The 141,762-nt window shown below is 37.5% G+C and overlaps 11 protein-coding genes and 4 long non-coding RNA genes across 24 annotated transcripts; 7 read left to right on the forward strand and 8 right to left on the reverse strand.

Annotated features, from left to right (window-relative positions):
• Positions 1 to 4,274: 4,274 nt before the first annotated feature.
• On the reverse strand, positions 4,275 to 5,411 carry LOC141602471 (uncharacterized). Its single transcript, XR_012524462.1, has 5 exons — positions 5,368 to 5,411; positions 5,101 to 5,255; positions 4,931 to 5,000; positions 4,673 to 4,819; positions 4,275 to 4,390 (listed from the first exon to the last, which is right to left on the reverse strand). It is a non-coding gene; the product is annotated as an uncharacterized LOC141602471 (long non-coding RNA).
• Positions 5,412 to 28,796: 23,385 nt separating this feature from the next.
• LOC141599238 (uncharacterized) lies at positions 28,797 to 30,741 on the forward strand. Of its 2 annotated transcripts, XM_074419201.1 has the most exons (9): positions 28,797 to 28,855; positions 29,020 to 29,179; positions 29,372 to 29,561; positions 29,664 to 29,856; positions 29,951 to 29,992; positions 30,088 to 30,130; positions 30,219 to 30,263; positions 30,403 to 30,489; positions 30,596 to 30,741. In XM_074419201.1, the coding sequence occupies exons 2-8, from the start codon at positions 29,054 to 29,056 to the stop codon at positions 30,451 to 30,453; spliced, it is 690 nt and encodes a 229-aa protein (XP_074275302.1). In that variant the 5' UTR covers positions 28,797 to 28,855; positions 29,020 to 29,053; the 3' UTR covers positions 30,454 to 30,489; positions 30,596 to 30,741. The 2 variants fall into 2 exon arrangements, with proteins under 2 accessions (XP_074275302.1, XP_074275301.1); XM_074419200.1 differs by having other exon boundaries at positions 28,855 to 29,179.
• A 26-nt stretch (positions 30,742 to 30,767) lies between these two features.
• Positions 30,768 to 34,108, reverse strand: LOC141599237 (F-box/kelch-repeat protein At3g27150). Of its 2 annotated transcripts, XM_074419197.1 has the most exons (3): positions 33,933 to 34,108; positions 33,528 to 33,624; positions 30,768 to 32,582 (listed from the first exon to the last, which is right to left on the reverse strand). In XM_074419197.1, the coding sequence occupies exon 3, from the start codon at positions 32,552 to 32,554 to the stop codon at positions 31,229 to 31,231; it is 1,326 nt and encodes a 441-aa protein (XP_074275298.1). In that variant the 5' UTR covers positions 32,555 to 32,582; positions 33,528 to 33,624; positions 33,933 to 34,108; the 3' UTR covers positions 30,768 to 31,228. The 2 variants fall into 2 exon arrangements, with proteins under 2 accessions (XP_074275298.1, XP_074275299.1); XM_074419198.1 differs by lacking the exon at positions 33,528 to 33,624 and having other exon boundaries at positions 33,933 to 34,018.
• A 4,926-nt stretch (positions 34,109 to 39,034) lies between these two features.
• On the reverse strand, positions 39,035 to 45,799 carry LOC141599239 (uncharacterized). Its single transcript, XM_074419202.1, has 5 exons — positions 45,450 to 45,799; positions 43,088 to 44,024; positions 41,350 to 41,445; positions 40,785 to 40,921; positions 39,035 to 39,548 (listed from the first exon to the last, which is right to left on the reverse strand). The coding sequence occupies exons 1-5, from the start codon at positions 45,692 to 45,694 to the stop codon at positions 39,386 to 39,388; spliced, it is 1,578 nt and encodes a 525-aa protein (XP_074275303.1). The 5' UTR covers positions 45,695 to 45,799; the 3' UTR covers positions 39,035 to 39,385.
• Positions 45,800 to 46,847: 1,048 nt separating this feature from the next.
• LOC141599241 (uncharacterized) lies at positions 46,848 to 53,624 on the forward strand. Its single transcript, XM_074419205.1, has 7 exons — positions 46,848 to 47,515; positions 48,932 to 49,075; positions 49,512 to 49,584; positions 50,660 to 50,765; positions 50,845 to 50,941; positions 52,720 to 52,815; positions 53,294 to 53,624. The coding sequence occupies exons 1-7, from the start codon at positions 46,907 to 46,909 to the stop codon at positions 53,447 to 53,449; spliced, it is 1,281 nt and encodes a 426-aa protein (XP_074275306.1). The 5' UTR covers positions 46,848 to 46,906; the 3' UTR covers positions 53,450 to 53,624.
• A 631-nt stretch (positions 53,625 to 54,255) lies between these two features.
• Positions 54,256 to 57,757, forward strand: LOC141599240 (protein GAMETE EXPRESSED 1-like). 2 transcript variants are annotated; one of them, XM_074419203.1, is made up of 7 exons: positions 54,256 to 54,482; positions 54,978 to 55,493; positions 55,711 to 56,298; positions 56,619 to 56,745; positions 56,830 to 57,016; positions 57,101 to 57,248; positions 57,369 to 57,757. In XM_074419203.1, exons 2-7 carry the CDS (start codon positions 55,030 to 55,032, stop codon positions 57,634 to 57,636), a joined length of 1,782 nt encoding a protein of 593 aa, XP_074275304.1. In that variant the 5' UTR covers positions 54,256 to 54,482; positions 54,978 to 55,029; the 3' UTR covers positions 57,637 to 57,757. The 2 variants fall into 2 exon arrangements, with proteins under 2 accessions (XP_074275304.1, XP_074275305.1); XM_074419204.1 differs by lacking the exon at positions 54,256 to 54,482 and having other exon boundaries at positions 54,965 to 55,493.
• Positions 57,758 to 62,831: 5,074 nt separating this feature from the next.
• Positions 62,832 to 66,846, reverse strand: LOC141599249 (glutathione reductase, chloroplastic-like). Of its 5 annotated transcripts, none has more exons than XM_074419215.1 (8): positions 66,734 to 66,846; positions 66,506 to 66,632; positions 65,677 to 65,741; positions 65,095 to 65,520; positions 64,788 to 64,954; positions 64,288 to 64,683; positions 63,725 to 63,961; positions 62,832 to 63,153 (listed from the first exon to the last, which is right to left on the reverse strand). In XM_074419215.1, the coding sequence occupies exons 6-7, from the start codon at positions 64,546 to 64,548 to the stop codon at positions 63,800 to 63,802; spliced, it is 423 nt and encodes a 140-aa protein (XP_074275316.1). In that variant the 5' UTR covers positions 64,549 to 64,683; positions 64,788 to 64,954; positions 65,095 to 65,520; positions 65,677 to 65,741; positions 66,506 to 66,632; positions 66,734 to 66,846; the 3' UTR covers positions 62,832 to 63,153; positions 63,725 to 63,799. The 5 variants fall into 5 exon arrangements, with proteins under 5 accessions (XP_074275316.1, XP_074275320.1, XP_074275317.1 ...); XM_074419219.1 differs by lacking the exon at positions 66,734 to 66,846 and having other exon boundaries at positions 65,095 to 65,149; positions 65,451 to 65,520; positions 66,506 to 66,623; XM_074419216.1 differs by having other exon boundaries at positions 64,288 to 64,954.
• A 391-nt stretch (positions 66,847 to 67,237) lies between these two features.
• LOC141599244 (cytochrome P450 89A2-like) lies at positions 67,238 to 69,046 on the forward strand. The gene has a single exon (XM_074419208.1). It carries the CDS (start codon positions 67,317 to 67,319, stop codon positions 68,853 to 68,855), a length of 1,539 nt encoding a protein of 512 aa, XP_074275309.1. The 5' UTR covers positions 67,238 to 67,316; the 3' UTR covers positions 68,856 to 69,046.
• Positions 69,047 to 70,157: 1,111 nt separating this feature from the next.
• On the forward strand, positions 70,158 to 71,880 carry LOC141599245 (cytochrome P450 89A2-like). Its single transcript, XM_074419209.1, has one exon. The coding sequence runs from the start codon at positions 70,244 to 70,246 to the stop codon at positions 71,762 to 71,764; it is 1,521 nt and encodes a 506-aa protein (XP_074275310.1). The 5' UTR covers positions 70,158 to 70,243; the 3' UTR covers positions 71,765 to 71,880.
• A 496-nt stretch (positions 71,881 to 72,376) lies between these two features.
• LOC141599242 (cytochrome P450 89A2-like) lies at positions 72,377 to 75,798 on the forward strand. 2 transcript variants are annotated; one of them, XM_074419206.1, is made up of 2 exons: positions 72,377 to 72,736; positions 74,127 to 75,798. In XM_074419206.1, exon 2 carries the CDS (start codon positions 74,158 to 74,160, stop codon positions 75,697 to 75,699), a length of 1,542 nt encoding a protein of 513 aa, XP_074275307.1. In that variant the 5' UTR covers positions 72,377 to 72,736; positions 74,127 to 74,157; the 3' UTR covers positions 75,700 to 75,798. The 2 variants fall into 2 exon arrangements, with proteins under 2 accessions (XP_074275307.1, XP_074275308.1); XM_074419207.1 differs by having other exon boundaries at positions 72,622 to 72,736; positions 74,124 to 75,798.
• A 139-nt stretch (positions 75,799 to 75,937) lies between these two features.
• LOC141599247 (uncharacterized) lies at positions 75,938 to 84,429 on the reverse strand. 2 transcript variants are annotated; one of them, XM_074419213.1, is made up of 7 exons: positions 84,287 to 84,429; positions 81,946 to 82,030; positions 80,170 to 80,288; positions 79,951 to 80,087; positions 79,043 to 79,190; positions 78,759 to 78,918; positions 75,938 to 76,344 (listed from the first exon to the last, which is right to left on the reverse strand). In XM_074419213.1, exons 2-7 carry the CDS (start codon positions 81,956 to 81,958, stop codon positions 76,253 to 76,255), a joined length of 669 nt encoding a protein of 222 aa, XP_074275314.1. In that variant the 5' UTR covers positions 81,959 to 82,030; positions 84,287 to 84,429; the 3' UTR covers positions 75,938 to 76,252. The 2 variants fall into 2 exon arrangements, with proteins under 2 accessions (XP_074275314.1, XP_074275313.1); XM_074419212.1 differs by having other exon boundaries at positions 84,136 to 84,383.
• A 10,949-nt stretch (positions 84,430 to 95,378) lies between these two features.
• Positions 95,379 to 97,330, forward strand: LOC141602472 (uncharacterized). The gene is made up of 4 exons (XR_012524463.1): positions 95,379 to 95,942; positions 96,485 to 96,547; positions 96,902 to 96,937; positions 97,048 to 97,330. It is a non-coding gene; the product is annotated as an uncharacterized LOC141602472 (long non-coding RNA).
• Positions 97,331 to 98,265: 935 nt separating this feature from the next.
• Positions 98,266 to 100,381, reverse strand: LOC141602473 (uncharacterized). The gene is made up of 3 exons (XR_012524464.1): positions 100,148 to 100,381; positions 98,843 to 98,944; positions 98,266 to 98,752 (listed from the first exon to the last, which is right to left on the reverse strand). It is a non-coding gene; the product is annotated as an uncharacterized LOC141602473 (long non-coding RNA).
• A 1,189-nt stretch (positions 100,382 to 101,570) lies between these two features.
• On the reverse strand, positions 101,571 to 102,824 carry LOC141599248 (uncharacterized). Its single transcript, XM_074419214.1, has 2 exons — positions 102,663 to 102,824; positions 101,571 to 102,115 (listed from the first exon to the last, which is right to left on the reverse strand). The coding sequence occupies exons 1-2, from the start codon at positions 102,774 to 102,776 to the stop codon at positions 101,780 to 101,782; spliced, it is 450 nt and encodes a 149-aa protein (XP_074275315.1). The 5' UTR covers positions 102,777 to 102,824; the 3' UTR covers positions 101,571 to 101,779.
• A 27,850-nt stretch (positions 102,825 to 130,674) lies between these two features.
• Positions 130,675 to 131,266, reverse strand: LOC141602474 (uncharacterized). The gene is made up of 3 exons (XR_012524465.1): positions 131,234 to 131,266; positions 130,854 to 130,938; positions 130,675 to 130,761 (listed from the first exon to the last, which is right to left on the reverse strand). It is a non-coding gene; the product is annotated as an uncharacterized LOC141602474 (long non-coding RNA).
• Positions 131,267 to 141,762: the final 10,496 nt, after the last annotated feature.

A 141,762-nucleotide genomic window follows, 5' to 3' on the forward strand; every position in this document is an offset into this window, starting at 1 on the left:
ATACGGAAACAGAAAAAAAGATGGTCTACCATGTACTTAGAATTGGTGAACCGTGCATAGTAGCCATCACATAGTTGGCAAAGATGTAAGTTTGGTGCAAAAATAATAAGAGTACAGTTGCAAAATGGATGGCAAAATTGCAACAACACTTGGACGTAGTAATTTTTTTTTTTTCAAGCAGAACCATAGAACTGAGATAAACAACATGAGAGTAATATTAAATACACTTCATCAAATGTCTACGCGGTCGCCAGAGCCCAAACAATATACTCCGTACTAAATAGCATGTAGTCGAAATTTCTTACAAAATAGGACCTCTTGAAATATCTTACAAAATAGAGCTTCTTGTGTAAATAATTACATCATCATAGTATTCATTAACCTTCCAGCTCCAAACGATTTCATCACATATTCTAGTCGTATTTCAACTACTATCGTCAGCTAAAACATGTTGTCACAAGTCTAGCCATAGGTTAGATATTAAGCATTTGACACAACAAACTAAGTCGTCTTTTTGGATAAGGTTTTCCGACACATCACCAACTGGTACAATATCTTGAATATTGGACGGTTCAATGTCAACTGCCACTTTTCCTCCAAGCGTAGTGTAATATGATATTCCTTGATAGGAGTTCTCTTCAGACCTACTTCAATCAAGACAAGCAGCAGCAAACCTCATTAGTAGGCATCAAAGTAGAAACGTAAACGGCCTTTCAACTGGTCATAAACGTCGGTATAACAAAGTAGCGCAAGAAATATATCTATGTAAAATACACTTACAGCACAGCTTGAGTATAATAAAACTTTTGTTACAAAAGTTATTTAAAATGACGAGCAAGACGAATACGAATGCCGAGAACAATAGTGAGCTTTTCTAGAATGACTGTTAGAATTACTAAAAAACCTGGCTATAACAACAAACCCATGCCTGCCTGTCTGGATACATCGGTAATAGGGGCTAACAAAGTAATAAATGGGAACCTCGTGAGTATGCTGCCAGAGGTACAATTCTATCGAAAACAACCTAACCGGCACCAACACTATCACCATTCACCACCATGAAAATAGCTTACTACCATTCCAAAATGCCAACTTCTGCCACTAACTTAAACATGAAAACAATGCACAACACTCCCATCATCACCCAAATCAAGACGAATCAATTCAACCACCCATCTTGCAAGCACTTATAGCAGATCAAAAATCATAGAATACAACCGTTTTACAACATGAGACGATCCTTTTAGTAACAATTGAGTATTTTCATACATAAAAGAACCATCTTACAGGTATTACACGATCATTACGGTCATTAGTGGATCATACAACAAAGTTGTTTTTTTTTTTTTTTAGAAATCCGCAATCCTTCACCAAAAGTTATAATCTTTCGTCAATAATCAATTAGCCTATCAACCACTTAACTAAATTTGACTCAACTAAAATCATACTCCCCGTGTCTCAATCATTTGTTTACCTTTTATATATTTTTTTAGGCTTGTTTAAATCAATTGTACGCAAATGATTGGGAAGAAGGAAGTACTAAACTAATCACAGATCTAATTAATCACACTAAAGATCTAAACCACACTAAACCCCAAAAACTAAACAAAGAACAACTAAACGTAAACTATACATAAATATCAGTACAAAAAAAGAAAAAAAGATGAAAACCTTTAAAGAACTAATGATGAAGGGGATTTATAAAGATACTTACAGAAAAGGGATTAACTTCTTCTTCTTCGCCAAAAGGGTTTGGATCATAACATCCTGCCATTTTAAAGATCTAATTATTTTACAATGATAATTATGATTATCCTCTACTAAATAAAGCCTTAAAATTTAAAAAGTATTAAAAAAAATGGAAGTAGAGAAGAAGAAAAGAAAGAAGGAAAAGGGATAATAAGTAAATTAATTTGAAAAAGGTAGTTGATGATAAATCAAAGAAACTCACATTAAAACCTTCTAAATCAACCAGCATTGGAAACAAGTCTAATCAAAAGTTACATAAACATCTAAACTCATTGACGATAAATCAAAGATATTCACACTAAATCTTAGATCAGTAAAAAGGAATGCGTTTTAATAAAAACAATGAACATGAGAAAAAAAGACGAACAATAACAAATTAGTGGAACTCACAATTATATAACAAATCCTACAATGAAAATACTCGGTTGTGATGCTTGAAATCTAAAGACTAATCAGCGTAGGCAAAAGTAGAAAACAAAATCAAGACGTACAAAGGCTTTAAGCCGTTAAATGTGAAGATCTGATAATACTTTGCGTCTAGGGATGTGCATTTCCATTATCAAATATTTTAAATCCACTACTATCTCGCCCTTTCTTTTCCCTCCAAATCCATCAATCCAAACACGCCCTAAATAAATCTGTTGTAGCATCATCCCACATAAGTAACCAATCTTCTCTAATAATAATAATAAAAGTGAATTTTGCGAAAAAGAATGGGGAAAGAAACATGGACATGTATACAGAATTCCCTAGATTTCAATACCTGAGTACTGAAGACAATAGTTGCAAGATCAATTGTATTCCCTATCGTCATTATCACTGAAAAATTCCATGAGACTTGGATACCAAGAAAACCAGTTTGAGTGTGGTTTCATTGCCGGGGCTTTAGGTAAACTCAGACGACCAGGGATTCTCGACACACCAATATGAACAAAATAATAATCTTAAATTTCAAAGTAATGTCAAGAACTTCCCCGACTATTCTCAATCCAACAATTAGTGCCCAAATATAAACAAAAGACTAATAAAAACTCAGCTAAGATAGACAGACTTTTAATACGGATAAAGAGAATACCCATATAACTACTCAAATTAAACACAACACCAGTCCTATACAAGATAAGAACACACTTCGGATGACAAAAGGCTAGGGACGAAGAAGACGGGTTCGATGCCAGTGTTAGGGTAGTACGAAATAATGAAGCCGTCACCACATGAACTTAAAGATCTATCAAAGAATAGATGAGCATGAAGAGTAGTACCTCTGTGTTTTGGTAGCTCTCTAACCATCCACCAGATCCTTGAAGTGTGTCTTTAATCCTCCATACACCGCGACTATTTTGAACCCAACATCGAAATTGAAGGTACCATTCACTTACCACGCCACTTCAAAGTCACCAATGCAACCAAGTCACCTTATATATATGCACTATTAAATTATTCATAAGTAACAATGAGTGTGGAGTATACTTAGTCGTAGCTCATACGTACTCACTTGAGAAAATGGAAAATTTCGCTTATCTTTCAAGTATGAATCTATACATGCACTTGATTATAAATCGAACCACTTCTGGCTTATATGTCCCAAGTAGCACAAACAGTGTATAAGAAACTAATAGATATATGTACTAATCAATGAAAAATACTGTAGGTCAAAAGCCAATTCACTTTAAAATACATCACTTAGGTACGGTTTTTTTAGCTTCTAGGCTAATTTCAATTACTTTGATAGTGGCAGAATGACTACCATTCACCAACTAACCAAACTCAGATGGGTTTTCACTAATTTGAGTAATTTCACGATGAAACGCCTTAAACACGGCTATTATCTGCTAAGCGTGTTGTGCTCAAACTGAGACTACTCAAGAAATGAAATGTACTATTCAAGTAACTTTCAATACAGATTCGTATACCTATTTCAGACTACTCAACTAATCAAATTCACTACTCAAATAAAGGTAGTGGTACCAGAAGAATAGTGTCGTGAGAACGCTAAGTGGTGGTGGTGCAAGGATGGAACCTTGAGGCCTTGAGGGTGTCGTGGTGGCGTTAGGGCATGCCTGACTTACATATCAGCGTACCAGCTTTGCTATTTTATTTGCAGTGTATCTGAAGATATTAACTACGGAGTAAAAGATAAAAACCAATAGTAATGATTTTCAGATCTATATCAAGCTTTGCAACAGTGTAGACCTATATTATGACAACTGTGATCCATGAAATTTTCCTTTAGGCTGCCATAGATTGTGTGATAAAACTACTCAAGCATTCTCAAGTATCTGACAGTTAGACGTAATACCTACAAGAATGCCCACTATATCATTAGACGCTACACTACAATTCACTACAATATTTCCCTTCATATTAGGTACAAGCCGAGAGCAGGTCTTAACCCCATACTAAAAATTAATATAAACCCCTATCATATTTAGGTCAACACGTCATTCAACACGAGCAATGAATTGGAATGAACAAACGAAGACGTAATTCAGAAGGCCAAGCAATTCACAACATATTAGAAGAGACATCTTCAAAGACAAAGCAGCTCGTAAGCCTTCAGCGAAAACAAGTAAACAAAAGGTACCTCCAAGGAGAAGGAGCATGAGAACCGCCAAACCCAGGGCGTGAGCAGGAAAACATCCTGCAACTACAACAGAGACACAACTCAGATTTCACAGTAAGCATGGTTTAAATATCAACGAAGCCATTGTTGTCACTGCTAAGAACCTTTCGGACAAAGAAAAAAAAAACTGGAGTCCTAGGCCATGATCCTAATTTCAATCCCAAATAGCAGTACCAGCAGTACTCTAAGCACATTTTATTTTAAAATAAAGTTACAAAATGAGACCCGGACACGTAATCAAGTAACCAAATGAACAATCCAACACGAGCAGTGGGTTGAAATGGACAAGTAAACACGCACCTCATAGTTCAAAGGAAACCATCAACAAAGTCATCGTTGTCACCGATAAGAACCCTTCGGAGAAAGGAAAAACAACTGGAGGCGTAGGCCATGTTCCAAAATTCAATCCCAAGTAGCAGCCCCCGGCAGTACTCCCCCAGCAGTACTCTACGGACATTTAAAAAAAAAGTAACAAAATGAGACCCGACCACGTAATCAAGTAACCCAATGAACAATTCAACACGAGCAGTGGGTTGAAATGGACGAATAAGCACGCACCTGATAGTTCAAAGTAAACCAGAAGGTAATCAGTAGAGAATCCTTCAAAGTCGAGGCTTTTTTTTAAATCCTAAACGAAAACAGTTAAAACGCCGAGTTAGATCACCCCAAAAACTAAAAGACCAAACCGCTCACTGTGTCAAAATGGACCATTTTTCCACTAATAGCACCTTTAACCTGTCAGGAGCATAAAAAGCAATTCCAGCTCAGGTCTATGGACACAACTCGAACCCCATGAAGTACGAAATCACAATGCTAATAACCTTCGTCAGTCTGGTAAGGGAAATCGTATCTTTCTCTAGCTGCGGGACCACGGCCATAAGCCCTGCTTCAGAAACAACAACCACAGGAATGAGAGACCCGTATAATAATAAACATTAATAGGTCAGAAAGCAGTTACGCTAAAACAAAAACCCGAGAGGGCAAGCGCAATGCACCTTCAAGGACAGGCAGGTTGGAAGTTGGCCTACTAAAGCCGGGAATATAACCACCCGGAATGTACAAACACATGTAATTAATTGGAATGAACGAAGACGTAACTCAGAAATATAACCATTTCGAAGCCCAGCATTTAATTCAATATGGAAGAAAGAGTTGTTGACAAGCGTTTAGCGGAAATAAGTACCATAGAAAAAAGGTACCTTCCAAGGGAGAGAGGCATGAGAATCACCAAACACAAGGTGCGAATCCTGCAACATCCTTCAATTACAACAGGGGACACAAATTAGTAGTCATAATAAGTATGGCTTAAATATAAAATGAAGCCATAGTTGGCGTTGCTAAGAAATTACGGTACATAGGAGAGTGGCCAAAAAAAAATGAAGAAGCACTAAACAACAAAGAAGCGGGAAATACGTGTTTGTTTTTTATTAATTAAAAGTACAAAATTAATAATTAAGGAAAATACCATTAATTAACAATAAAAGAAAGAGTAAATGGAGGGCGTAACCCGTGGCCCTAATAACAAGCCTAAATTTCAGCTAGACGGGTTTTTTTTTTTTTTTTTAAAAAAGAGATGCTAAAGTACTGTAGGTGTTAGACCGCAACAACAGAACGACATCAGGCCCGTACGAGGTGAAACATTATAAGTTACGAGAGCATTTGCGTTATAAACAATAAAACAGGGATGTCAAGCATAAAGCACCTTCAAGGAGAGGCATTTTTGAAGCCGGGCTACTGAAGTGCGGCTTGTGGAACCTGGCAACAAATTCTACAACCACATTAGTCATGGAACGGAGCAAGCATACGTAAATACATTAAATAACTTGCTGCTGTAACTGCTTATAACCTTCAAGAGTAGAGTGAAATGAACCACCCTATTTTATACTGGTAAGAGCTAATAACCTCCTAGTAGCTAAGCGCATCAATAGAATAAATACCTTTTGTAATGTATGCAATCAAGCAGTTATTAAGAGAGAGCCCTGAAAGAGATGGAGGATGAGAACCACCCTACCAGCAATCCGTGATCTATGAGCCACATCCAAATCCCAGGCAGCCGCACTCTCAAAAGGCCAAGCACAATAAAATTAAGCAATAAAAAAAATCAGCAAACATGAAAAAGAAGCCACAATTAAACACGGTAAATTAAACGGTACGTACAAATAAACAACTAACTTTATCTTCAAACCAAATCAGAACATAATTATCAACAAACCCCACAACACACTATAATTCTAAAGGTCAGAAGCAACATTTTAACCATACACAACAACTGTTTAATAACTGTAACCTCCGTCCACAATGATGACACGCCATTGAAACTCAAAGATCCTAAATTGAATTATAAAACTAACTAAGCAGGGAAAGCTCAACATAACATTTAAACCCCGAATTGACTAACGACACTATCAATTAAACAAACAAATCAGACATTACCCAGCAGAAACAAACACTGGACATACCCCGTAAACATAACATTTTCTGAAATCTAATTCAACACCAAAGCTATATATTAACAACAACAACCTGAATGATAACAACGACAATAATATCATACACAATCGCAATAGCGATTCCGTGACAACAGGCAAATCAAAAGAAATTAAAACAATAACAACAATAATTAAACAAGAGGGATGCAGATCGGGAAGTAAAACAACCACATTTCACAGAAAATGTTAAAATCATAATTCTTATCTGCACATTAAACGCCGATTTCACAATTCCTAATTTCTAAACTAAAAACTGAAGGCGGGAATGACAATGGATCGAACAGAATAGCACGTTAACAACACAACAACAACTTACAATGGTAAAAGAAAGCAATAATAAGTGTACAACAATCAACAAAGATTAGTAATTTTGTAACAGAAATAAATACCTAGGTTTTGCTGGGGTAAAATCATCAGTTTGTGCGAGAAACCAAAGACGGAGGAGAGCGGTCAAGAGAAATGGCAGAGTAAAAGGGTTAGATTGTGGCTGAGAGTTAAAGGATAAATGGAGGGAGGAGATCTTCCAGGGGGATCCAACGGTAGGGGTGTGACTTGATTTGCAACTATTCATTGCTACAGTTCCTAAGTTGGGGCTTTTTAAATGGTAAGGATAGGGATTTAATTTGGTATGGGAGTTGATGATTGAGAATAGTTAGTGTGTCTTGCACACGTACAACAAGTCCTAGGGGTAGTCACGAACGAGCTAACAATAGCAACATGATTGATTAATACGGAGTACTATATTACGAATGAATAATAATGTGACTCCAATTTTTATTGAACACCTTAAAATAAAAAAATAAAAGAGAAATTAAAAAAATATTATTGATAAAATTTGTATATTGATAAGAGTTTTGAGAATCAAGAGGGCTTGGGTGTATAGTGTATACGTAACTACGTACGTTATTCGCAATCAATTAGTGTTTAATATTTGCTAAAATACTCATAGCATCAATTGTATACATATAGGGTTGTACCATGATGCTTTTGCAGCACTATCGTATTGTTTGATAACTTGATTTTTTTAATTTGTATATTATGTTTACTGATAATGTTTTGGTTGTTTTACTTTCTGATGGTGCTAACACTACCGCTTGCTTTCGTGTATACATATACTGATATACATGCAGATATAAATGCCTTAGGCTCAATTCAATGTTGCATTTTTAGATTGATTAATACATGGTACACGTATGTATTACGCTAGAGCAATATTGTATTTTCCAAATTATACGGAGCACTTGATAGTTCCATTTTACTTATGCCCCTTATATTGTTTACACAGGAAGCAAGCACGTAACGTGGACCACAAATCGCAAAATCTATGTATCTTTTTTTTTTTTTTTTTGACAGCAAGCAAAATCTATATATCAACTAGTTTTAATCCCGTGCAAAAAAATGCATGGGTTGACTTTTAGTTAGTATGCTAATAATACGTAATATGCTGAAATAATAATTGAATTAAAAGATGTTAAATAAATGTAAGGCAAGTTTGTGGTAGATCAATTCCAAAAAATTATTGATTTCAATTTACCCTTATTGGTACAATTTTCATGTCCTGATTATAAGATAAAATTTAAGTACACCATTCAATTTTGAGGTTTGATGAAACTATATTCATACCATTTTTATTTATACCATTTTTATGCAATTTGTGGACTCTTTTTTTAATATTACTTGCACTATTTTTTTTTCTCCCATGTTTATGGGCTACATTATTTACTTTTCTTAAAAATATGTTCCTTTTTTTTTTTTTTAAGTGATGTAAATCATAAAGCGTTTGTTTAATAATGAAAGTAAAATAGAGCATCGTTCTATTAGAGATGCTACTGATTTGATTGTATAATTTGTTTAAATCAGTCATAAGACCTGGAGCATCCGTATACGCTATTATTTTATCTTAGCAATACAAATTTTAGTTTTATTTTTTCATTTCTATTTTTTTTTTTAAAATTATAATGTTCATATTTTTTTTCGGTGAAATATAATGTTCATATTTATTATATACATTCTATGTATATTTTTCGTATATATATTTTTCTAAAATTATTATTATTATTATTAATATTATTATATTATGTTCAATAGAAAGAATTGTATTGAGGTTAAATAAATCAACCCTTAGTAAGTGGTGGGGCCATCTTCAAAAAGTTGCTTTTAATTCCGATAAATTAAGGGACCAATAAAAACTCTCAAAAGAACTCATCTTTTATACTATAGAGATGGCACTATATATCATAATTCTCAAGAAAGAATGTCGAACTAACAATAATCATAGGGTTTGTTAGACAATATATATATAACTATATGCGGATCCTGAGTACTCCCTCCGTCCCAGTGAATAGTTTACATTTGCTTAAACTATTTGTCCGAATAAATAGTTTACCATTGCTTTATTTTGTGAGAGTGAAATAAAGTAAAATGTAAACTATTTAGTAGGATGGAGGGAGTAGCTATATATCTCCCTACCAAGATTAGAATGGCAAACGGGTTAGGCTACTTTTGGGTTGTGTGTAGTTAAGAATTTGGTAAACTCTAAGATGTTTTTGCTTTTATTGTATGATTATTTCTTCAATTCTTTATATTGTTTGCTGCCCGTCTTAAGTAGCTAGTGTTCTGGATCAAGTTGAAATTTAATGTAACAATTAACCTTCAGTCTAAGTGGTTAGATTTCTAGTCATTTAACAGAAAGATGACACTTTCGCAGATTAAAGGGATCATGACCTACTTAACTTTTTATGGAACCTAATTCTTGTTCTTTTATATGTGTTAAATTTGTACAATCTGGGTTTATTTGGTCAGTTACTACTGCATTTGTAAATGTTCCTTGGTTACCAATGTACATGTTTATTCATTGTCATTTTGTTCCGCCTTGGCCTCCAGTGTCCCATCACCCATACCTAGCAACAAATCATTGAATATTTGGTTTCTTGCTTGTTTACCTGGGTCAGTGTTACACTCTGAAACTCTCGTGATCTTCTCAAGTCTCTATATTGTGCATTCGTCCCATATGTAGGATCTATTAAGAGACGCTTAAAATATCTGTCGGAAGTGTCCGCCAAATAAACTCACATTCCCTCCAAAGTGCTTAGAATTTGCTAGTCTCGATCACATTGTACAATCAAGTGCTTCAAAAGCAAATATGTGGTTCATCGGTGCCTTGTCACATATAAGAAGTTCAGCAACCTTGGTTTTTTTCCCTATGTTACACGTAGATTGTTGAATAATTCAATCGGCCAAATCTGTTGGGAGCTGTCTTTCCTTCAGGTCGTAGTATCGTGCCATACCTAACTTAAGAAAATTAAATTTTATTTTTTTTTCTAAAACTGTCACTACTTACTCTTTAAGAGATTGGATTTGTGATTGCATGCTATGAGTTCCTTTGACCTTATTCGTGTTGAGATGGTCTTGTATAAAAACATTTGGCCATCAAATCGTTAAATTTTGGAAGTGGCATATTGTCACACTGTCTTTCGGCGTCTTCCAGTACCTAAGAAGTGTTTTCTCGGCTTGAATCAGGGTATATAACTTTTTGGCTTCCTCCATTAGCTCAATGTTCTGGATGACATAAGAGTTTTCTTTTCTTCCTCTCGATGTCCTCTTGATGGATAGCTCTCTAAGTTGTGAAGGCTGCCATTGGCTTGCCTCCTTTAAGGCGTCTTGCCATTCTTTGTCACTTAGTCAGTAGTCCGAACGATGTCGGATATTCACAGCTTTCCACTTTACTGATATCCTTAAAGCTTTTGACAATTCTGGTGATATTTAGGAGTAAATGAAATAGTAACCTTCCTTTTTCTGATGGTGCTAACACTACCGCTTGCTTTCGTGTATACATATACTGATATACATGCAGATATAAATGCCTTAGGCTCAATTCAATGTTGCATTTTTAGATTGATTAATACATGGTACACGTATGTATTACGCTAGAGCAATATTGTATTTTCCAAATTATACGGAGCACTTGATAGTTCCGTTTTACTTATGCCCCTTATATTGTTTACACACTAACACACATTTCAGCCACAAACTTATCAATTGAAAAACAGTGGTGCTATTAGTTGTAATGTGTTTGATGTAGAACTATCCGTATGTTTACACTCTGTATTCTGTAATAGTAGGATGAGTTATTCAAGTAAAATAATACTCCTTCTCAGTCACTATAATGTTCCCACTTTCCCAAAACGGATTATTCAACTAATGTTCCCATTTTCTTTTTTGGTAACTTTTACTCTTATTTTATTCATTCCTCTCTCCTATCACCAAACCCCACACAATACTTTTACTCCTATTTTATTACTTTCCTTTATGTTTTGGCCCCACAATTCTTTATTTAACTACTAATAATTCATCTCTCTCTCCTATCACCAACCCCACACAACTCTTTTACTCCTATTTTAATACTTTTCCTTAAGTATTGTGCCCATATCAAATGGGAACAATATAGTGACTGGGAGGGAGTATACACAAAGTCTTGGGAGAGACGATCTTTTAAAAAGTTATTAAGAGACCATTACTCCACTATTTTGAACATTATGTACTGCAGAGTATTTACTTACACTCTGTTACTAAGATGGCAGAATGGAGAGTTTATAGGAGTCTAGAGAATGATGAATGTATTTACGTACATTTTTTTTATCAGTAAAGGCTTTAGATTTTTTGAGCAAAGTGGGTTTACATTAAGGTAATGTGTTTAAATTATGAAACAGGCTAAAATGATTTCATTTATCAAGCTTATAAGATTACTATTGTCATAACTAAATACCATTTACATGGCTAAACTGAATGTAAACTAGGACATGAAGTGTATGATCAGCTGAATAGGTTAGAATAAACTATGGTTGTATATTCGATTATGGTTCTATTTCCTTTTTTTTAACAATTTAACTCATCCCTCAAATGAAGCATCCGGTTAGAATAGTAAAATGTTTACGACTGACGGCAAAATGGTTAAAAGGGTTCCTGGATAAGGACAAAGGATTTGAATTCCTGGTACCGTCCCCGGAAATTAGACCCATGTAGCCAACACTGTGTTTACTGTGATGTATAGTCTTTATTCGAAAGTTGTAGTGTTTTCCTTTAGTCACTTTAGTATTCTACTAACAGAATAATCATGTTCCTTTGACATTGTTTATGGTGGTGGCCAATGAATACTTTTGTGAAGGTGTGAGACACATGTGTAAACCTTATGAGTTACAGGTGTAGACGGGTTTTCACAATTAAGACTTTACGAGTCGTTTAAATTTACCAATTAATGAATGTTTAACAGAACCTAAAAAATATAATACTGTAGGAGGGTACAAGTAGTCTAATCATTTATTTGTCACAATTTTATTATAGCCATTTTTGAGTGAGTACCACTGACGATTGTTAATATGTCGTACATTCAAATAATAAAATGTTATCCATATTCTAAATATTTTTTAAATATGTCCATGCAATTTGCAGGAGTGCTAAGCTAGTGACTTTCTAAACCAAGGCTATTAACTTTCAGAATGTTATTATATCATATTATATCAGGCCACTACTAGACAGTTGACGCCACAGTAGTACTCACTGAAAGGTAAAATTGAATAAGAATGAACAATGGGTTCACATATTTTTCAAATCTAGTCGTAAAAATGTCTAGTGTGTAACACCGAATTTGAACAAACACAAACACACAGTCTACAGAAAGGAGTGGCATTTCTTTTTTTTTTTTTTTTTTTTTTTTTTTTTTTTTGACAGAAGAAAGGAGTGGCATTTCATGCTAGTCAAATAATAGGAGTTAGCTCAGTAAAACTTACTTGTCGAATACTTTAATAATTGACTGGTATTTCATAACCTTTTTTCTTCTCCTCAGGTTTTTTTTTACCAACAACTCTAGATTCTGGTTTCCAGGATGCTTTACCCAAAGATTCTCCAAGTAATTCCGCAATATTTGATGCCATAGACTCGGCTCGCTGCTTATAAGGAAAGCTCTCCTCTTTAAAGTGATTTGACAGCCACATGTACATAGAACAAACCTGGTGCTTTGTCTCAAGATCCAAAAGCTCCGTATCATTTCTAGCAGAACCCTTAGGGATGCCCATAGCTATGTTCACGGGCAGCTTGTGGCTATATGATGAAGCAAATCGCAAGAGATGATACATTGCCTTTGGATCCCGAATATTGACCGGGGCAAAGCAGAAATTATAGCGATCTTCTAAGGATAAACCCGTAACTTTTTTCAGCATATTAGCCACCTTCCTTGTGTTACTTAGCTGACACAAAAAGTAAGACCCATCAAGACGACACCTCTCAGCAAACTTCTCAAGAAGATCAGCAAAAGTAGTATTAGGAATTTGTAAGACGTCAAAAACGAAAATGTAAATGTTTATCTGGACTGTTTTACACATTCTGAGTATATACTCACTCAACTCAACTCCACTTTGCAAATATTTCTTTTTCGTCCATTCAACTCCACTTTACATATTTCATTATTTAGCTAAGAAAATGATCATTCTATTCCTTATTTAAAATCTATATTTACAAAAATGTCATCAATACCTCACACTAATCCACCATAAAACTCCACCTTTATATTTTTTTAAATATTTTTAACGAAAATTATTTTCGCAGTACACATCATATATTATATTAAAGCAACAACCGGTTGCCTTATATGTTGCCACGTGTCGCTATTATATAAATTTGCCACATGTCAGTTACTATTTCAACAAAATAATTAAATAAGAAAAAAATCAAATAAAGATTATGAAATTAATTACGAAAATGGAATAACAAACTCAAAGATTCTACAACTAATTAAAGATACTTATTAAGCAACAACCAATTATGGAGTATTTCTATCAAAAAATTACGGAGTAAATAAGGAAACGTAATCACGTCAATGATTAACATCCTTCAAATATGTAAATCTGTCATTTCTTGAGAGTCATTATTCATTAATCATCATAGCATGTGAGCGAAATCTGAGGAAGCATAGGCAATAATTTCTAAATTAGTTATTTGCTTTGTATGCTACATGTTAGTTCAACTTTTGGCTATAGAATTATACGTCTACTGTGATTCCTTCTTCTCTAGAGTTAAATTTGTAATGGTAATATGACATATATTATAATGATTGATTATATTAATTATTAAAGAACTACCATAATTTTTTTATATACGGAACATATATTAAAACAATAACTAATTAATTATATGTCAATATTATAAAGGTTTCGTTAATGTCATGCCGCTATTATAATTTCTCAATGTCATGTCAAAAATCAAGGTCACGATAAATTATAATCAACTCATAAATGAAAATAACAATCACATTAGTGATATTGGTTAACATTTGCCAAAAATCTTTCAATAAGACGATATCGTTTTATTTAGGACATACATAACTAGAAGATTCTTATAATAATCAATTGGTACATTTCAACAATTATCTATAGAAAAAGAATAGATTAGTCCATTTTATCTAGCCAAAAATAAGGAGATCTTGTGATGCATAATTGCATACCCATTTTACTTTAACAAATAGTATGGAAAATATGGCAACTATCCAATCTAAAGAGCATTCGAATGAGATTTGATTATTTGTGACCGAAATGTGAACTCTTTAGTCTCGGTTCTTTATTTGAAATTTGGTTTTAGGGTGGCATGTGAATCTTTCTTGTCAGCTGTCAAAAAAAAAAGATAGATATTATCTATCAAGTTGTTTGGGTTCTTACAAGGCTTTTGATAATTGATCTATGAAATTGTACGTATCCGTAGGTAAGACTACGAGGATATCATCATTTCAGGTTAGTTGCAATTCAACATGGGAGCCGCAGTATATATCCCTCGGATAATAATGACTACTTCATCACGATCAATTACTAACTTATCAATGAAGTATAAGATGACGTAGTTCCTTTTAATTAGCTCATTGTTTCGCTACGATTAAAAAGTTTGAGGACGATCTCTTACTCATGTTGGGTTCAGAAACCCATTCTTAGCTACGAATAGCTATACTTAGCTATACCCAAGATAACCAGCTAGGAAGGGCACAATAGGTAAAAGCCTAATCAACTTAACTCTCCCTCTTAAATTTTAACACTATCATGTCTTGATGGAAATTTTACCTTAATATCTTAATATTTTCAGTATATCTTTTTATACTCCATCCTTTAAAAACACAAAATAGAAAGAAAAAAAAACAAGGATCAAACAGTTAAATTGGGATGACCGAATAAAACGGACTAATTTAAGTTAATGAACATCAATTAAGTTGAAACCCTTTACTTAATTAGAGTGTATTAGGATAAAATTACCTTAGAAGAGTAAGTGAAGATGAAATGCATAACCGACAAAAATGAAGGTCCTAAAAGTAGCGGTGAATCAAATTAACGACTATGACAAACTACAAATATCAAAATTAAATTAACAGCTACTCCCTCCGATCCAGACAGTTGGTAACACTTACCTAAAATAGATGAACCACACCAATGGTAACATACCATAAATTTGGCATGAAAAATAACTAAATTACCCTTACATCCACTACCTATTTACAACTTTACCATCCACCTACCCGCTCACCAACTATTTATTTAATCCACCTAAACTCATGTGGCCCCAATCAATATTTCCTACTTTAACCCTCACTTTTCCACCTTTTTCTTAAATAACCATTTTTTACTTATGTTTAATTTACATCTATCTGGATCGGAGGGAGTACAAGATAGTGATTTTTTAAACAAATTATACAAAGCAATGCCCTCAAAATAATCAACCATCATAGATTGATAAAATGGGAGTAGAAGGGATGATAGTGGAAATAGTGTGTGTGTGGGGGTGGGGAGGGGGGGGGGGGGGTGGGGGGAGGCAATTGGTAACAAAGAATCATAATTATTTACCTCTATGTAATAGGAAAAAAATTATTTACTTTTGATTTTAATACTTCTCACGAAATAATAAAAATGTGTATATTTTCTTAAATCAACATTTTTTTGAGGTTTTTTTAACAACTAATAATCTTTCCTTACAAGCAAGGCAATGAGACATTGTTAAAATCGCATCTTATAAATTACTAAAATGAGTAAGTTTGTTACATATAATATAAATTTTGATTCTTTCTCTAAATTAAAGTATAAATTTAACGAAAGAAGTTTGTTACATACATATAATATTATCATGAGTAAGTTTGTTACTAAAATGAGTAAGTTTGTTACATAAAATGAGTAAGTTTGTTACTAAAATGAGTAAGTTTGTTACATACATATAATATTATCATTTAACGAAAGAAGCGGAAGACAATATTTTATTACCTTGAAACAATCTTACTTTATTTTGATATTGAGTTTTAGAAAAAAAATATAAATTAGCTAAAATTTCTCAGGTAATTTTATAACATATATCAGATCATGAGCAATAGATAATATAGAGTTATCAAATATTCAATTTAGATAGCATTATTTTCAATTTATGTAAGTTGGAGCGACTTTACTAAATTATCTAACAACGAAGGCGTGATATTATGAGTTTTGAAAGTTAATGAGTAAATAAGGTGTTAGCAAAAAATACTTTATCCATTTCAATATCTCTCATTCTAAATTATCTCAAATTAGTGAGTTGCATGACAAAATGATTTACAATGTTAGGAGGGAAATGTTAACATATGACTCGATAAACAAAAGCAAAGAAATAAAAAATTAGTATTTCATGATTTGAAAGGCGAATGAATGGGCGGTGTTGATGGTGGCATGTCGTGGTAGGGGAGAGGTCGAGATGGGTAGGTAATGATGGGGTGGGAGTTGCATAAGGTTACGAGCGAGAAAGGTGAGAGGTCACACTTGAGGTGTGGTCGGGATGGTGGTTATGCTGGAGGTACGAGACGTACATGATGGTGGAGGCAAGAGTGGGTAGGGTAGTTCGAGGACATATAATACAGATTGCAGAATGGTGGTTAATGGAGGGGGAAGACATGGGTTGAGAGGGACGTCGTGGTCTCAGGTCTGAGGTGTCGGGTGCGGTCACCACTGCGATGGAGGATTAATGGTGGGTCTCGAGGTAGTCCGTCAGTGATGGTGAACGCTTCCAGGCGTCCAGGAGCTGGTAGGTGGGAGAGGGAATAAGAAGAGTACAACAATTAGTAAAATTAAATGTACATTTCGTACTAAAAAAGTTATGAATACTACTGTAATTTTTTAATCCAATTTTTAGATTTTATCTCTCATAAGTTAAAAAGTAGAGTACCTCGAATAAAATTAGTCGACATAAACTTATCAAAAGTGTATGGGTATAGACAAAGTAAAATTTTCTAAAATTTAGTTATTTACAAAATTCAAAAAATACGTAAACTTTTACCTTTAATAATATTTTCCGTTGCCACCCGTGCAGTGCACGGGTTCAAAAACTAGTTTTACTCATTTCAGTACATTTTGTACCAAATTTTCCATTTTTCTACCCTTGACTAAAAAACATAAAGCCTAATTTTCTCTAATTCTCTCTATTGTTACATCCTTAATTTTCTTTAACCTCTTCCAAATTATTCATTTGTGATTATTCAAATATAAACATGTATTTGATTCACTAATTCATTACTGATAACTAAATTGACTCTTTCTTATAGCACTAAAACTTTGGAGAGACGGTCTCTCACTAAGTTATTGAGAGACCAATCTTTCGTACCCTTTTATTTGTATTTTGTACCCTTTTTATTATTGATCGTGACATAGTAATTTCGTACCTATTTACATAATCAATGTACCCATTTTTTTATTAATCATGATTTGTACCTATTTTATTACCTTTAGTACCACTTTTTTTTAAAATTGTACAATGATCTCTCAATAAAGCTTACTAAGAGACCGTCTCTCAGGAGATCTACTCTTCTTATAATTCTGTATCTTTTTTTAATAATTAGGGTTTATGTATCTCTGTATTCTTCACCAAATCAAATTCTTTATCATCAACATTATCATCAACATTATCATCATCATCATCAATAGCTTCCTCAACACCTTCATTCATCGAAACGAGACAATTATCAGTCTTATTTGTTTGCTTAGGAATTAGGAAAGTTATGTATAAGTCTTGTTGCAGGAGGAATTTTCAGAAGATCTGCTTCGTTAATCAAGTACTTCGTATGAAGATAGGGTTTCTAGCATCTTTAATTGTTGATTTTAGCATCTCTAACAAAAAATCATTAGTTTAACTGCAAAACTATTAACGATGTAGTACATAGATAGTGTGCTTTGGTAGTTAAATTAGTGATTTTTTATACATCGTTAATGGTTGATGTTAGCGTATATTTTGTGCACTACATAGAAATCAACGTAATATATTTATACAGATATTAGGTAAATTTATCATCGTAGTACATACTAATTTACGTAAAATAATTGTAAAACTCGAATTGGGAGGGCGATCCTCCCGGTGAACTGACCGTACCCAAACCGTAGTATATTAATAAAGTTGTGCAATACAGTTATTTAAATAATTGTCAACGTAGTATGTGTTTATTAGAGGAGAATGAGTATCTGAAATTAGCGAGAATAGATCAGAGAGAAATAAGAGAGATAAAATGGGAGGAGAAATGAGAGAAGTATAATTGTCAATAGTGTACTGCGATGAGTAAAATGTGTATTGCGAAAATCATCACTCATTTTTAATATGAGCGTACACTCCGTTTTCTCCTACGTACATTTTATCGATTCCGAGCTCAAAACAATTTTGACATAAGAAACCCGAATGCATTTAAATGTCCTTGTGATCAATATGACCAACAAATCTAAACTTTATAAGTCAAATTAGGAAGATTACCATGGGACGCAAGGAGTATAACTTTGACTACAAGTAATTGTTGGTACTTGGAGGCAATAGGATGATCGAAACCTCCAATTGACAATTATTCGAAAACCGGAATAATATAGAACTTGGATATTTTGTAGAATCAAGTATTAGATACGTTTTCCTATAAGAAATAATTGACCCTGTTACATGCCCCGGGTTTCACCCAAAAAATAAATTTCATTCATTTATACTCCCTTTGTCCCTGCCATTTACAAAAAGACAAGCCCAATTATAACCCAGCCCAAACTCACTCACTAGTCACTCCGCTCTAATCTTTGCTCTCCCTTGTGTCATGGACACTAAGCCACCGTCCATGTCCTCCACCTTAAAGCCACCAAATCAATGCCAAAAATCATTCAGGAACGACAACCGCTCAACCATCTGGCTCCCCAATCAGTCGTGAGCGACGGCCGTATTCCACGCCTCCTCTCCCTACAAACCTTCTCTCAACCCATTGAGTTTTTAAATTAAAACACTAAATTATCACACACTCTCATAACACTTAAGTTGTAAAACTAAAGTTACAAGTAATTAAATTAAAAGTCCTATTAACTGATAAAATTAGAGGAGGAGTAACATCCCCTATTTACTAAATGAATAGGTGAAAATCCTATTTTTCCCGCCCAAAAAATATTTCCTAAATTGAGCTAAGTATTTGTAGCATATATTATAGGTATGATGAGTTATAAATGGACATAATTTTTACATGTAAATATTTACAAGATTCAATATATTACATTCCCTACAAATTTATTTCCAATCTTTTTATGATACGGAAATTCTTTTTTTTTTTCCTTAAATAATTTTACGATAAAAACTTATTGACATTTTATGATAAGAAGTTCGGCTAAAAAATATGTCCACCGGCTCAATTTAAAATCTGTAACGGGGTCTAAACAAATTACCTCATTATAATTTGGACCACTGAAACACACTCGGAGATGATACGGTTACACTCAGTGTATATATTCTTCTATACATCACTAATAAAATTTCGACATGGAACAATTTAATATTACTAATAGAAGTGACATGTGGAAGAATCCTATTTTTTTCCTACTAAAAGAATAAGAGCTCTCTAAATTTTTCCCGCCTAAGTGAAATTTTTAATGATTGGTCCTTGCTTCTCACATTATATCATAGTAATATCGCCTAAGTGAAATGCTTTATGATTGTTCATCACTTCTCACATTATATCATATTAATTCTAAACCATAAATAGGAGATACTACTACTAATTTTTAATTTGTAATAAAAACACATTAATGAGATAAAATATTATGCATAATTTTTTTCTTCATAATTCTATTTTCCTGTCTTTTGATACAAAGGTACTACAACTCTACAAGTTGACTATCTCATTTTGCCAATTTTCTATTTTTATTATATAATTAAGTCTTTACTTGAGGTTATTCTTTTGGGTAATGTAATAGTATAATTTTATTATACGTAATAGTGAAGTAATTTATATGATTAAGTACAGTTAAAACATCAATCTTATCTAATATGAAAACTATCTAATTTTCTCTATTATATCGCTTAAGCATGTTACCAAGCTATAATATTTAACGTCTTTGTAAATTATTATCTAAAATACCGCGCATTTGCGCGGGATCTACACTAGTTACATACTTAATGAACTTACATACAAATCTTCTAAACTATTCTTCTATTGGGCCGTCCTATGCTATAGTCTATTTTTTGTTTGGTTTAATTCCTTTTTGTTGGGCTAATCTTCTATTGGGCCGTCCTATGCTATAAGACGCTCCTATAGGAGAGTTGCTGATTATATTAAATTAGTAAAAATATTAAAAATATTCCAATAATCATGTTTGTTCCGGGTTTAATTCCAGAGCAGATATTTGTTACCACTCGTAGCTCGTAGAACGATGTCTTTGCTTGAATCCTCCTTGCGGTCTCCTGAAACGATGAACAAACTGAGGGCTCGGCTTTGGCCGAGCGTACTCACTCCGACGCTCAAGTCAGTAAACTTAGAGAGAAGTTGTTATAACTTGGCTAAGAGTGTATTGTAGAGAGATAAGGAAGATATTACCAGATGAATAGTGGTTATTAGGTCAATTTTGTGAATCCTTTCCTCAATGAAGGTTGAGGAGTATTTATAGACTTTCACCTTTTGTCACGTAGTGGCCAAGTGGCCAAGTGGCTAGCAGGCGGAAAGACCGTTCTACCCTCGGCCGATGGACCTATGGCAGGCCGGCCGAGGGGTCTTGGATATGAGTACGCGGATATGTGCCCCGGCTGGCTAGTTGCCTGGCCGAGACCCAGGTGACAGGCCGATGGGCTGCATCGGCTAGGCTGTCTAAGTCGTTGACTTTGCTGTGGATACCTTTGACCTTGCTCAATATGTTGACCAGGTCAGCGGTGCAGAATATGCCCCATCAATTTGCCCCCAGCGTAGTCTATGCCGTGGTATGGGCGGCTCCGATGTATGTTGAGCGTATATTCTGCGTAAGTATTTTTGCAAAAAATTTCTGCATCGGCTCCTTCTGATGCATCGGCGTGGTTCTTGTTAGGCCGTACCATATCCCCCCTCCACATGGATGCGTAAAGGGCATACGATGTGGAAAAGAATGTGACGCTTGGCCGAGACCAGGGCTGAGAGTGCCGGTTGTTTTTGATTGCCCCCGGCCGGTGCTTCCTAGCTTGGTTGATCATGTGGCCGGCGGAGAGCAGGTACCTAGGAATTTGTTGAGGAAGGTGAATAGGCGAAGAGATGTGAATGGGCGTGTTGAAGACGCTTGGTCACTATTGCATTGATTGACATTCAACTGTTGCAACGATTGACATTCCGTGGTTGCATGTCTGACACGTGTCTGTTCGTTGATTGGTTGACGCTTCATGGGCTGTGCCCTGATTGGTCCTTCTTCATGGGCTTTTTCCTATAAATAGGGCAGTTCTTCCGTGATTTTGGCCACCAATTTCATTTTCTTAAATTTTCTCCAAAATCTTCATCTTTCTAAACTTTCAAGGGCTTCATTTTCTTCCAATCTTCCGAGTATTTGATCCGGCGAGTGTTTTTCTTCGAGGTAAACAAATAAATTTTTACTTCTTATTTCGTTAGTAATTTGTTGTGAACATGTCTTCCGCTGATGCTGGACCTAGTAAACCCGCGTCGGGGGGCCCTAGGTCTCCTTCTCCTGAAGTTGATCCTCAAATTCTTGAGGAATGGGAGGACTCTGATTCCTTTGGTGATTTGGGTGATGACTTTGGTGACGGTGCGGAGAGGTCTCGTCCTAATGAGGGGAGACAGTACGTCCTGGATCACGGCGACGCCTGTAAGGTCCGTCTTGACCGTGCTTGGACTCATAAGCTCGCCGATTGTTCAAAGCGAGAAATTTTTCGAGGGCCATTTTTTCTTCGGTAGGGGATACAAAATTGTTATCCCTGAGGAGGGTCAGGCCGTCTGTTGCCCTCCACCGGGCCACACCGGCGTATATATGCGGCATTTGGAGTATGGGCTCCGGTTTCCGCTGAATGGGTACGTTATGGCCATTATTAGAGCCATGAACGTTGCCGTTGCCCAACTGCACCCGTTGGCTATGAGGACCATAATCGGCTTTGTCTGGCTCTGTCTCTTCAAGGGAGAGGCCCCAACGGTGAATTTATTCCGCCGGCTTCACCATCTCAAACCATTTTCTGGCCGCGTCGGATGGCACAATGTGCAAATGGAGCCGGGTTATGTCTCTGTTGACAAACTTTCTTCTTGCAAGGACTGGCAAGGTCGGTGGGTGTACGTTAAGGTGCCGGATGACTATCCGCTGCCCTGCTCTTTCCAGCACCGAGTTAACTTGCGGTGTGAGACTCAGGCGGAGCACGACAGATGGGTCTCCCGGAAGAAGCTCAAAATGGATGCCAGCAGTGTCTATCTCAAGGAGGATGAGAGGCTGGCAATGAGGCTCTTTGAGGTGGACAAGAGTGGGGTGCCGAAAAGATGGATTCCCCCGACGCAGATCATTCTTCAGGATGAGCCGCTCTGTCATGTCGGCCTCATACCGGCCCTAGCACAGGGTGAGTGGGGTCGGTGTGAGGCCCATCGCCGCTCTCAATGTTCTTGTTTCTCGAATTTCGATTTATTTCCTCTACTTAACTCTTGCTTTGTTTCTTTCGCAGACCACTTTGGAACGGACCTGTCTGAGGATATTCTCCGGAGAATGGGGCTGCACAAAGATGGAACCGTTGCTAACTTGCATCCCAAGGCTCTAGCCCACGACCGTAGGACGTCGCCGAATGATCTTATGGAGCAAGTTCTTTGAAGGGCTTGAGCGGGGGGAGGCACAGGCGAAGGTTGTTAGCGGCGTAGTGCGTCGGACGCGGAAAACGGCGTCGACCCCGGTTGCACCTCCTATTCCCCCCTAAGAAGGTGGAGATTGTTGATATTCCGATGAGGGGGCTCGATGCGGAGGGATCTCCCTCATCCGTAAGAGGAAAAAGACGACCTCTACATTTGGCGAGGAAGTGCCTCCTCCCGCCAAGAAGGCCAAGCATGGTACCTATCTATCCTGTGGCTCAAATTTAGCCAGGCTTTCTGATATGTCGATACACGTTGATACTGATGTTTTTATTAAATTTTTGTAGACCAGCCGCTGTCGGCTTTCGCTCTCGTTGGGCAGCAGGTGGAGGGGACCTCTGCGCAGGTTGGTGATCAAGGCGCCTCTGTCAACCCTTCATCCCAGAAGGCTTCCCTCTCCCAGCCGCAGGCTGGTGGTCAAAGTGTCACCACCGTCCCTTCATCCCAGAAGGCTTCCGTCTCCCAGCTTATAAAGGAAGGCACGAAGCTAATTAGGGAGTCTGGCGAGGTGGAACGTGGTTACGGTGCTCGTCTCATGGAGCGGGAGAAGGCCGTGGCTCGAGCCGTTTATGAGCGTAATGCCACTAAGCGGGTGGTGCGTCGGCGAAGCCGGATCTCCTCAATGAGCGAAGCTTAGGGGAGATCGAGGAGCGCTCTTGGCCGAGAGAAAACTCAGGGAGGACGCTGAAAAGGAGGTCCTTGCTGAGAGAGCCAAGGCCGAGGCTGCGGCAGCCGAAGCTGCGAAGCTGCTGGAGAAGTGTAACCTTGTTCAGGGGCGTGCCGATCTCTATCTCCAGCAGAGGAACGAATCCAAGGGCCTGTTTAAGGCCCAGGCGGAGGTGATTCGGGGCAAAGAGGCCATCATCAAGCAGAAGGAGGAGGACATTGAGATGCTACAAACCGTCATGCTCCCCAATCTGTGCGCTGAATTCCGGGACTTGGCCGAAGGAGCTGCTAGGGAAGTGATCGGGGAGCTTTTCCCTCTTGATGGTTCCTTTCCGTGGGGCAAATTTGACGAGCTGCTTGACGACAAGCTCGAGGCTAAGGAGAAAGCCGTGGCGGAGAAGGCCAAGGAGGCGGTGAGAGCGAAGATGGAGAAGGAGGCGGCCGCGGAGAAAGCTGCTCTTGCTGAGAAGGCTAAGGCGGCCAAGGAGGAAGCTGAGAGAATGAGGGGCGGCCGATGACGCCGAGGCCAAAGCTGAGGCTGCTAGGAAAGCTGCTGGGTTGCCTATTGAAGAAGATGCGGCTACCGCTGCCGATGGTGAGCAGTGACAGGCATAGGGAGGCGGGCGGTCGTCACCAGGCTCACCCGGCGTCTCAGATAGCTTCAGCTCCTCACACAATACCATGGGCTGCTTGATGAGAACAAGTTTACAGCAGATCTGCTTCAGCTCCTCACATACTATTATGTGCTGCTTGATGAGAACAAGTTTACAGCAGATCTGCTTCAGCTGTCCGGGAGCCAATTATTAAGCCCTTCCTCTCTGCCATCCTTTGGCGCTTCAAATGACACTTGTAATTTTTGCTTTTCTTTCCTTGTATTTTGTACAACTTTGGTAGGTTGTGTTTTGGCTTATCCCAATGGGGACGGCCGTCGTCTGTATTCTTTTCACCTGTAACCTGTCATTATTAATAAGAGTTCGTTTCTTTTGCCTTTGGCATGGCCGATGTCTTTACCCTTTTTCCTTTACTTGCGTTTTTGAGCGTCTCCACTGTATTCAGTGTTTCCACCTTGCCTCTGGCTTGGCCGAGGTCTTTTCTCATTTTTGTCCGAGTTGTTTTCTTACGTTATTAATTGAACGCCTCTTTTTGTTTCCGCTTCGGCTTGGCCGAGGCAGTTCTAGAGTGTGTATCTCAACTGTGTTTAACGCTTCTAAGGTATTTTGGTTGATTTATCAACTGCGCTGGCCGCGGTGTCTGCTTTCTGATGGAAACTGCCGCTCTTGTCGGTACGACAGTATGAGTCGGCGTCTGTTTCTGGATAGCGTGTTACGCGGCGTCTACCACTTTAAGTGACTGCCGAAGCGTCTACTATTTGGGGTGACTGCCACAGCGCTACATTTCTTCATGGAGACCACCGCTCTTGTCTATGACAGTGTGAGCAAGCATCATTCTGGATAGCGTGTTACGCGGCGTCTACCACTTTAAGTGACTGCCGAAGCGTCTACTATTTGGGGTGACTGCCACAGCGCTACATTTCTTCATGGAGACCACCGCTCTTGTCGGGAGGACAGTGTGAGCCGGCGTCTGTTTCTTGATAGCGTGTTACGTAGCGTCTACCACTTTAAGTGACTGCCGGAGCGTCTACTATTTGGGGTGACTGCGACGGCGCTTATTTTTTCATAACGACTGCCGCTCTTGTCGAATCGACAGTGTGAGACGGCGTCGACCTCTTTCTTCATAACGACTGCCGCTCTTGTCGAATCGACAGTGTGAGACGGCGTCGACCTCTTTCTTCATAACGACTGCCGCTCTTGTCGAATCGACAGTGTGAGACGGCGTCGACCTCTTTCTTCATAACGACTGCCGCTCTTGTCGAATCGACAGTGTGAGCCGGCGTCGGCTTCTTGCTAGTGATTATGGGAAAAAGAACGTTTTGTTGGGAGACTTGGCCGATTTTTACATTAGATATAAAAAATGCGTCGGGGTGTCCACAGCCATTTTGGACACCTTCGCCGCTACACAAGGTCAACTAGTTCCCTAATGCCTTTTCAGTGGCGCTCCTTCCCTGTCAGCCGTCGGTCGCGTCCATGAGGTCGCCCTCCTGTTGTAAGGATGAGCTTTTCCCCCTCTCTGATTGCTTTGCCACTTTGAGGGATTGCATGTTGCATCCTCTGGCAGATACCTGAACGTTGACCACCTCGTCCTTCTCGTCCTTGGAGACGAGTTTATGCGCTTCCCCCCGGTCCGAGATATACATCAGTGTCAGGGCCCGGATGGACATTACTGCGTCGGCCTCACTCAGAGTGACTCGGCCTATGAGGACGTTGTAGGCGGACGAGCCGTCAATGACGACGAACTCAGCTAGGACATTCTTAGCCGCACTCCCCTCGCCGAGCATCACTGGCAGTTTGATTGAACCCAGGGGTACCAGGCCAGCCTCGGAGAAGCTGTACAGTGGATTGGTGCAGGGGCTCAAGTCCTTCACTTTCAGGCCGAGGCTAAGGAAGCACTCCCTGAACATGATGTTCGTGTAGGCGCCTGTGTCAATCAGGCACCTCTTCACCAGGTGGTTGGATATGTCCAAGTTGACTACGAGTGGGTCATTTGTGAGGGGCGATGACTCCCTCGTAGTCCTTCCTCCCAATAGTCATATCGGGAATGTCGGGGGCGATCGCCGTGTTGGGCACAAAGTTGATGGCCTGATACAGCTCGTTTAGGTGCCGTTTGTGCCCATGAGCTGACCCGCCGTTCTCGTTTCCCCCGATGACCACATGGATCACTCCTATCCGTTGAAAAACGGATTTCTTATCAGAGCCGCTGGCGTCAGTCTTCTGGCCTTTGGCCACATACTTGTCGAGGCTTCCCTTCCGGATTAGCTCTTCAATGGCATTCTTCAGATGCCGGCAGTTGTCAGTGAGGTGGCCGGTGCAACCGTGGTACTCGCAGTACTGGCTCGTGTCACCGTCTCCTTTTGGCTTGGGAGGCCGTTCCCACTTCTGGCCCTCGTTTCTGCTCAGGGCGAAGACCTCGGCGGCCGATGCGACCAGAGGGGTTTTATCATGGTAATGCCTTTGGTAAAACGTTCCCGAACTCCCCCCGGCGCCCGTCGAGTCCTGCTTCCTGGCAGATCTATCGACCGTGACACATTCATCGTCACGGCGTTTCTCATCAGACCGTGACCCGTTATTGTCACGGCGTCTCTCATCCGGGTTGTCATCCCGGCGGCTTTTCTTTTCTGAGGGCTCGGCCTCGCTGGGGCCTACCCATGTCTTGTGATAGTCTTCCACCTTGATGGCCTGGTCGGCCATCTTCCTAGCGGCGTCTAGGCCCAAACCCCCGTACTTGATGAGCTCGTCTTTCAAGTTTCCCGTCGGGAGGCCTTTCATCAGTGCGAAAGCCGCCAGTTCGGGGTTGATCTCCCGAATCTGCTGAACCTTGCCGTCGAACCTCTTTACATAGCTTCGTAGAGACTCGCCCTCCTCTTGTTTGATCGTTAGGAGGTCCGACGTCTCCACGGCCTTTCTTTTGTTGCAAGAGTATTGGGCTACGAAGGCGTCCCTTAGGTCGGCGAAACAATCTATCGAGCCGTCGGGAAGCCCCTTGTACCAACTTTGAGCCAACCCATGCAGAGTTGTTGGGAAGACTCGGCACCAGACCTCATCGGTCTGCTCCCATACAGACATGTAAGACTCAAAAGCCTCGGCGTGGTCGGTTGGATCACTATCCCCTTTGTATGTGATTGCCGACAACTTCAGCTTAGTCGGCACGGCGGTGTCAAGGACGTAAGTACTGAGGGGCTGTCTGACCACGTGTCGAATGACACGCGGCGATCGGCTCCTCGCATTCCTAGTCCGGCTCCTCTCCTCGTAGCGGGAGGGACTCCTCCTTCGACTCGGGCTTCTTCTCCGACTCTCCTGAGTCGGACTTCTCTGGTTCCTCCGGGGTGTGCCTCGTCGGTGCTGCGGCGACGCTGTCCTCTCCCGAGTGCGAGAAGGACTTATGTTTACCACGACCACTTTGGGCTCCTCTGCTGGAGGGCCGGCTTCTCCCAGTGCTTCGTTCAAGTTTCTCGGAGTCACGTTTTGGGCCCTGGTTTCCTGGACGGTTTCCGCCGCTCTTGTCGGCGTGACAGTGTTAGCTGGCGTGCTCCCAATGAGGTCCAGGAGCACCTTCAGTTTTGCTACGTCAACCACCTGTCCCATGATGGTGACCTGGTTGGCGGGCGACGGCGTGTCTGGTATTATCGGCATACCGAATTCCGGTTGGATTACTCCACCGGTGGAGGGCTGCACAACTCCAGAATGGTGGAAAGTATCATCTTGGCAGAGTGCGGTTTCGTCGGTCACTACAACCTGTTGTTTCGACATCTTCTTAGCTTTTTGGGTGGGTTTTTTGTGTTTTTGTTTTTGTTGTTTTGGGAATGAATGTGACTAGCTTCTAGTGTCTTCCCCACAGACGGCGCCAATTGTTCCGTGTTTAATTCCAGAGCAGATATTTGTTACCACTCGTAGCTCGTAGAACGATGTCTTTGCTTGAATCCTCCTTGCGGTCTCCTGAAACGATGAACAAACTGAGGGCTCGGCTTTGGCCGAGCGTACTCACTCCGACGCTCAAGTCAGTAAACTTAGAGAGAAGTTGTTATAACTTGGCTAAGAGTGTATTGTAGAGAGATAAGGAAAATATTACCAGATGAATAGTGGTTATTAGGTCAATTTTGTGAATCCTTTCCTCAATGAAGGTTGAGGAGTATTTATAGACTTTCACCTTTTGTCACGTAGTGGCCAAGTGGCCAAGTGGCTAGCAGGCGGAAAGACCGTTCTACCCTCGGCCGATGGACCTATGGCAGGCCGGCCGAGGGGTCTTGGATATGAGTACGCGGATATGTGCCCCGGCTGGCTAGTTGCCTGGCCGAGACCCAGGTGACAGGCCGATGGGCTGCATCGGCTAGGCTGTCTAAGTCGTTGACTTTGCTGTGGATACCTTTGACCTTGCTCAATATGTTGACCAGGTCAGCGGTGCAGAATATGCCCCATCAATGTTAATAAATTATTTATTTTAAAATATTAATAATGATGTAAACAAGAATTTGTGATAATTATTTGATGTCAATGAATTTAAATATAAAATGATTTAATGATATACGGAGTATTTAGGATTTCATTTTTTTGTCAAAGTTAAAGGTCTAATCGCCACGCTTGCAGAAAATAAATGGTTCCGATCTTAATTTTATCTTTTAAAATATTTATTAGGGTTTTCTGTGTACCAAAAACATTGATATTTTTATTTTTTTTTAGGGTTCTCTTCAACTGGAAAATTAGATAGGTTTCCTGCTTATTTTGTAGGTTTTTTCAATGATTTTTTTTATCGTTAATTAGGTAAATTTGACCGTGGCTGATCGATCTGTTCGAAATGGGGAGGAGACGACGTACTATGTTTGATTATGCCGAAACATATTGGCCTGCCCCCACTGATGCTTACTGGCGCCACGCCGAGGAGATTGCTCAGGAAATTGCTGTTTCTTATAAACACCACCTGGTATAATTCTGGAGTATTTGATTATTACATAGTCTCTTCTAAAGCGGTTTTGCAATAATATCAAGAGATCTAATAAATATATCGATGCCAATTTACATTAACTGGCATCGATAATGTTGTGTAAAAGAGATATAAGAATTCTTTTTACATAAATTATTGTGTAACGAGGCTTTGTTAATTTGAGCATGGCAGGACAGCCCTCCTGTAGAGCGTGTACGCATAATGAAATTAAGGGTCGAACCTGGTAAGGGAGTAGAATACAATATGACTATTGAAGTCACAGGAGAGAATGGTATTAACACTTCCTACGCTGTTAAAGTCTATCGCCTCCCTTCTGGTTTGCCCTACCAAGTTGCATCCTTTGACAAAATTGTTGGCTCAGGTTTTTCTCAAATCCCGCTTTCGTATTTTAAATTGTCTGCCGTCTAGTGTAGATGATATGAGTTTTCTTAAAAAGCCTTTGATATTAATTTACTGCTTGAAGAGAGAAAAACAACGAGTTGCGTTTCTGATGGGGGCAACGTATCTGATGAGAAGGCAAGTAGTTCATCGATTATTACGAGAAGTGGCAAGACATCTGATGATGAGAAGGCAAGTAGTAGAAAAAGGGGAAAGAGGAGGGCTTCTGATAGCACTATGCCTGACGATAATGAAAGTAGTACTGCATCGGTTTCAGGGTAAGTTCGACGGACTTATATTTTTTGCAAAGACAGAGGTAACAGTTATTTACCTGCGGCCTACAGCGTACTGACCATTTTGTTAATCTGTCAGAGTGACGGGCAGGGTTCGTACTCGTGGCTTCTACTTTTTAGTGTATGTGATCATTTAATTTTCATTATCTCGGAAATAAAGCAATTATATTTTGTTATTTGGAAAGCATTTAATATTAAATATCGCAATGAAATCAGGGAGCAAATCAGGAGGGAAAGGCCAACCTTGAGTTACGCCAAGGTTAGTAATGCAAACCTGCAGATTGTACTAGACATATTTTTTTGGTAATTATTTTCGCGGTATTCCCTAATTTTGATCATTTACTCAGGCAAGAAAGTCGGCTTCATCTACATGGGCAAAACTTTCAGAAGATGTAAGTACTTTATGATGTACCTGCATACTAGTAACACTGATGTTTCTCATTTTTCTGAGCGGAAATAGTTGTGAGCCATAGTAATCCTTGTATGGGTGAAATATCTGCTATCTTCTGAGTTTTTATGCAATGCTTTTAGGAGAAGATGACGTTCATGGGTAAAGCAGCTAAAAGGCTGAAGAAAAAGTAGCCTCTGATGCATATATGCAGAATTCGACACTATGAGGTACAATCATAGATTCTCGAAAATGATATTATTGTCTATGCTGTCTTTGTTTCTTAATGACTTAGACGGCCTTTTATATCCACGGATGCGCTTTTTTTGGATACAGGTGAGAAGACTGTCATTGCTGCGGTGGGTGAAGTAGTTAGTACTGCTTGTTTATACTCTTCTAGGAGCATTAGCTTGTTAATTGTACGATAACAATGATAACAAAGATTGCTACTCGTATTTTGCAGCCATAACTATGACTGTAACACACTGAAGTACTTTGCAGCCATATCTCAAACTTGTAGAGCAAAAAATAAGATTGAAAATTGTGAAATCGGTACAAAACATTCAGTACGCTTAACTTTGGAGCTGGAAGTGCATTATCTCGGGTTGGGAACTTTAACAGCAAAAACTGTTAAGAAGAATAATCGGGTAGAAAATAGAAATACCGAGGATGAAACTTCAGCCAAAAATCTGAATCGACTAGTTCGAGCCAAGGCACTTGATCATGTCAAGTCAGCAATAAAACCCTTGCCCATCTTCCGGTATCTCATAATCTGTTAGGATCTTAACCTATGACAGCGCGACAGGAAACAGACTATATTCACATCTGATCATAACTCTGGATATATTCACTCCCAACTTTCTATTTATTTGAAAAATAAATTAAAGCAAGGAAAATCAAGAAATCCCTGACAGTTCAACATTAGGATTTCGATTTTCCAATTTATACACAACAATCAAGCATGCCCTTCTAAGCTACCATAACAGTACAGTTCATGACAAAAGGGCTTCTGCTGTGTCGTCCATCGTCAAGTAGTTTCCACTCCAATCCTTGTGCATTAGGATTTGGGCTGCAAGTATATACAGTCATCCCCCGTCCCCACGGAGTAATGTTGGATCCACCTATAGCCAGCAATTCATTGCCTAGAGACTTAAAGGCCACACCCCAACCTCTTCCTGAGTCAGCACGAACAGGAATCTGGCCGAGATCTTTCCATGAGTTGCTGTCTTTCAAATACACCAACAAACAGTTGGTGGATGTTTCAAACGTGTAAAGCTCGTTGTTTACAACAGCCAAGAGAGGTGGTGAATCTGAATTGGTTAGCCCAGTTAGGATTCCGGGGATTTTGACCCAAGTGTTTTTATTCTCGTCGTATACTTCTCCACATGTCAAAACACCTCCTGATTGACTTTGACCTCCGAGGACATAAAATTTATTGTCCATGTAGACACCGGAGCACATCCTTCTCTTTTCCTTCATTTTCGGGAGCGGGTCCCACGTTTTGGTGTCGGGATCATACTTTTCAGCAGAGTTAAGAATCTCAAAAGTGGCAAGACAGGTACCTCCTGCCGCATAGGCAAAGTCACCAGAAGATGCGGATGCAAACAAGCACCTAGGCTCGATCATAGAAGTACTCTTGAACCATTTGTTCAAGAGTACTTCATAAGCCCATATTACAGGCCCCTCAGCCTCTTTTCCGAAAACCAGCAGCTGGGTCCCAGCACAAAGCGACTCTTTATCGGCATCTTTGAAGGTAACATCAGAAGGTAAATTAGGGAGGGTCTTTCGGGATAAAAACTGCTGATCAAATGCCCACCAGTTGGTTTCACCACTGGCTAACATGAAGACCGATGCTTCCTTAACCCCAATTCGTTTCCTCTCCATCATTATGTCTCCATTCTTAATTACAGTCAAAATCGGTTTGCTCACTGAGCAAAATTTCCTAATCTCTAGAAGTGGAATTCTAGCAATAATCATAGTTTCCACTTCAGTAGGAATTCTCGGTAAGCTTATTAAACCCAATTCATCACTAAGATGGGGCGGGTTAGACCAATAATCTGCATCCTGAGACGGCCTGATATCTAAATTCAAATCAAGCCTACCGTGGTCAAAGCAGGGATTACTATCACACCTCCTGATTTTAACTCTTCTGTCAATTTCTTCTAAAACCTCATAATCAGATTCATGTTCATTGTCATAATAATCCTCTCCTTCGTATTCACTTTCATCGAAATCATCCCCATTGATTTCCTCAACATCAACCTCTTTATCCTCGATTTCTCTTCCTCTGGACATTGATTAACACCTTTAACCTCTCTGCAACCTACAGAGTTATAGCATATACATGTGAAGCTCTATACGAGATTTAAGCATCTCGCAAATTCTCGGAGTAGTGTATAAAAGAGCTACCTTTCCCAATTTGAGCACGTATACAACGATACATTAGAAATCAAAGCAAAGACAATGATGAGATTAAGAATGGGCAAGAACAAACTCGACATTTCTCATAACTCGTAATCTCAATAACAATTCCCCTTGGGATAAACAAACAACATATACTCCTCCGTCCCGGTCATTTATTTACGTATTCCATTTTTGGGTGTCTGATTCAATTGTTTACCTTTCAAATTTAGGAATGCCTTTGATAGGCAATTTGATCCTCTACACTCAATTTGGTCCACTTGTCGTCTAATAATTAGTCCCCTCTTCTCTCCTTGTCTTTGCGCCCAGTGGCATAGCCAGAAAAATTGATCAGCGGGGTCTTAATGTAAATTTAATAACCACCCATAAAATAGAGGGGTCTTACATACGTAGTCAAAAATCAGTACAATCATACATATGCTGGCATACAATTCGGTAAATCTACAAAAACCTGTGAGGTCTCAAGACCCCATTTGCTCATAAGGTGGCTACGCCACTGTTTGTGCCAAAACCAAAGGTAGGCAAATGACCGGACGGAGGGAGTATGTCATATTGTCATATTCACAAGAACAAAGATTTCATTTTCACCAAAGTCCCAAACTTTATTCCGCTCCTATCAACCATCAATCGAAAAGAGATCAACAATAAAATACTCATCACATATATTGAACGAACAAACATATGAAAACGAAATGAATAGAGCGAGTACCAATCAAAACACCCAAATATTTTATTTTATTTAAAAAAAAAAAGTTGATCACAGAAATGCAACATTTTCTAATTGAACTAGCTAAGATCAAAGCAAAGTTTACTTTAAACAAGATGATAAGCTTCAAATTAGACATACCCAAATCAATATAACTCCCAAGAATCCAATGATATCCAATCAATCAATATAATAATAATCCAATGTTTGAGCTACCACCTCATCAAATTGAAGTAATCTGCATAAAAATCATCAAAAACATAAAATACTCTAAATTAAAAAATAAACTTAACTTTTGTCTAGAGCTAATGTATATAGACTGTAAATAGATCAAGATGCCCAATACCCAATATAAGAGATTCAAAGAGAGTACTTAGTAAACACAAATTATAAAATAAGACCGTCTTACGGTTTGAGATACGCTTCGACTGGTTAAACACTCATTTATTACTAAAAAGGAACAATAATTAATTAATTATTGCATAACAAATAACCCATTAAGATGAAAATAGAAATGCATTCAAAAATAGAAAAGAGGAAACTTACCAAAAAAAAAAGTCAAGAGAATAGTGAAGTGTTACTATTTGGTGAATAAGGTAAAATGAATGTCAAAGGGAAAGAAAGAGGGAGTTAGAGAAGAAAGAAGGGTATGATGAATAGAGAGGAAAGAAGTGAGAAAATGAAAATGGAGGAAGAGATGCCATTAATAAAGTACTGTATATAAGTAAGAAACTTTGAGGTATTTGTATATGTAAGCAAGCTAGTAGAACAAAGTGGCAAGGGCGGCTCTAAAGTTATTAATTGTATAACCAATTAAATTTAATCAAATTTTAATGTATTTGTAATTGCATGGGATTTTTTGACAGCACATTTGGTATGGTTTGGTATTTTTTTGAAAGACAACTTCCCATTTCATACGGCGTTTCCAGTCAATTGAGAAAATATCGTCATTTTATAATAAAAAGTGGTTATTTAATGACAAAATATTATCACTAAAGTTAAAGCTAAAATCGTTCAAATTTTAATAAAAGTTGTTATTAACTTTTTATCAAAAAAAGTATTAACTTATGGTCATTTTACGTTTGCGGAGAAAATATGGTCATTTTGTAATAAAAAGTGAAAAATGTAATAATAAAATATCACCGCTAAAGTTACGGCTAAAGTTATTCACAATTTAATACTAGGTTAGTACTCTTGTAGTCTTGTGGTATAATATGGTTCAGCTGAGTGGCAGATCTTGAAGTAAATGGTAAAAAGGTCATGATTTAAATTATACTCCATATTGTGCATAAATATGATTATACATCGAGTTGTACAACCAAGATATAAAAATCCGAGCTTATATATATTTTTTTTCTGAACTAATTCAAAGTTCATGTTTTTAATGTATAAATGAATGAGTTTAATACTTTCTAATAAAGCTCATATTATTTAACATAAAACTCGGATACTTTATCATAAAAGCTCAGATTCTACACCGTACAACATATACAACTAGTTGTATAATCCATAAATTGTTGAGCAAGCCGCGGATAATAAGTTCACACATAAATATGAAAATTAGTGGGAATCAATCCCTTTTCTAACATAACTAAGGTCCTCCATTGATTCAGCTTCTCTTTAGAGCCTTGATCATCAGTTGAAAATTTGTATGAAACCAATCTAAATCCTTATAAAATGTATATATAATACGCCCATGTAACATTATACAATATTTGTATGGTTAAATTTTTAAAAAATTTAATTTTAATTTTAAATTTTAATTAAGAAAAGGTGGGGAACAGGACAAGTGTTGATCTAGAGAAGAGTATTGCGGACAAAACGATGGTGGCCGATTTTAAACAAATAGGAATGACGAGGAAGTGTGTGCCAAAGGTAGTTTGTTGCTTTACTAAAGCCTAAAGCTACGGGTTTTACTTCCCATGGATTTATTCATCTCCCATATACTCCAAAACCACACTTGAATTTTCCTAATCCTATTATTTATCAAAGTTTAATCTAGATGATCCAATCCAATTTGGTTTAATCTTTATAAATTAAATCACTATTTTATTTTAACGATCTCAAATTTGGGCACGTCTACCAAAGTTCTCAAATACTTTTCAAAGAGCTTGGGAATGGTTAGGATTGCTTTGATTCTAAGGCCACGTTATTTCGAATTAATTCCAACTCATTTCAGCTCAGCTCAGTTTGGTTTTAAATCATATTTTTTTCTGGCTTAATTTCAGCTCATTTTAGTTCAGTTTAGCTCATTTCAGTTCAGTTCTGTTCAGCTTCATTCAGTTCAGTTCAGTTCAGCTCTTTTCAGCCAAAAAGAACAAAGCATATTATTCATCTCAGCAAATTTCAATTCACTAAAGCTCACCTCAACACAATGCAACTCAATTCATTTTAGTTCAACTGTATTCAGCCCAAAAGAACATGTAACGTTTTGTTGGATTATTTTATTCAAAAAGTAAAGTCACTTACAAACACTTATATGTTAGTAATACAATATTTATCTAATTAGTTGGTGAATATTTGTCTAGTGTCGAGTGATTGACCATTTTAACAATAACATCATAACCTTAAATGATGACGTAAATAAGGTAAAGTATACAAGATGATTTACTATCCGAAAAACAAAATTAACATATCTATATATTTCATATCTCAATTCCTCCAATCTCAAAATCCAAAATAAGCCATGTTTAATTTCTTATCCCTATTATTGATTGACAAGAGTTGACGTGACTCGAATTGTCAAAAACCTAACTCCACCCAACAAAACCCGAAAAGTCGAAAACCATGTAAGCTATAACAAACACAAACCAACCCAGGGTAAAGTTGGTAAACCAATAACAACTCTATTTGCCTCAAAAAAAAAAAAACCAAACCAATCAACCCAACATACTGTTCCGATAAAGACTCGGCCACAATGAAAGACTTGATAACAACTTATTTTAATAACGACCTAAATAAAGTCGAACTAATATTTATCCTAGTGTTTTAATTTGGAACTAGAATTCATAGTCTTACAAAAAAATTTAGAATGAAGTTTAAATTCAAATATAAAACTGTTTAAATATAAAACTGATCAGGAGAATATAAAAGCTTTTGATCAATTGGTATTCTAACAGGAACATATAAGAAAAAAATGAATATGAATCAAAATGTGATGACGATAGACCAATATAACCTGGATTGAACCGAACCCGACAAAACCCGAACCCGATACAAGTGAAGCTGCATTAACTAGCAGATCTAAGACTCTATACCCTAGAGATGGACAGGACCAGTGTCAAGTAAGAGAGTGGGAATATAAGGAGTCAGTATCAGTGGCTGACTGTCAGTCCGTAAATACTAGGCGTGTATAATGATGTTATATTCCAATTTTTTTTCCACTAATAGACATGCTCTTTGTCGTCTACCTTTAAGAGGCTGCACTCTTTCTCATTTTCGGCGGTCTCTTTCTGGTTTTTGGTATACCCTTCCTATTTTGGGCCGCTTTTACTTGCCTTGCTTTTCTCCAAACTTGCAAAGTTGCAATCAAATGCATATTGCTATGTCTAGTATCAACTACGGAGTATCAAGTATCAACATAACTGTAATTATTGTATAGTATCACGTATTTTTATAAATTACCACTACGTATTTGTATTTTTACAAATACCTTCAAACTTTTACGTAAAGTCCTCAATCACTACCTTATATTTAAATCGATACTCGTTTTACATATTTTCCGACTCATTAATGAAAGATTTACGTGAAATACCGATATTACCCTTATTTACTTACATTACCCAAAAACATGCAAGTAGAGACATAATGTTGAAATTTGTTATCACCTACTCATTAGTCGTGAATATTAAATTTAGAAATCTCATGGAAGAAGTCGATTAGATGAGCAAAGTTTCCATACTCAAATCAAAAAAATATTAGTTTAAGAAGATTTGCAATGTAGATCCACTAATACACACCTAGTGGATTTGGCTTAGTCATCTTTGATACATAATTACATACTACATACATAGCTTTCAACTGTTCTTACTTAGTCGTTTCAATATGCTAGTGGTCGTAATATCCTAAATTAGTCTCCATCAATTAATAAATAAATAAAGTATTATTCTCTCTGTCTTGGTCATTTATTTACTCGTACCTTTTATTTTGGCACAAAAACCAAGAAGAGAGAAGAGGATTATTTAGGTGGGACAATAAGTTACATGGTTGATTAATTACCCTTTAAAAATGTTATCAATATAGAATGACTGAAACACCTATAAATAAAATAGATAAACAAATAATTGGACCTAATCGATTTGAGGAAATAGGAAAAATGATTAATTAGACTATTTATAACTAGTATAGTTCCCGTGCTACAACACGGTATTTTTTAGATTTATTTTATAAAGAAACTTTCTTATTAAATTAATTGCATAAATTAACTATACTTGCAGTTTAATATTATAATGTACGGAGTCAGAGGTAGAAAACGAAAGTTTACTACCATCAAAGGACACTTTAAGTTAAGTTATTTTTGTCTCAAACTATTTTTACTTTACTTTTAAAAATAACACTATAATGTTATATCGTTACATGATATGACATTAAAATAAATTTAAGTGATGTAAGATCTAATTAAAATGTGTATTACCTTATAACGAAAACATGTAAAAACAGTATACTACGCGTTTAAAAAGACAATTTACAAATAATTAACTAATATTTTTATTTTTATTTTTTATTTTTAATAAAAAAAATACATAAAAATTTGTTTCATTTAGAAAATCATATTTAGAGTCTAACTGATGATGAATAATATAAAAAGGAGATTTGCGTAGCTTTAGAGTGTAATGGATGAAGGATAACATTTATGGAAATGATTGTATAATAAATTAGGGATAATAATTGTTTCTTGTAAAAGAGGTAAAATACAAATGTAATATTCTTTCCATTTTGAGAGTTATTTTCTTAGGCGGGAAAACTACTAAGAGTTTTTATTCTCTTAGTAGTAGTGGGAATTCGTATTAGCCCAATTCATTCCATAAAATAGTTCACTCAGATTGATGATACTTTATGATGTAAGCAGTGAGCTATGTATAACTTATGAATTCATCGCATGCAACTATGCAAGGCACAAAAACAGTTCACTTTGAGGGAGTATTTCAACTGTTGTTAGACCCCCTATATCAGGCAAATAGTAGTAACTTTACATACCATCCTCTTAAATTATCGACTATTTATGTTTATTTTGACACAAAGATATAATCGAGAACAGAAAGTAGTAGAATTTAGAAAATATTTAAAAAGACAACAATTTACACTCGCGGATAGGATTTAGGGTTAACCAATCATGTGGTTGATGCCATGCTGATGAAAAATCAAGGGTTATTATTACATCATTTCTACAACAGAGATACGAGGGATTTAACTAAACCGAAAACATAGATAATTGATGACTTTATGGCTTCTTTGCAATTGTTGGAAAAAAAAACTTGGTTGCATCTGATATTAAACGAGATGAGATGAAGGGAGTACAAGATACGAAGTATCAGTCAAAATCCAACATTGTTTCATCATGGAACATTGGAACTCGAAAGGAGATGAAGTGATGAAGCGAGAATAAGATAACAGGTAAACCTCGGAATCATTCATAAAAGACCCAAAGATTGTTAAGAACAAGATCAGCCAATCAAATTAAAGAAATAATCGATTTCAATGAATGTATACATTTTAGGTACAACCAATTACATGGTTTGGCAGAAACACATATATGCGATTACAGAATCTGAAACAAATGGATCGTGTTCCTGAATGTTACATACCTCTATGGATCGTGTGCACATATGTACCTCCGGCATGAACGCCACGCCAGGTTTCCGGCTAAGCTTCCCAAATCTCCCTTGTTTTAAATGTTTCACTCACTTCAAAAGCATTTTCAGCATCATCTCTATAAAATGAACAGAAGGAAAACACGAGAAAACCCCTCATTGTTTGTAGTCAGTGTTGAGCTTGGTACACTACTCTCCCTTGCCAACTTGAGTATCTTCTTCTGAATCATACGCATCATCCTCACCATTTCTCTCACCCTTTTCTTGCTTCACCATACTAACCTCCCCTCTAGTAAGGGATTGTACTTCTTCATCGACATTTTCTTCTCCCAATTCATCTGAGTATGCGTACCTGATAAAGAGCACCCAATTTAGCCTTATTTAACAAGGTTATATAGACAAGGGCGAATCTTGGAGCAAAAAATAGGAACCTCATTTTCGAAACATCCACCTCTTAACCATTGAGCGAATACTAGTATTATTTTACATATTGAAATATATAGAACTTGAAGTCAAAGGAGCCAGGCTCTTCCCACCCATAAGTCACAACTGACTGCTTACAAGCTGAAAGGTTTAAATGATGCAGCAGTTTGAAAACAATGTGGTTATGATAAGCTAGTTTGAATGCTTAAATGATTGCACAAACTGCTCAACTTTTTTACCTTCTTAACTACACGCCAAGATACTTGATTTCGTTGAACGGCTAAAAAGACATGATTCACTTTCATATAATTGAAGCCAACTTGATTAGTATATAGCACTTAAGCCTCTCCGCCAATGAGAATTTACATGATAACTGAATGTGAGTTAGGTACTCAAGTGAGTCTCAACTCTCACTCCAACAAACATGTGGTATGATAAGTACAGACATGTCTAAACCAAAGAATTTATTTCATATCTACAAATTCAGCATGATTAAGAAGAAAGTAAAATTAAAATAAAGACAATGATTTTCTAAAGAAAATAAAGGTCAAAATAGGTGATTATTTATACTCCCGAAAAAGTCACTACTTGTACTCTCGTATGAGCTATATCGGTGAATACACCAAAGTCACGACAGAAAACACTCCATGCGTTATTGGTATCAGTTTTTCACATAGGCACAGTTCTTAATATTTATTACTCCCTCCAATCAAATCCAAATACCCCATTTACTTTTTGACACTATTCATAAGTAAAGAGAGCCTTCATAATTCTTTGCAATCTTGTTTGATTTGTTTTACGAGTACAATAAGAATATCAAACTTTCATAATTTTTAGAACATAAAGTTAAAGATAATAATGTTGCAATATATGCATTGACATGTTTAAAAAGGCAAATGTTATGCGACGAAATGAATCCCAATTTTAGGGTATTTGGATTTGAATGGAAGGAAAATAATTTTCCGACATTTACCGGCTATAAAAATCACGGAGATAGGCATGGACCATGAGGCCATAACCAACAAGACAACCTAGGCTTTTGTGCCCTCAAAGAAGAGAGCGCCAGGGGAAGCCAAGAAGCAAAGGAGAGGGGAAACAGCGCAAAGCTTGTACAGGATGAAAATCTAATTACTATCAACCCGGCAACCAAAATCAGTTAACTTACCGTTGCGCACTCTGGGATGGAGCCCAAAGATAGCATATTATGCATAGCAATGTGAATGACGGGATGTCCCAGAAAGCAGTAATAATCCAAGCACTTTGCCATCGCTCATTAAAAGGATCTGTGGCCTTGAAATACACCTGTTGGAGCAATTGATTGGACTTAAGTATGCTAAAAAGTAACCATAATCTTTAATCATATACATAAATAACCCTATGTAGGGTAACTGTACGTTTGCCAACTGGGTGGATTTGTTCAATGAACCTTCAGCTAATTAATTAATAAACAATTTATGATAAGAGGTATTTACTAAAGTTCTCCAAACAATTTGAGCTAGGTTACTTGGAGTCTTGTACTCTCTTAATATAATCTTGGATATGAGAGCCAAACGGGTAAGACTCGGACACTTGGACAATCACTTTATGCCAAGACATGTGGAATTTTTATTCAAAAAAACTAAATCCAACACTTGGACATAAACTGGTGTTGATACTTCTATGAGTTCTAACCAAGTCTGATTAGGTCATTCATCAATGAAACACATGTATTTATTATTCCTGAGGCATACCTCGTATCCTATCCATGTCACTGAAGCAATCACTGAAACAGTCAATGCATTTGAGAACTTCCTATAGAGATCCAACTTTACAGAACTTCGCTTTGCCTGCAAGGAAAAATTCAGTTAAGCGTGGAATCTGTATTGTGAAATTAGCCATAAATAATGTCTCGGGGTTTTGCAGATAAACCATATAAGTTAGAAATTTAAAGTAATCAATATGTAGTATATCACTATATCAGTTGTAGTAAGTGAAAAAGGTCCTAACCATTACAAGTTGAACCCACAAATCATTTGACATAAAAAGTGATATGCTAAAGGTTTCCTCCATGAAGGTGGTATGGTACATTGGTACCTCTTTCCTCTTCCCCTCCTCCAGCCTTCTATACCATGAATGATTAAATATTTCACATTGCCTTTAAAGAACTACAAGCAAATAGTGTTTACCCCTAAAACATAAACTATTAGAGTGGTGGTCAACAAATTATCACTCTTGTGGTCAACAAATTTTCACTCTCGTGCTTAAAGTGCGGTCAATAACTTAAGTAAGCTTTCTTACTCCGGTTAAAAGCCCATTTGCACATATTTTTGATTTTAATATTAGTTTGCTTTTTGGAAGTGTGAAAAATTTTAAGGGAAAGAAATAAAGGAAGAAATAATTAGTTAGTGCAATGATAATTGCGATGGTGCTAATTTGCTAATCAAGTGACAACATCGATATGGTGTGTCTGGGAAATCACAGAACTAAATTGGTGCCACGTAATAATTTTATTTTATTTTAAATAAAGTGTTCCATGAAGAGGTTCCCGAATTGAACACTCCAAACCATCCACTAAAAGTAATCACATAAACTCATCATCCCAGTGTTTTTCATCACTCTTCACTCTATCACCTCAACTCAGCTTACATTATAAATTCACGGTTTGAGACTGGATCATGGAATTGATCACTGCGGCCTGATCTCAGTCATTCACTACATACGAGACCAGTATCGGATAAATATGAAGTCTCGGTGAACTTCCAAATTTGATAACTCGTCCACGTTTCAGTGTTGTGGATATTTAAAACGATGACTCAGGTCAACTCAATGCAACACAATGAGATTTACAAAACCACTTTCAAATGTTAATATAATGAAAAACTCCTATAAAAAAATTCAGTATCAGTGACTATTTTATAAACAGGAAAATAAAAAACGGTGCTTCGTTGCATATAACTTGTCCACCAAGAGTGCTTGTTGGGATGAGTTACCCTCTTCATTGTACATGCCCTGATGAAGAGCTTATCTCTATTTTTCCTATGAAAGGGGAGAAACTCATGGTAGTGAATGCTCTTAGAGATCATGGTACACGTGCTTGAACTAGCATGTAGTTATTTAACATTGTGTTGTGTTTCATAGGATAACTAGGCCAGTTGATGGCTGAGAAGTCATTTGCAGTTTTGCACACTGTCAATTTTCATTCTTCTAAGAATTAAGAAACCAAGTTAACGGGTCTTCATTACTAAGAAAACATTCAATCAAATTATTACCACATCCCTACGTAAGGACGACTTTATGTATACTTGATACAATTCTCTAAGCTCTAGTAAATATCTTGAATACTCCTTCCTCCGTCTCAATTATTTGTTTACCTTTGGTTAAAATGACCTTCACAATGAATAAAATGGTAAACAAATGATCGGGATGAAGGGACTACTAACCTAACATGTGGAATAAGCAAGTAATGTACCGCAAGTCAAAATCACCAACCTGTAGCTGTTCCAATGTCTTAGAGAGAGATGTAAAAATCCATAAGATCAAAAAGGCATCCAAGCACGAATCAGGAAGGACGAGAAGTAATCTTGCTCTTCCTGCTACATCATTAACTGTGCCGACATACTCTGTTATATCAAGCAGTAGAGTAACCAAGAAGTAAGTTGCCCCAAGAATCAACACCTTCGATGTAAGACCACCAAGAGTAGGGCGCACCACACCATAACCCATCGAAACTGAAAGCATCAGAAGCCGTGAAAGTGTGCTTCTAGCAGTTCCAAGAATTACTACCCAGCTTGTTAATACAACAGGCCTTATACCACTGCTGTTAAAATGAGCATACTCAAGGTACCAAAAGAACATTTCTAGTAGTCCAAGACCAACAACAGCCGTGATACAGTGCTGAAGCTGCAATACCTCGTTCCAGAACCTCACATACTGAAAACCCCATACAAAGCTTAACAGTAGGTAAGCAAGGGACATGAAACCATAAAACTTCATAGATGGGGCCATTCTACCTGGTAAATACCCATCAGGGTTTTTCCAAACAGTCCTCCCATTCATAACTAGTCCCTTCATATTCGGATCACATGATATGAAGAACAAGTTATACATTCCTGTCTTCGAGATGTATATTTCTTTCCTAAGCAGTCTGGCTTTTAAGGAATTCCCTTTAAACTTCACATTGAGAATCACTGGCCAATTACTGTCCGTGGATGACCGTATTTTGATGACTTCCCCTTGCTTACATCCTTCAAGTTTGGCGAGATCAGGTGTGCAGCAAATAGAGCGTTGTCCACCATACGCTGACCCGCCAATATCATCGCGATCAGCTGCTTCAAATATTACTATTTGAACTAGTCCGGAGCCATTCTCTGTGCCTGACTTGTGCTCAGCAGCTTCCTTGCTCCTCCAGAAAGATATATTCTCAAATCTAAACATAATAACAAATAGCAAGAAACAAGCTTAGAGGTACACATTGGCAGCATCAGTTCTAGTTCTAACCATCCAGAACATGGTGGCGTTTACTCGAAGTTCACTCACTACACACTAGTGCCCGAGCCTCAACACCACCACAATAAACAGTGAGACTTTTTTATGGCCTAGATGAAACTCATAACCATATCAAAGTAACATGTTTCATATGACAGTTAGTGTTAACAAAATTTCCTAGTATGATCTTTTGTACAGTACTCATTTAGGAAAAAAGATTTATTAACATGAATCCAAGAAGAGGGAAGTTATTTACATACTCTCAGGAAACCCAACACACACCCATTCAAAACAAGTAGTTGGTATTATGAAACAACAAGGTTATCATTTAATTACTTCAATAAATGGTCTGTTTCACCCAAATTTAAAATAAGAATTTGTAAGAAAGAGCGACTAGATGAAAAACAGGAGCCTCTAATGTTGTGTAATACACAATAAATTCAAAATTCATCACTATACACTACATACATACTACTTTAGAAGACTTCTCACTTTTAGGGTTATGAGATGAAAAACAGCAAGTCACAATAAACGGATTGCTACCAAGATTCTCTTCCCTCCTTCTCCCTCCCCTCCCTTTCCCTCCACTTTTGCTATCCAAACACTCCGTTAGACTTTTTTTGGATACCAAAAATGGAGGGAAAGGGAAGGGAGGAGGAAGGAGGTAAAGGAAAGGGTCGGGTAAGTTGACCTAAATCTTTCCTTTGTTGGAGGGGAAATATTTTGCATAGGAAGGAAATGGAGGGTTCTAAATCCGTCCACCTCCATTATGCGATCCAAACAACGGAAATTGTCACCAACCAAATCCCTTCCTTCCCTTTCCCTCCAAATTCGCCTATCCAAACAAGGCTATAATCTCAATTCTCAAGAGAATTCATAATATTCATCCCGAAATTGCCAATCTCCAACAAATCACAAAACGGTTCGATCATATCAGGTATCGGCTGTCGCGGATTCAAATCGACGTCGGCAACCTAGCTTATCTCTCAACCGCCAATGTTGTAGCTAATCACAAATTATAGAATAAGACCGTCTAAACACTCATTTATTATAAATTCACCGATCAATTATATACGGAGTAATCCATAATATATACTCCCTCTGTCCCGGTCATTTGTTGTCCTATTCCATTTTGGGGTGTCTCAGTCATTTGTTGTCCTTTCTATTTTAAGAATGAATTTGATAAGTAATTTGATCATTCACACTCAATTTATTCCACTTGTCATTTAGTAATTGGCCCCTCCCATTTCCTTGGTCTTTGTGTCAAAACCAAAGGACAACAAATGACCGGGACGGAGGGAGTATATCAGATCTAACAATCCACAATTAAAGCTCAAAAAAAAAAAGAAAAAGAAAAAGAAAATACCGGAGAAAAGAGAGGCCGTCGTGAAGAGAGTGTCGAACGAGGCGTTTCGACGAAGACGGAGGAATTGCAGCGCGTGAAGCGACGAGACCTTCGCTACCGCCGGCGAGAAGGAAGGCATTGCCGACTTCGGTGAAGGTTAATTGGTTGTAAGTGTGAATAGATGCATTAATTTGTAGGGGAAATAGTATAAATAATAAGAAGAGTGAGAGGAATTTGTAGGAGTGGGAATTGATCCCGAGATCCATGGTGATTGCTGAAACTATTGTATGCGATGATTTAGGGGAAGGGAGGTGAGTTGAGTTGGAGACTTGGGAGTGTGTTGTTGAGTAGTCAAATGAAGATGACTGTGACTTGTAAGCTAACTATTCTTTTTCCTTCAATTTCCAGATTCGATCAAGTAACAATCAAACCACCAGTCCACCACTCTGGTGACTACTACCGACTACCGTGCTAAAGGTGGTTATCGCCTATCGGGCCGGGGAACCCGGTTTATAATGTAGGACGTTCTATCCTTGTTCATTTTATGTGCAGATATGAAATTAAGATTAAGATTTTATTTATTTTAAGTTTAAAATACGCGTTAAATATGTTTATGTTGAATGAATGAGAATGATGTGATTAGAACAAAACACGATAGAGAAAAGGCAGTTGTTCAATCCGGACATTATCCGGTAATTGATAGGGTACCTCATTAATATAATTGGGTGATTGTGTTGAATAACCACCTAGTTTTACACAAATGAGATAAATCTCACAAGTTCATTCATAAAATTTTTGACTTCTTACAATAGAATTTTTAACAAAAATAAGCATAAAATAATTTCGTTTGTCAAACACTTAAATTACCGCTAAATGAAATATATATTAGTCGCACTTGTCAATCCAATTCGTCATTTATAAATCAATCTACTTCTGTTAATAATAACACAGTACCAAAGAGTGCCTAATAGCCCATAGCCTATAATCCCATGTTCCCCCCTAAATGATTTCGCTACAAGCCTACAATGTTGTCTTAGATGGACCACATCTTCGAACCCGTAACTTATTTTCAAGATATATTCATCTTAACCAACAGACTAAAATCTCTTCAATTTAAATAAAATATTTAAATTAGTGAGAAAATATGCTGTCATGGCTCACCACTTCTCCGACTTAGTAAGTCTTCCTAAAGACGACATTATCCGTCTTAAACTTAAGAAAAGTCAAGTATATATCACTTGTGTATATAAAAATGCATAAAAAAACAATATAGAGTATTTGTCCTATACGGAGTATATTATTTGTCAAGGTTAAGATGAATAATGCGGTCTTAATTGAGAATTTGTGTCAGCGACCGTAGTTGGACAGTCCACCCAACAACTCAGGGATGATGCGCAAGTATAACCACCAGTCCACCACCCGTAAATACAGTTACCAAAATCCTAACAAACCCCAAATCCTCACTGTACTACAAAAAAATGCACACCACAACCACACTTCTCCGTCTTACCAAATCAACACTCTTTCCACTTCTCCCTTTTCTTCGTTCCGCCATGTCTGCTCCTTCTCCACTTCCATCTCACCTCTCTCTTTCCTCCTTCCTCAACCCTAACCCTAACCCTAATTCTTCCCTCTCTCTTCTCCTCCTTCACCGCCGCCATCATTGTCGCACCTTCAAACTCCCTCCTATCCACTTCTCCTCCAAACAACCTCCACCTCCTCTTCCGCCGCCACTGCCGCCGCCGATTTCTCAATCCGATGTTGACGCCGCCGAGGAAAAGCGCTCCTTCGCTGTTGTCACCGGTGAGTTCTTTCTCGGTATTTATTCCGGCTTAACCGGCGGAAGAAAACCTAATACTGAGGCGATGCCACCAGAGGACGAGAAAGAAGACGGAGAGAGAATTGCGGCGGTGATTGAGGATTCGGTTGAGCCGGCGGTGTTGTGGGAGCAGAGAGTTAAGGATGTTGAGGCTGAAAATCGGCGTAAGACGGTTACAAGTCCGGGTTTTAGCTTCTCTGCTGCTGGTTTGTTGTTTCCTTATCATCTTGGCGTCGCTCAGTTTCTCATCGAGAATGGATACATCAAGGTTTTTGCTCTTGCTACTTTATTTTCGCTAAATTATTCAAATTTTCAATCGCGTGTTTTGGTAAATGTAGTGAAATGGACCGATTGGAGGAAGTATGTGATTGTTCGTGAAAATGTTCTTCTTTTTTTATTTGATTTTGATAGCTCTTTTTGGAGTTAATACGTTCCTTGCAATCAATTGTTTACCTGTCTAAATATTGGTTGTGAGGAGCATTTTAATCAAAGTTAAACATGTGATTGAGGCGGAGGGAGTAGTATGGTTTATGACATGCGCTGATGCGTATGGCTGTTGATTGAGGAATGCCGGTTTGTGGATTATATTAGAAGACGAATTTAGTAAAATGCCGTACATTACTGTCGAAATATTGTGTAAAATTGAAAACAAATCTGTAAGAAATGAAATAATGAAACAATGTCGTAATTTCATGAAACATCCATTGCTATTGGTTGGTTTGTAGTTGTAAACTTGTCAGAGGTTTATGAACCGATATTGATAAATAAAGGTTTGGCCTTTGGGTTAGCTTTAATTGTCTTAGAGATGTTATCTAATAGACATTTAACAAGTTTGTATTATAGCTTAAATTGTTGTTTGAGAGAGTGTGTGATATAGGCGTATAATTGCGGATTTCATAGAGTTCAATGATTGCGGAGTGATTGACTACTGCACCTTTGTTAGTATTTTAAAGAGGACTTACATGCAAATGAGTAAAAGCTAGAACTAGTGTGGCAAACAGAAGCTAATAATATAGAGATTGCATAGTAAGGGTTGTAGGATGCATTTTTGGAACTTAAACGTTGACTCTTTGACAGGGAGATTAGCGGATGTGGGGGAGTTATGAAAAGGAGGATTCACTTATATAAGTGACTAATTGGGTTGGGATAAAAGCAAGGCCAGTTGTCGGATCCATGTAGTGCCACATGGGGCCACGAGACACCGGTTTTTGTTGTTGTGTATTTTAACCAATTCTTATGCTAGAAAAAGATACAAAATACAAGTTTTATAGAATACTATTCATAAAAAACTTGATTTTATTCGACCCAAAAAACTTTATTTTATTAGGACCCTAGAAAAATCTCGCCACTGAACAAGGGTAATAGATTATTGGGCTTAGAAGCTTCAATACTAGTGAAAGTCACAATAGGTCGGGATGGAGTGAGTATCATCTTGGTAAAGAATTCGTTCATACATATTGGAGGCTTCAAGTAAGAGTGACAGGGTTATGGGTATTAAGCTTGTGATAAGAGATGCTTTGGCCTCTTATGTTATGCTTCTTAGTGGTGTCATAACAAGGAATTTCCTCTTCTTTCTCCAATCTGTCTTAATCAGACAATAACTATATATTTCGAACTAAATGATCCTCTACTTGTGTCTTCTTTTAGTAACCAGATTCTTTTGCTATTCAATTGCTTAGCACAGGAAACCACACCATTAGCCGGTTCCTCAGCTGGTGCCATTGTTTGTGCAGTAATTGCTTCTGGAAGAACCATGGAGTTTGCTTTAGAAGCCACTAAACGTTTGGCTGATGATTGCCGTCTGAGAGGAACTGCCTTCCGACTTGGGGTATGTGCTTTTTCCGAGTTATGAATGATGTAAACTATTTGAGAATAGCCTGGGTTTTGTATGGTATATAAGCGCAGTCAGTTTGCCGCAACAACCAAAAATAGAACAGGACATGAGAGAAAATAGTGTGATATCGATATCAAATTACTTGAGCTATCAAACCTTTGTCAAGATTGTGTTTGCTGAGAAGAGATATTGGTCCATGAAATAATTGTTTTTGAAATTTATTCCTTGGTTAGAACCAGGTTACCCTTTATTGTGTTAATACAACTTTTAAATTTTTATATGGCAAATTTTCATGTCTCGTTATTTCAAGGGAAGGTTACAACAGGTTTTGATGTTTGGATATTAGCAAGTTGGAATTCTCTTTTACAATTGATGTCTTCTTCCGTACAATATTCTTTTTGAGAATATTCTTTTCTATTTGGAAATACAGGCTATTCTTAGAGATGTTCTTGTCGAGGTCCTACCAGATGATATTCACACTAGGTGCAATGGGCGAGTAAGGGGTAAGATTGTGGGCCGCTAACATTTATTCTTTGAAATTCTCTTTATCCCGTTCCTTTGCTTTTGATTGTTCAGTCAGTGTAGGATTCATTAGCCATTTCCCATGAATTGTTTCGGAACTTATATTGTCAAACACCTAACGCCATCTTCACACCAAGGGTGGCGAATTATGTTCCCAAACTCGTATTCCGTGTCAGAGCAAACCACAAATTTTGTGACATTTATTCGGTGTGTATTAATATTATTCTCCAATGTATAATATGATAGCTAAGTAGTCACCTTGGTTGGAGATTTATCTATATATTGTATGGCTGAATTATTCTTTTTTTTTTCCATAAATTTGAATATGACGAGGGGAAAGTTAATGGAGACTTTCAAGGAAAGTTTAATCTGTTTGTAGCTCATACTTATTGATGAACAAGAAATTCAGAGTGGTTCACAACAGAATACAAATTTGATAGTATGTCAAAGCACATATTGATGTCTTAGACTCTTAGGTGGTACTTGAAATCAGGATATTCTTCCTTTTGCGTGTTTCTCAATCATGAATCATATGAGTTGAGCTCTGATGTTAAATTGCTGACTTCTCCTTTTCGGCCTGTCCAATGATGTATCCCTTTGTTACTGATGTTTTGCTGTTGCCATTAGCAGGAAATCTCGTTTAAGGTTCACTTCTTTCTGATTACTTACGATTTTCTTAAACAATTCATCCATATTTTTTGGGTAAATATATTCACCTGAACAAAGTGGTTTCACAGTGGTTTGCCAATGTTTAAAACTCTATGCTAGTCTAATACGGTGCTGTACATGCAATATGTTGATATATTGTCTTTTGAAAATAAGGATGTGGCTTATAAGTGCTTCCTTTCTCTCCTTAATTCAGTAAATGGGATCCTATATTCCTTATGGTTCAGACTTCAGACATGAATTGATCATTGTATTTTGGTTATGCTGGGTTGCATTAGGCTTTAGATTGTTTGATGTATAATCCCTCTTAATAATTCACTGAAACCGGCATGTTACATTCTGGTCATTCACGTATATTGGTGTATGAGCTGGTTGATGTCTGTGTGGCAGTTGCGGTAACACAGATTGTGTGGAGACCAAGGGGGTTGCTAGTAGATCAGTTCGACTCCAAAGAAGATCTTATCAATGCTTTATTTACTTCTTCATTTATTCCTGGGTAAGTAGCTCATCACATTGCTTCCGCTACCTGTATTTATTTAAATCAAACGCTGTAACGAGTGAAGACATGTTTTCAGTTATCTTGCTCCAAGACCTGCGACGATGTTTAGAGACAAGCTTTGCATAGATGGAGGTTTGACGCTGTTCATGCCACCAACATCTGCATCTGAGACGGTATGTTATTTGAGTTTTTGTTAGGTATTATATAGGCTGTGCTTGTTTGATGTGGTCTCATTCCTGTTGTATTTGGAACTGTCTGTTGTCAATAAGAGCAGGGAGATAATGTTCAGAGATCATAATGCAGAAAGAATCTTAATTGACAAAAAAATGCTAGGGAGCATTTAGTTTGGATTTTCTTATTGCTGTAAATTGAGCAGTATATCTGGGTCTGGTTCTGGGGAGTTATGAGTGAGTAGCTTCTGTGTTCAGGGGTACATAATGGAGTTAATAGCTCAATGGCTTCCCAATTTGAAATTCTCAGAATTGAAGATGGGAGATGCGGAGTTAAAATTGAAAATGATGATAGCTATATTAGTTAATGGCTGCTGTCTTATACTAATTTTATTCCGATTTCAATCATTGATCTCTCAGTGGTGTTTTGGTTACTGTTTAAGTGCATAAGTAATAAGTTTGCTTGACAAAACACCTGGATTGAATTTTTCTAAGTGCCAGTTCACAGAAAAGGGTATTTACTTACCTTGGGCCCTGTCTCTCCCAATGGTATGTGGGGATTTCGGCGATTATTCTTACATCTTCTTACAACTTCCCATGTCTCAGAAACTTAAAATTCATCGTCTACTACTACTTCCAACGAGTACTTACACAGGTTGAATAGTTGGCTGGTTATTCTTGTGATAGGAAGTTATCTCATGTCCGAGTTTTGTGTAGTGATGGGGAATAGAGCTAGAGAGGGAAAGTAGATTGAATGCTCAAGATATGATCATTGTCAAACATTGTGTAGATAGAGAATTTATTTACCATGGGCCGAGATATGAAAAACAAATGCTCTCTTCATCCCTCTCCGGATACCTCCAAATAAATTACATAGTTCTTCAGGGAAGAAAGATGTCCTTATACAGGCTATGGATTGCTTTAGTTTTAGGTATCTAAATGCCATGCTATTCGTCATCAATCTTTAGTAATTCAGAACTCTGGCCACATGAAACCAACCGCCTTTGCTTTTCTTAATTATCAGCACTAGTAATTTGTATCAACATGCTTTTTTTATGACTGACAAAGCTGAGGCCTGAGGGCTTCTCTGTTATTACAACTTATGTTAAAATTTCATTAAGTTCAGCCTTGGAGGCCTTTAATTAGATGAAACTTAGATGATGACCAACAGGCACTGACCATGTAACTGGGCATGCAATTCATGGCTTGTTCTTCTGGAGGCCTATATATTTCTGTATACTTTGCCTAGTTAAAAAACCCATTGTATGGCATTTAGGTAAAGCAGGTTACCTGCTGAATGAGACAAAATGTATTCAAAGCCATGATTGCCTCTTCTGGATGCATGGAGCTCTAATTCTTATGTCCTTTCAGCCTTTATAGGATATACCATATAGACATATAGTTATATACCCATCCATGAGTATTGATATAATATTGTCGCATTAGCACCTATTCCCCTTCTTAAAGATGAACAAAATGATGGTTTTTTATTGTTTTACGGCCTGTGTTACCCCGACTCTCCGACACGGGTGTCGTGTCTGACACGTGTCAAGTGTCGGATACGGCTATTTTGTGAGAAATTTTCAGTTTTTTGGTCTAAAATGAAGTGTCGTGTCGGTGTCGGACAGGTAGGTGTCGGACACTCGACACGGCAGTTGAGTGAAGTGTCGGAGTAACATAGGTTTTACCTCTATGGTAAATTGTTTCCTGTGCAAATTGACTATTGAGTTGGACAAAGAGCTTTGATGAGGTGAAGTAAAACTGATGCTATTTTATAACAGGTCCGTGTCTGTGCGTTCCCTCTCAGTAGTTTACGAATCCAGGGCATTGGAATAAGTCCAGACTGTAACCCTGATACTAAGCTTACGAATCGTCAGGTAAATTTCTTTGTGTAGACTTTCAGTGTTAACTCTGTTAAGATATAAGCTTCGGCAGTTGGGCACTTTGTATGAAAGACTTCAATGTTTCCCTACTATTTCATGATTTTTTTTTGAGTCGATTTTCACGAATATATTTAATTGTAGGTCTTCAAATTCTGTCACTCATAGGACTCTTTGGATTCTATTTTTAAACTAAACTACACCCATCTTCCAGCATGCCACTGTCCCGCTATACAATTATCAGATGTAGAATTACACACAACCCTTTGCTACGTTAATGAGACGTTTTCTTACTGAACTTGACTTATTACAATAGATTTAGGGATGGGGAGCAAGGTAGATTTTGTGTTCTGGAAATTATGCATGTAATTTTAGGTCCAAGGAGTTCTGAAAAATATGCATAAAATGTTTTGGTGCAAGGACAAAATCAGAGGAAGGAGAACTAACTGATTATATAAATGGTAATTGTTTGTAGCTTCTTAGTTGGGCACTCGAGCCAGCCGAGGACTCTATGCTCGACAAGCTCTTTGAGTATGGTTACTCGGATGCTGCTACTTGGGCTAAGAACAACCCTGCTAATTCAGTAGTTCATGAAGATAAATCCCACATCTCTTGCGCGGAAACAGGATAGTCGTATACTCTTAAATCTAATTATACAGGTATAGTCCCAATGTAATTTCATGTGCAACAGTGTAACACAAACAAAAGGTCGCTTAGAGAAGGATCTCAAGGAATACGAGTATATGACCATCCGACTTTCAAACATTATGTACATAATAAGTTAATAATATTATGCCGTCATTCTATTTTGCTGTGTATGCTTTTTCGTTAGTTACCTTCTGTCTCCGTAACACAAGGATGAATACTCATCATTTCGAACTGGGACAAAATTATAAACTTGCTGGAGGAATACTGATGATAATTATTTGTGTAAACAAAATGGATTGTGAACAATTCCATGTTTTCGACTGTAAACATTGAGAATTTTTTGGGTACATCAGGTGTATTACGTTGTACATTCAGCCATGAAAAAAAAAAAAGGTTTGTCAATGACATTGATTGGGGTGATCGTGTAATTATCTGCACTCGGTCATTTTATAATATTTCTTAAGTCATGTGTTTGATTTTTTAGTTTTGTGTTTAACTGTTTATTGTTTTCTGACTTTGACTTTTTTCCGGAACCAAAAATGTACTCCCTCTGTCCCGGTCATTTGTTTACCTATTTCAATTTGATCCTATAAAATTTGATTCTCCACACTCAATTAAATCCCCTTGTCATCAAATGATTGGTTCTTTCCTCGTTCTTTGTGTCAAAACCAAAGGTAAACAAATGATCGGGACGGAGGGAGTAGTCATGATCACATAATGTTAGAAATGCCAAAATTAGTGGCAAAAAAATGTCTCCTCTATTTATTTAAAAAAAAAGGAGAAATATTTACGTAGAGACAAAAAAGAAACAGGTTACCATAAAAGAGATGAAACGATACGAGGGTCAATTAAAGGAAAGTTGAGAAGTTGGCAATGGATTTTTGGTATTCAAAGGAATCTTGTGTCTTACTCTTTCTCTGCCCAAATTTGGCGCCTCTTCATAATTCCTTGATTATAAACCAAGAGCCATTCCGTCATTCATCTTCCTTTTCTTTAACTTTTGACGAAAACCCAAGGTACGGACATTCTTCTATATATCACCATCTTGTCTATGCATTGCGTGGTTCTTAGACCGAGTTTGAGTAACATAGATTTGTCGCATGTTTCTTTTATTTGACCTTATTATCCTTAATAATAATGTAATGTTGAATTTGAATGATTTTAACAGGTTGATGACTTCATGATACATTTCCGAAAGTTTAATTTCCAATATTTACGTAAATAGTTTATGTTCGCTTTTGAATTGGGTTGGACAGAATCATATAATGCAGGTTGTAAGCATTCCCGCCATACAAAACACGCCTAAAAGTCTCGGCTTTTACATTAAGGCAGAAGTCTTCCCTTAACGACCTTGCGCTCTTCTTACACTAAAAACACCGAAAACATGAACTATTTAAGTATTATTGTTACAATTAGAAATACACATTTGGTAAGAATATATCTGCAATTACTGTCGCAGAAGAATTGCGACGGAAACTTCTGATCACAGTTTTCCGTCTTGCAAAATGCAGGGTAAACTTTCACAGAAATCCGAAACTTGATCCTCGGTTCAAAACCTAGAACATGGGAAATCATATCCTTGTTCTGTTTCTATTAACATTTCTAGGATTTCCACTAAAAGGATGCTCATGGGGTGGCTGGTTTTCTTCTTCAAATAATAAAGATCCGAATCATCCAATCTCCAATGGATTAGTCGCTGAGTTCTCTGTGGATGGCTTGAACGATCCCAAATCAGTTGAGTTACTTGAAGACGCAAAGAGAAAGTTGGGAGGTACAAATCTTTGCTGGTTTAACGCGTATCAGAATTTGTTTATCTCGTGCTCAGAGATTTTTGCAGCAGAGGAAAAGAGAAGTAGACTTGCTTGGCTTCTTAGCGATTGTTTTCAGAAGGATACAGGCCGAAATCCTTTTCCATCGTGTAAGGCGAACAGTCCCATGGTTGATTGTCTCCGGAATTTGAACAATCATGAACATAAGACTTACTTGGAATTCTACCTTCAGACTAATTCTCTCTGTCATCAGTTACAGTAAGTACATTTCTGATGCATTTTCTGAACATTGTGTCGATGAAATTTTCCGCTTTTCTATGCTGCAGCGTTTCAGTTAATTCACTTTGGTGTCGGACAGTGGAGACATTATCCACTTTGGTGACGTAAACTATCATATAACCAAAAATTATTTCAAAATTGCGTACAACTGGTGGTCTAATCTATCAACTGGTCAAAACCGGGTGGTTTATTGCAGGTCCAAGGCTTTCAAGCTTCAAGTAGAGAGTTTGGTGAATGATTTAAAAGACTCAGCATTGTCGACAGAAGAAAAATTAGAGACCATTGAAGCAAAATCCGATAATCTTCTTCACAACTCCAACCATATACAAGAATCACTAATGTCAATTGATACACAAACCCGAAAAGTGGGAGAAGATTTGAAGAACATGGTTAGTAACATAGGTATTGTTATAGATCAGTCGAAAGAGTTAAACGAGCAAGCAAACAATATTGCCACTTCTCAAGTTGAGTTGATAGAAGAACAAGGGTTAATGAGGGAGAAAATGGAGGAAAACATGGCAAAGGTCGAAGAATCTTATTACAGTCTAAGGCAAGAAATTGACGTATTACGACTTAAGGCAGCTGATGTTCAGGAAAAGGTTAATAGATATGGAGAGGCTTTAAGTTCAAAGATGCAGAATCTTCAAGGCAAAGCTGATGAAATTGTCGGTATGGCTGGCATTACAGTACAAAATCAACAAGAACTTCTTGCAACCCAAACTAAAGCCCTTGACGGTCTTCGTTCTCTTACTAATTTCCAGTCTGAAGCTCTTCAAGAGAGCAGGTAACTGAGTACAAACAATCTGCATTACTCCCTTCTTTCTTTCTTTTTTTCTTTCCTTGGTAAAGTTGAGCTCATTTCGGTCTGGCATGAAAACTGGACGGTTTATTTGTCCGGTCCTCTGTCCTAATTTTTGCGGGTACCTAAATCTGAAACCTGGATCGGAATATTCAGCTTAGTCCAAAACCAAACTTTTTTAGGTCTGGTTTTCTGTCCCATCACATTTAGTATTTTGGTCTGCTCTGGTGGTGGACTGATATGCCCTAACTTTGAGACTAAGGCTTTATTGTTGTTGTTGTTGCTGACGGTTTATCTACTGCCAGGGTTACACTTCAGCAGATAATCGGATTTGCGCAAGGTCAACATCAAGAGCTCATGAAGCAACAGGAACAAATTTTACAGGCTCATGATCGTTTGGCTAGTAATTCGAAATCAATGTTGGAAGCTCAGGTAATCAATCACCCTCTTTCATATATTTGCCTAATTACAAGGTAGAATGTACCGTCACATATTAACTGTACTCATATCTAACAGGAAGCTTTTGAGTCGAAACAAGCAACTATGTTCACTGCCATAGACAAACTCTTTGCTCTACACAATGCCATACTACTGGAGTCGAGACTTCTGAAAGCTTTCCTTGTTTACTCCCTCTTAATCCTCGTTATCTACATGTTTACTAGCACCAAACAGACCTACTCAGTGAGATGTAGGCTTTATTTAGGTATGGTTTTCGCTCTTAGAATCCGCTTCATTCAGTTTATACTTTATAATACGATGGTTAGTGCAATCTTAATGATATTTGTAGGATTATGCCTTGCATTTGCATTGGAGTGTGGGATACTGCAATTCACAAGTACTCAAGTTGAGCAGAAAACTCGGCTTACAACGATAATCAAGTCGCTTCTTGGTGCTTATGCTGTTCTTCAACTTTGTTACTCTTTCATTACATACAGGTATTCAGGACACAGTGATTTGGAACGCGTCTTTTTAAAATAAAAAACAAGAAAGCCGATATGTAAGGATTATAGAAATGTTTCATTTCCGATAATTTAACAATAAACTGTGATATGCAGGGATTATGAAGTACTGAACCACAAAATGCTAGCGAGTTTGATAGACAAGGTAAACAAGATTGAAAAGGTAAAAGATTATTCGTCAGACGAAGAGAGTTTAGAAAGTGAAGTGGATTGGGTTTCATGGATGAAGACCGCGCTGCCAGAAGATATAAGCATGAATGAAGACCCTGATTATCTATTACTACCACCTGATGAGAACTCTATTGTCACTAGTACTCAACGAACATATAATCTCAGACATCGCAATCATCGCTTGAAACCATGATGCAGATATCTGTTTGCCTGTACTAAGCTTGCAGAAATTAGAAATGCATTGTAAATCATGATTTAACCACTTAATCGACTGACAGTAAAGAACATTTAAATTCTGTTGCTTTTTCAGGGGTCACATAATCCCATATCTGTACGGTTTTTCAAAATTGTTTCGCCATCTATCTAGATTCGATGTCTGCAACACGAAATAGAGGTATATAAACTGAAACTGAACATAAACAACATGTATAAAGAATAGAAGTTTTATTAACTACTGAGTAAAAAATAATAAACTGAAGATGTTAAACACTAAATACTGATCATTACAAATCAACCATATACTCCAAATCTACTACAAAATCGGGTTAACTTAGCCCATTACAGAAACCAGTTCAATCACAGATGACAGATCCATATACAGATATACTGATCTTTACTCGATTCTCAGCAATAGTTACAGTCCAGCAATTCCGACACAAAAGCACAATCATCAGCTGTCAATAGTCCATTCATCGACTCCAAATCATCCCCAACGAACTCCATATCGTCCAAATTAGAATTATAAGATGGATATATCGCTTGCATCGGATTAAACACCTCATCAAAACAGTAATCACCCAAATCATTGAAAGATGAATCAACATTCATATCATTCAACTTATTACAAGTTCCGTAATCACCCAACTCGCTCAATGTCAACCCACCCTCAAAATCCCGACTTTCAAACGAATTACCACTCACTTTAACTTCACCACAATCAGTCAACTTATTACAAGTTCCATAATCACCCAACTCGGTCAATGTCAACCCACTCTCAAAATCCCGACTTTCGAACGAATTCAACCCATCAATCCTTTCTTTCACACATTCAATTTTTCCCGCCAAAACCTCATTCAAGTACTTCAACTCCTCCAAACTCAACTTCCCAAGATCGTCTCCCACCTTTCTCACCTTGCTGCTGTTACCGGGTTTAAGAACCTCCCTTTTCCGCTTCTTCCCATAATACTTATCGATCACACTACCGCAATCAGACTCAGAACACCATACTTGAGGTTTATTAGGCAATTCAGGACCGTATACGATTAACAAAACCGGAACGTCGCAAAGCTTAGAAAGTTGTTCAGCCGATTTGAAGATTGTTGCTTTTCTGTTCAAGTAATTTTTCATGTTTTTACAAACCATGATTTTAGTTGAATTTTTTTAATTCTGATTGTAAGAGATGATGAAATAATATTTGCGTTTGTTGGCTGTAAATTGGTGGTTATTATTTATAACCAAAGGTAAATTGTTTAACCGACTCTTTTTTTTTTGAATTCTATGGGTGTGAACATGAATTGGCGCTGGCGCGGACATGATTTTAGGTAAAAACGAGTTTTTTCTTTTTTCTTTTTTTTTTTTTAAAAAAAAATGCATTATATACTCCATCTATAATCTATTATTGTTTTTTTGGCAAGTTTATCCATTTAGGCCCGTTCAGATTAGTGGCAATTTAATTAATTTGATATAAAGACGTTTGGGCGATAGTTGAGAAAAAAGATCGCACTTTTTGTGTATTTATAAAAAGTTACTCTGTTTTTTGTACACGTTGACCTAATTTTAATATTTGAATTCAACAACTTTGTATGAAAATTGAGTTATTTACAAAGTAATAAAACTAACTTTGAAGCTAACGGGCAACTTTGAACTTTGTGAATGAGTTATAGTTCTATAAAGAAGCTTTAGTAAGACCAGTTCGTAAAATAAATGTAATTTTCAATCCATTAATTGCAATAGTTGGCAATGGGAATAGAGGTGGCATTGGCCGTGCTGGGCTAGCCCGTGTGCCGGCCCATCGTGCCTTTCCCCAAAAATGGCCCGGCCCAGGCACGAATATTGGGCTGACCGTGTCGTGCCGTGCCTGCCCCACTCACCCCAACCCCTGCCGCGGCCCGCTTCTGGCACACCCAGTTTCGTGCTCGGGTCGTGCCTGGCCCATGGGCTAATCTTGTCTGACCCGTGGGCAGGCCCAATAGTCTTAGTAATTTTTTTTCTAAATACTTTTTTATATAAATAATGAATATTAATGATTTAAATATATATTTTATTAAATATTAATGTACTTAATGTCTCGATTAGTTGATTACTTGTATTTTTAATGAACTTTATTTAATTAAATAATTAAGAAACGATATTAAAAAAAAGGAATGTAATTAAATAATTAAGAAACTGGCCAAATCCCGGGCCATGCCGTGTCAGGCCCGCCGTGCCTGGTTCGTGTTGGACCCTCCGTGCTTGGGTCGTGTCGTGCCTAGGCGCGAGAATTCCCAAAAAACGCAGCCGCAACCCGCCTCCAACCCGTCCGTGCCGTCAGTACTGTTCATATGTGCCGTGTGCATACCGCCCGCCTTAGCTCGGCCCGAATTGCCATCTCTAAATTGGAAACTCTAGCTTAGATTAATTTGCAAAATTGCACTATAAAACTCCTTATATATAATCAAATAAATATAATCCGATACATAAAAATTTGATCTTAAAAATCCACCGAAGCACGAAAGCTAGGATCTTTAAAAAAATGAATTCCTATTCGAAAAATGCATAACCGGCTAACCTCATGGATAAGCTCACACTAATCTGACAATTTGGGATGATTCAATTCGGGATTTCCCTTGGGAGGTACGTTATAAAGTATTCATCGTTGAATTGAACATTCAAGAGCTAAAAACGCATTAATTTTGAGAGTTGTACACTTGTACTACAAAGCAGCTTATAGAATCGATAACTCGATATTTTTAAACTTTTGTAATTTTGGACATTTTTTTTTTCAATTTAGTACAATCTGCCAAAACAACACTATTCAAAAATGAGTTCTTAACTTAAAATAACAAATTAAAAATCAAATTTACTAATCTACATAACAAGTTAATTGACAAAAATCTTAAAATAACCATATCCAAAATGATTCGACTCAAACTTGAACAAGTCAACCAAAGTGACCTGAACCCGAAATGATACAACACGTACTTCAATTGATCATACGTGAATGATCCCGACTTGGATTGTCCCGTAACCTGACCCCAAGTGACCTAATAATAACTCCTCGACCTAGCCTGAAATTTTTTACACTCCAAATAAATGATCTGACCGAAATAACCCGTTTGGTGGCAAGACACCAAGACAAGCCTTTCATCTAGTCTTTGTACAATCTCAAAGTCTAATTTCTTATCTCTACTAGTTGGTGGTCCGCACCCTAACGGGCGCGGTATTCAATTGGTTTACGTTACCGTTCAACTCTGATTAATTTAATGTGAATGATTGCTTATTACACGTATATAATTCCGATAAATGTATATAAAATATCATGGTGTGTACTTAATTGTCAAGCATTTTGATAAATAATTACACCTAATAAGAAGTGTAATTATTTATCACATTTCCCTCCAAATATCACACAATTTCCCGCCGATTTCGGCTATTTTCCCTCCATGTTTCAGTAATTTTCCCTTCAAATTTCAGGACATTTCCCGCCTAGATTGTAATCAATTTGTAATGCAGTTGCCGGATAAGCACGTTACGTATACAAACGTCTATTTAGCATATTATGTAGCATAGTAGTTCCTAGAGACGATACATTTTGCTAAGATAATACTTCCTCAATTCCAATCAATTGTATATATTAATTAAAATATAACTCACATACATTCAAAAAAAATGTATAGAAATGATTGAAATGGAGGAAGTAAGATTTAACATAAAATTCACCCTATATTCGTAACTGAAAATATTTAAGATAAACCAAACACAAGCTCCTTAGTAGACAAAATCACAGGTATGTAAGCAACATAGGCTGTTCTGCTCTTAGATACAGGCGTGGAATAAGAACTTTTTTTTTGTTAAACTACAATACAAAATATAACCTGCATTTCCATAAGAATTACATTTTAGCACGCAAGGTTTACAACTCACAATGTTAAGTTACCGTATTTTTCTACGCAAACGCAGGTTCTTTGGAGTTTTCTCCTCCTCTTCCACTTGCTCTCATATTACTTCGCCTCCCATTTTTCCTCCTCATCCTCCTCCCTCTTCTCATCTTCCTTATCCCCCTTCTATTTCCTTGTCTCCCCGCTCCCTCCTCTTTTTGTGTACTGTAGTTCGATAAGTTTAGTAACCTCTATTTTCTTAAGTCGAGTTTTCTTATTTTTTTGTTTTCATTATAATCACTTAAATTCCCATTATTTTCTCTCTCTTTTCTCCCCATACTCCTAGTCATTCTCTCTTACGTCTTACCCCTCCCCCCTTTTCATTTTCATGGTCCTCCTCCTCATTCCAATTCCTCTTCCTCATCTGATACCTCTTCCCTATCCCTCCTCGTCAGTCGTCATCTTACATATGTTCTATTTAATCATCTCCTCCAATTTCTCTCATGATACTCCTCCTAATGGTCCTCGAACCATTCATCTTTATCTTCCCTTTTTCTTGCTCCTCCTCATCCCTCTCTCTTCCTTTTTACTTCTATCGTTCGCATCCTTTCTCTTTTCACACCTTATCCTTTCTCATCCCATTCTCTTATCAACCTCCATATCTTTTCTTTTCATAACCTTTGGTGTGTTCAAACATTAGGAGAGGGCCACTTAATTGGAAGTATCTAAACAACAGAAGAAAGAATACTTATCTTACATTTCGAAACTGTAACATTATGTAAGAAAAATAGAAAAGCGTCTTACAATCTAAAAATCTTAATAACAAATATTTATAACTCTAACTAATAATTATTATGTAAGAAAAATAGAAAAATGTCTTACAATCTAAAAAATTTAATAACAAATATTTATAACTCTAACTGCTAATTATACCCCAAAAAAATGGCATACTAAAAATAATTTAGCTTCCAATTTTACAACCATGTACTCGACTAATCGTGACTGCTTTCGCTCTCCGTGAGAGACTACATAGCAACATTCTCACAATTGATTTGAATTATTGTGATACCGCCTCCCTAGCAATAGCATACCCTCATCTGGCAACCCGCAACCATGACTATTTTCGCTCTTTGAGACAGACTGCATAGCAACATTTTTCGAGTGTTCCGCATCTTGGTAGGAAGATGTAATCTGAACGGATGAAATGAGCTGGGTTTTAACTTTTAACACACAAAATGGTCAAGGTGTAATGTACATAAATGGTAAATGCAATACTGAACACCACGCCAGAGACAGCTAAAAAAGGAGGATAGAAAAATACAATACAAGCTAATGAAGTCAGATAAAAAATGGAGTAATATAGATATGGTCGATTCAAATCAGCATTCTTGCCAATGTCGTCTTCATCGACCTACATAAATATCTAAGTCATGTACCTCATAACCGGACTACTTAACATTAACAAGTTAAAATGATAAATCCTGAACCTAAAGATTAGCAACTATAGTAGTAATAAAGTTCTCGTAGCACAAATCATCGGTCATGTAGATCACAATTCCAGAGCCTCGGCAACAGTTGACATGTCAGATCTCAGGTCAGGGTCATCTTGAACACACGACCCTGCCATTGGCTATCTGAAAAGCGAAAACCAAAGAATCATTTTTTTAATTTACAAATTACAAATGAAAATAAATCATATGAACTTCTCAGCTTTCTTCTAGATGTAAAATCAAATTTCCGGGTTTTTTTAAATTCCGAGTTCTTTTCTCTAGCAAGTCAACATTGATGTACACAAGTGAGGGAAACGATGAAAATGATTAAAATTATTAACGAAAACGTACAATTCGAGTAGGATTTGTTTAAGACGATGCTATCATTGGTTAGATAATCGTGCATAGCAGCAAGGGGTTTCCAAGAGTGGGGGAAGAGTGTCAAGGAAGAGGGTGAGATAGAACGTGTGATTAAAAACAAATGGATAACATAGAGGGATTAACTTTTCGGGTAAGTCTACTATATATATGCCTGATAATGTAAGACCTTAATTACTCGAACCCTTTTTCTCCGCCCCATTTCTTTCGCGCTCCCCCACATACCCCTCACCAGTTATCGTTTGTGAAACAAGCCCTTGGTTGAATCTGATTACACATTAGAATGTTCTACAAAAGATTTAATGTTTCAGAAATGACGATATGGAAGAGGACATACCCAATATCTTGTGTGATGCCTAACAATGCATCTGTCAAATTGAAGTCTGCAATTTAGAGTAGTAACTGCCTGGTATTAAACTGTCGAACACAAGGACATTGCTTGATCTAACACTGCCGTGAACAATAGGTGGGTGAGTAGGTCAGCTGTCTCGTGGAGGTACTTGAGACCTTTCACTGCACCATAGGTCCCACGTAAGATCTGGTCCTGGCTCTGCGCCGTAAACTTGTTTCCTCCCTGTTCAGAAAAATGATGACTTTAGTGAACACATAAATTCTCGTAAAAAATGTCTCTTAAGATGATTTGAGGTTGACTTAGGCTTATGGCTTGTAATTTTGTCTTAGAAAGTGAAACTACCATATAACACATCATGCAAAGAACCTATTGTTGCAAAGTCATAAACGAAAATTCTGTTATTTTCTTCCAAATAGTGTCCCAATAACTCCGTAAGGTTATCATCCTGTAGAACCGAAACTCAACAAACCAGTAGAAAAAAGCTCTAAAGACCCTTTGATGCAATGGGGAAATCAAAACAATTCTTTTCTTAACGTCTTAAAATATACCTGAGCTGCAAAATCAGCATCTGAATCCTGTGCATTACTCGTATATAGTATCTTCACGGCAGTTGGCGGGCCAGTCTTGTAGAAAGCACGGAAAACCGAGGCATAAGAACTTTCTGCAATCAGTGACATGTGATTGAAGTTGTTGGTCGCCTCATTTAATTCATCCATCAAGTAAACTTTCACTGCTGCTTCATACTCGACCACATCAGCAGCTTTTCGCTCCTCTTGAAGCGACTCTAGACCCTTGAACATAATTGTCATGTTTGGCCTGAAATCTGGCTCATATTGAAGGCTCAACCCTGTTAATGCTGCCACTTTTGCCCCAACTTTTGGAGGAAAATCGCCGTTTACGTTTGGGATCAACGATTATTTGTCTGCACTTAAAAAGGGAGTCTCCTGGTGTAACATTGTCAGCGCTAGAATCAATAACGGGAAAAGTAAAAGATGTTTGAAATGCGATAAATCCGACAATTGAAATTCATACGGGAAAAGAAATGTACCTTCTGACAGTACCTGTAATGTTTAGCTCACGAGATTTCTTTTTGGTGTTTGCTGGGATTTCTCTTGCGTATTTTGTAGAACACTCGGTACACGTCTTTTAAAGAACTACAATTTCAGCAGCAACCACCGCCTAATGACATCAATTGACATCCTAAGAAGTGTGGTTCTGTATTTATGGCGTCATACCCAATAACACGAAATTAAACAAAATAACCATCTTACCTAAATACAATCCTTGCTTTGAATAAACCTAAGAAACATCAATATCTAGCACCACTCTAACATACATATAGGAATGTAACGCACCTCTAGGAGCACCAATATTAGGCAAAGTCGTACTCGTGGAAGAGATTGAAGGGAACTGTAATACGAAAACATGTTGGAGAATTACCAGAATCAAGCACAGCACTCAAAAAGCAAAACTAACTGAAGGTGTAGAAGAGATTTATGGCCAAGCAATTGCATACCTTCGGGCTCAAATCGGTAAACCAAAAGGCAAAAAAAAATTGAAAATTTGGGAAGCAATTGCATACCTCTGAGCTCAATGTGTACCAAAAAGATCCGATCAGTTAAGACCATGAGGAAAAGCTCATATAAATAAATTGAGAGACACATCAAGACCATGATCATACAGACAAATTGAGAGAAAATGAAAAAATTACCTCAAGTTCACTGCCAAAGGATGCCCCATACACCATTATCTTTTTTGGTACACAACCACGAATAACACATCTGGAAAACAAAGTAATGAACAGAACATTTTTAAAAGCACATTTAACTGGAATAACAAGAAAACATAGATGTGGCATTACTATCAAGAGAAATGCAAGAAGTGATCAAAGTACTATGTTAAAACTTAAAAAGTGAAACTGGCAAAGAGAAACTTACGTTCCACCAACTCCCCCGACAACTTCGGAGCTAATCGGATGAAAAGGAAGTTCACAAATTCCAACCTTCACAAAAGTCGATGAATAGAGTAAGATAATCAGTAAATAGGCCAATAAAAGCAACAACTCTTGACAGTCTCACGCTGATTTCGTTCTAACAACCATTAATATCTGATATTTCTCATTTCAATCATAAGTATATGGGACGGTCTCATAGTTACCTCATATAAATAAATTGCACATTAACACTTAGATCACATCATTAAGATATTAACTACCGAGACAAAAATCAGATTACTTAGTATGTTCATTCTTTCACTAATCTATTTTCAAAACATCATACCAAACAGTAGCGATCACCTTCAAACATCATCAAGTTAATTGAAAGTTCCCTACGACTTAGCAAAATAACAATTCGAAGCAAGTTCCGTAGGTACGGTTATTATTGTGAAATAAATCCCTATAAACAATAAGAAACCGAGTAAAAACTCGGAACTGCAGAAATCAACCATTCATTCAAATTTCAATCAACAACTCCATCAAAATTACTCGATAGACTCAGCAACAAACACACCGTATTACAGTATTACACATCCATTTTTCGTTGATGTGTCTGGATATAGCCCTACTTGATGTGTCTTTCCATGGGAAAGTAGAATGGGAAATACACAAATAAACAAAATTTGGGAAAGTAGAATGACAATGAGGAAAAGCTCAGACAATGAATTCGTACAAACCCACCAGTTAATCCTCATAAAGATAGAAACGGAGAGCAGTTAAGACCTAAGAAACAAACCCCTAATTTATTCAATTGACAATTAATGATCTACCTCAATAGAGAACATCTAATATCAGCATCAATGGGGGCAAGCTAATCTGACGCTATCTCGCTGGTCACCATCGTCATTTGAGCCACCACTGACCGCATCGGCCTTAACAGCGGTCGCCGACAAAACCCTAATAAGATTAAGATATGGGATCAAACAATTAATTAGAAATTAAAATAAAGGCTGACATGGTAGTAGAGAGAAAAGAAGTAAAGTGAGAGGAAGGCTGACATGGTAGTAGAGAGAAAGGAAGTAAAGTAAGAGGATTGGAGGAGATGGATGATCTATGGAGGAAGGGAGATAAACAAAATGGAGGAAACTGAGAAAAAGAAGCGTCAGTTGAGGAACAAAGGGAATGGGCGGCTTAGATGGGATTTGAGGAACAAAGTGAATGAGTGGCCTAGATGCAACAAATCACTATTGCCAACTGTTCATAAGAGAACCAAAAGGGGCACTTCATACATTTTAGTAGTTAATGATTAATGATTAATGATTAATGATATACGAGACTAACAGGAGTGATATTCTATACTCCTCCTTCCGGTCAATTGTTTACCTATTTTATTTTGAAGCATCTCAGTCAATTGTTTACCTTTCTAAATATAAATGCTTTTGAAGGACAATTTGATCCTGCACATTCAATTTGGTCCACTTATCATCTAATAATTGACCCCCCTCTTTTCCCTTGTTTTTTGTGCCAAAACCAAAGGTAAACAAATGACCAGGACACATAGGAGTATTTGTATGGCCTAAAATCAATGCTCCCAGATAAATATTACAGGACAGGAATAGAACATCAAAACAAACTGTAACCATGGAAATATGGTTTATGATCATAGTGACAGCTTCCATCGCCGCGCTGCTTAATGCTTTCATATCCCTGTCCAAACCCAACTCAAACCTTCCTCCGGGTCCTCGTAGCGTGCCGATACTCAGCACCATACTATGGCTCAGAAAATCATCCTTCCAAACGGAACAAACCCTCAGAAAACTACGTTCCAAGTTCGGCCCCATAGTCACCATCCACGTGGGCTCGCGTCCTCTGATTTTCATCTCAGATGGGACTCTAGCCCACCAAGCATTAATCCAGCTTGGACCCATTTTCGCTGACCGACCCAAACAACCCCTTACTGGTAAAATCATGAGCAGCAACCAGCATAACATCACTACTGCTGGTTATGGTCCTACCTGGCGCCTCCTTCGTCGTAATTTGAATTTAAAGATTCTTCACCCTTCCAAGTCTAAGGAGTTCTCGAGTGCCCGGAAATGGGCTCTTGAAATCCTCCTTAGCCAACTGAAACAAGATACGGAAAATAATATTAATAATAATAATAATATATCAGGTGTTGTTAAGGTTATAGATCATTTTCGGTTTGCAATGTTTTGCTTGCTTGTATTCATGTGTTTCGGGGATAAGATGGTCGAGTCTTGTATAAGAGAGGTGGAGGAAGTGGTGTACCGACCTATGGTGTTATTCAGTCGCTACCAAATCCTCAATTTCTGGCCTTGGATGACTCGGGTTATACTCAGGAGTCGTTGGAACGAGTTCATTGATTCGAGGAAGAAACAAGAAGAGGTTTTGATGCCTTGCATTACAGCTCGGAAACATTCACTGCAGGAGTTGCAGGAAAAAGTTACTACTTGTTATGTCGATAGTTTGTTAGAATTGGAGTTGTCGGAAAATGGAATTGTTAAGCGGAAATTAAGTGACAAAGAGATTGTTACGCTTTGCACAGAATTTCTTACTGGAGGCACTGACACCACTTCGACAGCACTGCAATGGATTATGGCGAACATTGTCAAGAATCCTAACATTCAGGCTAAGCTTCTCGACGAAATCAAGGGTGTGGTTGGGAAAAAAGCAAAAGAAGTTCTCGAAAATGACTTGTCAAAGATGCCTTATCTTAAGGCGGTCGTATTAGAGGGACTAAGACGACATCCTCCGTTTTATTTTGTTTTGCCACACGCTGTAACCCAAGAGACCGAGGTAGGGGGATACAGAATTCCGGAAAATGCCATCATAAATTTTAGAGTGGCGGATATGGGGTTGGATCCCGAAGTATGGGATGACCCGATGGAGTTTAGGCCAGAGAGATTTATGTCAAGTCAGCGGAATGGGATACAGGATGAATTCAACATAACAGGAAAAATAAAGATGATGCCTTTTGGTGCAGGAAAGCGAATGTGTCCCGCCTCAGGATTGGCGTTGCTTCACCTGCAATACTTTGTAGCTAATTTGGTTTGCAGGTTTGAGTGGAGAGTAGAAGAAGGAAAAGAGGTGGATTTAACTGAGAAGCAGGAGTTTACTATTGTAATGAAGAATCCACTTCATGCCCATATTTCACCCAGGTGATAAGGATTTACCCTGCTGAGAAATTTCGGCAGGGGTTTACTACTGTTTTGCGCGCGCGCCCACACACACACACAAACCATTTGGTTTATCTAAGTGGAGAATAGTACATTTCTTCAAAGTTACAATTAAGATGTATGTCAATTTGATGTTTATTTTTCGGATAATTATTAAACTGATAATTAATCGACCCATTTATCATGTCGAGCTAGTATCCTGTCACAGAAACACAGGTCATTTTGGGTTGGTTTCGGTTTCAGTTAGTGATGAATAGAATTGTTATTTGTTACTGTAACTTTGGCCTTGAGTGTCAGGTTCACCAAACGTAATGTACTCCTTGTCGGGTTGAAATTGAAACTATTTAAGTTGAACGCCCACTCCTTTAAATTTCAATTATACGCTTAGGGTGTGCCTAGTTAGGTTTCTCTAAGTTCGCTCCCTTTTCGCGGCTCTAAGCTACAAGGTTTCACAAATTTCACTTTGGTATCAGAAATTCGGAGTAATCTTTCACTTTGACGACCTAATAATAAAAAAGGAATATTTTACCCAAGTGAAACCAGTCATTCGTCAAATTATATAATTACAACATTACCCCAGTTCCTTAATGGCTTCCGTAAATTGTAGTGTAGGGGGCGGGTAAGAAGTACGCACCCTTATACTTGTGTTAAGCAATGTCAAATCATGTTACTATCAAAATATGACTTTTAAATAATCAAAAGATTGAGAAGATAAATGAGTTAGTAAATCCTTTTAATAATTGTACGAAAAGGCGATTGACGTTTCATCTACAATTGTCATAAAACAAGACCATAAAATTAGCTTTAAAAGATCCCATGCATTACACGGGAATTAAAACTAGTTACATAAATAATTCGCCTAAATCTTAAGACGCGAAAGTGAAATATCCAAACGTGCCGACGGCCTAGTATTCACAAAACACAAAATGTCAAATTAATCACATGCATTATTCATGAACACTTAAATTGTGGAGCTCAGAAAAGATGACATGCCCATGTAGTACAAGTAACTGATTAAAAGAGATCACTCGGCCACTCATTCCCAGTCAGTGGTTTCCTTTAAACGGAGGTATCCATCTTAATATTAAACGGGTCAGATATCATCCCACACGAGCATCTAGGACAAATCTTTTTGCTTTTCCCTATATTGCATTTTGCTTTTGTCTTTTCATCTCATATGGATATATTTGACCTGTCTTAAACTATATCCGTCTTAAATGAGAATTTGAAGACGACTGAAAAACATCTGCTTTTTGATATTCTTTCTATATAAAAGAGGTATAATTTGTATGGTTAAAAAACAATGCAACATCCATAAACAAAAAAAAAAAAAAAAAACAAAGAACATCAAAACATACTTGTGAAGTTGTAACCATGGAAATATGGTTTATGATTGTAGTAACAGTCTCTATAGCAGCCTTGATCAACGCATTCTTATCCCTTTTCAAACCCAAATCAAATCTCCCTCCGGGTCCTCGTAGTGTGCCGATACTCAGCACCGTGTTATGGCTTGGAAAATCGTCTTTAGAGATGGAACAAACCCTGAGAAAACTACGTTTGAGGTTCGGCCCAATAGTAACTATCTACTTGGGCTCACGTCCCCTGATCTTTATCTCGGACCGGACGCTGGCACACCAAGCGTTGGTTCAGCATGGACCGATTTTCGCTGACCGCCCTGAACCGACACTTACTAGTAAAATCTTCAGTAGCAACCAGCATAACATCAATACTGCTGGTTATGGTCCTACCTGGCGCTTACTTCGTCGTAATTTGACTTCCAAGATTCTTCACCCTTCTAAGTCCAAGGAGTTTTCGAGTGCACGAAAATGGGCTCTTGAAATCCTCCTCAGCCACCTGAAAGAAGACGATGATAATAAGTCGGGTGTTGTTAAGGTTGTAGATCATTTTCGGTTTTCTATGTTCTGTTTGCTTGTGTTCATGTGTTTTGGGAAAAGGATGGAGGAGTCTGGTATAAGAGAGGTGGAGGAAGTTGTTCACCGACCTTTGGTATCATTCAATCGCTACCAAATCTTGAATTTCTGGCCTTGGATGACGCGGATTATACTCAGGAGTCGTTGGAATGAGTTCTTTAACTCGAGGAAAAAGCAGGAAGAGGTTCTGATTCCGTACATCACAGCACGGAAAAATTCACAGGTAGATTTGCAGGAAAAAGTCGCTTGTTATTTGGACACTTTGCTAGAATTGGAGTTGCCGGAAGATGGAAATGAGTCGAGGAAGTTAAATGACGGAGAGATTGTTACAGCTTGTTCTGAATTTCTTACAGCAGGAACTGATACCACCTCGACCGCCCTGCAATGGATTATGGCCAACCTTGTCAAGTACCCGAACATTCAGGCTAAACTTTTCGAGGAAATCAAAGGGGTGGTTGGAAAAGAAGCAGAAGAAGTTCGGGAAGATGACCTGTCAAAGATGCCTTACCTTAAGGCAGTCGTATTAGAGGGACTAAGACGACATCCCCCCGCTCACTTTGTTTTACCACATGCTGTGACCCAGGAGGTCGAGCTGGGGGGATACCGGGTGCCCAAGAATGCAATCATAAATTTCACAGTTGCTGACATGGGTTGGGATCCCGAGATGTGGGATGACCCAATGGAGTTTAGGCCGGAGAGGTTTATGTCGAGCAAGCGGAGTGTGATTCAGGAAGAATTTGACATAACAGGAAGTAGGGAAATAAAGATGATTCCTTTTGGTGCAGGAAGACGGATATGTCCAGCCTCGGGATTGGCCTTGCTTCACTTAGAATACTTCGTCGCTAATTTGGTTTTGAGGTTTCAATGGACAGTGCCGCGAGGAAAAGAGGTGGATTTAACTGAGAAACAGGAGTTTACTATTGTAATGAAAAATCCGCTTCACGCCCAAATTTCTCCCAGGTGATATCCTGCAGAGAAATTCGGGCAGCCGTTTGTCAGTCTGTTATTTACATGTATTTCTTTAACTCATACAGTATATAAATATCAAACTACGATTGGCGCGTTGCTTGCTTACCGCCTTACCTTAACAAACAATCCCGGCGAGCTTTTCTTTGTTGTCGAAAGATTATACCTTTTTACGGTTTTTAAAATTCCTCATCAGAGCACCTTTTCAAAAAAAAAAAAAGCAAAAGCGTCATATATAAAAAAACGGAAGGAGTACCAATGTACTTGAAAAGAGAAAGTGACAAGTAGAAGACTGGTAAGCCAAGAGCTGAATTCTAGAATATCTCCAACTCAATTCTCAATTGGACTCTATATTTGTTCGGATCTCGAGGAAAAAGGAGGGATCCAATTTTCATAATTTATACGTCGTAAACTAAAATGAAGAAATCATTTTCTCGTATACAACATATATTAATTAATTAATTAATACTCCAATTTACGTAAGAAAATTATATCTTACCACTTTTCCGATTCTATCTAAACAAACCATAAAGTTCGAACCACGTAAAACACCAACGTTACTCTAATTATACAATTATACAATTATTAGGCTGGCATCAGAAAATAACTTATATCAGATTATACCCAATTTAACAAGAACACAGCATGCACAATGTTGTAAATAAAAACAAAAAATAATAAATAATTATTTTTATATAAGTCGGTCTCATGATAAAAATAATAAACTGTGGCAATGAATGAAATTATGAATTTTCAATGTTTTCTTATATACCAAGCAATCGATTATATATATAATTAATAAAAAGAAAAGGAGCAGTCAATAAATTTGACCGTTGATTGGGGAATTGGAAGATGATATGATCGTGCCTTCCACGTTTCATTATATATAAACACGCGGACGGAGTAATATTCATCACATCATATAATTCAAGTTCTTTCTAATTCATACTTCACCGTTCCAGTTTCTCAGGTAACAACACTTCTCATTCCTACTTCTATTTACTTATGTCAGTATTTATTGATTATTAAGGGATGTTCACCGGTCCGGCCTGGTCCGATCCATATAGCCCGAAGATCGGTGCTAGCTTAAATTAGAACCCAAGACCGTACACAACTTTACTTGAGTTGAGTTTTAATTATGGTCTGGTCCGTTCACTACTTCACTCTAGGTCATTTCTGCCAGTTTTTTTTTTTTTTTTTTTTTATCAAATGAGCGCACTATATCCTGCGTGAGAATCGGACTTCTCAACTTGATTGGGATAATTCTACTCGAGCTAACTCTTGTTCTTTGCCAGACCGTTTTCTAAACAGCCCTAATATTAGACAATATCTAAGCTTGTATTTTCATTAGTTGATGATGAAGTTAACATCACAAATTCACAATAGCACCAACAAGAATCTAAACTTTTACAAACTTTTGTTTATTTGAAGTTTAAATATGTGGCTTTAAAGACCTTATCTAACTTTTCTTGTTAAAGTATCCAACAAAGTTACAAATCTTCCATCTTTTGTATACTAGTCAAACACAAATTCTCTTGTGCGATGGTCCCACGTTCGATCAGTAGAGAAGTAACCACTTTTAGTTAAATAGTAACCACTTTTTATAGCTAAAAAATGATCTATTTTTTCAAAATGATCCCTATTTATCCAAAAGTGCTTATTTTTAGTTTCTAGAAAACAATACTGTGAAATTAATGAAAGGATTAATTTTTTATGATAATAGGAGTATTGACTATTGAGTATGGAAATGAAGGGGTAGAAAAATCAAAGTAAAATTTAATTATTGATAGTTGATATAGTATATACCTTGTTGATAATAATAATAATATAACAATTTTGTTGAATTAGTAAAATTATAAGGATAAACACAAACTCTGTTTAAGACCATCTTAAGTAATTGTGGGAGTTATTTAACTAGAGATGGTCTTAATTGAGACCTACAGATAAATATAATATTCCATATATGGAATATAGAAACAAACTGAAAATAAAAAATATTTTTATAAAATTTTGTCATGATGACACCAACATGACCATTTACTAGAGATGTGGATCTTCAATAAAAAATTACTTAAGAAAATGGTCAAGCTAGATTTGATCTTGGAACTTGGAAGTTAAGATTTCTTAATGGTAAAAGAAAATTATATACCATAAATTATAGAATAAGACAGTCTTACACTGTAAGATGGTCATTTTCTATTAAAAAAACAACTCATTTAGTGGTTTTTGTAATTATGTACTGTCTCGCAATATAAGACCGTCTCACACAATAACTATGGACTATATACAAAGTGTATGGAAAGTTATATGAACTAGGCTTATTCCTGACAATTTTTATGCTTGAAATTTTATGGTAGCAGTCACAGATACTGAAGAAAACAGGTCAAGAAAATGGAGATATGGTTTGTGTTAATTACCAGTGTGTGCATTGCATTCCTCCTTAATGCATTACTTTCCTTAAAATCCAAATCAACTTTGAAACTACCTCCTGGACCTATAAATGTGCCCATACTCACCACCATTCTATGGCTCCGTAAATCGGGCACTGAAATCGAAACAACCATCAGAAACCTCTCTTCTAAGTTCGGCCCAATCATCACAGTTCCAGTGGGATTACGTCCAGCCATCTTTGTATCCAGTCGGGAGTTGGCTCATGAGGCTCTGGTCCACAAAGGAGCCATCTTTGCTGACCGGCCCCAGCCTGTCCCTACGGCCAAGATCCTCTCCAGCAATCAGCATAATATTAGCTCGGCGGGTTATGGCCCCAAATGGCGCACCTTTAGGCGGAATCTCACTTCTGAAATGCTCCACCCTTCGCGGGCCAAAGATTTTAGACATGCACGGAAATGGGTCCTTGACATCCTTCTCGATCGGCTAAGGGCTAGTGCCATGTCAGAGGGTCAAGGCGTTAAAGTAATCGAACATTCTCGGTTTGCAATGTTCTGCTTGCTTGTAACTATGTGTTTTGGAGAAAAGCTGGATGAATCAAAAATCAGAGAAATTGAGGAAATTCAGTTCACTTTGCTGACCTCATTTAGACGCTTTGGAGTACTGGATCGCTGGCCGAGTATGACTCGGATTTTACTCCGGGGTCGTTGGAATGAACTCTATGACATGAAGAAGAAACAGCATGATCTGCTGGTTCCTTTAATCAGAAGAAGGAAACAGTTGAAAGACCAAGGTGGTATCATCAACGATGGTGAAGGCAGCGAGTTGGCCGTTTCTTATGTGGATACCCTGTTAACCATGGAACTCTCAGATGACAATAACACAAAGAGGAAGCTTAATGAAGAAGAAATAGTATCGGCTTGTTCTGAGTTCCTGAACGCAGGAACCGACACCACCTCCACAGCTGTCGAATGGATTATGGCCAACCTCGTGAAATATCCGGGAATCCAAGCAAAGCTTCTTCAAGAACTTAAAGATGTCGTTGGAGAAAAGGCTGAAGAAATCAAAGAAAGTGATCTCTCGAAAATGTATTACCTTAAGGCGGTAGTACTAGAAGGACTGAGAAGACACCCTCCAGGGCACTTTGTTTTGCAACATGCCGTTACCCAAGACGTTGAATTGGGTGGATACTTGATACCCAAAGATGCAACAATTAATTTCACAGTAGCGGAGATGGGTCGAGATCCAGAGGTATGGGAAGATCCAATGGAATTTCGGCCTGAGCGATTCATGACGGGCCAGGAAGAGTTTGATATCACTGGAAGCCACGAAATAAAGATGATGCCTTTTGGAGTGGGCAGGAGAATTTGTCCAGGATACGGGTTGGCTATGCATCACCTGGAGTACTATGTCGCTAATCTGGTCTGGAACTTCGAATGGAGAGCTGCCGATGGATATGAGGTGGATTTATCAGAGAAGCAAGAGTTTACTGTGGTCATGAAGAATCCGCTGCACGCCATTGTATCGCCTAGGCAAAATAACTAAGCAATCCTTTATTTAGCATGTTTCCTTCCTTCCTGTCCATACCATACCTGTAAACCTTGACACTTGCTATTGTTGCCCAATATCTCTAAATTTCTATCTTGATTGTGCACGAAGGAACTAGTTCCAGAACATACCCTATGCCCACAGATGCGAGATCCATTGTCATCCCTAGCCACGTTTAGCAAAACTGGCTTCTTTTATTAGTTCTATAATAACTGATGATTTTAGAGTCTAAGACTTGTCCCAAAGCAACCATCTTTTTCAATTAACACAGGAAAAATCAATTGTATATTAACATCAAAACTCAAGTTTGCAAGTCCAAAACTCCAATCAAAGAAGTATCCCAAAACTCAGCATCCTAGAAAGCAATTAAAAGCATACATCAATCTGGCTCCCATTGGTACAGGTGACACCAAGTAACACGATGAATGTTCCGCGGTCTTCAACCCAACCATAATCTATCGCACCCTCGGAATTCGCAGGGCTGAAAAAGGATCATTGGTGATTCATAATTTCAATTCCTTCTATGAATGTTGAAAAAACATTGATGCCCCTACATGAAATCATACTCATCTGCATCATCATAGGCAGCAATTGCCACGTCATCATCGGGCTTACCAACATGAAGCTGTTTCTTTTTTGCACCTGCCAAGAAGGGAAAGAAACTACTACAATCCATTTTGAAATAATAATAGAAACACCGTAAAACAAAAAAATACATATACTCTCAGTCGTTGGAAACTCAGCATTGTATCAAGACTTGGGAGTGTTAGGTTTTTTTTTTTTTTTATAAGGTAAAGAAACTAGGTTAATCAAGATCAACCTATAACATCCTCGCGGATGAGAGCGGTAAAAGAAAGTAAAAGACTTTCAATATACCATAAGATCATAATACCAAGAAAAAGGAGGGCAAAGAGAAACTATCACAAGAAAGTCTACATTACAAAAGCCCGCAAGAAAAAATCGAACTTGAAGAAACAGAAAAGAAATAGTCTAAAGATACAATGATTCCATACTAACAAAAATGCAATCATAAATACTCGTGTAAGGCGGTTTTACATAAATAAATCGTAAAGCGGGATCTCTTAGTAACCACTATTACCCACTAATAGGGTTGATCTTGGATCCGTTTTACAACTAGTAGTTGTGTAAAACCAACAACAACAACATCATCATCAGAGCCTTAATCCCAAAATGACTAACTCAATTGCAATAATGAAATAAGACCAATGTTACTCAGACTCGTCTACTCGTATCCGGCAAAATACGTATCGGAGTATCTGATACGGCTATTTTGTGCGAAATTTTCAATATTTTGGTCTAAAATGAAGTATCAAAGCGTCGTATTGTATCCGACAAAATACGTATCGGATACGGAATACGGTAACTAAGTGAAGTATCGGAGTAACAAAGAATAAGACCCCAAAAAAGGATTATGCTTATTCCTTATGCAAAATCGGAGAAAAATGGAAAAGCAATAAGAAGACTCCAGAAGTCTAATGAAATCCCTCATAGAAAAAGGAAATAGCAAATTTAAAATTCCAAAGAAGGAAAAAACTTTCAGATTTCCAGAAAAATCTTTTAACTAAGAGGTAATGTTAACATGTTTTGCTATAATATTCAAAACATGATAATAAAACTCAAAAAATTTCATTTAAGATTCTCGATTTAAACCTTCATTTCTTAAGATATATGACTCAAGAACTCTCCTAGGCTAAAATGGAGAGTAAAAAGAGTCAAATCTGAGAGAAGGTAAAAATCAAGAAAATTGACTTAGAAGAGATTTCTAAAGAAAGAGATGAAGAACTAAATGGTGAAGGGAGCCCAGGAAGAAAATCAACACCTATCTTTTACTATTGGGGCTTTTCTTTCTTTTCTGAGAACTTTCGCTTTCTCCCTCTAATACTTTAGAGAGAGTTGGGAGTGTTAGTTTCAACATCTTCAGTCATGCAGACCAGTAAATAGAATATAGGCAATGTGATGGTAATTTGATGCAACATCAAATATTTACACCAAGCGGATTAAGATCCACCATAGTTTCCTTCAATTACTACCTAAAATCTTCGAAATTTCATAGTACATTAAGAGTATTTTCGAAGAAATACTGAGATGCCAAAATGGAAGGGAGGGATATCCACGCCAGAATGCCATACACATCTAGTAACTGTAGCTGCCCCAACAAAGGCAATAACCTTGGTAAGTACTAGATGGGTCAAGTATATATGGCTAAATACTTTCAAGCAATTATGAATCTTTGAATCCTGTTACAATGATTGTTTTCTACCAAGGCTATGAAAATGCCAAGCTCTGGCTGGGCTAAGTAGGACTCCAGACTTCCCTCTAGCAGTTTAGTTCGAGCTTCCCTTTCGCAAATATTGGATAGTTTTGATATCAACTATCCAGCAGTGTCGGTCGTAATTGCAGTTTCCGAAAATTGCATAGGTAACACAATCCCAGCAGTATGAACTGATAGTATAACGGATAAAGCTGATTTTATAGACGATGAAGTCATAATCTAATCAAACTGCTTATCAGGCGTAGCTGCGTAGGTTTAGAAATTTCATGCTTTAGTTGTGGGTTAAAAGTAAATGCATCCCACACCCCCACCCCATATCATGTCATGTCATGCAACTAAATCCCTGCCCACTTTCAGATACATGTCAACTCATTTCAACACAGCCAAAATTCTATGACCGTTGCGTATTGGTAACAGAGATCAGTTTGATAATCCATAAAAGAAACACAGAACAAACTAACTCAATCCCAAATTTATTATCCTCATTTGACTTTTGTGGTCAACCGATGACAACTTTGATCATAAATTTCTCGAAATATAAATAGAGATTCAACGTAAAATTTGTCATGTTTGATTTGTAAAAACAGTGTTTCATACTATCATTTTCAAAATTTGTAAATATCGTGCATTGTGATAAAACATCAGTCAAAGTTGACATTCTTTGACCATCAAAGTCAAATGGAACAATATTTATAGGACGGAGTGAGTATTTGACAAGTAAAAGAAACACAAGCCAAACATACTGATACTAAATGAACTCTACCTGCTTTCTTTTTACCAGCCATAGCCTCCTTCTCAACCTTTAGCTTTTCATTTGCAATTGCTGTAACTGAGGATGCAACATCCTTAGCATCTGCAGCTTTCAAAGAAGTCATTGACAGTCTCATCACAGCTTTCAGTAATCCTATGTAGTGGAAACTTTTCTGCATTGAGAAAAAGGAAGATTTTAAGTAAAAAGTTCGGAAGTTTGACACCAATCTACAGAAAGTAAGAAATATGATGAACAACGTGAAGGGATGGAGGAGGTAGCTCAATATGAAAACAAACCTCATATGGACGAAGCTTATGAGAAATCAATTCCGCATATTCTGAAAAGTCGCCTTCAGATTTGGGTATGAAATTATCAAGTGTCTTGTCATCGCCTTTCTTAGCAAACAACGCCTTAGCGGCTTTAAAGTCAGCTTCCTCTACTAGCCTGCATAAAGCAAAGGTTTCAGCAAATCTGACATCTCATCAACAGGCAACAACCACCACAAGAAACCATTTGGTATAGCTATCTCAGCTGCTCAGTGGCCCACAAAAACTATGTTATCTTGTCTCAGAGAACTTTCTAACCAAAAACGAAATTTTCCAGAACACAACAGAAAGATTGTGTTGTAAGTAGGTGCATCTCACAAATATATAGTTAACTACTTAACTACATGAGAACAAAATGCCATCAAGGACGCTACAGATGATCTCCCTTTGTTGCCAGGCCTCCTCTGGCCCTCTTACTCAGCCACAAAGTATTACCATGTGGAACCAATGTATCGCAGGTGTTTCGCTAGTAGCCCAGCACCATATCAATGAATGTTTTCTTTGGTGATGGCCAAAAATGCATATTTCCAGCACTCACATAGTGGCAGAGCTAGGAGGCTAGCAGGGACACTCACCCTCCCTGGACAATGAAAATTTTAGAAAAAAATTCCTAGGCCTTTTTGAGTTTACCTTACTGTAATACTCGCCCCGCCCCTCCCCACGAGATTTTGTTGCCCCCACAAAGTACGAATCCTGGCTCTGCCACTGTACTCACATAATAATGAATCAACACCAACTACACTATGGTTAAACCAACTTACCCATCTAAAATAGTTTGGTAACAGTTCAACTTCTTGTAAGATTATTGAACATGACTCTATGAAAGTGTCAGTTCACATTGATGAATTCCTGCACTTTTTTTTTGCACCAAAACTAACCTTTGCTGACGTAGTTTTTCTGCTATAGGATCCAGTGGGGCTTCTGCTTCAGTTACTTCCACCTTTTCCTTTTTACCATTCTCTTTACTTCCAGCCTTTTTGGCAGGCTTTTCCGGAGCTTTAACAGGTGCCGGTGCCTGAAAACATTATACGAAATCACAGGAGAACATGATATAGCAACGCCGATGTTATTTAAGTAAATTAACATTATAACCACACCGGTTCAGGTTCATCTTCATCCTCCCACGATTCCTTCACTTCATCATCATCAATATCTTCATCGTCCCAGTTGCGTCCAGGTTCTTCCTTTTTGAGAATCTGTGGCACTGGCTCATCCTCTAAATCCGCAGCAGATATCATATACGATTAGCCAATAGCACAATTAGATATTAGTGATATTACGCCATTAAACTAATAAGAATCTTTTATTCCTTTGCACATGATTAGGCAAACTTAATACAGTAGTTATTTTAGTAAAATGGCCATAACCAATTAATATTCTTACGTAAGCTGCATTAATGAGCACTAACCAGCATATAACTAACTTTAACTTCCCAGAATAAGTCTTATGGGGCCAGGCATCGAGGCTAAAACTCAAAATAAGTCATCTCTATGCTAAAAATTTAACGGAAAATTCACGTGGTACCCTCGAACTTTGCCATTTTTCACGTGGTAACCAACTTTTTAAGTTTGTGCACATGATATCCTTGAAATTTGATTTTCAAGCACAACGTGTCCTTTTTATCGTTTTTAAAATTTTCAATTGAGCATAAATTATAGACCAGAAATTGGAATTGACTAATTTTTTTTTTCAAATTGATTAACTCTTCGAGATCTATAAATTGATAAAACGAAAATGATCATTCGAAAAGTTATGATCGAAGATATGTTTGATTTGAGATTTTCGTTAAAAAAACCCTATAAAATGTCAGTTGGCAATTTTTTTTCTCAAATCATAGATTATGACGAGATACACATTTAACGGGAAAAAAATTGGCCGATTGTGAATTCCGATCTAGGAGTTATGCGCAATTGAGTTTTTTTACACCGACAAAAAAAGATATGTTGTGCATGAAAATCAAACATGGCGGGTATAATGTACACAAACTTAAAAAGTTGGGTACCATGTGCAAAATGACAAAGTTCGAGGGTACCACGTGAATTTTCCGAAAATTTAATTCCTTTACATCATCTGTTGCTAATATTCGACCTCCCCTATTAATTTTTCCCTCTAATTACTAAATACATCTACTTGTTTAAATTACGTATTTCCTGCCATCCTTGTCAAATCCAGTTTGTCGCAGCTTCAATAAGCTTGTACATAATAAATACTAGTATACTACAACTTAATCCACCTATTAGTTTTGATAAGCTTGTAGATATAAAGGTTCGATATTTCTTAACTGTTCATGGTATCAAGAAACATGACACACATTCACCATTCACCATAATTTGAAACTTCTGTTACAAAGGACACATTCTTCACAAGTGGTTCCAACAAGATCATGTACTCCCTCTATTTCACTTGGTTCTTTATTTGTATTTTGCACATGAACCAAGAAATGGAGGGAGGAAGTGGGGAAAGTGAACTTTTATCTGACGTTTACCCTTCCGCTAAAATCAACATTACACTTGGGGTAAGGGTATTAGTAATTTTAATTGCTCAAACTTGCCGAGAAAGGAGTTGTAAAACTCAAGTGATTCTTTGTCATATACAGGATATGGAAAAGGATGGGAAAGTAGGGGAGATGACAACTGACTCTAGCTCATTCAAACAAGCAACTACCATCACGTAACTCACTACAATGACAACAAAGACATGAACATGAATTATTTAAATAATTGTATAATCTAAAATTGCAAGGTCAAAAGTAAGATAGAAATCATTTAAAAAAATTAATGTGGTCTAGAAGGTTCATATTGTTTAGGAGTATAAGCCTTGCAACTTAAATAAGACATGTTTTCATGAAAAAATAAAAATAAATAAGAACATACCCCAGTCCTCCATTTTAAGCTCTCCTTTCTAAATAAACAATATAAAAAGATTGGGGTTGAAGGCGCGCAGCTAATCCAAGACAGCCTACACAGGGAGGAAAAAAAAAGGTAACACAGAAGTACACAACCCTTTAAGGGAACCCTAAAATAAGGCTATGTACACACACACATGGCGGCGGGTATCAACTATCAAGTAGGCGGCTCAAATAAGTGAATAACTGGGACTTCTCCTTTCAAAGGTGACAAACAAGCCCTAAGATTCCAAAAAAAAACCATTCGATAGACCTAAAAGGGAGATCGTACACCATGTGCCAATGCTTATTTCCAAAATAAAAATAAAAAACCAGTAAGAAATGCCTTGTTATCATCTCACACATGAAAAAGTACTGCATTCTAAGCAATAAGTCACACAAAATATGAATAGATAGCAGCAACTTCAAGAGATGTAAAACTGCCGATTTGAGAAGGTGAACAAATTGATATGCCTCTATAAAACACTAACACGAAAAACTAAAAGAAACAGATTGCATGTAAGGCTTAAATCAAAGCCAAAGGGCAAAGCTAATCCATCGAAGCCTAGGCTACCTAAAAGGCTAAAACTCCTAAACCCTCCAAGGAGGGTCAACGCCCCATTATAATATTAAAAATAAACAACACTATTTTCATCTTACAAGAAGAATATGACAATGCATACATGAAAACGGACATAAAAAACTAAAGAGTTTTAGGGTAGACCTCGTTAACCTATATGACCATTTTAATGTGCCATTTCATCAAAATATTCTTCCCAATCCATTATCTAAAAAATAGTGACCTCCATATCTAAACTTTTATTTAGAGCAACATTGACCACTCGAATTTGATGAATATTATCACTGAAAAATTCGTGTAGATTTTGTATATTGCAATCTTTTTCCAAAATTCTACGTTGTATTTACGAAATTCTGTTTTGGATAAAGACTACATTGTACTTTTGAAGAAACAATGTATTACTTTTGAGGCAGAGTTTTATTCTCATTTCCAAGGAATTCCAATGAGACCTAAAGCTCGCTAGTCCACGGCTTTGTAATATGATGTAATAAAGCAAATGATTTAACAAATTCTTAATGTGCTCTTGTATCCTAAAGTGGCATCATCTCATTTTACGACACAACATGATTGATCATCAAAAAAACAGCTTTGTAACAGAAACACGGGTGAGAATGCATGTAGAGTTGGTGTTATTGTTGCTATTGTGGATCGGTTACTTTTGAAAAATGAGTAACGTTCAGTAAGGCTTCTGGAGACTGTTCATGTGTAAAGCATGGTGAAAAAATGTTCTTTTTTCTATGCATAAACTATAAAGCACGATAAACTTCTCTAGACTGATAACTGTATCAAATGCTCTTTTGGTTGAGTATGCGTAATCAATCAAATTTGGTACTCGAGATTGATCAAGATTATACACTCTACATTCTACAACCAGGTTGGAAAACAAAAATTGCGGCGCAATTTGCCTTACAAAATGTATTCAGTCAGTGAACAAGCATTGAGTAATGAGTATGATCTTGCAATTCCCAGGCAAAGTTATGCATACTTTTTGGATGAAAGTTGTCTCTTGTTTTGTTAGCAATCAGCATTGGATGGAAACGGGGGCGGGAGGGATATGGAAGGATCTATTTCCCTTGGTGTAAGCTTACTTTAATCAAAATTCTTGCAATATGAGAAAGATTTGGACGGAAAACTCCACCTATTTCGATTCTCATTCCCTTTCCCTACCCTTCTCCTCTCACTAAATTGTACATCATCCGTCCCAATCGTTTGTTTAACTTTGATTATAATACCCCTCACAAAATAAAATAAAAAGTATGCAAATGATTGAGACCGACGGAGTATCCAAACACGCCTCTAAGCAATAATAACACAGTAAAGCACATAAAGTCCCCAATGTAAAAACCCTAGAATCGATTAAAATGCAATTAAAATTGTTACTCAGTGTTGTTAAAAACGTATGCAAATGATTGGGAATTGGGATCGACGGAGTATCCAAACACGCCTCTAAGCAATAACAACACAGTAAAGCACATATAATCCCTAATGTAAGAACCCTAGCAATCCGACAAACTAGTAGTATTACAGAAAACTTAATCGGTCATCAGTTAAATCGGTTAAAATGCAATTAAAATTGTTAAATTAAGGAAAAACAGGTACCTGGGAAAAATTGGGTGATCAAGAAATGAAGCCACGAAATAAATAAAAGGGGTGAATTCAGTTGAAATTGATTGAAGAAATATATAGAGAAAATATTGATTAGTGTGTTTAATTTGGTGTATACTGAGGTGGTTTTTGATGGATTTATTACCGAGTGTTGTGGAAGAGCTGCGCTTCAGCTTGTTCTTCACTTCAAGACGTAGATTAGCTTCAGTCGATCAAATTACTTCTCAATCTTTGTCGCGGGGTGTTTCCTTGAGCTACTCTCCAGTCTCCATAGAGTCCCTTCCATCTAGGGCTGTTCACTCAGTGGTCCGGACCAAGGATCATACCGGACCGGACCATTTGATCCGGACCGGATTTTATTTGGTCCGGTCCACGGTCCACCAATTTACTCTACTTTGGTCTTCGGTCCGGTCCTGGACCAAACCGAGTAGACCGTGGACCGAAGTTATGTAAGAAAAGAATTTTTTAAATTGTAATATTATTGATTTTATTTTCTACTTTGTTTACACGTATTATAAGATGTGTAATTATGTAGTTAAATCTAGTAAGAAAATAATGTTGTTTATTTTGATCGTTACGAATTTCTCGAGTTCTAGTTTTATATGCTAAAACATGTCAATGACAATAATATTTGGTCCATTTGGTCCGGTCCGGTCCGGTCCGGTCCGGTCCACATGTTTTTATGGTCCAGACTGGACCGGACCAATATTAATATGGTCCGGTCCTCGGTCCACCTCTTAACCCTTCTTTGGTCTTCGGTCCAGAGAGTTTGGTCCGGTCCGATCTCGGACCAATGAACACCCCTACTTCCATCCACCCCAAACTACCTCAATTTGTATCTTCTCCATTAACCACGGTTTATATACTATTCTGAAATAATCTAACGGTTATAACTTCGTAATGGATGGCATGAATAAGAAAAATAATATATAAAAATGAATCTATTTATTAAAAGTAATGGAGCATCCACCTTTTACACCAAGATAAAAAAAAATTGTTAAATAATGTAGTAACGGTTTCCTAACTCTTTAAAAAACCCAAAAACCTGTTACTGTAGCTGTAACAGTAACTTTGCCTATTTCTGACCATTTTGCCCTTTTTTATTTCCCTCTTAGAGCATTTCCAATGGTTGGCAAAAGGATTTGCTTGCAATTTTAAGAAGTTGCAAGCTAGTAGCTCAACCAATTTCTGGGTTATTTTGGTGCTTTGCTTTTATCTTTGATGTGCAATCCTTATGAGTAGTTTGGTTAGGTTGATCAGGTGTGTGGAAAGATTGATCGATGTGTATTGTGATTAGGGTTCATCTAATTTACTAAACATGGAAGTATAGTAGTTGCTCATGTTATTGTTTACTTTTGTATGATTTGTGGAAGTATAATAGTTGCTCATGTTATTGTTTCGGATATCGCTGTTGTTCCGGGTGTGATTACGGAGCAGTGTTGTTACCACGTGAGCTAATTGAATGATGACTTTGCTTGACTCTTCCTTTCGGCCTCTCCTGAAACAAGGAACAAACTGAGGGTTCGGCTTGGCACCGAGCGTACTCACTCCGACGCTCAAGTCAGTAAACTCAAAGGGATTAAGTTGTGTGTAACTTGGCAAAGTATATTGTAGAGAGATAAGGGAGTTTATACCAGATTATGAGTGGTTTTGGTTATGTTTTTGGGTCCCCTCCTCAATGGGAGAAGTGGAGTATTTATAGACTTTCACCTTTTGTCACGTAGTGGCCAAGTGGCTAGTAGGTGGAAAGACCGTTCTACCCTCGGCCGATGGACCCATGGCAGGCCGACCGAGGGGTCTTGGATATGAGTACGCGGATATGTCTCCCGGCTGGCTGGTTGCCTAGCCGAGACCCAAGTGACAGGCCGATAGGCTGCGTCGGTTAGGCTGTCTAATACGTTGACTTGCTGTCTTTTGTCTTTGACGTTACTCAATATGTTGACTCGGTCAGCGGGTGCAGAATATGCCCCATCAATTTGCCCCCAGCGTAGTCTATGCCGTGGTATGGACCTTCGATGAGTGTGCGTATATTCTGCGCAAGTTGAAATTCTCCATCGGCTTCTTCTTCCTTGGCTTGGTTCTGCTCAGGCCGTATCATACCATATCCCCCCTCCACATGGATGTGTAATGGGCATCAGATGTGGAAAAGAAAATGGCCCTGGCAGAGACCTGGGTTGAGAGTGCCGGAGCTTTTGATTGCCCCCAGTCGGTGCTGCCAATTTTGGTTGAACAGCGGGCCGTTTGGCAAGTAGATACGTAAGGTCGTGTTGAAGGATATACGTCGATTGGCATTCTGTCAAGGAGCGTGTTGAAGAAGTTTTGTAACTGTTTGTCGATTGACATTCCCTTACTGTATGCTTGACACGTGGCTCGGCGTTGATTGGTTGACGCCTCATGGGCTTTGCTCTGATTGGTCGGATTGAGTGGGCTTTGCTCTATAAATAGGGCAGTTACCCCCTCATTTTGGCCTTCCGAATTTTATTTTCTCAAAAATTTCCTCTTGTTTAGTTTTTCTTTCGCAGAGTTCCTTTCTCTTTCTAATTTCTCGAAGCGTTACTCGGTGTAACATTTCCTTCCAAGGTAATCAAACAAATTCTTCAATCTTTTTTTTCTTGTTAAATATTCGTTGTCATGTCTTCTGCTGATGCCGGACCTAGTAATCCTGCGCCGGGGGGCTCCTCGTCGCGTTTTGATGAAGAGGAGGCACTGGCCGCCATGCCGATAAGGTCCGGGGGCCCTAGGTCTCCTTCTCCTGAGGTTGACCCAAAATTTTTGGAGAGTTTTGAGGAGGATGATGATGAAGGGACCCATTCCGAGGGTACCGATGATGAGGCGACCCCTTCTGCCGTAGAGAGGCCGTTTGTTTTGCATCACGATGATGCCTGCTCGATCGGTCCTAGCCGAGACTGGACAAATAAGTTTGCTAGCTGCTCCGGTTCTGAGTTTTTTGAACACCATTACTCCTTTGGCGGGAGTAATGTAATTGTTATTCTGGGAAGGTCGGGCGGTCTGTTGCCCTCCCAAGGGCTGTATCGGCGTATACTTCAGACACCTGGAGTATGGGCTCCGGTTTCCTCTGAATGAATACGTTATGGCCATAATTAAAGCCATGAATGTCGTCGTGGCCCAACTGCATCCGTTGGCCATCAGGACGATTGCTGGCTTTGTGTGGCTCTGTCTTTTTAAGAAGGAGGCTCCAACGGTGAACCTCTTCCGCCGGCTTCACCATCTTAGACAGTCTACCGCAGTCGGCTCGGGGTGGTACAGCATACAGACCGAGCCGGGCTTCGTCACCGTCTCTAAGCTTACTTCTTGCAAGGACTGGAAGGGGCGGTGGGTATACGTTGAGGTTCCCGAGGACTATCCATTGCCCCGGACCTTTCAGTACCGTGTCAACTTGCGGTGTGAGAATCGGGGGGAGCGTGAAAAGTATGTCTCCCGGAGTAAGCTCAAGATGGACGCCAGCAAGGTCTATCTTAATGAGGATGAAAAACGGGCAATGAAGCTGTTCGAGGCTGAGAAGAATGGGATGCCAAAGGGATGGATGCCCCCGACGCAGATCATTTTTCAGGATGAGCCGCTCTGCCACGTCGGCCTCATACCGGCCCTCGAACGGGGTGAGTGGGGTCGGTGTGAGGCCCATCTCTGCTTTTAATGTTTCTGTTTTTGAACTTTGATTTATTTCTTTTACTTACCTCTTGCTTCGTTTCCTTTGCAGACCGTTTTGGCCCGGATCTGTCTGAGGATACCCTCAAGAGGTTGAGACTCGGCAAGGACGGGAAAGTTGTTGATTTGCATCCTAAGGCCGAGACTCGTGATCTCAGACCGGCGCCAAACGACCTCATGGATCAGCAGTTGAAGGCCCTAGATGCTACTGCGGCCCAGGCGAAGGTTGCCAGTAAAGTGTCGGGCCGTAAACGGAAGGCAACGTCCATGGCGGCGACGGCGTCAACTTCAGTTCAACCTTCAATCCATGCGGTCCAAAAGGAGAAGGTGGTGGTCGTCGACATTACCGAAGAGGAGGTCACCTTAGCAGAGGAATCTCCTTTTTTACGTAAGAGGAAAGAGGCAGCGTCTGCTGCTGGCGCTGTTACTGCTTTCGGGGCCGGCAAAGAAATGGGTCCTCCAACCAAGAAGGCCAAGCCTGGTACAGATCTAACTTGTGGCTCAGATTTAGCTGGTTCATTAGGCGTTCCTGATGACAGGCTCTCTGACGTGTCAATGACTGTTGACATGGATGCTCTGTTTGGATTTTTTGTAGATCAACCGCTGTCGGCTACCGGTCCCGCTGAACGGCAATCGGAGAAGCGGCCAGTGCAGACGGGCAATCAAAACGTCGTCGTTGACTCCTCCTCCCTGAAGCCTTCCCCCGCCCAGATTAGGAAGATGCTGGCGAAGTGGGCTGACATGGCCGGTGCTCATATTATGGAGCAAGAAAAGGTAATGGCCGAAGCTGCCCCACAGCTTGAGCGGCTCAGGCTCGAGCTCGCTGCTGCGAAGAAGGAAGCCGAGAGGGCCAAGGTCGGGGCTGAAAAGGCGGTCCTTGCTGAGCGAAAACTTAGGGAGGACGCTGAAAAGGCGGTCCTTGCTAAGAGAGCCAAGGTTGAGGCTGCAGATACTGATGCCGCTAAGCTGCTGGAGGAGCGTGACAAGCTTCAGGCTGCCCTCGATTTTGCCGTTGAGAAGAGGGAGGAATGGAAATCCCTATATACGGCCCAGTCGAAGGCGCATCGGAACACGAGGGCTATCATCGCCCAGAGGGAGTTGGACATTGAGACGCTCCAAAGCGTCGTCCTCCCTAACATGTGCGCCCAATACCGGGACTTGGCCGAAGAAGCCGCCAGGGAAGTGATCGGAGAGCTCTTTCCTGAAGGCTCCTTCCCATGGCAAAAATTTGACGAGCTGTTTGATGTCAAGCTTGATGATAAGGCGAAGGCTGCGGAGGTGAAGGCTGCGGAGGAGGCAGAGGTGAAGAAGGAGAAAGAGGAGGCCGCGGAGAAGGCGGCCCATGCTGAAAAGGTGAAGGCGGCCAGGGAGGAGGCCGAGAGGGCAAAGGTGAAGGCCGAAGGCGCCAAGTCGGCCACGGGTCGCCCATCGAAGACGATCTTTGCTGATGTCGCCGGTGGCGATCAGCAACAGGCATAGGGAGACGGGCGGTCGTTACCAGATTCACCCGACATCTCGGATAGCTTCAGCTGTTCGGGGGCCAATTATTAAGCCTTTCCTCCCTGCCACCTTTTGGCACTTCATGTCTTATGTCTGTACCCTTTTGTTGTTCCTTCTTTTTTGTAAACCTTGGTAGGTAGTGTTTAGGCTATCCCTATGGGGACGGCCGTCGACTTCTCTCTTGTATTACCTGTAAACATTTCAACAAGAATTTGTTTATTTTGCCTCCGGCTTGGCCGAGGTCTTTCTCTCATTTTTGTCTGAGTTGTCTTCTTACGTTATTAATTGAGCGCTTCTTATCTGTTTCCACCATCGGCCTAGCCGGGGCAGTTAGAATGCGTATCTCAACTGTACTTAACGTTTTTTTTTTTTTTTTTTAAACATGTTGGTCGCTTCCTCCTACGCGCACGGTCTTAGCCGAGGCGGTCAGATTTGCTATCCCAACCACCGTTGTGAACATGTTACGTATCAGTCGTTGTGTCCCCGTCATTCTTCGGGGTAACGGCCGAGGTGTTCGTATCTGTAGACGTGTTGATCGCTTCCTCTTTCACTCTCGGTCTGGCCGAGGCGTCCGATTTGCGTTTCAACAGTGCTTATACGTTCCTAAGCAAGCTGGTCGTTGTGGCGAGTAACAACTTGCTGTCGGCAAGTCGCGTTTCCCTCGTCACTCCCGGCTTTGGCTGAGGCAACTGAGTTTACGTTTCGACTGCTCTACGTATCTATAGACATATTGATTGCTTCCTCTGCCACTCCCGGATTGGCCGGGGCAGTCAGATTTGCGTCTCAACAGTGCTCATACGCTTTTGTGCATGTTGGCATGTTGGTCGCTTCCTCTTACGCGCACGGTGTTAGCCGAGGCGGTCAGATTTGCTATCCCAACCACCGTTGTGAACATGTCTGTAGTGACTGCCCGACTTAATTTGCGGCGTCTACTCTGGCATGACTATGGAGGGGACGAGTATTTTGATGGAAAACTTGGATCACTTTTTATAAGGAATAATCATGCGCTGGGGTGCCCACAATGGTTTTGGACACCTCCACCGCTATACAAAGTATTTCCTTAGAAAATCTGTGTTCCAATGGCACCTTCCCTGTCTTTTGTGCTCCCCCCGGTCCGAGACGTTCATTAGAGTCAGGGGCCGGATGGGCGTTACTGGATTACTCCTATCCGTTGAAAAACGGATTTTCTATCCGCCCCGTCGGAGCTCGTTCCTGGGTCTCCAGCTACATACTTGCTGAGGCTCCATTTTCGAATTAGCTCCTCGATGGCGTTCTTCAAATGCCGACAGTCGTCGGTCTTATGGCCGGGCTGGCCGTGGTAATCGCAAAATTGGCTTGTGTCGCCTTCCGCCTTTGTCCTGGGGGGTCTTGCCCACTTCTGCCCTTCATTTTTGCTCAGGGCGAAGACCTCGGCCGCTGATTTAACCAGGGGGGTGAGACTGCCGTACCGCCTCGCGGTGTATGGTCCCGAACTCCCCCCAGCGCCCGCCGAGTTCTGTTTTCTGTTATCCTTCTCAGGCCGTGACCTATTATTGTCACGGCGTCCTTCATCTCTGTTATCCCGCGATCGCTCCTCTCGGGTGCCCGCTCGCCGTGGCCTACCCAGGTCTTGTGGTAATCCTCCACCTTTACGGCTTGGTCGACCATCCTTCTGGCGGAGTCCAGGTTGAGGTCAGCGCACTTGATCAGCTTATTTTTGAGCTCGCCTTTCGGGAGGCCCTTCATCAGTGCGAAGGCCGCCAGTTCGGTGTTCAGCTCACGGATCTGCTGAGCTTTTGCGTCGAACCTCTTCACATAGCTTCGTAGAGACTCGTCCTCCCCCTGTCGAATAGTGAGGAGATCCGATGTCTCCACGGCCCTCCTCTTGTTGCAGGCGTACTGGGCTACGAAATTATCCCTTAGGTCGGCGTAGCAGTATACCGAACCATTAGGCAGCCCCTTGTACCAACTCTGGGCCATCCCATGCAGGATTGTCGGGAAGACTCGGCACCATACCTCATCCGGCTGCTCCCATACCGACATGTAAGACTCGAAAGCCTCGGCGTGGTCGGTTGGGTCACTCTCCCCTGTGTACGATAGAGCCGACAACTTCAGTTTGGTCGGCACGGAGACGTCGAGGACATAGGCGCTGAGGGGTTGTTTGACCACGTGTCGAATGATACGTGGTGATCGGCTCCTCACAGCCCTAGTCCGGCTTCTCTCCCCGTGGCGGGAATGACTTCTTGTTCTCCGACTTTGGAAAGTCGGGCTTCTTTCTTTACTTCTTCGGGGGTGGCCTCGTTGGTGCCGCGGCGACGCTGTCCTCCCCCGAGTGTGGGAAAGACTTTGGTCGGACACTGACACCACGGGCACCGCTGGCGTTTTGGTACGCCCAACCTCTTGCATCGCTCCGGCTAGGTTGTTCGGAGTCATCTTCTGGGCCCTGTTCACTGTGGTACTGCTGTTTCAGAACGTCGTTACGACGGGGTTAGCGGCGTACTACCCATCGAGTCCAGGAGTAGCCGGATTTAGCCGCATCGACCACATGTCCCATGACAGTGATTTGGTCGGCGGGCAGCGGTGTTTCTGGTAGTATCGGCATCCCGTACGCCGGTTGAATTACTCGGCCGGTGGGGTACTGACCGATCCTCGAATTAGGGACTGTATCATCCTGGTAGAATTCGGTTTCGTCACTCACAATTGCTTCTGGCTGTTTTGACATCTTTTAGCTTTTTGGGTGGGTTTTGTTTTGTGTTTTTAAGGGATTTGATTAACTTTTAGTATCAGGATTCCCACAGACGGCGCCAATTGTTCCGATTGTGATTACGGAGCAGTGTTGTTACCACGTGAGCTAATTGAATGATGACTTTGCTTGACTCTTCCTTTCGGCCTCTCCTGAAACAAGGAACAAGCGAGGGGCTCGGCTTGCACCGCAGCGAGCGTCTCACTCCGACGCTCAAGTCGATAAACTCAAAGGGATTAAGTTGTGTGTAACTTGCCAAAGTATATTGTAGAGAGATAAGGGAGTTTATACCAGATTATGAGTGGTTTTGGTTATGTTTTTGGGTCCCCTCCTCAATGGGAGAAGTGGAGTATTTATAGACTTTCACCTTTTGTCACGTAGTGACCAAGTGGCTAGCAGGTGGAAAGACCGTTCTACCCTCGGCCGATGGACCCATTGCAGGCCGGCCGAGGGGTCTTGGATATGAGTACGCGGATATGTCTCCATTGTTGGTTGCCTAGCCGAGACCCAGTGACAGCCGAGGCAATTTTTGCGTCAGTTAGGGGTTTCTAATACGTTGACTTCTTTGTCTTTTGTCTTTGACCTTACTCGATATGTTGTTTTGGTCCATTGGTGCGAATACGCCCATCAGCTATTTTGCAATTTTAATTGTATTATATGAAAAAAGTTGATGTTCACTATTGTATAAATTATGGAAGCTTGACAGTTTCTGTTGTTATTATTTCAGATTTCGATCATATTAAACTTTTTTTGAATTTTTTACTGCGTCATATGAAAAAGTTGATGTTTTATTTTGTATGAATTGTAGCAGTCCGACGGTTGCTGATGTTATTGTTTCGGATGTTGATCTTGTCGCGATTTTTTTTTCTAATAGTTGATGGTAGCCTGATAGTTTTTGTTTCTAATACATTAGAGTATATTAATATTAATCATACACTTTATCTTTTCTGAAAAACATGTGGTGTTAGATTTATTGCAAACTTGGATAATAAGGAATCTCATCAGATTGTCAAGGATGCTCTTACTGCACTTGACTGTATGGAGCGGAGCATCAAGGGGATGTGGATTAGACAATGATTCAAGTGACGGTTCTGGAGTAATGACCGCGATTCCTTGGGATCTGTTTGACATTTAGGTCACATACTAGCGTCGAGATGGTTTTTCTTCTTAAAGATATGCACTTGCGGAAGAAGCCAAAAAAGGTAATACACAATTATCTGTCATTTTTTTTTTTTCGGAAAATTCACGTGGTACCCTCGAACTTTGTCATTTTGCACATGGTACCCAACTTTTTAAGTTTGTGTACATTGTGCCCTCCATCTTTTATTTTCATGCACAACATATCCTTTTGTCATTTCTAAAAAACTCAATTGCGCATAACTCCTAGATCGGAATTCAGAATCGGCCAATTTTTTTCGTTAAATGATTATCTCGTCATAATCTACGATTTGAGAAAAAAAAATTTGCCGATCGACATTTTATAGGGTTTTTTTAACGAAAATCTCAAATCAAACATATCTTCGATCATAAATTTCTGAATGACCAATTTCGTTTTATCAATTTATAGATCTCGAAAAGTTAATCAATTTGGAAAAAAAAATTAGTCAATTCCGATTTCTAGTCTATAATTTATGCTCACTTGAAAATTTTTAAAACGATAAAAAGGACATGTTGTGCTTGAAAATCAAATTTCAAGGATATCATGTGCACAAACATAAAAAGTTGGGTACCACGTGAAAAATGGCAAAGTTTGAGGGTACCACGTGAATTTTCCGTTTTTTTTTTTTGATGACGAGGGGTTGAGTCCCCGGCATACGCATTCCCGCACCACCACATGGACCATGTAAGCCACCCCCTTCGGGGGCTGCAGTGGCCAAATGATCATCGCCCCAGCTAGTAGTCGAACCTGGGACCTCTCAACTCTTGCATTTCTGCAAGCTTCAAGTTTAACCCAGCTACCACTGGACTAACACCACTTAGTTTCTGTCATTGTTTTTAATTGAGAAAACTATTTCTGATTATCTCTTAGATCATAACACCACATTGGTATTGCCAACAGAGGTAATTTCCTTATGATTTAGTCATTTACTCTTCATATATTAAGGTTTACTGATAAATCTATTTCTTATGAGCCAAATTTTGCTATACTTGGGCTTCAATGTGAAGTAGTAAAGCAAAATTATTGGTCGAACTGTCTACATTTCTTATATATATTGTGAAAGGACAGTGGGTCAATGCAATTTTAATTTTCATTATGGGTTAAACCTCTTTGTGTTGATACAACACAAAAGTTAAGGCTTATTACAATCTGAGTCATCCAACTCCTTTTTATCTCACCAGAGTAATGTTGTCGTTTGTACGCTAGGCTGAAAAGGAGGCCTTTGAAGAAGCGGAGAAAGTGAGGAGAGCATGACAAGACGAGGTGGGAGACATATTATTATTTGTTACAATGTTAATTATGTTTGCTTTATATTTTAATCATTCGTTCCAGTTTATTAGCTTTTTTCTTTTCGTTTCAAATTGCTTTGTACTCTTGAAATTAAGAATCTGATGTTGATGAGTGTAATTGTTAAAGGAGTACGAGGTGAAGGCTGATGAAATGTAGGAAGATAACACGCAGAGGATCTACAAGATGGACAGCGTTGACAGTACCCTGATGATGATAGCCACCACGAGGATAGTTAGTATTTCATCTATTTTGCTTGGATATTTATAGTTTTTTGTTTTTCTGTTTTAAGGTCAGTAATTATATGTTCTAGCTGAGTTTGGGCTATTTTTTGGTGTGTTAGTGCATTTTCACTTGATGACGTTTTTTTTAATTATGTTTATAATCGTCGTTTAAAAATGTGATTTGTGTTCTTTATTTGCCATCAACAGATAACGAGCACAGGAAGATGAGGCCGAGGTTCTAAAACATGGGTGTTTTAGCTATAGCAGCGGCTGTGATGATTAGGGCGGTGACGGAGACGATTATAATTTCGTAAGTTGAGCTTTTTCTTTGTATATCCAAGGGTCACACTACTACAAATATAGGCAATAACAACGCCCCATTAACAACGCATATTAACGCATTATATGTAATACCGTTGTTAACCAGGTTAGTATATTTTGGCGCAATTCTATGAAAAGTAATAACAACAGTTATTTCTTTAAAACCGTTGTTATTAGTAATCACAACGGGTTTCATTTTAGAACCGTTGTTAATAGTTGAAAAGTAATAACAACGGTTATTTCTTTAAAACCCTTGTTATTACTTTTAACAACGGTTTTTTTGCATATAACCCTTGTTATTACTTTTAACAACGGTTTTTTTTACATATAACTCTTGTTATTACATTCGCACCAAAATATTTTCATTGTGGGACAAACCGGATCCCTTATGTTTCTTTCCCTTTCTATTCTTTATTCATCTTCAACATTCACATCTTCATCTCCCAAACATTCAAAAACAAAACCCCTCACACAATACTCACTCAAAACCCACCAAATCACCCCCAAAACACTCAAAAATTCTCCCTAACTCAATCCTACATACGTAAAACCCATTTTCCAACCTTCAAAACTACCAAAATCACTCAAAATCGACTTTTAGAAACCTAGGGTTTTAAAAATCCGGGAGCAAGAAATTGATTATTTGGTTTGATTTTCGCCTTATTACTTCGATTGTTAGGTATGAAATACTAACCTACTCGATTTATTTGTCAACACAAAATCTTAATAATCGCACATCTATTTTAATTCCCATTTTACTGTTGTTTGACTAACCCTTCTTTATCTCACCATCGACATCACTCCCCCCTTTATCAGTTCTTCATTTTACACTATCAATTACCCTGTTAAATTTTAGGGTTTTGTTTGATTTCATAAGGATCTAATCTATTCAGAGTATCCATGAAGGGATTCAGATCTAGAGGTATTCTTTCTAACCCTAATTTCTTCGCCTATTTTGATTGTAAAATCCCTGGTGCCTTGTTGAATTATAGGATTCGTTTGATATTTGTACTTTTTTTACCGTCTCGCATTATTCTTATACTTGGAAATTTGTACATTGTAGTCTTGGAGTCTTGGGGGTAGTATGCTAATATGCTCAGCTGATTTAGAAGGTCAAACATGGTGGAAATTTGTACATTGTAGTCTTTTACCGTCTTTCTTGTCAGATAATCTCACTCAATATATGGGCTCCTTATTTAATGATCATATTGTTTGGTGGACATGACGCTACTGTGTATACTATTGTTTGGTTATAGATGATTAATTTCAGAGGTGCGTGAAATGGTATGTATTCCTTCCTTCTCACGAAGATACTAACCTGTGACCTCTTCATTTTCCCCATTTCAGCGGTATTACTTAGCATTGGGACTGTAATATATGCTCTTCTTCAGATTAACATCTTAAGTTGACCTCTTCTTTAGAGAATTAATTGATAGCTTTTCATTTGAGAAATTGATCCTGCAGGTAGTAATCACTGCTGCTGGAGCAACTCTGACTGACAAAACAGGACGAAAGCCACTTCTTTTGGTAATTATCACTACTTTTTTTCACTAGAAATTATGTTGTTCATATATATTTTACATATAGTGCAAAGTTTTTAATTCCCGAGGATTCGCAAAACTCAGAATCTTTTGTCTTTGGAATGTTATAGAATTGTTTAGTTTATTTGCTGCATATCAACAAGTCTTTCAACTATAACTAATTTGACTCAGTAATTTAGTCCACCCCCAATATCCATTATGGTTAGAATCTTCCAAATTTTATGAAATTGAGATGGATCAATGTTGCTTGTAGGTTAGACTTTTGGTGATTCCTTCATTTTCAATTTCTGCTCTATTCCTCGATTTTTGCTAGTAAACATTCATTTTATGTTGTTTATAGGTTAGACTTTTGGTGATTTTCGTATATTTGCCTCAGGTATCTTCCTCCTTTGTTTTCCCTGAACTTATTGCTTTCATCCACATCTCATATCTACATAGATTTTCCTTTTTTATTTCCACCATCTTAACTTAAATGTATCATTGCAGAATTAAATTTGAGAGTGACAATTGAGGAGATGAAAGACGTTAATGAGGTGTAGGCTACCAACTATTTAGGGAATACGTAAGGTTGAGTAGTCTATTAACTAAGATGTTATTGTTATGTTGGATGTGATCCGAGATCGATGTAAGTTTGTTGGAGTTGTATTGTTGAGTAGTCTATTCACTAAAATGTGCGTGCGTAGTAGTGGAGTTGTAACTCTCGGATGTAAATGGATGTTTGAATTGTGGTTTTAATATTTTAAGAAAATCGTTGTGCTAGTGCATAAAACTTTGCAGGTGTTTAATTTTAGGTTAATTAATTTGAAGTGAGCTTTTGTTGTATGTTGATACTGTTGCTCATGTTGTTGATACAGGATTTTGAATGCACTGATTTTGTAAATTTTTTTAAAAGAAAAACATCAATAACAACGGTTATATGCCACAAAACCGTTATTAATAGTCACTTTTAACAACGGTTTTTTTTAACATATAACCGTTGTTATTACTTTTAACAATGGTTTTTTTTAAATATAACCCTTGTTAATAGTCACTTTTAACAACGGTTTTTTTTATATATAACCCTTGTTGTTACTTTTAACAACGTTTTTTTTTTAAATAACCCTTGTTATTACTTTCGCACCAAAATATTATTCGCACCAGTAACTTTTTTTCACAACGGATAACGCCAAATAACAACGGGTGTTAACCGTTGTTAATACTTTCCACAACGATTTTTGTCTAAAATAATAACCGTTGTTAAAACACTACAAGAAACACGCGTTTTTGAGACCGCCTAAAGTGGTCTCAAACATTGAAAAGACGGTCTCAAAACCGATTTTGAGACCGTTTTTTTTATTTTGAGACCGACAAGTGATGGTCCGAAAATCTGGTAACAAATTCCATTTTTTGGATCCGGTTTACAAGCGGTCGCAAATTTGCAACCAACAAATGTGGTCTCAAAACCTTACCATGGTCGCTAATTTGTGACTGTCTTCAGTCCCAATCTCTTCTTCAAAAATCAATTTAAAATGGTTTTGAGACTGTTTTGTCGGTCTCAAAAATGAACAGGTGGTCTCTATTTTACAACCAGAACACAGCGGTCTCAAAATTTAATTTTGCGTGTCACATTAATGTAGCTGCCATTTTTTGGGTTACCACTAATCAAATTAAACCCTGCACAAAATCAATATCTAACTATCAACACAAATAATCGGAAGCCACCAATGAAATTTCAAGCGAAAAGTCTTATATTATAACTAAACCCAAGTAATCCATACACTTAGATACTACTCCATATACTTGGCAACTAATCAATCACTCAAACATCATAGAAGTCTACTAATCAAAAACACTAGAACACATAGCTAACGTCAAAGAGTAAGCGTTCATCTTCACGCGCTTCTTTTAATTCTTCACTCACTTTCTCTAATTGTTTACACGCCTTCTTCGATTGTTATACTCATTCCTCTAATTGCCTCACCACTCCGGGACAATAGGAAGTAGCAACCATAGATGTGAGTTTGTTTCTAGACATCTTCTTATAGAACAATTCATCAGCGCACCCAAGTCCATACACTTGTCCTTTCTTTCGCCCACCAACAGCTTTAAAAAAGATTGCCTCTTTTTTTACATTCTCTGCAGCTTAATTCTCTCCTTCATTCTCCTCGCCTTCATTCTCTCCGGCTTCATTGAGCTTCTCATTACATGTACTCTACCAAAATGCAGATTATTAGCTATATAACTATATAAGCACAATAAATATAGGACGATAAATATAGCTTAACGATTTAAACGCACTCACATAAACTTCTGTCTTTCTTTGATTTTAGTTCCCTTTTTTCATTTGCATCCACTGCGACACTATGAATACAATAGAACAATTCAGGAGCTGGTTTTCTTTAGTCTGAAAATTGGTAAACAATAAAAAGTATAAGATACAAAAGTTAAGACTTAAACAAAAAATTACACAAGTTTAGTGGCTATTCTAATTCATAATAATCTATCTCTCCCGACCTCACCTCACTATAAGTATCTTAATCAATGGCATTTGTGGTATCAGCATTCAAATTAGTGAGAAACCACAAGCCTTCATGAGTATGAGCAATTCAAATCAATGAAATATAAGTGAAACAAACAGCAGCAGCAAAAACAAATCAATAACAATCAGCATGTCTAATACCTACGATAACTCTTTTGATCCCATGGTTTCTAAATGATGGACATTGCATCATTTATGAGTAAGATTATCTAAGAAGTCTCTAACTCTCAGACAGCTAGGAGATATCTAGCCAACATTGTCTTATCTTCAACCAGAAATTGCTTTATTTTTCATTAATTCTATTACAAAGTACCCACCTTCATTATGGATACTTCAAGCTCGAATATACAAGGAATGATGGGAATTTAACAGGTCAATAGTCACTGATATTATGCCCCTTCCAACAACAAAGTCATGCTTTTTTTTTCCTGATAAAAAAAATAGTGTATCCATAGCAAGCAATCTCAGAGTCTCGTTAGGTATACTCAGTTTACAGTAGGTCTCCCTTGTGACGGGTCGGATCTTGCGACGGTTATTTTGTGAGTGGAAATGGGTAGAGGGGACAAGGTGGGCACCCACCCCATGTGCTCCTTCTCTCACCCCCTATGGGTTTTTTGTGAGACAATATAGTACCCGTCACAAGTTTGTGACGGATACCCTCTGTCATAAGGGAGAATTTGTGCTCAGTTTATACTTGACATTATTAAGCCATAAGGGGCTAATTGCTTCAATTTATGATTTTAATTATAAGAAATTGCAAAATACAAAATATTAGGGTTCTTAACTTGTACTTTGAAGTGCTGCTAGCTTGCTAATTGCTTCAAGTTTCTTTAAATTTCTGGAAGCAATATAAATAAAATCCCCAAATATTACCAGTACAAATTAAATTCCCCAAATATTAGGGTTCTCACCAATCAACACTTTCAATTATTTCCAATTCTCAATCAATAATAAAAACACATTCAGTTTTAGTTTTTCAATCCTCAATCACTGATACTCAATCAATAATAAAAAAACCAACATATTTAGTTGAGAAACTACAATAGAAAGGAGAGAGAAATTTCGTACCAGGCATTGAGGTGGTCAACGGCGGCGGTACGATGGTCGAAGTGTCATCGGCGGTGGTCGAAGTGTCGTCGCTTTTTCGAAGAACTAAGTGTGTTTGTGTGTTTATGAAGAGAACTGAGTGTGTTTGTGAGGGATTTTTTATTTTATGTTTATGTCTTGCTTCCACTAGCAGTCGCAAATGCATATCAACAGTTTCAAATAAAATACAAGAATTTCTGGTCTCATGAAAAATATTGGCGTGTTTAAGATTGAGACCATCGTCAGTCTCGAATTTTCAAGACGGTCTCAAATTTGAGACTACTTCGTACATTTTGAGACGGTTATAATTTTAGTCACAAATTTGAGACCGATAAAATAAATTTGAGACCACCATCAGTCTTAAAATGGAGTTTGAGACCGTTTTAAGAAGCGGTCCCAAAAAAGCGGTCTCTAAAACGCTTATTTCTTGTAGTGAAACCTTTAACAACGGCCCGAACAACAACGACCGCTTTTTTCTATAACAACGGTTAATAACCGTTGTTGTCCCCTATATCTGTAGTAGTGTCAGTATTGGTGAGTCGTTTACGTGCTTTAGCTGTGATAAACCAAAATTAGGATGGAGCATTTTTAAAGAATTGGAAGGGATAGTTTTTACTTTTTAGTTTCTCACACTACTAGAAAAAGATTGTCTAGAGACCCAAAACGACCGACCGCAAAACAAATCGGCCGGTGATTGTAAATACCGACCGAAATTGGTTGGAAAATAAACTTCAGTTGGTAAATTACCGACCGATATACACACGGACGGTAAATAAACTTAATCGGTCGCTATTCGTTAGTTTACCGACCGACTGGAATTCAAATACCGACCGTTACTCCAGTCGGTCGGTAATCACACGAGTATTAGAGAAAAAAATCCGACCAAATCTTATTGTTCTATACTTACATTTTCAAACACACACCCCTTTGCCCTTTCTATATCTGAATCCCTAATTAAACCGACAACCCCCCCCCCCCCTCCCCCCCCTCCCAACCCTTACGCCGAAGCCCCCTCACCGTTGTCGCTCGCCGGAGTTGCACGCAGCCGCTCTCCCACCGCTGCCGTCGTACCCCTTTCTTCTTTCTCTATTAAGTGCGGATTTAATTTATGTAAGTTACAAAACTTTGACCGTAAATATATTGGATGATAAAATTTTTTAATACAAAATCTAAAATATTTATATTTATTATCAAATCTTCTTTCACAAAATATTTTTTTTAATAAGAAAATGTACTCTCTCCGTCCCGGTCAATTGTTGTCTTTTGATTTTGGCACAAAAACCAAGAAAAGAGAGGGAGGCAATTACCAGTGAACCAAATTGAGTGTGAATTATCAAATTACTCATCAAGTTCATTATTAAAATAGAAAGGACAACAATTGACTGAGAAACCTTAAAAAGAAAAGGACAACAAATAATGAGTAATATTTACTTGTCAGAAATTAGTATCAAAGTCTTTCACTCATACACAATACTCCGTACAACACCACAAATGTAATCAACAAAGTACAATAATAACAAAATAAAAATGTAGTCACCCACTCACCCAGAAAAACAAAAGGTGTGCGCCATCTCCCATCTCCCATCTCCCATCTCCCATCTCACGCAGTCATGTTTACAGTTTGAATACCAAGTTAACAATTATTCCTCCGGAATAACCACCACCACTATTCTCTCCAGTACCACCAGTATTCCCTGGACTATAATTTTGTCCTGCGCCATAGTCACTGCCGAGACCAGCCCTAACCCCAGCACCGTCGCCACCACCACCGCTGCCACCACTACCTGGACCATCTTTACCGCCACCAGTAGCACTACCACCACCATCACCATCTTTTCTTTCACCTCCACTATCTCTACTACCGTCACCATCTTTTAGGCCAGCAACACTGGGCGGACTAGGTGGTCCGTCTAGCTCGAGTTTCACACTCACCGTAGGGCTCTTGAGATCCTGCATATTAGATAGGTAAAGGCATTATTGTGTCATACTTAGAATCAGGGGAACCTAGCTAGCGGTAAGGGGTAACACTCGTTACCCCAAGCTTCCAAAAAAGAGTTAATTTGAGTCACAAATCTCTCAATCAACCATAAAAGAGTTACGGAGTACAAAAAACAAATACAGGGGTCTTGAAAAAATGGTATGTTAATTAATCAACGAGTGATCGTCTCTTCCAAGTGTCTCGATGACATTTAACATACTCTTAACAACAAAAAGTCACCGACAATTATCATCATACGCCAGCCAGTCGTCATTGATACATGAATTGAATATTTTTAGTACATGTAATTTTCTTGTGGGTTAAGCATTAAATTATTAAATCAAGCTCAGTAGGATTCAGTTCATATAGCTTCAATCCTAAAGAGGGTCCTTATCATACGGACAATATACGGTACATCAAGATAATCTCAGTACCACTATTACAATATTACCCCCACTGAATAAATAAATATAAGACACTTAGACACACATGTTTGAAGAATAACGTAATCAATTTTACCTCGTCCCCCGTTGCCTTCAGTTTCGGGCTCTTAGCATCATTAGCAGCTGTAACTCCTGTAACTGTGAGAGATGCAAAGCCTCTAGGCCAATTCTTTCCTGCAATGGTAATCATAAAAGCGTCAGATAGTGTTCCCGGTTAAACCAGTACTACTCATTCTCACGAAGAGGTTGAGCATTTGCCCTAAGTTAACAAAATGATTTTTTTTTTTTGTGTGTGTTTGTCTGAAAATATTTTTGAGAACGGTTTGGAAAATAACTGTTCTAAAGGTAATAAATAAGTACGGTTGTTAATAGTTATTCAACAACGGTTCTTCCCAGAGGCGAGGCTAGGATTTCGATTTCGGTGTAGCAAAATAAATTACTCAAGGGCGGACCCACGATTTAATGTTTGGGTGGAAAAAACAACTACTCTATATATGCATGTAAGGGGATTTGAACCCGGGGCAATTGGTGGGAAACCAAAGCATTTACCATTGAACCAAAAGATGTTTATTGTACATTTAATGGAATAATATCTACTTATCTACTGTTCAGCAATAATTGGGTTAGCCAAAATCCGTCTTGTAAACCATTTTTTTTACTTTGGGGGTAGTGAACGTCAACCCTTACTACTAGGTGGGTCCGCCCCTGATTCTTCCTTAAAAGTGAGTATTATTCAACAACGATTTTTTCCTAAAAGTGAGTGTTATTCAACTACGGTTCTTCTAATAACCGTTCTAATATACCTAACTCGATCTAGATAAAGTTATTCATACATATATGACACATGCTAGCACTAAATCAATTGTATCTCCACCTACACATATCTCAGTTTCCTTGTCCCTAACTATAATCTTAAGTCTTCCTCCTATGATGAGTAACAATAGAAAGAAAACTTGTCTCTTTCCATTCTTCCTTAGCTTTCCTCCTCTTTTCTCCGACATTCCGTGTTCTCATTCTCCCTTCCCTTCCTTTTCGTCTGATTTCCTATAGGAAACGAACTCAATCAAATTTAGCTACCACTTTATTCATATTCTCACTATAATTTTAAGTCTTCCTCCTATGATCTATGAACTACGATGATATCTAAAGAGTTAGATGTATGTAGACCCGTTAAACGAGTCGCGCGGGTCGGATTAGGGTCAGAATACGGGTCAAGAAATAATTTATAACGTCTTTTTTAAACGATTATTGTAATTAAAATAAATAATTTTTAAAATTCTAAAACATATTAAAAATTAATATTTTAATCATATTCAACGCTTATATTAATTATATTGACATAATTATTAAAATAAAGTTTTTAGTAATTATTTCATTATTAAGTATTATAAAAGTTATATAAAATTGACATCTTAGTTGTGTGTAATTTCTAATAATAAAAAAAATATTTTTTTAACTATTTTTAAATATAATATATAAATATTAATATTTTAATAAAATTCTTGATTTACCGTTGACCGAATGGTCGACCCATTCGGGTCTCAACCCTAAAATAACGGGTTATTTTGGGTTCGGGTCAGACGGGTCATGGGTTGAAAAAAATGGGTTTGTAACCCTAAAAAACGGGTCAGGTGGGCCGGGTTTCGTGTCGGGCCAAGTTTTGACAGGTCCAGATGTATGTGTAGGCGGCCTTTTTTTTCTTCAAATAAGCACATTATGTCGCGGGTACCAACCTTTATTTTTGTTTGTAACCAGCCTATTTATATGTCTAAAATACAAGGACATTAATTTCAATTAGGATTCTCTTCATTTCCTAAAAGAAATGGAGGGTCCATTTTCTATCAAGGGTCAAGATTTCATCTCACGACGAGTTAACGGTCTATGTCTTCAATCGATAAATAAAGAGTAAATTAAAAATAACTCCCTTTTAAAATCCTGTTTTTTAAAATTACCCCCTTATATAATTTTTTCCTAAAATTACTCCCCTAAATTACACTTTTGTAAAAAATTGCTTCAAAACTCCAATTTAGGTGACTTATTTCGTATGTTTTTTAACTTATTCTCTATTGCTATACCTTTGAAAGTATAAATTTTCTAAGTTACAAATGGAATAAGTTCAAAAATATACTGAATAAGTCACCTAAATTGGGGTTTTGAAGCAATTTTTGATAAAAGTGCATCTTAAGGGAGTAATTTTAGAAAAAAATTATATAAGGGAGTAATTTTAAAAAACTGAATTTTAAAAGGGAGTTATTTTTAATTTACTCATAAATAAAAGAAAAATGCAATAGAAAGAGAGGTGTAATATTATATTTTAATGTGAGAGGAAATGGACAAGAAATGGAGAGGATCTTTGCTCAATTAATTTAGATCTATACGTACGCAGTCCTATTTGTATGCCTAAAATACAAATATAGCTAGACATTATTTTCGAATGACTGATGATGAAAATCCGACCAAATCACATACCCGAAAACATAATAAGAAGCGCAAATAAGACACAAGAGTACTGTAGCAAATGCATGCATTAACTTGCCTCCAATGAAAAGATTTGGAGTTGAGCTGCATCTTTGTGCCTGATAGATAAAGGGGTTACATGCTGATATCTGTGAACCGGTCTGCTTGTTCAAACTGTGCTTCAGTGTACTCCCAACTCTTCTGAGGAGAGCCATATTTTTTGAACCTACTAATGCACATACAAGAACGGACAACTTAGTTATTAATTAGAAAGAAAGAAATACTCTTTTTCAAAAAAAAAAAAAAGAAAGACAGAAAGAAGGAAATACTCCGTATGTGATAAGTAGATAAAACATCACGTGATATTTCAAACACGAGTAAATCTTCCTTAAGACGGTCTTATCTTAAAAGGAACGCAATCCTGGATAGTTATTATACTCCGTATTGTTTCAAGGTAATATTGTTTGACATTCAAACTAAAATGAGGGTAATAAATTTGAAATGTAAGTAACCCTTTACATTCATTAAATTAGATGCGCATTTGTACCAAAATAAATAAATAAATACATCATCTTCTTATTCAAATATCTAATCATGTGAACACATCAAAATTATTACGGAGTATAACTTAAGCTACATACAAAAGAATGAAAATAAAGCATCATACGTGTAAAGTATATGCTAAATAAACGAAATAAACACATTATTATTCAAAAATGAACAACAAGAATAATAAATTACGATTTATGAAGAAATAGAAGTATAGAACAACAAAGATATGATAACTTAATTAGAAAAGGAGAGAAGGAAAAAGGGAAGAACTTTTTAGCTTCTGTAGAATAAATGAGGTGGTTTTGTATTGATCAGGATGAGAAGAGGGGGGTTTAAATAGTCCACAAGTCTTTTAAATGAGTATATGATGATCTCAAATAATGTTGCGAAATCAACGAAGATACATACTCCCTCCTAGCCTTATAACCTTTTCTATTTATGGATCACACAAGATTTAAGAGCTTGTAGATTTATGCATGCGAGGTTGAGTGTTTTGTGCAGCTCAACATCAATTCCTTATTTTTTTATGCAAAGTGAAAGGAAGAAGAAATGAACGACTAAAACGGGAGTATTTTCGTATGTATCTTCAATATTTATTTGGAATGTCTGTCTATGCTACAAGCCTATAAGAGCAACTCCAATGGTTACATTTAGGGACCTGCTTGCAATTATTCTAAATATTCAAGTGGTATGCTCACCATTGGAGTATAGAAATACGTCCATGCTTGTAAGCAGGTGTAGCTTTGTCAAGCTACATGCTTGGAATACATTAGTAATTAAGAAAAAAATAAAATAAAATAAATTATGATATTTATTTGTTATGTGGGCTCTTTTAAGCCAGATTTGTTGTAGTTTACCATTGGAGGACGTTGTAGCTTAAAAGTCGTGTTGCTTAAAAAAACGATGTGGCAAGGCAAGCTACAAGAACTTGTAGCTTGCCATTGGAGTTGCTCTAACCTTCTATTTTTCATTTTAATTTGTTACGTGGTACACTTGTACCCTCATTATACACACATCGCGTGTACCATTTACGAAGTAATTAATTTTATTACTCCATACTATTTCGTTCATACCAGACCAATGGTAATACTTACCTAATACGGCCGTACCACATCAATGGTAACATTCTTTATTTGGCCCACAACATTACCAAGTTATCCTTTTACCCTTTTTATATTTACACAAAATGTCAGTACATACCCCACATATCAATCCACAATTAAACCCTCAATTACATACCCCACCTATTTTTTCCCTCTTTACCCATGCTTTTACCCTCTTTTTTTAAAAACCTCATTTTTTTACCATGTTACCATTGGTCTGGCATGGAGGGAGTACTTAATTCGAATAATGATTTAAGTTACTCCCTTGTTTTCTTACCGTTTTTGAAATCTCTCAAAAGTAAAGTGAAAGTAAAAAAACTGACTAAAAAAGGTAAATCTTCTTATATTTTTTTTTTTTTTTTGGTCTCACGAAGCGCGCACATAGTCGCATTACAATATAGGGGAGGGGGGATTCGAACCTGGGACCTATTGTCCACAATACCTCCGTCTTAACCACTAGACTAAGACATCCTTGGTTAAATCTTCTTATAATTACTAATGTATAATTAAGCAATAATGTCAAATAGACAAATATAGTACCCATTCTCCATTTTTGATTACTCCGTATTATTCAAATGTCAACGACGTACTAAGCTCATCATGAACTCTGTCTTCTACGCCTTCTTCAACTAATTCAACACATTCTATCAAAAAAAAAAAAAACAATTCAACACATATTTCAAATTTTCGACTGATTCAACATCATTTTATAGGCAACTTCCTACTAAGTACTAACTTTATTGATTACTTGTCTCAAGTGGATATCAACTTTAGATTGCTTCTACTTCTTTTTTTGGGTTGATCAAAAGAAAAATTCTTATACACTAATATTTATATAAGGCGGTTTTACATTAATATTAGTTTTAAACTACTAACTAATTGAATTAAATACCCTTAGAGTAACAATCATAAGAGCACCCGCAATAGAGAGAATGAGAGATCCTCTTAACACTCTATTTCTTCTAAGAGGACATCCTTTCTATTGTGAGGCACATGTTACATATCCTCTTAGCAAGAGAAAGATGCTTACTTTCTCTATCTTCCTCTAGTTTCAGAGGAAAGCTTATATTGACCGTAGTGCCCACAAACCAATCAATATTTGTCTTTTGCATAATAATTCTTTTATTTTTATCTTTTATAGAATTTTGAGATTTTTTAATGTAAGAGAGGTAATATGAGAGAATCCTCTCTATTGTGGGAAAAATAATGGAAGATAATGGTAATGGTGAGAAATGAGATTGATGAAAGACAAAATGAGGTGTTGAAAAAATAGAGGAAAAGTGGAAAAATAATTGGAAGATAACATCCTCTCTATTGTGAATGCTCTAATACTTTATGACTTTTATTTCTTGGTTTTACACACCTGATTTTACACAAGACTTTCTCATTTGATAAAGAAAATTCAAAAAGACAATTATTCCGTATATTATTGAGATTAATTAATAGTTGTTGTCGTAACTCGTTTACAATAAGACACACACACACACACAGACATATATATATATATATATATATATATATATATATATATATATATATATATATATATATATATATATAAAAGAGAGAGAGAGAGATTGGATTTGGTGTTTTTGGTTTATGGTGAGTTGTGAGTTGGGTGAATCTCACCATTAGTTTAAATTAGAGATGAGTGGCCAAGATTAATCTTAGTTGTCATATAAAAGAATTGTTATTTAGTTTATTTTTTTCTTTTTTTTCCTTTTTTTTCTCTCTCTCTCTTCTTTCCTCATTTACTCTCTAACGATTTCTCTCTCTAATTAATCATCCACATTATTGCAAACCGTTTATATAATTTTCACAAGCGCAAAGCGTTACTCTATCTTCTATTATTCTGTGTTATTCTTCTTATTTGTTCGTCTCGTTCGCTTTTTCTCCCGTTTTCTCTTCGCCGTTCATCGTGTTCCTTCCTATTGTAGGTAATTTCATGTCATTTTCCTCTTTTATTTTGTTATTTTGTTTTATTTCATGCTTTTGTATGCTTTTTTATTCGTTTTTTAGTGTAATTATCGCTAGGTTTACTTAATCGAGTACTTTAATGTCGTTATTATCGCATTTTTGAGTTTCGATTTTTTTCTGAATCGATTTGCATGTTCTTAGTCGTTTTCTCAGTTTTCTATAGTTTTGAAGTGATTCGCATGTTCTAGCTGACGCGTTGTGTTGAGAACTTTACTATTGTTCTCTCTGGACTTTAGTTTTTGTGTTATTCCATTTGTTATTCGTCGCTTAGTTTGTTGTCAAGTTATTTGTCATGTTTTAATTGTTTAATGTGTTTTTCTAGGGTTTTTGTGTTTGTTCGTGTTGTCTTCACTTTTCAAGATTGCTATTCCATTATTCATTTGTTATCTTTGGTCCTATGGTGTCATTCAGCGCTACTCTTTCTTTGTCATTGTCTTTTTTTTACGTGTTTAATTTTTGTTATTCTTTTTCTGTTATTCTCATTGTTATTCGGTGGTTTTGTTTGTTTGGCTTTGTTTGTTTGTAGGTTTCAACATCACTAATGGACTTAGTTTGTGAGGGATGGGCAATAAATATAGTGAATGAAGATAAATTGTTATTTGCTAGAGAGTTCGCTCAAAAAAAAAAAAAATTGGGATGGTTATTGGACGATAAGACGATAAGTGCTTTGAAGTTAATGTACGAGTTCGTCGTCGTAATCAATCAATGTCAGTTTTAAATAGGCGGGACCTAATGGAAAGAGTTTTCGATCATGTAGAGACTACTTTGGACAAGAGCAATATGTCTCTTGTTTGTAAGAAATGGTCACAAATGTTCCTATTTCATAAAAGTGCGCCGGTGTTCACGCCGAATATATGAAAGTTCTAACAACAAGTCACAGTCAAGGTTTTAAGATTTTGTCAAGGGGCTCGACAAAGAGTTTCCAAACGATGCAAGTGCTATATGCTTGCAAGTGAGCCATCAAAGGCGGTGTTGCATGCTTGCCAGTATATATACGATCATGACAACATGCTTAATGGACCTGAATCTGAACGGATCAGTCTAATTCACGAGTACTTTGACTCACTCAGGGATTATCCTTCTGCTTATGATCTTGCTCACGAATTGTATTACAAGTCAGTCGATGTTGTTGACGTTGGTCGACTTTTTACGTTATGTCCTGTATTTTGGGAAGTACATTTTGGTTCTTCCTCGGATAGAATGTATTTTGGGTTTTATGTAATTCGAAACCTTCCCTGGCTGTAATTTAGTACGTTATTTTGTTTTTATGAAGGCTTATGTAGGCCGTATGTAATTTTGAAACTGTCTTTGACTCTTTATTCAAAGAGGCTTTTCTTTTGATTCTCTTTCGTGTTTTTGTTTACAGATCCATCATGTTCTTTTTTGTTTTTTTTTTGTTATTTGTTTTACTAATTGTTAGTGTTTCTGTTATTTATTAACATTACGGTACTCTCATTTCGGCGTCATTATTAAAAAAGTCTAGTGAATACCTATTTATCATTGAAAGTGATCCTTATCTTTATTTTTCGGATAGTAAAGCAGAAAATGAAGTTAAGAATCAAATCCACCGCTTCATCAAAGTCTACTCAACCGTCATCATCAAATTCTCCGGGTCCGTCTCCATCCAAAACCCGTGTCACATCTCCATCAAAGAGCGCTGCTTCTCAGAGAAGGAGTAGTCGTAGTCAAGAAATATGTACAACCGAACCACCCACGAAAAAAACCAAACGAAAGGCCGAGACCCAACTTGCGAAATTGTCGTCTAGTCCACCCAAGACGAGTAGTAAGTTGGCTGGCAAAGTTAAGCATGAGAAGGGAATTGTGGTAAGTAGCAAGCAACCTCAGGTGGAGTTCTTTGCAGGAAATATCCCTTTGTATGTACCACTGTTATTCTACTTTTATTTTGCTGTTATTTAGCTATTAATATGTTACTTTTCGTGTTATTTTTTGATACTCTCCTGTTATTTTGCTATTATTCTGATGCTTTTGCTTATGTCATCTTAACTGTTTTAATGCATTGTATATTTTCCCCCCCTTTTGTGTGGACAGTGCCGATCCATTTACTAGCTGCTGTCGGCCTACTTTTCTTTTCAAAGTTATTGAAGCCCTCACCGAGGAGCAGAAGGAGGCTGTTAGGGAAATGGGATTCGGGGGTTTGCTTGAGTTGAAGCTTTCTTCCCTCCCCCATGTCATGTTCCGGGAGTTTATATATGCTTTTAGGAGTGGGAAGTATTTTGAAATATCTGAAACATAGAGGTTCGAGTTGACTGCAGATGATGTGCACGATGTGTTTGGTTTACCAAATTCTGGTGCGAAAGTGGATTTGGTTATTACTGGGTTTCCTGGATCTGCCGACGCTGAAGGAGAAGTTTTGAAGCGTGCTTGGCGTGAGAAGTATGGTATCGCCAATAACAAAAGTGGGATACCACTTAACAAAGTTCAGGAGACCCTTCTAGAGTCTCTGGTTGCGGACGATGAGTTTAAGAAGACTTTTGTTCTGCTTGCCATGTCGTGTTTCCTTGCTCCTGTGTCGGGTTATGTGCTTGATCTTAGACTTCTAAGCGTTGTGGAAGATGTTTCTAGGATCAAGGAACTTAATTGGTGTCAGTTTGTGTTCTCAGACTTGGTGACTTCTGTGCGTGAAGCGCTTATCGGGAGGAAAAATATTCGTTGTAGTGTAGTGCTGTTGGCTATCAGCTATTTTCACCGTTATTTCTTTAGCGGTGATCAGGTGAATAATGAGCTGCCGCTCATTAAACATTGGGATTTTAAGTCTTTCAATGAGAGGTTGCAGCGTGAGTCACCACCGGTGCTCGGGGCGGTGGGGAGCGTTCAGACGTTGCTTTCCCATTGTCTCGCCCAAACATCGTTGGCTCTGGTCAACGTACTCAACGTCGATGTCTTGTTCGGATCTACGATGATATTTCGACGGATGAGCAAGTACGATCCGCAGCGGTCGATCGCGTAAGCACTGTTTGATTGTTTTTAAACGAATCATTCTAAAATGTTATTACATTATTGTCCTCAAGCATTAGTTGTCATACTCGCTATTATTTTACTATTATTCCACTTTGTTATTCCTCGGTTTCCTCTTTGTCATTCCTTTCGTTATTCTAATTTTAATTCCAAGTGTCACTCCTTTGTTATTCTCTTTGTTATTCTACTAGTATTCCACTTTGTTTATTTATTCTCTTTGTTAGTGTCTTTGTTATTCCTTTGTTATTTTATTACTTCTTTGTCATTCTACTATTAATCCTTTGTTATCTATTTTTTTGTTAGTGTACTATTATTCCTCTGTTATTCTACTATTATTGTATTGTTTTTAAGTAAAATTTTGACTTTTTAACTTGACAGGATTTTCATCAACTTATACTTCTTAATGAGAGGGACTCTCAGATTTTATGCCGCCGATACTTGGAACGGGCGGAACTTATAAAGTCGAAGATGATGAAGAAGACCCGAGGTTATGGGTCAAGCACTGCCTTTGCTAAGTTGCCCACCAAGTAACCCAACGAGTGGTAAAGAAAGCACAAACAAACAAAGAAAAAGTTGGTTGTGAAGGGTCGAGAATTTGGTTGCCACCCCATCTTTCTTCACGGATCAAGTTATCCGTGAGTTGGATGAACGGGTTAAGCATGTATTGGCTATGCAAGCGGCCAATAAATCGCGATCAACTGTTCCTGAAGAACCAGCTTCCAAAAAAGCTAGACATGAAGATGTCATCATTGAACCCCATCATTTAACCTGTTTTCTCAATTCTATGAGGAGTGTGTGTGTCGGGTGTCGGATGTGCAAATGACTATATCTCGAAAAGAAGGGTGTAGGCGAAAAGAAGGGTGTTGAGCATAGTCCCATCATTCAAGAAATTGCAAAGGTGGGGACTCCACAATTGTCACCACTCGGTTTAGATTCCATTACGACGGATATCTCGTGCGACATTGGTTTCATTATGGAGAGCGGTGATGTCGGTGAGGAAGTAGTTGATGTTGGGGATATTAGCATTGGCGTGGAGGATGTTAACAATGATGTGGAGGACGTTAACATTCAAGTTGAAGACTATCTTGTTGATAATCCGCCGGAGGATGTGCCTAATCTTTTGTTGAGTGTACACCGGTAGAGGTTCAAGCAATCGAAATTCCAAAAGCTCGATGCTTGTTTGCACGAGACGGAGGTGACGGATACACGGTGCGACGTTGCATTGCGTAATGACACTCAAGCATTCCACTCAAATTGGCGTGAAGCATTCGTGGATGAGAAGAGGATGTAGCGGATGTGGTGATGTCTTGTCATGCAGACTTGTTGCTTGGGGTCTGCGTCGAGATAGATAAATCGATAAAACGAGGATTCCGAGGTTGGTTGTGTCGGAGGTCGGAAAATCTTGTTGTTGGTGAGGTGTCCCCAGAGGACAATGGCGTTCTTTGGGTTGAATGCTCCTACTATGTGTACAAGTTATTTCTTTGCACTCTCCCGCACATGAGGAGCTCGTTGTCTGTTGTGCCTCGAATTTCGGATGCACCTATGATTGTGGTCTGTGGCTCCGAACTAGTTGTCTGTCAAAATCAATGATAACGATGGGACATGTTTTCAACCCAATGTTATCCAAGCGGAAAGAGGTTGCGGACTCATCGCTTCTTGAATGATCATAACCTTTCGCAAGGGTAAGAGCTTGTTTTTATTGTAAAAATTTTCGGCTTTTTGTTTAATATATTATCTTTTGCTTTTTGTTATTCAAACATATATTCATGTGACTCTTATTTTGCCTGTTTATTCGGTTTTGAAGGGATAATCTTGTCACTTGGGGTGTGGACGATTACACGAATCGTGAGGATATGGAATCGATGGTTCCGGATACAATGATAATGCTTGGTGTTGTTGGTGGTGGTCCCTCTTCTCGAATGATACTTGTATAAGAGGAAGCCCAAGTCGACTTTTCTTTGGGATGGGTGCAACGGTTAGTTATTCTATCTTATCGTTTCTTTTACTTTATTTTTGATTTTTGCATCACGTTTCAACTCTTTTTCTCCACTTTTTGTTTAGTATCCATTGGGTCGACTTTGTATGCCGTCGAAAGATGATAAGGCTTCCAGGAGTGATTTATGTGCGGAAGTCAAATTGTCATTTATTGTCTTTGTCAATAACAACAAGAAAGAGTGTGATCTTACTTCTGATATGGTATGTTTTTCGTATTTTGTGTGTTTTCTACTACTATTGTCTTTGTTAGTCTACTATTACTCTGCATTGTTATTCTCTTTGTGTTTACGCTTTTTAAAAGGACCACATAATTAGTAACAATTTTTTTGGCCAAATATTTTCCCAGATTTTCATCCCAATTCTTTTGCATGAGCACTTTAGTTGTTTGTGCATCAATTTCATTTCGAAGAGGGTTGAATATCTTGATAATGTATTTCAAGAGGCGATGTTTTCTTTGATGATCAACAAAGGCGTGTGTACGTTTGGTGTATTGTCAAACTCTTTTGTAAGTCATTTATTGTGTTTTAATTTTCTCTTGGTGTTTAGCCTAGTTTTGTTTAAGTATTGTTAGTAATTATGTTTTCTTTTTCCTTTTTTAAAAAAAGGTGAACTTGATGTCCGATTTCTGATCCACAAAGGAGTTGCCCGAGGTGGGGAGGTTAAAGATTATAAAATTGTCAACGTCCCTTTTACCGGCAAACGGGTGAGATTGAAAATTTGACTGCGGTGTATATACGATGTTGCACATGCTCTTTTACCGTGGAACTGTTTTTGATTGTGACTTGGGTAATTCTGATTCAAGAGCCCCTACCGCTACTGAGATCGTTGCCTTGTTGGCGCTGTCTCGATATGAACGAGTCCGGGGAAGATGTGTTGAAAAGTTTGGAGGAGTTGAACAAGACAAGAAATGAAACCCTGAGTGTGCTTGAAGAGAGACGGCGTATTGATGATGCGGAAAAGAGGGCTTCTCAAAGCGGTAAGAAACGTCGTGGTTCGGCAGGTGAAAACTGTTGGTAAGAAGGTTAAGACGTCGCGACTGTTGTCGAGCCCGTCGCTTCTCCTCTCCTCTTGTCATTGAAGCACTAAATTCTCTAGTAATACCCCTACCGCCGGCCGTCAAGTGGGAAGCGGGGGTGTGGGTAGCCCCGTGAGTCCACGATCGGCTTTGGGTAGTCGTAAAAGGGGTAAGGCGGACGACGGGTCAAGGTTGCTCTATGGATTGCGGGCCAGAGGACAGTAGGTTTGTTGCGGTGTCGGATTTGTTTCGGAAGAACAAAAAACAGTTCTCTAAGATGCTGAAGGTGCGGAAGCAAGTGGTGGACTTTGTTCTTCGTGAAGACGCTCAGTTGAAAAAAGAGTATGTGTCGATTTTCATTTTTTTGATTGTGGTGTTCCTGTTCAGTTAGTCTTTCTGTTTCCCACTGTTAGTCTGCTGTTATTATGCTGTTATTTTGTCAACCTAGTGAGTCGTCTAATTCCACTAGATTAGTTCCTTTTTGTTATTCTGCTGTTATTTACCTGTTATTCTACTGTTATACCACTATTATTCCGCTGTTAGTCCACTGTAATCCCACTGTTTTATTCCCTTTTGTTATTCTGTTGTTATACCACTATTATTCCGGTGTTATTGCTCTGTTATTGAATTGTTATTCTGCTGTTATACCACTGTGATCCCAGTGTTCTCATCATATGTTATTTTTTGTGAATGCAGGGAGATGTTAGTGTTGTATAACGACGAGGTCGGCATGTTTTTGGACAAGGGGGATATTGTTTCCATTGTAGAGGCAGCTGCTATGATGACACCAAGAGTAGTTGATGTTTGGTCGGTTCTTTTGAATTCGTTGGAGTTTGAGGAACGCTCACAACCAAGCTCAATGTTTTTCGGAGTTCGTCATATGGTATTTTGTTTTTTCCTTTGCTATTTTGCGTTATTACCTACAGATTGACTCACAAGTATTGATATAAAGTTAACACTTGTGCACTTTTTTGGGTTGTTTATGCTTTCTGTTTTGAAGGATCCTCTTTATTCACTCTTAGAGAACTTTGATTCCTCAAGTCCTCTTGACGGTCCGGGTAAGAAGCTGTTGGCATTCTGGAATGTGTTTTTCGATTCCTGCAATGGAAGATGTCTTCGAACTCCGACCTTGTGTTTTGCCGATTCTGTACAATGATCACTACTCTTGTTTTTCGCATCAACTTTTTGAATGAATCCATTGATATTTTGGACAACATGACTCACGATCCCAAGCAAAAAGTAGATTACGAGAAGATTGGCGAGATTGTGGCAAACTATATGCGTGTTTTTATGGAGGGTCATAATGTTCAAGTCCGAAGATTGCCGCAATTTGAAATCGTTGATGTGCCTTTTAAATGGAAAAAGAAGGAACTGCTAAATTCGGAGTCGGGGTGTTTCTTGCTGTACACGATGGCGGAATATGGTGGAAGCGTGTTTGAGTGCAATCTTCAGAGCAAGATTGCTCGTCGAAGCTTCTGTGTTGAAATGGCGGCTTCCCTGATCTTGGCGGATATTAATCTTCATAGGCAAGTAGTTCTTGACAAAGTGAAGGCTTGTGAGACTGGAAGGCCGAAGACGTTGGGTTTGGCGGCAGCAAGGAACAAGTTGCCAGAAGTGCCCCCCGAAGTGCAACCCCAATCATCTGCTGGTAGTGAACAGTCAGGCATCGTCATGAATGCAGTACCTTTGAATGTTCTGTATCCACGGAAGTCAGACTAAGTTAGCGTAAACTGTGTTGTTAAACAATTAGTGTTCTGTTATTGCACTGTTATTCTGTGTAATTACTAGTTTATTGTGCTGTTATTCCCGTATTACTCTAGTGTTATTCCAGTGTGTACTCTAATTTAATTGAGTTTTCATATTACTTGTACTTTTTTCAAACACCATCCATTTTTACTCTAATCCCATTGTTATTCTAACATTATTATTGCGGTATTATTCGGAGGACAATGAGCGAGTTTGTTGTCTTTGTTATTGCACAATTAGTCTCTGATTATTTGAGTCTAATTAAGCTTTCTTATTACCTTTGTTTTCTAAAAACACTATCCATTTCTATTCAAGTGTAATTTTAGTCAAGTGTAAAAGAAGTGGTTTAGACTGCGTTTTTCCCAGTGTTATTCTACCATTATTATGCTGTTATTGTAGTATTACTCCGCATAATAAGCAGCTACTCTGCTGTTATTGTACTATTAGTCTACACTTATTCTGTTGTTACTCCACTAGTTTAATTAAGGTTTACAAACACTATCCAATTTCTACGAAGAATATGCATTTTCTATTCAACTGTCAATGGCTGTTTTCTCTCAACTGTGATTCTATTGTTATTGCACCGTTATTCTGCTGTTATTGCACTATTATTCAGCATAACAAGCAGTTTATTCTGCTGTTATTGCAGTAGTATTCCACAAAAGGACTAGTTTATTCTGTTGTTATTCCACTGTTAGTCCAGCATTATTTTGTTAAAACTATTAATTTTTATGCAAGTGTAAATTTAGTCAAGTGTAAAAGCAGTGGTTTAGACTGCTTTTATTCCACTGTTATTCTACCATTATTCTGTTGTTATTGCAGTATTATTCGCATAATTAGCGCAGTTATTATTATCTTTGTTATTCCACTATTATTCGCAAAGACACATTATTCCAACATTACTTAAAAATAGTAGTAGATAGCACTTAAAGATAGTACTTACATAATAAACATTAACGTTCTAAAATGTTAAAGCCATTATTTTTAAACCAATAAATATTTTAAACATATTTTAAAGCAGCAGCCCTGGCCCATCATCGTTAGATTTTTATATCTTTATTCTATTCTCTCGACGCCAAGGGTCGGTCCTTGGACAAAGTGCTCTCAACTTCCACCGACTCATCCTCAAAAGGGTTTTTGTATGCTTCCATAAGTTCCATGGCTTTCGATCTTGGTGTCCAATTGCGAGAGATTGAAATATCGGCCAGTGTAATACTTCCTCGAGCATTCACACAGCAATGAACGATTGTCCATGTCGGCTTCCGTGTAGTTCCTATTTTTCTTTTCCTTCAACTGTCTACGCATACGTTCATTTTGAAGTTCAGCAACCTTCAACTGTGCCTTAACACTGTCGACCTCTCTTATTAAGGCCTCTTCACGGTTTTCTGCTGCCTCTAAATTTGTCCTTGTGTCGATCAACTCTATCGTGAGGGACTCTATGGTCCGTTTGGCTTCATCGATTTCCTCCCTTGTTGGGGACATTCGGCTATCGTCAGTTACGTCACTCATCCTGCAGCATTGGAAGTATGAAACTTTTTGCATTATAAAAAGAAGTTTAAAATATTACAACCAAATTAAAAGCAAACCAAAGCAGAAGAAAGAGAATTACCTTTTCTGCAGCATAAAGTAGAGTGTTGACAGATAATAAAAATAAACATGACAGAAAAATAAAGAATAGAAAGATAAGAAATTACCTTTTTGCAGAGGAGATAAAGTTTTTTTTTGGAATGGACTTTTTCTGTGGGTGTGTTTGTTTTTTACTCGAAGTAGCAGTAATTTATAGGGGTTGGGGAATAGAAACAGTTTTTCTGTAATAAAGTATAGAAAGATAAGTAATTACCTGTCTACCAACACAAAAAAAAAAGATAAGAAATTACCTTTTGCAGAGGAGATGGAGAGTTTTTTCTTGAATACAAACAGTTTTTCTGTACTTATTCAGTGTGTGTGTGTTTTTATAAAAAAAAAACTACGCAATAGCAGTTTTTATAGGGGTTGGGGAATACAAACAGTTTTCCTGTAATTATATTAGATTAGGTTAGGTAACTGTTTTTAATAAAAACTGAAAAGTTGAACTGCTTTTTATAAATATTAGTAACCTGTTATTATTCAACTATTATTGCAGTGTGTAATTTGCAGTTTTATTTTTGTGGGTGGTTTGTGAAAAAACAGTCAGATAATATTAACAAAAAAAATTAAAGTAACTGGTATTAATTCTCATATAATGTAGGTCTCACTTTATTATCTAGAAGATACATTATAGGTTAAAATGTAATTCAAACAATGACAAATAGTAAAAGTCTTTGACATTTTTAGGCGAGGTCTTCATGGTAGCCGCTGTCTTTTGCGTCTCTTTGGTCTTTGTTAGTTCATGCATCTGATTCATATTCCTGCAATTTTTGCTTAGTATTTAGCAGCTACATTAATAGCAGAATAGCAGTAGAATAACATTAATAGCAGTAGAATAACAACACATTAATAGCAGAATAGCAGTAATCTAAATTTAGCAGCTACTCTGCTGTTATTGCAGACACTATCCATTTCCACAAAGAATATCCATTTTCTATTCAAAAATAACAACACATTAATAGCAGAATAGCATTAGAATAACACAACAGCAGCAGAATAGCAGAGTAACACAGGAATAATAGGGGAATAACAGTAGAGTAAAAGGATAACATATTCCTTCAATTTTTGTTAGTTCATGCATCTGATTTATATTGCTGCAATTTTTGGTTAGTATTTAGAAGCTACATTAATAGCAGAATAGCAGTGGAATAACATTAATAGCAGTAGAATAACAACACATTAATAGCAGAATAGCAGTAGACTAAATTTAGCAGTCTTTGTCTTTGTTATTGCGAGACACTATCCATTTCCACAAAGAATATCCGTTTTCTATTCAAAAATAACAACACATTAATAGAGAATAGCGGTAGAATAACACAACAAAGCAGAGAATAGCAGAGTAACACGGGAATAATAGGGGAATAACAATGAGAATAAGAGGATAACATTAGAATAATAGGAGAGTATTAGTCCAGATTCATACCTCTTGATTTCGATTCTTCTTCATCATCGTCATCGAAGGGGGACTTTCAGCAAATGGAAGAGTACAAGTTCTACTGTTGTGGTTCACCCACTTCTTGCAGTTACCGCATCTTCGCTTCCTCTTTTGTTGCTTGGTCTTGGCCTTTTCTTTGCAGGACCTTAATCTTTTGCCACTGCCCTTATTCTTGGCCTTGTTTGGCGGTCGGAGGTCAACATCATTGGAAGCTGTGATGCCGAGAAGAGCCTCGATTTCCTGGTTTTTAGTCTTTGGTTCACTTGGTCCTATGATGTTCTCCCTGAACTGTGTCAGGATTTTCTGAAGTTGCTTCATCTGTTTGAGTGTAGCATAACTGTCCATCACCCCGACAGTTGCATAAATTTCAGGTCAAACCTTTGACATCTCAGCTTTCTTGATGTCAGCTTCGTCAATGTCTTATATCACCTTTCCATCTTCATCTCGGACAATTGGCTTGTAGGATTTCTTTGTCCATCGAGCAAGGACATAAGGGTCAGGTATCCTGTGGACCTGCCTACCATTCCACACCCACAGTATATGCCGACAAACAATGCCATGCCTCTCAAACAGCTTACATGCACATTTGCTCTCGTTCGTTTTGGTGTTAAATTCCACTCGGAAGTCTCTGTGCTTCAGTCCATCACGAACGTCATGGTACTCCACTGTCCCTTCTCTTGTCAAATCCCCGACCCCCATGCTGCATATGGCATGTTTGACTTCGTGTTGGAAGTCGGCAAAGATTGGATGCGTGTAGACAAGTGAGTCATGCATCTCTACCTTCATCGGCCCTACTTTCTCGAGCATACTATGCTCGTTGCCAGTGTCCAACCTCCTTTGTGTATGCCTTTGCTGCTCTATTGCGGAATTGTACCTCATCCAGAACTCGACGAGGGTTCCAAAGTGGCTTTCAAACCGCTTGAAATAACTGTTTGAACTTTCGGATCTCTGGGTTGTCCGCAACAAACAACCTAGAGGCAAATCCCGAAAGTATGCCGGTATCCACTTTTGTCTGATTGCAAAGACATACTTCAACCACCGGTTGCTTTCCATACCATGGGCTTCAATAATGATTTTCGATTTGTTCAAATTCGTGTGGCTCGAGGTCGACATCCCACACAACGGCATTTATGTCGGTCATAAATTCGGTATCATTGCAGATTGCCCTTCCCACTTTCTCGGGCATTTTTCGCATGATATGCCACATGCGATACTTGTGGACAGAATGGTTGAAGACATTTGGGCGAGGCTTTTTAATTCCAGGGCACTGGTCCGTAATTACACACTAAGGTTCTTTTTGCCCCATTGCTTCGAGGAATTTTTAAAAATCCACTCAAATGAATGCTGACTCTCGAAGTCAAGTAACCTTGACTGCAAAAGTCACCGTCTTCTTGTTGTGGTCTACTCCGGTGAAGGGAGTAAACACCATGAAATATTTGTTTGTCCCATAAGTAGGGTCAAACGAGATCGTGTCTCCATATAACTTGTAGTTGTTTATCCCTTCTTTATCAGCCCAAATAACCTTCGTCAAGCATTTGTTCTCATCCTGATCATAAGCAAAATAGAACCCCTTTGTTTCATTGAGCATTTTGAAATGCCCAATGAACATTTTAGCATCGTTATCCCAATGTAACACTTGATATTTCGTTTGAAGTTTTTGAAGTCTAGCAAAGTGGCACCGATATTCTGATAACCATTTGAGTATTCCTTGAGAATTCTGAAGCTCAATGTTGGACCTATGTTGAGCTTAGTATGATCAATAATGGTCCTCTTAATGTAGTCATGGGCGTCCCTTGAGAGCTTACGGAACTCCCTGTTTTTGACCGAGTAAAGAGAGTGATTGTGAACGTCAACAAAGACATCCACAATAAACCCGGGTCCGGTCGTCTGTTTTTTGTCACGGGTTCTCAACCTCATGTGCGCCTTGCAGCCACACCTTGTCAGAGCATGCTTCTTTGGCTGTCTAATTCGTCGCTCTTTTTTCTCTGTACCCAAATTACCGGCCGTGATTTGTTGCTTCAAGTCGCAGATTTTCTTTTCATATCCCTATACCCCACATGCATTACGGACCGGTGATTTGACGACGACGCCCCCTTATACTTCGCATTTGTGTACCTTCTCACATCAAATCCGCAAGCCGAGTGCATATATCTTTGTAGAAGCATCTTTGCATCGTTCAAGGTAAGAAAGAACATGCCACGTTTAGGCGTGAAATCACTCTCAGCGAGTCCTTACCCACCGCTCGGTCCCCGGGTGTCTTCTTTGTAATGAAGAGTTGGAACAAACTCATCGTTTTCTTAAATCGAACAGGTTGGGCTGGTGTATATATTGTTATTAGAAGAATCCCCAACGATTAAGACTGCATTGTCCTCAACAATAGACTCGTAGAAAGATCTGCGACGATAAATTAATATAATGAGTACGAAAAGTGGACAACAAAATCACAATAACATCACAATAACTTGAGTAGCATGGGGGAGAGATAAAAATGCGAGTAATGTGACAATAAGATGATGATATGATAACGGTGGGAAACAGACGACAATCAATAACATCACAATAACACTAAATGTGTTTATCTTATGCTACTCTCTTATCAGTCGTATATTTTCACGCTCTGAAGACAATAATATCACAACAATAGTAGCATAATATCGAATAATAAAAGATACAATAATATCAACATGTTTCTCTACTTTTACAATAATAGTACGAGTAATATCCGAATAACGATTACTCTGGTTCTACTTTAGTACATACGGATAATCTTTGTATTTATTATGTTACTCTTTTGCAAGGCATATATTTTCATGCTCTTTGCACAATAATAGCACAATAATATTACAATAATATCACAATAACAGTGGAATAATATAATCATATTCTTGTCTTTGTTACAATAATAGTACATTAATATCAGAATAACAGTTCTCTTTTTCTACTCTAATACAAGCCAGACAGTACAATAATATCAGAATAACAGCTGAGAAACACATAGAAATCAATAATTGATTTATAAACACTCAGGCTAATAATAGTACATTAATATCAGAATAACAGTTCTCTTTTTCTACTCTAATACAAGCCAGACAGTACAATAATATCAGAATAACAGCTGAGAAACACATAGAAATCAATAATTGATTTATAAACAACGGCGGATAAAGAGATAAGAATCAATAGCAGTATTACCTGTTTCCATATTTACTGTCGAGTTGATTTCTTCGCTAACATTGTTATTAATCTCGTTGTCCATCTTTTTAGACCTGAAAACAGTAAAATCAAGTATTCAATTCAATTAAAATCAACGAGTTTCACGAATTGTACATTAATTTCGAAAATACGATTGAATACACTAAAAATCAACGAATTTAGATTACCTGTAATTCGATTGCAGCTAAAAATCAACGAATTTGTGTGTTTTCTATAGCCGGCGTTCTGATTTTTGAGTTTTCTCTGTTTTTGATTTGTAGAGAGATGTAGAGAGAGAGAGAGAGTATCGTTAGAATGAGGTTTCTGTTTTCATGTTTCAGCGCTTTTGTATTTTCCGATTTTTTTTTTTTTTTTTTTCTAATTTATCATTTAATCTCAGCCCTTGATTTCTTTTAATCTCAGCCCTTGATTTCCCCAACTCACAACTCACCATAAGACCCCAACTCACGAGATCCCGCCTCTATATATATATATATATATATAGAGAGAGAGAGAGAGAGAAGGGTTCTTATAAGGCCACTACATCTTATGAGGCCCTAAGTCCTTATAAGGACCTTAGGATGGAAGGAATGGAGGGATGAGATTACATCTCATTCAAGGGTCACAAATGAACCTCCCTAATCTCCCTCCCTAATTGTGTATAACTCCTCCTAATTTTGTACAACTCTTCCACCATTCTAATCTCCCAACTCACTTCCTCATTATTCATTCTTTCATACTTCTCTCTTACCCTCATTCTCTCTCATTCTCTCATCAGTAAACCAAAAAAAAAAAAACCAAAACTGAAACAAAAAAAACCAAAGTAAAAAAAAACAAAAAAAAAACCAAAACTATTATTGAGGAACAATTGCATGAATCAATAGCTACTGGTACTTTCAAATCCTTTGTTCTTTAACAAAATCAGCACATTACAAACCCACGTCCCCAACCCTCCTTTGTTCTTCATTTTTTCACCAGATCTACACCACCCCTCGCCGAACCCACGACTGACCAAGGCACCCACTACCGTCACCCACAACCACCCTACTTTCTCCCGACAACCCTCTTTCCTTGACGTCTGACACACCACGACCCCACACACCTCACGAGCACCCTCCTTACCCGCCGGTCCTACCGTCCAACCACCCTTTCTTCGCACCAACATAAAACCTCCACAACCCCTTCCTCCCCTCCGTCTTTCCTCCTCCTTCCTGATGCCGCCAACCACCCCACCTCCGCACCCTACCACCGTGAACAACAACAACAAATCGACCCCTACCACCGTCTTTTCTCCTCCTTTCAGATCGGCTGTTTTGTTGTTTTTGTTTTTTTTTCTTTCTTTCTTGTTTGACGTCAACTTTATTTTGGTTTTTGGTTTTTCTTTTTTCTTTTTATTGCTTTCTTTCTTGTTTTACGGGAATCCTTCTTTATTTTCTTTTTATTGTTTTTTATTCAATTTGTTTTGTTTGGTTTTTTTTGTTTGGTTTGGTTGTTGGTTATTAATTTTTTGTTGGTTATTGATGGTTATTATTTAATTTTTTTTTTCAAATTTAATATTTGTTGATTTATTACGATTTTTCATATTTATTTGGTTTTTATAAAAGTTATACTATTTACGACTAAAGTTATACACTTCAAACATTAAAGTTATACATTTTATGACTAAAGTTATACACTTAAAACATTAAAGTTATACATTTTATGACTAAAGTTATACACTTTTTACATTAAAGTTACACTATTAACATCTAAAGTTATACATTGTATAAATTGAAGTTATACAACCATTCAAGTTTGTTTTGTTGGTTTTTTTTTTCGTTTTGTTTTATTTTTGTTTTTGTTCTTTGTTTTTTGTTTTTTGTTTATTGTTTATTGTTCTTTGTTTTTTGTTTTATTTGTATTTTTGTTTTTTGTTTTATTTACGGTTTTTGTTAGATTTACGGGTTTTTTGTTAGATTTATGCATATAATTTGTTATTCTCATGAGTCATTCACCAACAATTTATTTTTGTATATAATTTGTTAATTTAATTGGGTTATACGACTAAAGTTATACAATTTACGACTTAAAACACCAAAGTTATATATTGTTATTGAAGTATTTTTGGACTAAAGTTATACATCTTGTCTATTAAAGTTATACACTGCGTGCATTAGAGTTATACACACGATATTTAAATTTGGTTTTTTTTTAATTGTTATTTGGTTTATTTCAGATTTCGGGTTTGGTTGGGTTGTTGGTTTTTTGGTTTTATTATTGTTATTTGGTTTTTTGTTTTTGTTATTATGAGTTTTTTTGGTTTTTGTTATTATTATTTTTTTTTTTTCATATTTTTCATATTTATTGTTTGATTTTTTTACTATTTACGACTAAAGTTATACATTTTATGACTAAAGTTATACATTTTATGACCAAAGTTATACAAAAAAAGACTAAAGTTATACAAAAATTGGACTAAAGTTATACAAAAAATTGGACTAAAATTATACAAAAATGAACCAAAGTTATACAAAAATGAACCAAAGTTATACAAAAATGGACCAGAGTTATACAAAAATGCACCAGAGTTATACAAAAAATTGGACTAAAGTTATACAAAAAATGAACCAAAGTTATACAAAAATGAACCAAAGTTATACAAAAATGAACCAAAGTTATACAAAAATGAACCAAAGTTATTCAAAAATCGACCAGAGTTATACAAAAATGCACCAAAGTTATACAAAAATTGGACTAAAGTCATACAACAATGGACTAAAGTTATACAAAAAATTGGACTAAAGTTATACAAAAATGAACCAAAGTTATACAAAAATGAACCAAAGTTATACAAAAATGGACCAGAGTTATACAAAAATGCACCAGAGTTATACAAAAAATTGGACTAAAGTTATACAAAAAATGAACCAAAGTTATACAAAAATGAACCAAAGTTATACAAAAATGGACCAGAGTTATACAAAAATGCACCAGAGTTATACAAAAATGAACCAGAGTTATACAAAAGTTAGTCCATTTTTGTATAACTTTAGTCCATTTTTGTATAACTTTGGTTCATTTTTGTATAACTTTGGTTCATTTTTTTGTATAACTTTGGTCATTTTTGTATAACTTTGGTTCATTTTTGTATAACTTTAGTCCATTTTTTGTATAACTTTGGTGCATTTTTGTACAACTCTGGTCGATTTTTGTATAACTTTAGTCCATTTTTTGTATAACTTTAGTACATTTTTTGTATAACTTTGGTGCATTTTTGTATAACTCTGATCGATTTTTGTATAACTTTGGTTCATTTTTGTATAACTTTGGTTCATTCTTGTATAACTTTAGTCCAATTTTTTGTATAACTTTAGTCCATTTTTGTATAACTTTGGTTCATTTTTGTATAACTTTGGTTCATTTTTGTATAACTTTAGTCCATTGTTGTATCACTTTAGTCCAATTTTTGTATAACTTTACTCTTTTTTTGTATAACTTTGGTCTATTTTTGTATAACTTCAGTCTTTTTTTGTATAACTTTAGTCCATATTTGTATAACTTTAGTCCATTTTTGTATAACTTTGGTCCATTCTTGTATAACTTTGGTTCATTTTTGTATAACTTTGGTTCATTTTTGTATAACTCTGGTTCATTTTTGTATAACTTTAGTCCAATTTTTTGTATAACTTTAGTCCAATTTTTGTATAACTTTAGTCTTTTTTTGTATAACTTTGGTCATAAAATGTATAACTTTAGTCATAAAATGTATAACTTTAGTCATAAAATGTATAACTTTAGTCGTAAATAGTAAAAAAATCAAACAATAAATATGAAAAATATGCAAAAAAAAAAAAATAACAAAAACAAAAAAAACTCATAATAACAAAAACAAAAAACCAAATAACAATAATAAAACCAAAAAACCAACAACCCAACCAAACCCGAAATCTAAAATAAACCAAATAACAAGATTTAAAACCCGAAATCTTAAAAAAAAGTATAATAAGAAGAGATTTGAGAAAATGAATAAAAAAGGAGAAGTAAAAAAATAAAAGAAAATAAAAGACAACAACAAAAAATGAATGGAAAAAACAACTCAAAACATGAAAATAAACACCAAAAAAAAAAAAAAAAAAAAAAAAACCGAAAAAAAAAAAAAAAAAAAAAAAAAAGGTGGCGGCGGTGTGGTGGCGACGGTGGTGGGTGGTGAGTTGGTGTCGGGTGGGATAGTGGTGGGTGGTGGTGAATGAGGAAGAGAAGAATGAATGATTTATTTGGGTTTTTTGATTTAATTGGATTTTTTTGGTTTTTTGATTTAATTGGATTTTTTGGGTTTTATTTATTTATTTGGGTTTTGGGTTTTTTATTTATTTGGATTTTTTGGGTTTTTATTTTTTGGGGTTTTAGAGAGAAGATGAGTTGTGTGATATGTGAGAAGTGGATGAGAGGAAAAGAAGTTATAGTGAATTAGTGATTAATTAGAAGGATTAGTGAAGGAGGAGAGAATGAGTGATATTAGTCCATAAACACACTTTTGGAGGTTGATCTTGGCCATCCATCTCCCTCCATCCAATGGCTCACAATAAGACTTATAGACTTAATATATCTAAGGACCTTAGTTGATCTCTTCTCTCTCTCTCTCTATATATATATATAGATAGATTCGGGATCCTGTGAGAACCATCAAGATAATGAGAACTGTGAGAACCACTAACAGCCCTTAGATCTAACTAAATTAGATACGCGGTGAACATTGTTGATTAACAATTCCTTCAACACACCCGCGCGATTTCTAGGGTTTAAAATACCCCCCATTTCTCCCCCAAAATCCCAAATCGAAAACCCTAGATTTCCTTAAAATCCGTGATTACTACTCCTCACTCTCACTCAATCCCTAGAATTGAATCGTCTGGTATTCAATTAAATGAATCCGTTAACCCTAGTACGAAGAACACAAAACATAAATGCAAAAGAAGCAGAATTGGGGATTTCCGATGAAGCTTCATGACATGCTAATTACAAAGATTCGGCTTATGTTTTCGTCGGCGGCATCCCTTATGATCTTTCAAGGCGATCTTCTTCTTTGTTTTTGCTCGTAATTCTTCTTCCTTAACATTTTAATTTTTTTATTTTATTTTAAGAAATGTTGTGAAAATCATAGTATTGTCACAGCTGATTGTTGATTGTGGAGAGCGGAATTGTTGCGTTTTTATGATTTGTTTATAATTGTTCAGAGAATATATAAACAAGCTTAAGGCAGCAAATCGGAGAAAATACGACATCTTCAATCATTTCGAGAAGCGTGTATTTAGTTTGTGCTGGAAGCAATGACATCACCAACACCTATTTGACGTCACGCCTCCAAAAATCTCGTTCCAATTATTTCTCGTCCTACACTATTTCGATGGTTAATTGGGCGTCTACTTTTGTTCAGGTAACATCGTAACAATAACATTTGTTTTATAATCGCGGTATTATTGTGTTTATATAATATCGACTGTTATATATATCTCAGGAATTATATAATCTAGGAGCAAGAAGGATAGGAGTGATAAGTGCACCACCGTGCGGTTGTCTACCGTCTCTATTTCTTCTTCTTTTTAAAGCTTCTGGAGCATATTACATTGGTGGATACTCCTGGTGTGCTGTCTGGAGAGAAACAGCGAACACAGAGGAGTTACGACTTCTTTGGGGTAACGTCCTGGTTTCTTTGCCAAATGTGACCTTATCCCGCTCTGTTTGATCCTCATAAGCTTGACGTCAGTGATGAATTTAAGCGGGTAATATCATCTTTACGTGGTCACGATGACAAGATACGGGTTGTTTTGAACAAGGCAGATCAGGTTGATACTCAGCAGGTAAGTACTGTAATAAATTGCAGCAATTTCTGGCTTATTGCTTTTTTTTTTCTTCTTCAGTTGCTTAGCGAATGAAACAACTTATTGTTCTTTCTGGTTGATTCAGTTGATGAGAATCTATGGAGCTTTGATGTGGTCACTTAGCAAAGTTCTAAATATCCCCGAGGTCACCCGAGTTTACGTTGGGTAAGAACTGACTGTAGCTTGACAAACTTTTGAATTCATTAACCTGTGCAACTTTCAAGGCTCAATGAGGCCTTATCAAAAACAAAGACATTCATATATATGGCGTTGATTTTTTGTATTGTGCTTGTTTTTTGTAAAGGTTATTAGCTCAATGGTAGAGCGATGTGCTTATTTTGCACAAAGGTATGGGTTCGAATCCCATATAACCTAATAAATAAAAGATCCCGTGATTTTAGGATAGCTGTCAGGTGTACATGCATGAAATAAGTGTTATATGTGCATGAAATAAGGTTCTATGTGCATGAAAAAGTTCTTATTATGATACTAATTACTGTTGGTTAAGGACATTACTTTTACATGGCCGTGAAATAAGATTATAAGTGCATGAAATAAGGTTATATATGCATGAAATAAGGTTTTATGTGCATTAAAAAGTTCTTCAGTTGCACTAGTTGGTTATATTATGTTACTAATTATTGTTGGTAACGGACATTAATTTTCATTATATGTGCATGAAATAAGGTACTATGTGCATGAAATAAGGTTCTATGTGCATGAAATAAGGTTCTATGTTCATGAAATAAGGTTCTACGTGCATGAAATAAGTGTTAAACGGGCATGAAATAAAATTATATGTGCATGAAATAAGGTTCTATGTGCATGAAATAAGCTTCTATGTGCATGAAATAAGGTTCTACGTGCATGAAATAAGGTTCTATGTGCAAGAAATAATTGTTAAATGTGCAAGAAATAAGATTCTATGTGCATGAAATAAGGTTCTATGTGCATGAAATAAGGGGAATGACTGTGGAGGAGATTTAGTGTATTTATCGGTCTTTCTATGTAACTACAAGGCATTTTAGTGTATCTCTTACATATCTTACTAATATGTGAGAAACATTTCAGTGTACTTATATCAGTTATTTAGGCTTCCATAATATGATACGTCCATTATTTCATACTCGTATTTGTTTGGCGTATTTTAAAGGCTATTAGCTCAATGGTAGAGCAATGTGCAAATTATGCACAGAGGTATGGGTTCGAGTCCCATATAGCCTATTAAATTGCAAACCAATGATAAGAACGTGCTATGATGCAAGCAATACAGTACAATTATTTAGGAGGATATAATCATATTCAGGCAATGGCGCGCAGACCTTGATCAGATTCAAGCGAGCAACAACAATGGCAATGAGCGCGTGAAATAGCTTTGCAATTATCAGAAGTTCAATACAATCATTTCAAAGACTAGCATATATACCAAAACTATTACCATGCATGTCATACTTGAATTAAATGGGATTACCGATTACACTATTTTTCATTTATAGAGTAAAAGAAAGATTTGGTATTTCATAGCCAATATGGGAGTTGAACCCACATCTTGTGCATTGCACAATGCTCTCTCATTTGAGCTAATTGACTTTCAAAATGAGAAAAGAGTTAAATGGGATTACCGATTACCAATTCCTTGTCTAATCCACATAATTCTTTGACTACCGAAGCCCCAGTTGATTTAAGTTGCAGTAGACTCTTAATTGCAACAAGTGCCTGTAGGACAATCGTATGATGCTAAAGTTACAATTTACAGCTCATGATAGTATTATTTGTTATTTTGTTGGCTCATTCAACATCTTAGGTTTACCATAAACAGGAACATTGCAAATCCTTGGGATGTAGATGGGTAAAATAAAACCTTTGCAGAGAAAAAAAATGCTTGATTCAAAATTCAAAATAGTGTACCTTTTCTTGAAGATCGAGGTCGTCTGAAGATGTTAGATCAATGTCCGCTTTCAAAAAGATGTCAGGCCTTTGTCCCTGTTTTGCGGTTCAGTTGTATTCTCAGGAGCTACTCATCTTCCAATTGAAGGAGACTAGAGTCGAAAGAGATCAACAGGTACATCGAAATCATGCTACAAAAAACTTGTTTAGTTGGGGAGAGGGGGTGAGGGGAGACCTTATGGACTCCACCCATGCTACAGAAGACATTCAAGTTTACCATTGAAAGCAATGCCATAATCTTCATTAGGCTCAAGATTTGCAGCAACGGGATTGTAAAAGATCCTTAGTTTTTGTCCCTGCAAATACCGTATATTTTCTGAGCAAAACCCATCAATCAATATGGGATGAAGCAAGGGTTTAAGCGGTGTCACTGTGTCAGAAAACATACAGCAGTAGGAGGTAGACCGTTCATGGTTTTCCAATATACAGGAGCGGTTCCGAATTCAAATTCAGCCCAAGTTGGTAGCACAAACCTAGCCAAGCAGATTTCAGAATAGAATATGTAAACCACTAGATCAATTTCCTGGAGTAGACCATCAATTATTAGCATCCAAGTTTTTATCTATGTTACTGAGACACTCGAATGCAGGTATCCGACACTGGTATCTGTCAGACCTTCGGACATTTCCATATTGAAAGTTATTTTCAGTTTTCTGAGCTAAACTGTAATGAAAAAGTGTTTCAACATAGGACCAAAGTGAAGTGTCAGGATGTAGATTTTAGGCCAAGTGAGGTGCAGTAGTAACGTAATCAGATGAATGCACATACTCCTTGATTTCTTCTTTGGGAGTTGTTGCGGCATTTACCGCCATCGCTAAATGTTTTGATCCCTGTTGCTCCTAATTGATGAATGCTCTCGCAATGGACTACCCATCATGTTATTACCTGCATTTATATTGCATTCTTATATTTTCATTGAAGCTCTATTGCATATTTGAAGTTTGGATCATTAAAACTCGAATTAACAAATTCGAAACAATTGAGGTAATTTTTCAATTTTCCCCAACCCTAATTTCAATTCCGTACCCCAATTATACGAATATAAACTCGAATCAACAATTCGCCAATCCTAATTTGTTGACAAATTAACAAATTCGAAACACATAAAGTCGAAAATCAAGGAAATTAATAGAGAAATTAAACAAACCTCGTCGAATTTTGATGACCAGTGAAAGATGTCCGAAATTACGTCGCCATGGATGAAGAAAGCAACAGATATTGGTGACCTGGGGAGAGATATTGAGTAATTTGGTTAAACGAGTAAATGAAGGAGGATTGAATAAAAGATGGGGTATGATGTCGGTCATTCATTTGTTTCATATCTAAATTTGTGTGAGAGGTTCTCAAGGTTCTCATTATATTAGTGGTTCTCTTTGGATCGACCTATATATATATATATATATATATATATATATATATATATATATATATATATATATATATATATATATATATATATATAGAGAGAGAGAGAGAGAGAGAGAGAAGGGTTCTTATAAGGTCCTCATATCATATGAGTCCCTAAGTCCTTATAAGGGCCTTTGGATGGAAGGGATGGAGGGATGAGATTACATCTCATTCAAGGGTCACAAATGAACCTCCTAATCTCTCCCTCCCTAATGGTGTATAACTCCACCTAATTTTGTATAACTCTACCATCATTCTAATCTCCCAACTCACTTCCTCATTCACTCATCCTCTCTCATTTCTCACATTCACTCTTTCTCTCTCATTTTCTTCCCACCCTCTCTAAACAAAAAAAAACCTAAACTAATACAAAAAAAACCCAAACAAAAAAAAAAAAAAAAAAAAGTAACCAAAAAAACCACCCTCACCAGCCGACACCACCACCCTCCCTCCCTTCTTCCCGGCCCACCACCACCCGACCTCCCTCCCTTCTTCCCTTCCCACTTCTCTCCCTCCATCAACCAACAACAACAACGCCAACAACCAGCAACAACAACACCACCACCGACATCAACACCGTCACCCATGCCGCCACCCACCACCAAAAACCACCACGACCTCCTTCTGCCGCCTCCCTCTTTTTCCTTCTCTCCCTCCCTCTTTTTCATCTCCCTCACTGCCCTGCTCTCCCTCCGTCTCCCACCCACCACTCAACCCACTACCAGCACCGCACACCACCAGCCGACCCGACTGACAACAACCACCGCAACACCACCCAACCAACACGACCTCCCTCCTATCGTCCTCACCATCAGATCCTTTCTCCGCCGCCACATACTCGACACCACCCAACCCACCCAACACCACCGACTACACCACCACACGCCACCGACTACACCCACATCCCCTCCACGTCCAGATCTGGCCGCGTCACCACCCACCTTTCTCCCTCCCTGCCGCCTTTTCCTTTCTCCTCCCTGCTCTTCCTTTTTCCTTTTTTTCTTTCCTTTCTCCTCCCTGCCGCCTTCTTTTTCTTTCTCCTTTTTTTCTTTCTTTTTTTGTCGTCCTTTTTTTTCCGCCTAAACACACCACCTTTATGTGTTTTTTTGTTTTTTTGATTTTTTTTTGTTTTTGTTTTGTTTATTGTTTTTTATTATTATTGTTATTTGGAATTTGGTTATTTGGTTATTTGGTTTTATTATTGTTATTTGTTTTTTTGTTATTGTTATTGTTATTGTTATTTGGTTTTTTTATTATTGTTATTTGGTTTATTTCAGATTTCGGGTTGGGTTGGGTTGTTGGTTTTTTGGTTTTATTATTGTTATTTGGTTTTTTGTTTTTGTTATTATGAGTTTTTTTGGTTTTTGTTATTATTTTTTTTTTTTCAGATTTTTCATATTTATTGTTTGATTTTTTACTATTTACGACTAAAGTTATACATTTTATGACTAAAGTTATACATTTAATGACTAAAGTTATACATTTTATGACCAAAGTTATACAAAAAAAGACTAAAGTTATACAAAAATTGGACTAAAGTTATACAAAAAATTGGACTAAAGTTATACAAAAAATTGGACTAAAGTTATACAAAAATGAACCAGAGTTATACAACAATGTACCAGAGTTATACAAAAATGAACCAAAGTTATTCAAAAAACGACCAGAGTTATACAAAAATTGGACTAAAGTTATACAAAAATGAACCAAAGTTATACAAAAATGAACCAAAGTTATTCAAAAAACGACCAGATTTATACAAAAATGCACCAAAGTTATACAAAAATTGGACTAAAGTCATACAACAATGGACTAAAGTTATACAAAAAATTGGACTAAAGTTATACAAAAATGAACCAAAGTTATACAAAAATGGACCAGAGTTATACAAAAATGCACCAGAGTTATACAAAAAATTGGACTAAAGTTATACAAAAATGAACCAGAGTTATACAACAATGTACCAGAGTTATACAAAAATGAACCAAAGTTATTCAAAAAACGACCAGAGTTATACAAAAATTGGACTAAAGTTATACAAAAATGAACCAAAGTTATACAAAAATGAACCAAAGTTATTCAAAAAAAACGACCGAGTTATACAAAAATGCCAAAGTTATACAAAAATTGGACTAAAGTCATACAACAATGGACTAAAGTTATACAAAAAATTGGACTAAAGTTATACAAAAATGAACCAAAGTTATACAAAAATGGACCAGAGTTATACAAAAATGCACCAGAGTTATACAAAAAATTGGACTAAAGTTATACAAAAAATGAACCAAAGTTATACAAAAATGAACCAAAGTTATACAAAAATGGACCAGAGTTATACAAAAATGCACCAGAGTTATACAAAAATGCACTAGAGTTATACAAAAGTTAGTCCATTTTTGTATAACTTTAGTCCATTTTTGTATAACTTTGGTTCATTTTTGTATAACTTTGGTTCATTTTTGTATAACTCTGTTCATTTTTGTATAACTTTGGTTCATTTTTGTATAACTTTAGTCCATTTTTTGTATAACTTTGGTGCATTTTTTTGTATAACTTTAGTCTTTTTTTGTATAACTTTGGTCTATTTTTGTATAACTTTGGTTCATTTTTGTATAACTTTGGTTCATTTTTGTATAACTTTGGTTCATTTTTGTATAACTTTAGTCCATTTTTGTATAACTTTGGTGCATTTTTGTATAACTCTGGTGCATTTTTGTATAACTCTGGTGCTTTTTTGTATAACTCTGATCCATTTTTGTATAACTTTGGTTCATTTTTGTATAACTTTGGTTCATTTTTTGTATAACTTTAGTCCAATTTTTTGTATAACTTTAGTCCAATTTTTGTATAACTTTAGTCTTTTTTTGTATAACTTTGGTTCATTTTTGTATAACTTTAGTCCATTATTGTCTTAGATGAAAAAAAGTATCTCACAAAAAAAAAAAACGAGATTTAAAACACGAAATCGAAAAAAAAAAAAAAAAAAAAAAAAAAAAAAAAAAGTGACGAAATAAACCGAGACGCAAAATCTGGGAAAAAAAAAAAACGAGTTCATATAATTACGGCGGTGGTGGAGGTGGCGGTGGATGTGGGCGGTGGGTGGTGTTGGTTGGGATAGTGGTGGGTGGTGGTGAATGAGGAAGAGAGAAATGAATGATTTATTTGGTTTTTTGATTTATTTGGATTTTTTGATTTATTTGGATTTTTTGGGTTTTTTTATTTATTTGGATTTTTTGGGTTTTTTTTATTTATTTGGATTTTTTGGGTTTTTTATTTATTTGGATTTTTGGTTTTTTTTTTTTTTTTGAGAGAAGAGAAGAGTGAAATGTGTGAGATGAGAGAGAAATAGGTGGGTAGAAAACAAATATATAGTAAATTAGTGGTTAATTAGGGTGGATTAGTAAAGTGTGTTAATTTGCTTGTATAATGACTTTTGGTGGGTTCATCTCATCCCTCCATCTCCCTCCATCCAATGGCTCACAAAAGACCTTATGGACTCAAATATATAATGGACCTTAGTTGATCCTTCCTCTCTCTCTCTCTCTCTCTCTCTCTCTCTATATATATATATATATATATATATATATATATATATATATATAGATTTAGGATCGGGTGAGAACGAACACTCGGTGCAAACGGTGAGAACGAACTACAACCAATGGATTTACTGAAATCGTGCGGCTGATTCTTTTTGTCAAGACATACTTCCTCTGACTTTTTCCGCCAAAATCAGAATTTGACACAAAAAAAATAAAAAATAAAAACGATTATTATCACCTGATCCCACCTCTATATCGTCATTTTTTCCCAATCTCTTTCTCTCTCCTCTCATTTTTTACTGTACGCTTTCTCTCTCCACTTAACAGAACCCTAATTTTTCCCCCAAATTAAGCATTTCGTCAAATTACGGTGATCGAACGACGATGATAATGGACAACGATTAATTTTCTTCTTCTGTTTAATCCTATCATCTTCAATTGTCACATTTCTTTCAAATTCGTAAGTATTTTTGGTCTAAATTGATCATAATTTCCTGTTGTTTAGCTCGATTTCTTCGATTATTTTGTAGCTGAGCTTAATTATTTTACGTCCTTGTGCTTGAAATCAATGATGCAGGTTCAGTTGTGTGTGTTATCGTCGAGCGTTTTTGCGATTAGGTAATATTCCCGCTGTTTTGCGATTAATTGTTTTTTTAATTTCGTTTCTGTTTGAGTTTATATTTTTGATTTCATTTGTGCATGAATTACGTTTTGGTGATTGCAGGCTGCTTTTCAATTAAGGTGCATCGTCGTCTATATTTCTTCAGTTAGGTATTGTATTTCTTCATCAATTCGATTTTTCTTTGTGTGATATATTCATTCAATTTGTGTATGACAGCAGTTATTTCACCTTGGTTGCTTGAAAAATCGCTTTGCATGTAACCTTAGTTATGTTGATTTCACAGCATTTCGTGGAGTATTCGTTATCTAGGCAATGTTGCTGTTTTCGTGATTAAGTTCATTTATACTTTTTGTTGTTTATTCGCTGTTGTTTTACTGATTGTTTTTTGTTTTCCGTTCATAATTTTATTTCCATCGATTTCGCATAATGTTAGTTATCAGCTCAACGTCATGAATAATCTCAGTCTGTTGTTATGACTAAGAGTTCAACAAGCAAACAAACAAACAACATAAAAATGTGACCATAACTATTTCTTGGTGGATTTCTTTGTGATTCTGTCATGTAGGTACGTATGGTGCCTTTGTGCATTTGATTACGCTCCAACAGCTTCTAGATACGTTTAATTAGCACCTATTTACGTTTGATGTGTTTTATTATCAGTGTGTGTTATGATGATATTAATATGAATAACTTATCTCTGTCATATTTTGAGATTCTTTGTTCCTCAACACTTAGGGGGATCCTGGTGTCGCTAGGTACGTTATACCGGGTTATAGGCACGCTTATATAGTTACTAGGTACACCCCTGTCATTAGGTTGTGATTCGTTATGTGTTATTCAAATAAACTATCAGCTATTACCCCATTTTGATTAATGTGTCATATCTTCAGTGCGTGTTATAGTATGAATATATTATTTGTGGCATATTTTGTGTTTCTTTGTTTTCTAAACACTTCGGGGGATCCTGTTGTCGCTAGGTACGTTATATTGGGTTATAGGCACGCTTATATAGTTACTAGGTACACTCCTGTCATTAGGTTGTGATTCGCTATGTGATATTCGAATAAACTATCAGCTACTGATTAATGTGTCATTATCTTTGGTGTGTGTTATGATGATTTTAGTATGGATATATTATTTGTGGCATATTTTGTGTTTCTTTGGTTTCTAAACACTTTGGGGGCTCTTGTTGTTGCTAGGTACATTATACCGGGTTATAGGCACGCTTATATAGTTACTAGGTACACTCCTGTCATTAGGTTGTGAAATGATATGAATATGTTATTGGCTCTATGTTTAAGGTGCCGTTCCGGCGTACCGGCATACAATACACTGGTTTTATACATTTAAGTACTCTTTTGTCACTATATGCATCTTAACGGGTTCTAGGTATTCTTAACTAGATTGCAGGTTCGTTTGTTTGTGGATAGTAAACTACCATGACTTTATTAGGACCCACATTTGTATTCTACAATCTTTAACTTTGATCCCCCTAGAGATTCAACATACAAACTATTTAAAATATGCACTGTATGTGTAATTTTAAATTCGTCCTTTCTTATTTTGTTCCCAGCCAATATATTCTTACATATGTATAGGTACACGTATTTGGTTGTTGGGTACACTAATGATACGTGTGGTTACATTTTTTTCTGAACAGGGGTAATAATGAAGAGGAAAATATCAGGCAAGTTAGCAATCGAAGCATCTGGCACAAGCAAACAACAAGTGGCAACTGGCATTAATACGAACCAGGCTGGTTGTTCCTCCAAAGATGCTTTCCCGGTTTTAAAAACTAGGATGAGTCCTAACTCCCTCCTTCAGTTCATAAACAGTGGGCTTTCTGACATGCAAATTTCAGACATTCAAGAGATGGGTTTCGGTGGTTTACTATGCCTTAAGACCGACATGATTCTGGGCGGCTAGCCTGCGGCTTGTGTCAGAGTTTGACCCATTTACGTCCTCCCTCTTAAACAACCAACTCCCTATCCGGGACGAAGATGTCCATCTCACCACAGGTCTACCTTTGGGTCAGGTTACGATTGAACAAGCGACTAAGTTTGATCAGACAGAACACTTTATGGAACTGCTTGAGGCATGGAAGTCCCAATATGATGGTATCGAAAAAATTAAGTATACCCATATCTTGACTAAGATGGCTGAGCAACGGCAAGGTGGTGAACACTTCAAACGAAATTTTATCGTTTTCATAGTGTCTTCCTTCCCGATGGGTGTCAAGAGTAATGTGCCAAGCCTCAGAATTCTCAAGTGCCTTGGTGATGTCTCAATCATACCAACCCTAAAATGGTGCGACTTTACCCGGAACAACTTAATTGATAGTGTCAGACAATGGCGGACTGATAAATTACGTGAAGGAAACGGCAGTTGTCCGAAAACGTTCAAAGGTCCTATAATGGTGCTGATCTTTATTTACCTTGATAGGGTGGTGTTCAAGTCGAGAAAGGTTGAACGTGTTTTTCCAACGTTATGCACGTGGACCAAGGAGGAGATTTCATTTCATATATCTCAAGAAAAGGCGCAAGCTCATCGGTTTGGTGCTGGTTTTATTGAAAACCGGTTGGAGAAGCATCCAGGATGTTTTGGAGAAGGGTATGTGGAACCCACCATTCCATCTGACAATGTGCCTGAGCAAGTTCATCCTAATATGACTGACAAACGATCGCGTATCAGTGTTTGTATTGACAACATGGCCCAGGCAGGGAAAGCTCTTGCTCGTGCATTCGAGAACTTTTCAGAAGCGATCAATAGTGCTAAAATTATAATGCCACAATCTGTAATTGTCGGGCAACTGTCTGCAATGGCAGATTCTTTGATGGGTGGGTTTCAATTAACACCACCAAGCAGAACTGATGGGGAAGTTGGGACTAAGAGAGATCAAGGTGATGATGCGCGCACTGACACGTGCAATGTTGCATCTGGTGCTGCCCAACAGTCAAATGTGTCTGATGGATTAGACGGTGCTCAGGTTAAGGCTACTACGGTGAATATGGCAGATACGAAAGTTCACGGTGCCCGGGTGACATCTACAACAGGGGGTGCAGGTGATGACCCCTGTTGGGATGACCCAACCTTCCTGGAAGCTCTTTTCGAGTTAAGTAATGCGTTTAACAAAGACCCTGTTAATGAGCCTCTTCCAAAGAAACAACGTGTTGCTCCCGAGTATCCCACCTTCAACCTTTTTGAATCTCAGGAAAAATCTGAATCAGCTGGTACATACGATCATCCTGCTCCATCTGTTAATTCCCCCTCATCAGCACCTACTTCCATTCCGACCCGTCCGATCATCTCTGCTCTCCCAGTTCAAGAAGAGGCCAAACCACATAGCAAGAGGGACATAATTGTTCCAGATGTTTTGAAATCGCCTTTTGTGGTAAGGAACATATCCATGCTTTCTGACTTGAGCCAAGCCGAGAAAGATGTTTCGAGCTTGTATTAAAGGGATGGTTTGGATGATAGGTAAGTTGGCATATTCTATACATATTTATGTTTTTTTTCTTTTTTAGCGTACCTATCACCTCAACAATCGTATTTATAGAACTAATCAATGTACCTACATGTGTTCATATTTTCAGCGATGTATTGTTCAGAAATCAGTATTTTCAATTAAGACGGGTTGACTTAAAGTCTTTGGTCGTAAGCATGAAGATATCTGCAAATGTAATCAATGCATGGGGTCATCTTTTAAACAAGAAAGAGGAGTTAAAAGCGGCCTCATCCCCTTTGCGTTTATACGCTTTTGTTACTCCCAATGTAAGACACTCATTTGTAAATATTTTTTTTAATTATCGACTTAAAGTGGTGTTGGCATATAATCCCCTTTTATCGGCTTGTAATGTACTATTTGGGTCTCAACGATTCTGTCGTGTATTATTTGTAGGGAATTATATGTGAAGACGGCACTGATTATGATCAACTGAAGCTAGTGAGTCTCTCTCATTTTTCATTTCATTTCTAGAAGAATGTTTATTTGTTGGCTGGTTGTTTTAACTAAGGTACCCTTATGTTTTTTCAAACCCAGATGTTCTTTCCATTCACACTCCCTGAGCCGTTCCTGATCTGTGTCAATTTCATGTCCCGAACGATTGAAGTTATCCACCCAAAGCGACCTCAAAGTTTGGATTTCTCTGGATCTGTCCGGATGGTGGTGTGTATTTGTTCTTACTGCCCTTTATACGTGACAAAGTTTCATTGCCATTTTTCATTGTCCGCATTGAAGTTATCCTTCCATGTTTTGTGACGTTAGCCTGATGTCTTTCTTGTAGAGGGATTTCATTCGGTGTGAAATGACTGCCAAATCGACCAGATTCGGGACAGTTCAATTTTTTAAATGTGAAGAATTTGTGCCCAAACTGCACATGATCGATGATGTGGATAACGGCATTTACCTGATGTGTTACATGGAGACATATGCAGGCTGTCGTCAAGCCTTCAAAACGCAGGTCGTAAATGTAAGAAGTGTCCGTTCCTCTTCCCACACGCTAACCAATTCAGTAGATACATCAACAACACTGATAGTTACATGTCTTTCACCCCGCAGACCAGGACAGAAGCTGCAGTCGACAAAGTTCTTTTTAGACGAGAAGGTGAAATCGTGTTGCTATCCTCACATGCGATCGAATGAAGCGTCGAACAGGTGGTGATATCTGCAAGGCGTCTCAACATCAAAACTGGGTAAGCAGACCCTTTTTTCGTAAATACTTTTTTGGATTGTTAATGTTTTACTTTACACCAACTAATTATATTTTTTCCATTCCTTTTTAAGAAAACAAGCTGTTGAAGAAGAAGTCAACTACTCTAATACGCATCTTTTGAATTACGTGTTCTCACCGTCAAATGGAGATGCAGCTAAATAGTAATCATATTCTTATACTATCATTTTGAATTATTGAAATTATTTAATAACCAGTGTGTCAAGTTTTATTACCACATACTGACTACATTGTGTTTATTCCAGCGACGTCGTAGTTAAGACAAACTTCGGGCAATTAACAAAAGAATGCATGTCCTCTTTGAGACCTCGGAAATGGGTTGCTGACATGGTACGCTTACTTTCTATGTAATGACTTGTCTTTTTCCACTTTACACAGCACCTAACAACATTTATGGATCAAATGCAGGTAATTGACATGTTTGGGGTATATTCGACTATACACTCTCCAGATTTGTTGTATATTCCAACAATCGCACGTGTGAGCACCCCTTTTTTATTGTACCTCAATAAACAATATCTGGAAATTTCTTTTTCTTTTTTTTCTTCATTTTTTTTTCAATTTTCTTTCGTTTGTAATAATTATCTGTGGTGTACTGTTCAATGTAGCATCTTAACCCAGTTCGAGACAAAACGCTTGGTCGCAACTACATTAAAACCTCTGCATACATGCCAAAGGATGGGACGGGTGTAAAAGCTGTAAGACCACTACTGTTTTCTTCAGCATGTAATATGGGGCACACATTTAATCATTTATGTAGTTATTAAAGCGCTATCAAAACTGGCACGAGAAGGTTGCTTTCCGTTAAGTCAACTTATGCGTCTTTTTATATTGTGATACAGATTTTTATTCCCATTATCGAAAAGGATCACTGGTTTTTGTGTGTGTGTGACTTGGAAATGAAGAAGAACTACGTCCTTAACTCGTTACGTACTAAGGATCCCCAGGCTGATTTGGAGATTGCTGCTGAAGTGGTACACGCTATTATATTTTAAC

Source organism: Silene latifolia, chromosome 9 (genome assembly GCF_048544455.1).
Source record: "Silene latifolia isolate original U9 population chromosome 9, ASM4854445v1, whole genome shotgun sequence".
Lineage (NCBI taxonomy): Eukaryota > Viridiplantae > Streptophyta > Magnoliopsida > Caryophyllales > Caryophyllaceae > Silene > Silene latifolia.

Bases quoted from the DNA above. Each gene is read 5' to 3' on its own strand.
- LOC141599245 (XM_074419209.1), top strand. From the start codon at position 70,244: ATGGAAATATGGTTTATGATTGTAGTAACAGTCTCTATAGCAGCCTTG.
- LOC141599244 (XM_074419208.1), top strand. From the start codon at position 67,317: ATGGAAATATGGTTTATGATCATAGTGACAGCTTCCATCGCCGCGCTG.
- LOC141599248 (XM_074419214.1), bottom strand. From the start codon at position 102,776: ATGATTACCATTGCAGGAAAGAATTGGCCTAGAGGCTTTGCATCTCTC. The intron at 102,116-102,662 runs GTAAAATTGATT...TCTAATATGCAG, and splicing joins TGAAGGCAACGGGGGACGAG to GATCTCAAGAGCCCTACGGT.
- LOC141599240 (XM_074419203.1), top strand. From the start codon at position 55,030: ATGGGAAATCATATCCTTGTTCTGTTTCTATTAACATTTCTAGGATTT. The intron at 57,017-57,100 runs GTATGGTTTTCG...TGATATTTGTAG, and splicing joins GAGATGTAGGCTTTATTTAG to GATTATGCCTTGCATTTGCA. The intron at 57,249-57,368 runs GTATTCAGGACA...TGTGATATGCAG, and splicing joins TACTCTTTCATTACATACAG to GGATTATGAAGTACTGAACC.
- LOC141599238 (XM_074419201.1), top strand. From the start codon at position 29,054: ATGGGGAGGAGACGACGTACTATGTTTGATTATGCCGAAACATATTGG. The intron at 29,562-29,663 runs GTTTTTCTCAAA...TACTGCTTGAAG, and splicing joins TGACAAAATTGTTGGCTCAG to AGAGAAAAACAACGAGTTGC. The intron at 29,857-29,950 runs GTAAGTTCGACG...TTAATCTGTCAG, and splicing joins AGTACTGCATCGGTTTCAGG to AGTGACGGGCAGGGTTCGTA.
- LOC141599247 (XM_074419213.1), bottom strand. The intron at 79,191-79,950 runs GTTAGTTTTGGT...TGCTTTATGCAG, and splicing joins GAAAAACTACGTCAGCAAAG to GCTAGTAGAGGAAGCTGACT. The intron at 78,919-79,042 runs GTTTGTTTTCAT...TTCTCAATGCAG, and splicing joins ATAAGCTTCGTCCATATGAG to AAAAGTTTCCACTACATAGG.
- LOC141599241 (XM_074419205.1), top strand. From the start codon at position 46,907: ATGCACACCACAACCACACTTCTCCGTCTTACCAAATCAACACTCTTT. The intron at 49,076-49,511 runs GTATGTGCTTTT...TTGGAAATACAG, and splicing joins GAACTGCCTTCCGACTTGGG to GCTATTCTTAGAGATGTTCT. The intron at 49,585-50,659 runs GTAAGATTGTGG...TCTGTGTGGCAG, and splicing joins GTGCAATGGGCGAGTAAGGG to TTGCGGTAACACAGATTGTG.
- LOC141599239 (XM_074419202.1), bottom strand. From the start codon at position 45,694: ATGGATCTCGGGATCAATTCCCACTCCTACAAATTCCTCTCACTCTTC. The intron at 41,446-43,087 runs GTTGGTGATTTT...TTTTCCTTGCAG, and splicing joins AGACATTGGAACAGCTACAG to GCAAAGCGAAGTTCTGTAAA. The intron at 39,549-40,784 runs GTAAGTTAACTG...GCTCTTTATCAG, and splicing joins CCATCCCAGAGTGCGCAACG to GTACGCATACTCAGATGAAT.
- LOC141599237 (XM_074419197.1), bottom strand. From the start codon at position 32,554: ATGTCCAGAGGAAGAGAAATCGAGGATAAAGAGGTTGATGTTGAGGAA.
- LOC141599242 (XM_074419206.1), top strand. From the start codon at position 74,158: ATGGAGATATGGTTTGTGTTAATTACCAGTGTGTGCATTGCATTCCTC.
- LOC141599249 (XM_074419215.1), bottom strand. From the start codon at position 64,548: ATGACAATTATGTTCAAGGGTCTAGAGTCGCTTCAAGAGGAGCGAAAA. The intron at 63,962-64,287 runs GTATATTTTAAG...TTTTCTGAACAG, and splicing joins ATGCTGATTTTGCAGCTCAG to GGAGGAAACAAGTTTACGGC.